The 144,179-nt window shown below is 43.3% G+C and overlaps 1 protein-coding gene and 1 pseudogene across 2 annotated transcripts; both read left to right on the forward strand.

Annotated features, from left to right (window-relative positions):
* Nucleotides 1-1,988: 1,988 nt before the first annotated feature.
* CKS (Nucleotide-diphospho-sugar transferases superfamily protein) lies at nt 1,989-110,623 on the forward strand. 2 transcript variants are annotated; one of them, XM_087701213.1, is made up of 9 exons: nt 1,989-2,433; nt 73,476-73,521; nt 73,607-73,693; nt 73,803-73,927; nt 95,244-95,383; nt 95,479-95,530; nt 95,736-95,846; nt 110,089-110,182; nt 110,267-110,623. In XM_087701213.1, the coding sequence occupies exons 1-8, from the start codon at nt 2,182-2,184 to the stop codon at nt 110,179-110,181; spliced, it is 906 nt and encodes a 301-aa protein (XP_087557339.1). In that variant the 5' UTR covers nt 1,989-2,181; the 3' UTR covers nt 110,182; nt 110,267-110,623. The 2 variants fall into 2 exon arrangements, with proteins under 2 accessions (XP_087557339.1, XP_087557338.1); XM_087701212.1 differs by having other exon boundaries at nt 110,089-110,621.
* LOC148018758 (uncharacterized) lies at nt 33,304-73,380 on the forward strand (annotated as a pseudogene).
* Nucleotides 110,624-144,179: the final 33,556 nt, after the last annotated feature.

The following is a 144,179-nucleotide window of genomic DNA, read 5'->3' on the forward strand; positions in this document are numbered from 1 at the left end:
CTTTAACCCCATTGGCAACAACTTCATCAATAGGAAAAGTAGGAGGTAAAGCATGAGTAAAGAAGGTGATGGAGTAGACGAGGCTACCATTGTGGACAACATGAAGCTGGCCTTGGAATCTCATTGGATAGTAGATGATAGATAGATGGGTAATCTCATTAATAGTAGCCAGATTAATAGGAAGAGCGAGAGAGAGGGAGGGAGGGAAATCTCCATTGGGTACCCTCTCTCTAGGCACATGGGTGGGATAGATGGGCAATCTCATTAACAATAGCCATATTAATAGGAAGAGCAAGAGCATCTACTCACACACACACACACACACACACACACACACACACACACACACACACACACACACACACACACACACACACACACACACACACACACACACACACACACACACACACACACACACACACACACACACACACACACACACACACACACACACACACACACACACAGAGAGAGAGAGAGAGAGAGAGAGAGAGAGAGAGAGAGAGAGAGAGAGAGAGAGAGAGAGAGAGAGAGAGAGAGAGAGAGAGAGAGGAATCTCCATTGGGTACCCTCTCTCTTAGGCACATGGTTGGGTCCAGGAGTTTAATCCTACTAATGTTGATCACTCTGTTTCTATTTCTTCTCTCCACCCTCCGCTAATGCTAATTATGCACCCCTTCTTTGTAGTGTAGTCTATGTGAGAGAGTACTCAGTTTGGCAAGTGACCTCTTTTGTTAAGTGTGAAAGTACTAAACATGGAAAATTGGCGCACCTACCTCCAGTGAGGTCCACAAATTTGGAGAGAGAATCTCATCTAGAATAATATGATTGATTATTTGTTTTATTATTATTGAATTCAAAAGAGAAAAAGAGAAGGTTTGAGAGCATACTATGCATGCTATGTAGTTTGGTTCTAAGTTCGTGAAATCCATCGATTATAAGATAATATAGATTAGAACTACCTAGCAATGAAAATTTTGACATGTTATGGATGCATCTTCAGGATGTTGGGAATAGTTAACTTCAACATAATGTCTCTTCCTACGAGTAAGAAGTCGTTTCTCCTAGTGTTGTAAGGATCAAGGGCATTGAGGAAAGGCCATGTGAAGTAATTTAGCACCATAAAAACCTACACCTTTAGTCAAGTTGTTTCCCTCAATATTATTGCTCTTGATGCACATTTTCTCAGATATACATAAATATACACCTTGTGATATCTTTTGCTTACACGAAACACACATGATACATTATACAACATAAACATTCTTTCCTTCAAACAACTTATGTGTTTGTTACTAAAAAAACGTGGGACCAATTGTGATCTAAAACAATGCTCCTGTTATTTTTGCACTACCTTGTTTGTCCAAGGCAATGCGTAACTAGCTAGAGTTTGACAAACTCTTGCAATTCAACTTAGAGACTCGTTGCTAGAATCACAATAGCTTGCTCTTTTGGGTGGGGAATCTCCCTCACTCAAGGCATATATCTTTGTCCAAGTCACAAAGTGACTAAGGCTCATTTATGGAAAGAGAAACATCCATCTAACTTGATTTGAACCTCTAGCAATACCCCCCACATTCTCAAGCTCTAACTAGTGGGCCAACCACATTTTGGTAATAATACTATCCACACAGTGTGTGTAAAGAACCAAACAAATGGTTCCCCCCCCATATTCTTAATAATACTATCCACATATTGTGTGTAAAGAACCGAACAAATGGTTTTCACACTAGGATCGCAAAGGTGATGGATATCTCCATTTTAGTTATCCAATTAAATGAGAGCTTTTTTTAGGTTTGGACACGTACAGGTCCTTGGGCATTCCAGAGTGGCACATTGGATTGCCCCGGATACATCCAAAGCAATGTGTGCGACTGCTTTGAGTCATCTCCTAGCTAAACCAAAAACAAAAAACAATAACAATCTCTCACATGAAAAGGCAGTCTTTGCAAACAAGCAAAGAACAAACAACAATAACACTCTCATTTGAAAGCCGTCTTTGTAAAGCCCAAAAGAACGTTCCAAAGTGTCTCGTGTATGGCGAAAGCACTGAATTGATTGCAGGAGAGTGGATCTTAAGCAACTGAACGCCTGCCACCTTTTTCTCACCTAAAATAGCAACAGTGAACACAGGAGAGAGAGAGAGAGAGAGAGAGAGAGAGAGAGAGAGAGAGAGAGATGGCTAAGTCTTGGTCCCTTCCCGAAGGAGGAGATGGAGTTGGTGATGCTGGTGGGATGTGGAAGGGCAAGTCGTGGCTGATTGGTGCATTGCTGCTGGGAGCAGCGGGAGCTGCAGCTGCTCTTCTGGCGAGAAGGGCTCTGTACTGCCGCCCTCGAAGCAGAGTGGTAGGCATTATCCCTGCTCGATACGCATCCTCTCGTTTCGAAGGCAAGCCCCTGGCTCTCATTCTCGGCAAACCCATGATCCAGGTGCGTCTCACACACACACACACACACACACATTTTGATATTGTCCTTTAGTCTCAATTTATGAAAGCTCATTCCTCTCATTAGCCTGTTTTCTTCAGTGTCTTGGTCGGATTTGAGATAGGACCCATCTCTTGCTTAGGCTTATACTGGATCTGATCCATAAGCATTTCATTTCCTATAGTTAGCAATTTTTTTCTAGGGGTGTAGATGGCCTAGACACGCTTTTCTTGGAAGAAAATAATATCGATTAAATTGTTATTGTACCTTTCAAGGAACCATACCTTCCATGTCCTTCATAAGACTATCACTATAGTAATAAATATTCATCTCCAAAACTTCAATTGTTGCTGCCCATACCTTCCGATTGAGCTAGTGCTATTTGACTACAGTATACTTTTCTGGAGGAAAGTGATCCATGAAGAGTGCTTTGAAGTCATCCCAAGTCTTTCAGTCTAGATCTTCGTTATGCGGCAGGTTGCATTCCTTGTGTGTATACCATTCCTTTCGTGTATACCATCTTCCAAACCATGGGTCCCATAGTTGGCCCTAGAACCTTTTAACTATTCCTTCTCATGTAGATTTCTGCTTGTTCCAGAAGGCAATGCTTGGAATTCCTTTGTTGAGTGTGATGGCCTTGATCACATCTGCATGTCCAAGCAGAACATGTTAGTGACTCAGCTTGGTTTCTTTCTTGAAGCTCTCAAATCTCTGTTGCTTCCAGAAACCTTTTGAGGTGAGAGGGGCTGTGTAGTCCTCTGGCCAATCTGATGCAGACGGCTGCAATCAATGGAACCCTTCCTGCCCCTCACCCACCCCCCGCCCCCCGCCCCCAAATCTGATGCAGACGGCTGCAATCAATGGAGCTGATCCAAGAACTAGCTAAAAGTAAAATGCAATGGAACCAATTCATTGACTAGCAGTGTGAACACACTAGAGCACAGTAAAATTGAAATGCACTAAAGTGCAAGGGCTAGAAACTAAAATGCATGGGCTATGGGAACTCCTATGTCTCCGTTAGACTTTGACAAAGCTTACAACTAGGAGATGACTTGCATGAAATACACAAGGATGCTACCACCCCCTCTTAGATCATGGAGAGTGTCTAAGGGCCTAACAATCTCATGTGATGGAGCATAGAAACTTGAGAGAAAGGCTTTAGAAAAAGATTTGCTGCATTGTCATCTATGTGATAGTAGACCATTGCTTCACCTTTTGTGCAGTAGAGCAAAGGGCTTTATACTCAGTCTTCATCGAAGATAAAGCCATGGTAGGTTGCTTCTTGCTGCTCCAAGAGATAGCTCCTGATGTGTGTGTATGAGAGAGAGAGAGAGAGAGAGAGAGAGAGAGAGAGAGAGAGAGAGATGTACTTCACAAAAAAAAAAGAGAGAGAGATGTATAGTGGAGCGTTGTGTATCTACATCTTTAGCCCAATCAGAGTCACTCCAACTTGCAAGAGTGGTTCCTCTCCGTAGATGAGCGTGAAGGATTGAGTCCCTTGTAGATAGCGTACAACATACATTGTGGCTCTCTAGTGAGCTTGCAATGGAGTCTATGATTCATGAAAGAAGACGAGTGCCACCACCTAAGAAACATCTGGTCTCATATGAATGAGTCAACAAGACACCTGTAATGGTTAGCATCGGGTAAGGGATCACGTGCAATAGATAACTTGGACGTACTCCATGGGGCATGAAATGGGCTTACATGTATCCATACCAAACTTTGAGAGAAGCTTGGATATATAGTTGTGCTAAGAAATAAAAATATCATGTGTAGATTGATAGATCTCGAATTCAAGCAAGAAATGGAGGATACCCAATCTATCATATTAAACCCTTGGCTCAAAATCTCTCGTGTATAGTTCATCTCTTGTGTGTGCCTAGCTATAATTAATGATTAGATCATCCACGTAGAGAATGATTGAGACACACTCTTGACCCTCCAATCCATAGTAAAGGTTGGGGTCATGATCCGATCGATGGTAACTACTTTGAAGAAAGAACTTGTTCATACATTGGTGCCAAGCCTTGGGAGCTTGCTCGAGGCCGTAAAGAATCTTTCGTAAGCGATAGACATGGTCTTGCTTTCCAAGCACAAGGAAGCTTGGAGGTTGGCCAACCTAAATCTGCTTGTGTAAGATGCCATTTAGGAAGGTGGACTTTATGTTCATTTGATAGAGTAACCAACGATGGCGGATTAGAAGAGTCAAGATAGCCCGACTAGTAGACATCGGGGTGTTGGAGCAAAAGTCTCTAAATAGTCCAACCTTGCCCTTTAAGCAAATCCTTGACGAGCTCTGGGAGATACTTTGACAGTTCTCATGGGGATGTGAAATTTTGAGATGCTTTAATTTTGTTGATGACATTTGATTAAGTTATTAATCAAATGTGCAAGGTTATTTAGCACATGTGATGCATATGGCAATTATTTCATGGTAATAGGCCAAGGACCCCGAGGATGGAGTGGGTGTCAAAGGCAAAAGTTGTGATAAGCTATGCTATGGCTTTGGGGGTGAGTTGGTGTCAATTTTGACCCTAGGATAGTTATTTGGCCAATAAGCATTGGAGGTGACACTAGGGACTAGCATTAATCAATTAATTTTTGGGCACATTTAATTTTGGGCAGGGTCAAAAGGGCTGATATTAATTTTTAGGATTGTTTAATTCTGAAAGTTAATTAAATGGTTGGATAATGCTGAAAAATGGATTTGGAAAGTTACCACTTGTTGGCAAAAATGGCCATGCAAACTTAGAAAACGTCTTTGGGGTTGGGTTTCAACCATTTGGTTAGTTTATAGCTTGAGAGAGAGAGAGAGAGAGAGAGAGAGAGAGAGAGAGAGAGAGCTCTTGGTCCATTTTTTGATTAGAGAAGAACAGTTTGCTGCAGAAAACAGCCATCTGGAGGACCTTTGTAGGTAGGGGACAGCAAGGAGTCACCTTCCAAGGGCTGGTAACAACATTGTTGATCAGGTGACAGCATTTTGGAGGTGTTTGATAGGTGACTGCATTAAATGCAGGTTGGAGCAGACAACAGGCAAAATTTAGGGTTTTCTTGCGAAGAAAATCAGATTTCTCTCTTATCTTGGCTTTCTTTCATTGTCTCCAATCCATTCCCAAGAGATCTTAGCATTTCTCAGCCATTTTGAGCAGATCTCAGCTAAATTTGGTGGACAATAGAGAGATCTCTGGTGTAAGTCCTAAATTTTTGCAGAAATTAGGGTTTGGCAGCTACCTTGGGACATGTACCAAGAGGAGAAGACGTCATACATTGAAATCAGTACCTGAAATTTGTGGAATTGATAGGGATTTCAGATGCAAGCCTTCCATTGTGAATTGGGGCAACATTTGGCCAGTTGGTGGTTCCATTTGTGCAATTCTTGGGTGAAAATCAAGAGGCAATTGATCTAAATTGCTTGCGGATTGTATGTACAGCAAAGGAGATTGCAGAATCTCAACTTGTACTCAATCCATTAGCAATTAAAGTTAAAGAAATACCAAAAGGAGTGCTAGTTTTGGGGCCAATTGGGTGTCTATTGTCCAAGATTATTAAGGTAAATTGTGCATTTCAATTTATGTTTATTTGCTGATTGCTGTAATTAAGTGCTTAATCAAGGAATTACCACCCTCTCCAAGAAGGAAGGTTGGTTTCAATAGCCCCTTGTATATCTATCCTCTTCATTTCAGCATTCATTGAGTGTAAATTTCTGTGTTCTTCTGTCTCTTTTCTCTCTCCCTCTTCTCATGTTTCACTCTTGTCCGTATGCTTCCGCATTTCCTACACTCTGACATGTTATCGGAACAGTGTAGAAGGGCTGATTGATCATGGGTAGACTTCATTGGGAGGATTCTTTGCAAAGTTTGTGTTTTCAGCCTTTGGAGGCTGAGGTGAACATGTATAGTATGGAAGAGTGAAGTTTCTATTTTTTGTAGTTTCTTGCTGTGGTTAAGGAGAAAAGGCTGCGTTTTCAGCCTTTTGAAGCAGATTTTGAGTTTTCATCATGTCCGATGGGTGAACCTCTTTGAGGATGAGTGGAGGAAACCCTAGCCTGGCATCGTGCACAGAGTTAGAGGGGGATGCTCTTGTTTTTATGCAAGTCATTCCATTTACAATGTCGATTGAAATTGATATGGGGTTTCAAGCTATTATGGACCGTAATGTCCTTGTGTTGCTGGCTCTTCCTTTGGATCAGAAGCTTGATGGGGAAAATTACCACATTTGGTGCGTAATGATGCTTGCCATATTGGAGTCTTATGATTTGACTGAGCTCGTGATCGAGGCTATCGACCATCCTATAGCTTGTGATGGCTACAAGCTTTTTGTAGGTGAGAAAGCTGAGTTAATGAAGGTACAAGCACATTGGTACAAATTGAATGTCCGCATCCGTTCTTTCCTCCTCTCTTGCACTTGAGCGTCATTTCTCACATCAAACATTTAATCGTGGCTCGAGAGATATGGTTGAGCTAGATCAAATGTACAATCAGATGACCATAATAAAGCGGGTGCCATTGGAGGTTTAGATGAGGACTTTGAGTCCCAACAAGTCTTTTTTTATGCGGGAGCATGTCAATAAGCTTTGGCAATTGTAGATGTAGGTCTAGAATGCAGGGAAGGCGATTACCTTGGAGAACATGATGATAACTCTTCTATCTTAATTAGTGCCCTGATTCAGTGCATTCTATTATGCCTTGATTGCTTCAGGGCAGACAAAGACCCTTAAGTGGGAGGAGTTGGTTTCTATGGTCTTGGACCAAGAGAAACAACTCAAAGGTTAGGATAGTCTTAAGTCGGAGGCTTTGATTGGAGAGTCTTTCCAATGGAAGTGGAAGAACAAGAAAAAGAAGGATGAGAAGTCTAAATAGAACAAAGCCAAGGAGTCTACTTGCCACATTTGCGGCAAGATAAGTCATTGGAAGAAAGATTATCCTGACAAGGACAAGAAGGATTGTCGGAAGATGACGTACTAGCAAGACAGTAGGGTTGGCGGGGAGGAACACGTAGTGAACTCGGCAAACATGGAAAAGAGAATAGAAGAGAGAAGAAAATTTGATGAATGGAATGATGAAGTTTTGAATCATGGAGTGAATGTGATACAAGGGAACAAGGGTGCCGTAGCACAAGGAAGATGATGAAGACAACTACGAACCACGAACCGCAATGTCCTCTTGAAGGGGTGTGAGGGTAGCGGAGAGGCTGGAGAGAAGAGGTGATGGACTGAATGAATCAGCCGTGAGGAATGAATGAGAGAGTGGCCTATAAATAGCATAGTCAGTCTAGGATGGGGTCCCTTTTTGGGGTTGTAAATCCGAAATGCAAATCCTAAACGCAAAAAACGCAAATTGCAGGTGAAGGGTGAAGGGTTTCTCAACACTGCCTCTCAAGCCCAAAAAGGGGAACGAGAAGAGTAAGGTGGAGATACAATGCGTAGGCAGCAGGTGCCACTTGGACAGTGTCCCTCGTGGGGAAATTGTTCACTTGCCCAAGCGCCCTAGTACAAAGATGATGAAAACATGCAATGCATAGGAGGAATGTCAGACTTTGTGTGGAGTTGAGAACCATAAGGATATGCCCGTACTCGATCTTGAGAGGTGGCTCCATGCTGACCAAGTGACCAAGGCAAGAAGAGAAGAGGAGAAAGAAGATGTAGAGGACCCCTAAGTTCCAAGATTTCCATCGGAAAGGGAACTTGCAGTAAAGAATAGTAGACAAAGTGAACTGGAGAACCCGAAACTCAACCTCGAGAGAGAAGCTACTAGCTTTGTGCATCCATGCTGGAAGGAATACGAAGGCCTCGTCACCAGTCATAGTTGAACCTTCGAGGTCTTGATCTAGGTGGTACCTGAAGATTCTAGGTATCAGTAGAAGAGATAACTAGTTAAAGACAACCACCCCAAGAAAGTAGAGGATGGGTGAAGAACTTCATGTGGAGTAGGTTCCCCCTTTGAGGTGGGCCCTGCTGAAGTTGAAGAAGTAGATGCTCCCTCTGAGGGCAAAGAAATAACATCCCCCTCTGAAGTAGATAGGGAATCCAAAAACTAATGGATCATGGACTTTGAAATGTTTGATGACGGAGGAAGTGCCGCCGGTCGTGCCGAAGAAGGTATCTGGGGTGTTGAAGAGCTTCCAGAGGTGGCCTCTCGAACCTGAGTAGTCGAGGGTAGGGATGGGTTGGGCTCAGAATGAGCAAGAGGTGGGCAACAGTCGCTGTCTCTCATTGGAGCGGACTGGGTAGCCGAAGAAGAGGAAGGAGTTGAGCAGCCACTGTCTCTTGAAGGAGCAGACTGACGAGGAGACAGTATCAAACAATCGCTGTCTCTTGATGGAGCGGACTGCAGAACCGCGGGCCATGGTAGCCACTGCACTCGAAAATAGGTGGGAGAAGACCGCCGCTGGCATTGTGACGATCTCCAGGAGGTTGTAGCACCAATCGATCTTCCATGTGCTCAAAAGGACTTAGTGCGCATCGGATGGGTCTTATTGCCTTGAGCATAGTACTCTGATAGCCGATGTAGAACGATCTTTGTGGCCCAGAAAGGAGAGGTGGCACAAGGAGTGCCTGGTGGAAGATGCATGTACTCCGGAGGGGTGGGGAACAAAGTTTGAAGTCGGTAAGCATCGGTGGTGTGTCCGGTGATGCCACAGTAGGAGCACCCATTAGTCTGGTCATCTATTGGTAAAGAAGCCATGGATACCAGTGTGCCTTGCTGAAGAAGGAAGAGGTCAGCCACCATGAACCATGAACTGCAATGTCTGCCTAAAGTGGTGTGAGGGTAGTGTGAAGCACAAACCGCAATGTCCGCCACAAGGGGTGGGAGGGTAGTGGAAGGGCTGGAAGTGAGCTGCCAGTGGGAGGAGGATATGACCAGCAGTAAGAGGTTGTAACCAATAGAAAAATGCAGGTGAGGAGAGAGAAAGACTAAAAACGCAGCTGTGATGACGTGGCAGGCTGTACGGCAGCAGGTTTGCACAGGAACAATAGTCGCTTGGCTGGAATCAGCTCCAAGCTGTGTGAAGAGGGCTGGAAATCAGGCGCCAATTGATGGAGACAGTATTGGACAACTTCTGCTGAGATGTCCTCCGCGAACGGGGTGTGGGTAGATCCAAAATCTGCAAAAACGAGATGTTGATGTAGCGGAAGAAGAAGAGAAGTGGATGCTGAACCCGCCACTGGTCTTTGCCTTCACTGGAGTGGAGGATCTTTGCCGCTGTTTGAGTAGATCCAACTCTGATACCATGTCAAAAGACGACGTACCAGCGAGACAATAGGGTTGGCGGGGAGGAACACAGAGTGAACTCGGCAAACATGGAGAAGAGAAGAGAAGAGAGAAGAAACTCTGATGAATGGAATGATGAAGTTCTGAATCATGGAGTGAATGTGATACAAGGGAACTAGGGCGTCGTAACACAAGGAAGATGATGAAGACAGCCACGAACCATGAACCGCAATGTTCTCCTAAAGGGGTGTGAGGGTAGTGGAGAGGCTGGAGAGAAGAGGTGACGGACTGAATGAATTAGCCGGGAGGAATGAATGAGAGAGCGGCCTATAAATAGACATAGTCAGTCTAGGATGGCACCCCTTTTTGGGGCTGCAAACCCTAAACGCAAAACGCTGAAACGCAAAAATGCAAACTGCAGGTGAAGGATTTCTCAACAAAGGATACCAAGAAGGAGAAGACTATAAAGGACTTAGGAGTTGTGATTGCTCCTTCATCAGTTGCCTTTCTCCATTTGGAGGCGATAGAGGATGTTTCTTTGACGGCCATTGATGTAGCAATGATGGCCCCACAGTCTTTTGAGTGGATTGTGGACAATGGTTCTTTCCGTCACATGACTCCTTCAGATGGGATTGCTTGTATGCATCCGATGCATGGGCAAATCCTTATAGGTGATAGTTTTTTGGTCCCCATCAAAGGCAAGGGTGATATGTAGTTGATTTCAGATGGGCAAGGCAGTGATTACACATCGGAGGTGCTCTATGTGTTGGGTCTGGAGTATCATTTGCTGTTAGTGAGCAAGAAATGTGCTCTTGGTTTGATAGTTGAGTTTGATAAAGACTCCTTTCGAGTTCTTAACGACGTATCTCGATGGGTTCTTTGTGCGAGACATGAGGAGAGTGGAGTCTACAAGATGTGGTCTTCTTCTGCCTTTTCCTCTTTTCTTCTTTCTTCATAAACTTAGACTGAGCTTTGGCATGTTTAGTTTGGCCACCTCAACCACGAGTACCTTTGGAAGGCAGCTCGTGGTTAGCTATTTTGTGGGTTGCTAGAGATTGAGGTGAGCCATCAGCCATGTGTATCTTGCATTAGTGGCTAGCAACATAGAGATGCTATTCTCAACAAGGCTTCACAACGGGCTAAGGAGTCCTTGGAGCTTGTTTATTGACTTATGTGGACCTATGAGGGTGGAATTTCTTAAGGGGAGTTTGTATTTTATGCTAATTGTTAATGATTTTAGCAGGATGACATGGGTTTTTTTCTTGGCCTTGGAGTCCAAAGCATATTCTCACATTAGTTGATCTTTGAAGAGAAGAGGCCTGGCAGGAGACTCAAGACTTTGCATTTTAACAAGGGAGGGGAGTTTGTCTCCTAAGAGCTAACTCATTTTTGTGTAGATCATGGCTTCACCAAGAGCTTGCCAACATGAATACCCCTTAGGAGAATGGCATATTGGAGGAAAAGAATTGTAGTGTGATTGAGATGGCACAAACTATGATGGAGCATCAGCAGATACCTCAGTGTCTATGGGCCGAAGTAGTGGCCACCATTGTCCACATCCTTAATTGATCCCCTACCTCGATCGTGGTCTTTCATTTCAAGGTATTTGGTGTGATGCCTATGTTTACATCCCAAAGAAGAAGAGTGACACGTTTGAGCTGGCTTCTAAGAAACAGGTGTTCGTGGGATATAGCTTGTAGTCCCAAGGTTACATGCTTTATGATCCTGCTTCGTGGGAGGTGGATACGAGCTGAGGTATTCAGTTTGTGGAGTTTTCAGTTGCAGAGGGGGGTGCATCCCATTCTTAGAGATCTAGGTGAGAGTTGGGCACCTGCTCTAGCGCCTTTGGAACCTTTGCCTATTGAAGTTCCACCCTTAGTAGAGGAGGAGATTACTTCACCACCAGATTTACCTGTCCTCATTGGGCTCGTGATACACTCCTTGATTTAAGGATTGAGGGAGTCCTTGAGGAGCGCAGCCGCCACAGGATGGCCCATGGCATTCTCGGAGGAACCAACCACATTCTACCAAGATTGTTTATACTAAGTATTGTTTGATGACTTGTGCAATGTAGGATGGGGAGCCCATCTTCGTGAAGGAGACTTTGCAGTCACAACATTGGAAGAAGGAAGGCCATGGAGCAGGAGTTGGATACTATTGAGTGGAATGGCACTTGGGATCTTGTGCCTAGGCTTGTTTATATGAAGGTGATTGGTGTTAAATGGGTCTTTAAGACCAAATATCACAGTGATGGCACTTTGGATAAGCACAAAGTACAGATTGTTGCAAAGGGCTTCGCACAGCGGCAAGGGGTGGATTTCCACGACATCTTTGCACCTATAGCTCCGATAGCTACCATTAGGGCCATTCTTGCCTTAGCCAGCCATAGAAGATGGCCGGTTTATCAACTTGATGTGAAGTTTGTCTTTCTTAACGGTGATTTAAAGGAGGAGATCTATGTTGAGCAGCCTCCTGGCTTTCCTAATCAGATGGATAGTGTACAGGTTGAAGAAGGCCCTTTACGGCCTTAAATAGGCTGCACGTGCTTGGAATGAGAGGATAGACTCGTTCCTCCAAGGAAAGTTAGGGTATCGGCGTTGCGCTTCTAATCCCCAGTTATATGTCCACACCTTAGCTGGAGGGTACACATTTGTGATTTATGTGGATGATCTTATCTTGCCTTGAAGGTTTAGTAGACAAAGGAGACACTACATGAGGTGTTTGAGATGACAGATGTAGGCCTTTTCCATTTCTTTTTAGGTCATGAGATTTATCAAACTTTGAGGGGGATTTTCATCTTCCAGCAGCGGTATGTGTATGAGCTTTTGGCCACATTTGAGATGGATTTGAACTGGAAGACTACAACCCATGCAGATTTACTAGTGGCGGATGCTTCCCACTACAGGTAGTTGATTGAGTCCTCAATTTGGCTTCTTAACACTCTGGCTGATTTGTGGTTTCCTATAAGTTTGTTGGCTAGGTTCATGAGTGAACCCAAGGTGGTTCATTGGAAGGTTGCTATGAGGATTTTGCGATTCCTGAGGGGGACCCTCGATCTTGGTAGTATTCATTACCTAGCACATCCTAGAGATTCGCCTTTGGTTCTTACAGCTTGGATGGATTCTGATTAAGACGGAGATGTTGACCAACACAGGTCAATGACAGGATAATGCATTACTTTGGGTGCAAGTGTTATCTCGTGGAGTAGTGAGAAGTAGCCCATAGTTGCCCTTTCTTCCAAAGAGGTGGAGTACCACATGGAAGTTAATGTGGTTTCGGAGGTTACTAGAAGAGCTTGGTTGCCCACAGATAGGTCCTATGACACTTCATTGCGACAATGAGAGTTGCATTGCTTTGGCATAGAACCCTGTGTTTCATGCTCGGTGGAAGCACATTGAGATACAATACCATTTAATTCAAGAGAAGATCTTTGGTGCATCTGTTGATGTGGTTTATTGCAAGATTGAGGATAATCTAGTAGATTTGTTTATGAAGGTGCTTCCTTGGGTTGCTCTTTGATAGCACTCCAGATCCCTAAGCCTTATGCCATGTCCAAGTTCTAAGGTAGGGTGTTAGAGATAAGTCATCCTCTAGACTAGCGTTTTAAGGCTATAGTTGTTCAATTAGCTCTCTTGGGTGGAGTTATGCATTTTCTTGTCAGTTATTTGGGTGTTTTCAGTAGTCAACATGTACAAGCACCTTATTACAGGTAGGGGTAGTGTAACGTTGTCGTGATGTTGCGCGTCCACCACTGCGAACCTAAAGGCGGAGTTTTTCGCTAGGAATTTGAACTTTTAGTTAGCGTCTTTGAGGAATTTGTTTTCCGTTGTGTGTGTCTTTTTGTTTTCATTTTTGCATGACGCACAAGCACATGTAGTTAGGCTGGGCACAGTTCTTCAGTGCATTCATAGTTTTTGTGTGGACATCGTTTGATTGGTTGCATAACATGGATTCGTCATTACATAATTCTCAAATCATGAATGATTGGGCACGAAGTTTTGTTACATAGCATATTCTTGCTAGGGCACATTGCATGAAAAACAGGTTCATATAAAGAGAATGTATGTTTTGAAGATGCTTTACTCGGATTGCTATGAGTTACAACAACGACACAAGCCGGGTGTAGTTGAATGATTCTTTCAATTGCATCTACGTCTCCTTGATGAAGTTGATAGATTTCTGTCCAAGAAGAGAATGATAACTATTGGATTATAAAGAACAGTTTAAGTGTATGGAGATGACTTTGAGTTTCGACTTCAAGTTTATAGGTGGTAGCCATGCATCTTCACAATCACACAAGCTACTTCGACATAGTGGTATGGTTGGGAATGAAGCTGTAAAATAGGTTTAGGTTGCCAAAGCAAAGGCTAGTGTCATTGCAAACTCAAATGATTCTAGTTTTAGTTTCAAGTGTGATGAATGTGTTGAGAAGCGAAAATAGTTTTACACAAAGTTAGAAGAATTGCAAATTGCAAAGGAGGAAGAAAAGAGCGAGATGCAAGTCAAAACAAAGAAGGAGAAGGAAGCAGAAATCAAGCAGCTGAAGAAAAGCCTAACATTCAAGGCCACACCAAAGCCTACATTTTACTGAGAGGGGGCACCTCCAAAAGTAGAACTTAAAAAGATTCCTACCACTTGGGCAAAGTCATCAAAACTTGGTAGGTGAAATAACATAGCAAGAAATTGATGATGTTACAGGGAGGAGGATGACGTAAGCATTGATGCAAGTTGGCGACAGAGAAGAATAGCAAAAGCTTTAAAAGCCTTAAGCTTTTTGAGGAAAAGCTTTGTACTTTTGGAGGGGGCAGTTGAGCTTTAAAAAAAGGGGGAAGCGTTGTTCCTGGGGGGATGAATTATATCACTGTGAACTATAGTCGAAGGCTGATGAAGAAGAGGGTGGCTAAGTGCAACGATTCCGATGCCAACTTGATTGTGTGCAGACGATGGATGGCGCAGTCCTAGTTTGCTGATCAACATGAGGCAGACAGTGATGAATTTCATGCTTTAGGAGCTGTATTTTGTGCTGCTGTTGTTGACGAATGATGGACAACAGATCAGTTCCGGACTGATCAACAGCAAGTTCTACATGAAGCTTGAGAGCACTCATACTATAGTAAGCAACTTTATCAAGTAGCAGAGGAACAACACAGCATTAAGGTGAAAATTTCAAATCCTGGAGTCGACAGGAAGCACAACTACAACAACTTAGAGAGAAGGTGAAGCAAGACTGTCATCTGTAAGGCCGAGACCTACATAGGGAGCCGCTGTGGAGAGGACCTGATTTCTCTGTGGGCTGATGGAGATTAGAACTTTGAAGTGAGCCAGGAGGTGCTCTTATTGGACACACGTGAGTTCAATCATCAATGAGCCATGAATTAATCACATGAGGAGAGCCTTTAGATATGGAATATGGAGGATTGGAAGTCCACAACCGAGATACAGGAGCTGTATCAGCTGCAGAGTATTCTGGCCTTGTAGAGCCTATGTTGTCATTGCAGAAGGTAGGGTGACTGATTTGACCAATCAAGCTGAAAAGAGAGGAGAGTGTCGGCTACTTTGTGGTGCAAATCTATATGAAGAGAAACCTTTCATATCACAAACATGGGCCCATAACTCACAGGCGGAGGAGCGCGTTTTAAGCCTGAATAACCATATTCAGCTCGTCAACTCCAATCACAGGCTACATGAACGTGAGGAGTTTCGAAGTTAGGGATATTAAGAGCTTCAAAGGAGCAGCCTGTAGTCTTGATCTCATGGTGTAATGGAGGTGGCAGTATGTCTGGAATTCCGCCTTAGGCTCATCATGTAAATCAATAGGAGTTAAAGCTGATATGATTACCCATCAGTATTGTATTCCTTAAGTCCTTGATCTTGTAATCCTTATTCTCAAAGCCAAAGCATGAGAAGCCTCAGAAGAATCCAATGCACATAATGCAATCATGTGTGCCTCCATTGAACTTATTGATTCATCTTGTGAAAGGATTTTGATGTCTTTCGGATTCTATGTGTTTACCTTGAGTTGAGTACACTTCTTCATCCTTTGCTCCCATCTCACAAAGCGTCCCTGCAGCGAGTGACTTTTGTGAACTTCCGTGTGTATTCCGTGCGACAACGTGGCAACCAGGTGTGAGATCGCTGATCACCTTAGTTTTTGTACAGCAGTCGGCTGCATTTATGGCTGTTGCCAGCAGCTGGTCTGCCAGTTTTGTTGGGCTGCCCTACATATTTTATTGGATTGTTTTGTGCTACATATGGCCACTAGGCAGCCTGCCCTCCATCACTTGTCTTTTAAGGTGTTGATGAGAGAGATTGGCTCGAGGAGATACTTTGACAGCCCTTTGTATATCTGCCCTTTTCATTTCAGCATTCATTGACTACAGATTTTTACATTCTTCTCTCTCTTTTCTCTCTCCCTCTTCTCTCGTGTTCATTGTCTTTCAGTTTTTCCATACACTTCCACATTCGCTGCACTCTGACAAGTGGTTGATTGCACAAAAGTGATTGGCAACTAAAGGAGGAGATGCTGCTATTTATAGCAGCAGCCCCTAAAGCTGGCCAACCTGATGCGAGATGCTTGTAATTAATACAGTCCATCGGAATAAAACAGGTTACCCCCCTAAAACCTACTACTAGGTGTGAATGCAGCCCAAGAATTGGCTAAAATTGGAAAGTACTAGAGCTAATTCACCGACTGGTAGTGTGAACAAACACACTAAAACACACCGAAAATAAAATGCACTGAAATGCAAGGACTGAAAATTGTAATGCATGGGTTGTGACAACTCTTGTCTCCATCAGACTCTAAGGGAGCTCACAACCAAGAGATGACCAGCATGAAATACACAGGAATGCTAACAGCTATTGCCCTTGCATTACTGCTATATATGTTGTAGTTGGTGCACCTACTAGGGCTATGTCTAGTGTGCTACAAGCTTATAACATATTGGTAGGTTTCACTTGGTTACCTTGTTGGTCCTTGTGGGAGTCTATGAGAATTGAACAATTAGTTATCATGCATAAAGGACAGTGATGGATAAAGAGTGCGATAAAACTTTGGCTTTAAAAGTTGCCGAGCTTTCACAGGTGGTATAATGGTGTTTCTGTGCGCTCTTGGGTGTGTAAGATGGATTGTCTTTTGTTTGAAAATGGTGATTGCCAACACCATGCAATGGAATTATGGATGGTTGTCAATTGGTGGAAATGAGGGATGGAGGTTGGTAGTAGACACACACACACACACACACACACACACACACACACATACACAGAGGCCATTTTGACAATGTTGTCACACTTGGCTGCAAATGGTGATGTAGTTGGTCTCCCTTCCTCTAGAAAAACAATTAATTGGTCAAGCTTTGGTTGATGACACCTTTATGTTTCTGAAGGGTGATCGGGATAATATTTGTGAATTGTAAAGAAATGGAATGTGGGACTTGTTTGCTCTTGCTTTAGGGTTCCACATTAATACCTCCAAGTTTGCTTTTGTCAATTGTACAAAATCAGATCATTATGCCTTGGGTTGGTAGAAGAGATGGTGACTAAGGGCACAATCTTTAGGCATTAGTAAATATTTTGAACAAGAAGCTGCTTGAGTGGATTCCTATGCATGTTGTAGACAAATTTGTGTTTTGGAAATTATAGTGTAACGTGCCTGCCTATCGGCTGTCCAAGCACGTTTTAGCGGTCCATCAAGAAACGAATCTAAGCGTCACCGCCCGGCACTCCCATGGAATGTTTCGGGGTTTGTCGCCTAGGATTTCCCAAGTCCGCCTCGCAACGGAACATTCACGACCAAACCCACTAGGATTGACCCGAAATCTAGGTTTCTAGGGGCCAAAGTTTTTTGACAGTATTCTAGCGTTGGGTCTTGGATATCCTACTTTACGCAGAGATACCCAATCCAAAGCGGATCCACACCGCACTTGGTTCAAAGAGAATGGAAAACGAGAGGGATGCGTTGCTCAACCTCTCTGCCCGTAGGGCATAGTCCCATTCCGGTCCCCTAAAACGGCATGAATCGGGTTCTAACTTAACATTACCTAAAGGCCGAATGTCGGTAAAACCTTGTGAGAAGCCTCCCAGTTATCTGGGACCACCTTGCCATAGGACAGACTCGTCAGGGTTCTGCCTACCCGCTTCCCTTAATAGCTTTAGTTTCTAATTAGATCCTATCACATTTATGTGTGACATTCAACATCAATTTCATTAATTAAGCCTTTTAGGGAACAGGGTTCGTTTGTGTAATTTACAGCACAAATACGAATACAGAGCAATTAATCCTTTTTGAAAGACAAGTTCCTTAACTTATTTTCTAGTTAATCTTTGTTTTCTCCCATATAGGAGAATTTATGTATCCCTTTTGTCCAATAGAAATACCCGGTCCAAATCACATGGCGCCATAATTTCTATCCATTATCTAAAATAGGATCTTCCAACGCCCTGGACGTTGGGCTCACGGCAGTCTACAACTCCGTTTCGGACTCGGCAAGGGATGTCCAGAGCTCCATTGATCCCAAGTGACCTAGGAGTGAGACATAACTTTCCGTGGTTGGCCTTTTCACCACTCAACCTTCAGCCCCTGAATCGAGTAGTGTTCTCTTGGGGTAATCCGCGGTGCGATCTTGGAGATGATCCACTCGTGCAAAATATCATTCCTTAATTTATCCAATTAAGAATCAAGTACAATCAAGACAATCAGCTCTAATATCATCTTCCAGGAAAACATTCCTTTATTTCTATGGCAACTTGTCATTATAGACCCTTGCCATGCATTTACCATCAAACACAAGCACTTGGAATAATCCCCCAAATTGATCCCAACAATCAGTTTAATGCAAAAAGCATTTAGGAAGTTATTTGATCAATCAACAAAGACAATGGTATCCTTTTTTAAACATTGTAGGAATAATTGCGATAACCTTCCCATCGCGTATTTGCTCTTTCCCTTGGGAACAGGGCGATTCCATGCAAAATTTACTTAACACTTTGGCTAAGACACATGCCAAGGTCTCGTACAACTATGTAAGAATGTAAATTCTATTGAGCACTTATATTGATCGATAACCTGACCTTCTTCTCAGCGAGTACGAAAGCATCGGTCTTTCCTTTGGTTTAGGGTTTCCTAAACCTTGAGCTCTTCGCTTGCCCTGGAGTTGTTGTTGCATCTAGTCCAACCCTCGAATAGGTTTGATGAATATAGTCGCTATCGGACAGATCTCAAGGCATCGTAGTTTTTATCCTAATGAATGTTGTTTGTACTAGCTATTTACAAGATTCCAATGAACTAATAGTTCGTGATATTAGCAAGACTTTCATGCAAGATCAATTTATGTACCATTGATATATGTTTTATATAATCTTTTCCATGCATGTACCATCTACATGCATCTGCTAGCCTTAACAATATTGTCCTAGGTAAAGAATAATCAAGGACTTATCGATGCTTAGTACTTTAGAAATATTATATGCCGCTTATGATATGCATGGATTTGTTGCATAGTAACTAAGGCAATTAACTTCCCTTGATACAAGCACTTCGCAAACTTCATCCTCAAATATTTGAGGTGGACTTTTATCCTTTCAGTTAACCTATTCTCGTGCGGCATTGTATGGCCTAATGCACCTCGTGCGGAAATCAAAGCAAGTAGTCCTTTAATTCGGAAATATATTACTTACGTTCGGTAGTACCGTAGTTGGATTGGCAGTGATGCCCTCACCCGAGGCTTTGTTGTGGGATGTGGGATTTCCACCTGCACTTGGCACTCTTCGCTTGGGGGCCATTCCCGATGTTCCCTGCTAGAATGCGATTTCTGCAGGAATTTCAGCAACCTCTCGAGTAGAAGAGGGGGGGCAATTAGGGAAACTAGCTTGCGGGATAGAGAAACAAACTCGGGGAAGAAGGAAGAGGAAAGACGCGTATGGCCACCCTCTAAGGAGGGAAAGAAAGAATCTCCCTCTTTCTCTCTCTCTCCTCTTCTTCTTCTTCTTCTTCTTCTTCTTCTTCTCCCTCTTCTTCTTTTTCTTCCCTTCTTCTTCTCTCTCTCCCTCTTCTTCTCTTCTTCTTCTCCTCCTCTTCTTGGCACACATGTGCCCCTCCCCCCCATCAACCTAATCGACTTCATCTTCAGCATTGTTGTTGTTGCCTCCGTCAACTCCTACTCGACTCCAGCTCATCATCCACTTCTTCCTTGTTGTAGTTGCTTGGTTCCTTCTGTCGTCGTCTTCTTCGTCAACGTCGCCTTCCCTCTCCAGTCCTTCCTCGTTAGCTCTGTCGACGACTGACATCATCTCTCTTCCTTCCCTTTCCGCCACCTGTTGTGTCCCCCCCCTCCCCCCCCTTGCCACCTGTTGTCGGCGAGGATAGGGGGGATTTTCGATTAATTTTAATTAAAATAGGGGGAGGGGGGGTCCTGCGGAAGCGGGACGTCACATTCTCTCCCCCTTAGAGAACTCGAGATGTCCTTATCTTGGAAGAACTGGGGAAGACAAGCATTAGGGGGCTTAGGGCCTGTGGGTTAGGACCCACCACGCTTTTGCTGCGCTACTCCGATCACTCATAGGCATGCGGTCTTTTGAAACAACTTCTTATTGTATTAGATCTATCCGAATCTGGATTACAAGAGAAAAGTTTATTTTAGTTACATCTCATGGATATCTTCTAGGTTTTTCCTAGTATTTGGTATATTCTGGATCATTGGAGCTTATATACTTTCATTCCTTGTAAGTTCAAGTTCTCTTTGAGTTCTGTTTGGACAATTGATGTAGTTATGTCCAACGTTGTGGCACTCGGAGCATCGGTGTTTGGGGTGCTTAGGACGTTCCCTTTTGAAATGACCTAACTCCCTACAATAAAAACAGTGCGGAGCTTTATCACCTGTGGTCACAAGATTCCTGGTTGTCCTTGGCAAGATTTTTTAAATTAGACCAAATTGCCTTAGTGTTGGGTATTTCACTCACGCCTCACTTATGCCTATGCTCATATCGGAGTGTCGGTGATCAATAGGACACTGGGGCACTTTTTACTCTCGGTAGGAGAGGTTTTTTCCCCTAGACTTATGGTATTATTTCGTATGTGCGTATGACACATACTTACGGGCACTTACCGTGTTTGGGTGTGAACACCCCCTACAACCCTAAGGTTTCTTTCAATCTATTGCATTGGGTGTCGTGCTTCATTCTCTACTGTCTACTGTTTTCTGTGTTGAGCTTCGATCCTGACCTCCACTCTCACATTTGGTATCAGAGCAACATTGGCTTTGTTCAGTCGACGAGGTTCCGTTCAGCTCAGCTCCGCTCAGCCTGTGGGAGCTTCAACTTTGCCCGTCGGATTCGACACGACTGCAGAGCTCGACCAATGCCCTGTCTTGCAGCACTTAGTCCTGCACCCGCCAGGCCTCGTGGGTTGTGCCACGCCAGTCTATTGTACATGCCAGACTGATACCCGCTAGGCTGTTGTGTCACTTGCCAGATAGCTCTCACCCCGCGAGTACTTGCCTCGTTAGCTACTTATCCAGCTCCAGCTGCCTAGACCTCAGACGTACGTCTTCTGTCCGCCCCTGTGCTGCCTGTCTTTAGAGCTCAGCTCGTCACCAGCCCGACTGCCAAATGCTGCGCCTAGCATCAGCACTGCTGGTGCGCCAGACGTCATGCCTGTCAGTCGCCAGCGCTGCCCGTTAACTCGCCTGTGACGACCAGCCCGATTGCCCTCACGTCAGCAACGTTGACCACTCCCACACCCGCCTGTCGTCAGCAACGATTCGTCATTTCCAATGTAAATTTTAAAAATTTTTTAACATTTTTTCTACCAAAAATAATTTCTGGAAGAGAGGGTTCCCACGGCACAAGCACAACATTTAGAAACGTGTCTGGGACACATTAAATGCAATTTCTGGACACATTCATAAATTTTTTTGGGGCTTTTATGTTTTTTGGGAACATTGGCATACGTACTACAGTTATAGTCACTGACAGTCTGCTTTGACAAACCTGAGGCAAGAAATTTTGGGGATTTTGCTGGTATAGTGTTGCTGAACACTGATTGCACGTTGGACTATGTGCATAACAGACAGTTTTGACAGAGTGCACCTCTGTACACTAATTGCAGAAAGTTATTTCCTACAATTTTTGAAAATTCTCAGATTTCCAGTGTAGTCCTGCTTCGACATTGCTCTTTTGCATTTTTTTTGGTAATTGAAAATCGTGGCAAATTAGGGAGGAGATGTTTTCACCTATGTATTCAAGGAGAACAGATTGGATGGAAATAACTATTCACTTTGGTCCTTCATAATGAAGAATGTACTTGTGGCAAAAAATCTTTGGGATTATGTCAGTGGAGAAGAAGCTTGACCTGGAGTTGTGGCTCCAGCTACTCCTCCTCCATGAGGACGTGCACCACGGGCGCCTTAGTATGCTCCACTTCTGCCACTTCCCCAAAGAATAGCAGCTCAAAAAGCATGGGATACACGGGATGCACAGGCTTTTTCGCTGATTGCATTGGCAGTTCAGCGGTCAATCATCCCCCACATTCGTTCAGCAGCTTCTTCACGAGAAGCTTGGCTAACTTTGGAGCAAATGTTTGCAGGTAAGAATGAGACTCGCATCTCTTTCTTGAAGAAAGAGCTAGAAACATTGAAAATGGATGAAGGTGATTCTATTCAGGATCACTTGAATAAAATTCAAGACTTGCGAGAGCAACTCATGAATGTTGATGAGTTCTATTCGGATGCACAGATGATATTTACCACTTTGAACTCATTACCTCCTTTGTACTTGGCTTTTCATACGGCCTTAAATCTCACCATGAGGATTGCCACAGCCAATCACTTTTCTTCAGTTAGTCAGTTTGCTTCTAGAGGAGGAGCAAACATGGAGGAATAATGGTGTGGATGCTATAGCTTCTTAGCAGGCTTTTATGGCTAGATAGAAGGGCAAAGGCAGCCAAGTGAAGAATGCTCCGCAGAGTTCTGGGACTTCTGGCACATCCTAGGCAAACAAAAAACAAGTGAGCATGCAAGCCAAAAAGGGCAAATACCATTATTGCAAGAAGCCAAGCCACTACATCACTGAGTGCAGAAAGCGCATTGCCAAAGAGAAGAAAAAGGAGTCAAGAATGTCTGTTTCTGATACTCTTTCCACTGCTACTGAGTTCGTGTCCTTTGTTGTAGACAGGGACTATTGTTTTTACACATGCAATTATGACACCTCTTGAGCAGATCGAGCATTTAGCTCTACTGAGGATGCTGGCACTTGGTTTTTTGATAGTGGTGCTTCTAGCATATTACATCTCGCAAAGATTTATTTGCATCTGTTCATGCAGCTCCAGTTGGCAAGTCTGTATAGTGTGCCAACAATGTATTAGGGAGATTGTGCTCATAGCCATTGATGGCTCTATTCTCCGCCTACAGGATGGTTTATTTATGCCAGGCATAAAGAAGAATTTGCTCTCTATCTCTTCTTTGGCACGTTGTGGATTGCAGGTCACATTGATGATGACTGATGCATGGTGAGAGACAAAGAACACATGACTTTGGTCTTGACAAGCACTTTATGTCATGGGTTATACGAGTTGGATGCTCTTTCAGTTGATCAGTCAGCGTACTTGGCATCCACTCTTACTCCTGCTATGATACAGGTAGAGTTATGGCATGCTAGGATGGGGCATGTGAACTTTGGCAGCTTGATGCTCTTACAGCGTACGCAGATGCTAGATGGATTACCTCTACTGGAGAGACCTCCTGAGCACTTGTGCGAATGATGTATTTTGGGGAAAATGCATCGTTTTTCGTTTCCCCGTGATGTTGCTTTTAGAGCAATAGCCAGGTTGCAGTTAGTGCATTCAGATGTATGTGGACCTATGCAGACAAAGTCATTGAGAGGATGTTACTATTTTGTGACTTTTATTGATGACTTTACTCGATTTTGTTGGGTCTACTCTTTGGTCAAAAAGTCAGAAGTGTATGATGCATTCTTGGCTTTTCTTGCACTTGTTGAAAACCAGTTTGGTTGTAAAATTAAGACTCTCCGTTCGGACTGAGGGGGGGAATACATGTCCTCTATGCTGAATTCATTTTTGAAGCAGAAGGGCATTGTCCATCAGTACACTACTACTTATACTCCATAGCAGAATGGGTTTGCAGAGAGAGAGAATTAATCTCTCATGGAGATGGCCAGATGCATGTTGAGGGCAAAGAGCTTGCCTCACAGTTTCTGGATGGAAGCCGTCATGTATGCTTGCCATGTTTTGAACAGATGTCCCACTAAAGCATTGAAGAAAATTATACCTTTTGAAGCTTGGAACAGCCGGAAACCTTCTGTTGGACACTTTCGTACCTTTGGGTGCCTTCCATATGCACATATTCCAAAGGTACTCAGGAAAAAGTTGGATAACAAGGTTGTTAAATGCATTTTTATGGGATATAGCAGTGAGAGCATAGGCTATAGACTCTATGATCCTATTTCTAAAAAGGTGTTTGTCAGTAGGGATGTACTATTTGATGAAAAATCAGAATTTTCCTTGGCTGGTTTAGATACATATCAGGCTGCCCGTGATGTTGGTGCGCAGATCGGATGCCGTATGCTTGCGTAGTGAATGCCGGAAGGTCCCCAAGAACAAAAGAACTCTACTTTTTGCACAAAACTCGAGGTAAAAAGCATGCACGACATGAACAAGAGACCAATTGGGTGCAATCTCCCCCCATGCCTTGTGTGAGCGCTCCACAAAGCATGTATTTTATATATTAATCATCTTCAAGCTCAAATAATAGCCCAAATTACAAAATAGTACGCTTTTGGCTTTTGAGTTTGCTTTAGCACAAAATAGAAATAAAGCTAATGGGCGGCGCCTAAAGAGTTAGGCATACTCAATACAATGTCCAAATACAAATATCATAATCGTGCGGCCATGTGCATACAAAATAATAAATAAATATCCAACGCCTCAATAAATAGACGCGACAAAATATAGGCGCCATGCCTAAGGTATGCGCCCATCAAAATATAAGTGATAACTCGAATACTCGCTATCTTCCAATGCTTTCCTTCGCCACTGCTGCTATCTCTATACATCAACTGAAGCATTCACAATCATTAGTAAAATAATACAATTAAACCGACAAAAGTGAATACCTAGCAGTCTTCAGCTATATAAATAAATCAATTGGTTAGAAATCAATCCTAACCTTAATTTATTACGAGTGCGCACTCTAAACTCATAAATGTTTATTAATTTAATATGTATTTTGCGGAATCACCCGCTATGGAATCACCCATGTACACACTAAATTAATGAAACGCCCGAAAAGGATAAGCGTCCCCATCAACTTCTCGCGCAAAGAATCCACTTTGTGTATGAGCCCTGGTCATCAAAGTTTACGAAATCCACCGTAAAACCTCATGGAATCCACCGTGGCACGGAATCCACCGTGAAATATGCCTCCTGGCATCATACCCCCGGGGTGGGATAGCAATTGACCTCAATTGCTATTAGCTCAATGTGGAGCTAATAGAGTGGGGAAAGCATTTAAGTCTCTAGCGTGCATCAATTGGGCTTGCTCTATAGGATGGTTTTTAAATTTGACTAAATATCTAGAATATCTTCGGCCAGTTCTAGTGGTCATAAAGTCAGTATCTATGATAGCTTCAGGTTCAAGTATTTCAGTCTCTTCATCTAACAAATGTGGATTTTCATAAATAGGGTGTACATGTAATTGGCCTCTAAAGGGTCGTAATAAACTAATGTGAAATGTGTCGTGAATTTTCCAGTGAGGTGGTAATTTTAACTTGAATGCATTGTCATTAATTTTGTGAATAATCTTAAATGGTCCATAAAATCTAGGTGCTAATTTCACAACTGGATGTTTATCTACACTTTGTAATCTACGTTTTTCTATTCTCAACCAAAGATAGTCATTAACTTTGAAATTCATTGCTTGTCTTTTCTTATTGGCTTGTTTGGTATATGATTGTTGGGCTTTGGCAATCATGTCTTTAACCTCATCAAAAATAGTAGCGTGCATAGTAGCAATATCATCAGCACTCTGAATTCTATTTGATGAAGATACAACAGGTGTAGATAATCTATAACCATAAATCACTTTAAACGGTGCTTTCTTTGTAGATGTGTGTGGTGTATTGTTATATGCAAACTGTAGTAAATACAAATGTGTGTCCCATGTCTGTGGTTTAGAAATAGTGTAAGCACGTAAAAGATCTAAAATAGTACTGTTAGTGGCTTTTGTTTGTCTATTAGTTTCAGGATGAAATGTAGATGAAAAATCAATTTTTGTTCCTAGGTTAGCAAACAAAGTAATCCAAAAGTTGTTGCAAAATCTAGAATCACGATCAGAAATAATAACTTTTGGTAATCCATGATTAGTGAAAACAGTTTTCAAAAACAATTGTGTTGCCTGAGATGCTGTTAAAGTTTTCTTACATGAAATGAAATATGCTTGTTTACTAAACCTATCTACTACAGTCCAAATCATGTCATGGTTAGCTTTAGTATTAGGTAAACCAGTAATAAAATCCATAGAAATCTGTTCCCATGGTCTTGATGGAATAGATAAAGGCATAAGTAATCCATATTGTTTACCATGATGTCTCTTAACTCTTTTACAAATCAAACATTCAGAAACAAAGTTAGATATATCAGTGTCCATATGTGGCCAATAAAAATCTTCAGTCAATGTACGCAAAGTAGATATGATACCTCTATGACCTTGATATGGAGGACAATGAATCTCATTCAAAACAAAAGATCTGAATAGAACTGTAATACATAATCTTTTTTCATAAAACATGAATCCATCATTATAAGACAGTAAATCAATAGAAATCCAGTTATTTTCAACTAATTTATTCCAATCAGCATGAAAAGTAATGTCCTGATGATAAGTATCTTTTATAGGAGTTAGAGAATCAAATGATATAACAGAAATATTATGAATGGTGGGTCTTCTACTTAATACGTCGGCCACTACATTTTCTTTACCTGGTTGATATTGGATAATCGGATGAAAACTCTGAATAAAGGCTGCCCATTTGATATGTCGGTCAGATATTTGGGGTTGGCTACGTAAATGTCTAATACTTTGTTGATCAGTCTTAATCATAAACTCAGAACCCATTAAGTAATGTTTCCATTGTCTTAAAGCTTGTACCACAGCTAATAATTCTTTATCATATGTGTAATATTTAAGTTCGGAGGGTTTCGGTTTACAACTAGAATAGGCTATGGGATGATTATCTTGCATAAGTACGGCTCCTATTCTAGATCCACTAGCATCAGTAACTACTAAAAAGAATGGTCTATTAAAATCAGGTAGTTGTAATACATGAGCATGGGTTAATGCATGTTTCAATAAATCAAAGGATTTCTGTTGATTATCAGATCAATGATAAACAATACCTTTCTTTAAAAGTTTAGTCAAAGGCAAAGCAAGTAATGAAAAATTTCGCACAAATTTCTTGTAAAAACTAGCAAGACCTAAAAAAGATCGTAACTCATGCACATTTTTAGGTATAGGCCAGTTCAATATTGCTTCTATCTTCTTAGGGCCAACCTTAATACCATCTGATGATACGATATGACCTAAATATTTAATTTCTGTTTGAAAGAACTCACTTTTTTTCGGATTAGCATACAATTGATTATCTTTCAACAACTTGAAAACCAAGGACAGATGTTCATAATGATCTTTCTCATTTTGACTAAACACCAAGATATCATCAAAGAATACAATAACACAATGTTGATATTTCAAAAATATACGGTTCATCATTCTACTAAATGTAGTAGGTGCATTAGTCAATCCAAAAGGCATCACTAAAAATTCATAATGACCAAATTGTGTTCTAAATGCAGTCTTGAATATGTCAGACTTATCTAATCTCACCTGATGATAACCAGATTTAATATCTATTTTACTAAATATGACAGAACCTTGCAGTTTATCCATAAGGTCATCGACTCTAGGAATTGGATATCTATTCTTTACTGTGATCTTATTTAAAGCACGATAGTCAATGCACATACGATAAGTATTATTAGTCTTCTTTACCAACAAAACAGGTGCACCAAATGGAGAACTACAAGGTCTAATCAATCCTCTATTTAGTAATTCCTCAACTTGATTTTGAATTTCTTTTTGCTCTATCTGGTTATGCCTATATGGTGCTTTACAAGGTGGTTGTGTACCAGGAATTAAATCTTTTTTGTGGTCTTCTGGACGTGAAGGAGGTAAACCAAGTGGTAGATCTTCTGCAAAACAGTCTTTAAATTGTGCAAGAAATTCTTTATGCCTAGGGTGCATATGTTTTTTTTAAACTTGCAGTTCATTTATCCAAATTAGATAAGATTTACTACTTTTGCGTAATGCACGTTTAGCTTGAGTATGAGAAAGCAGTGGAAAAGCATTAGATGCATGCATACCATACAATGTAATATGTTTTCCTTGAAAATGAATATTAATTGAATGTGTGGAATAATCTATATCAGGGTTATGCTGATGACGCCAAGGCATACCTAAAATAATATCACTGGACTGTAATGGTACAACTAGAAAATTCATTCTTTCAGTGTATTCACTAATTTGAATTTCTAAGTCATGCACCTCTTGTGTTCCATTATACCTTGTGCCTAAGAATGCTGCTTTAATGCGATAATGCGTAGGAACAATTTGTAATTTCAATTCTTTCAGTAACTTTGCAGAAATAAAATCATGAGTACTACCATCATCATGCAAAATAATCTTTTCTTTTCCATGCACTAAACATTTCATTGTCAATAAAGAATGTGGAGTTGGCATACCTGGTAAAGTATCTGAAGGAGTAGTAATGTCGTCATCATCTTCCGTGAAATCAGACATTTCTTCATGTTTTTCATCTTCCATTGCTCCAAGATAGTTGATATGGACAGGTGGCTTCTTCGATTGGCAATTGGCTGCTAGATGTCCAGGTTAGTGGCATTTATAACACACTATAGGTTTGGCTTTAGATACATTGTTTGCAATGACAGAAAGTCTAGGAATATTAAGATTTGGCTGTGAAATTGGCTTGGGGTTTTGATTGGTATTGGATGGTAAAGCAGATGGTTTTGCCCAAGTCTTACGGAAAGATGATGAAGGAAATCGACCTTGATTAAATCTTCTAAAATTTGAATTGAATTACTTAGATCCATAGTTACCATTGGCTTGAAATTGCTGTGGACGCTTGTCTCTTCCTCGAAGCTTGTCTTCAGTGTCATGAGCTAAAGAAATTGCGTCTTCAAGAGTTGCAGACTTGAACATATTGACTTCAGCGTAGTAATGCCCAAGTAATCCAGACATATACTTGCGCTTGTGAGTCGCTTCAGGTACGTCTTCAAGCATGCGTAACTGGAGTAATGCATTTCAAAAGCGTTCGTTGTACTGAGGAATGGACTCACGATCTCTTTGCTGAAGAAGGTTCCATTGCTTTATGGCTTTTTCATGGAATTGTGGAGGAAGGAAATCCTGTATAAACTTCTTCTTGAAATTCTCCCAGGTAGTGGGACATTCTATGCTCTTACGAACCACGGTCCACCAAAGAGATGCTCTATCTACTAAATGATTAGTGTCACACTTGATTTTATCTTTTTCTGCGTATGTTTCCTCATGAAAGTAATCATGAAACTGACTGATGAATGCAAGAACAGTTTTTCCCTCTCGAGTGCCATTGAAAGTACGGAATTTGAAATTTCTTTTACTTATCTTTGTTTCTTTGCGGATGGATTGAGCTTCGAGAGTCGCATCGATGGTACGTCGGATAAGATCTTCAGATTGTGGCTCCCCTTTGTTAGTAGTTGATCTTTGTAAATTAGCCAACTTGCCGAGCTCGTCGTTCTTCATGCAACTGCATCATAATTAAATCCAGCTTTTGCTCCATCGTAGGTTCAGGAAGATCGCCTTCAGCCATTAAATCATCTATATGTGGTTCCATCATCCTACAAAACTTCAAAAGACCTCACACTGTCAAAATCCAATTAGCGGGATGAGCGTAGCTCAAGTTTGGGTATACAAGGCTTATATATTTTTGTGTGTGGCTTTCACAATCTTTCTCTTTGGCTATTGCGGAATTTGTAATCTTTGAAAAATCTGCGTTTTGACCTTCTGCGTGTGCTGAAACTGGTTCAGCAAGTTTGCGTATGCGAACAGTACCTTCCAGAGAATAACTTTGCAGTTTGGTACTTCTGCGCAGGAACAATGCTTCTAGGAGTTTTAAACAGAAGTGAGTTTTGACTTCAAGTTACTTGCCAGACTTGCAAAGTAAGTAATTTTTGACTTGCAGAATTTAGACTTGTAAACTTTGTAGATTTTGTGTAACTTGACTTAGAGTAGTAAGCTTTGAGCTTAATCAGCCATGTCGTCGAATTTTAGGGGAGAGGCCGTTTTTTGACGCCGCGAAAATCACGCTGATCTCCTCCTGATGCTGTCGACTGAAATTTTTGAAGCTTTTAAGCTTCTTTAAGCTTCTTTAAGCTTAATAAGCTTTATATTAAGCTTTTATGCTTATGAGTTTTGAAACTTATCTCTCTGTATCCATGACTTGAGGAAGAAGATGTAGGAGTGGTCCTCCGCCGTTGCAGGCCGGTCCTTCGCGATTAGAGGCTGGAAACAGAGGTTCTTGACCGCCAGGAATCCACCCGTATCGACCGTTTGTGATGAGATTGACCGTAGAGCTCGATCGTTCCAGGAGCTCCGCCTTCGCACAAGATGGGTAGCGATTGGAAGCTCTCGATCTCAGCTTCGCTCTGATACCACTGGTGCGTAGATCGGATGCCGTATACTTGCGTAGTGAATGCCGGAAGGTCCCCAAGAACAAAAGAACTCTACTTTTTGCACAAAACTCAAGGTAAAAAGCATGCACGACATGAACAAGAGACGAATTGGGTGCAATCTTTCCCCATGCCTTGTGTGAGCGCTCCACAAAGCATGTATTTTATGTATTAATCATCTTCAAGCTCAAATAATAGCCCAAATTATAAAATAGCATGCTTTTGGCTTTTGAGTTTGCTTTAGCACAAAATAGAAATAAAGCTAATGGGCGGCGCCCAAAGAGTCAGGCATACCCAATATAATGTCCAAATACAAATATCATAATCGTGCGCCCATGCGCATACAAAATAATAAATAAATATCCAACGCCTCAATAAATAGGCGCGACAAAATATAGGCGCCATGCCTAAGGTATGCGCCCATCAAAATATAAGTGATAACTCGAATACTCGCTATCCTCCAATGCTTTCTTCCGCCACTGCTGCTATCTCTACACATCAACTGAAGCATTCACAATTGTTAGTAAAATAATACAATTAAACCGACAAAAGTGAATACCTAGCAGTCTTCAGCTACATAAATAAATCAACTGGTTAGAAATCAATCCTAACCTTAATTTATTACGAGTACGCACTCTAAACTCGTAAACGTTTATTAATTTAATATGTATTTTGCGGAATCACCCGCTATGGAATCACCCATGTATACACTAAATTAATGAAACGCCCGAAAAGGATAGGCGTCCCCATCAACTTCTCGGACAAAGAATCCACTTTGTGTATGAGTCCCGGTCATCAAAGTTTACGGAATCCACCGTAAAACCTCATGGAATCCACCGTGGCACGGAATCCACCGTGAAATATGCCTCTTGGCATCAGATGTATTTGAAGGGTTGCTGCCTATTACATTTGGTGATTCAGCTGGAGTTTCAGCAAGTGAACTCAATGTTCAGCCAGCTACTCCTTTGGAAAATGTAGAAAATGAGCCATTGGCTGATCTGAATATTCAGCAAAGTGTTGAAACGGAAATTCAGCAAGAGCTTATGCATAGTCAGGAGGCAAGACAAATGCCTAGATGGTATTTATAGACTATGAAAGATAGTCATTTGGATGCATCCATGGCTGGTCGTACTAGAAGGCAAGCTCGTATGCATGATATTGCACATACCATGGAGTTCGTCATGGCAGCAAGCACCCTCGATGATGAGGAGCCTGAATGTTTTGAAGATGCACAACAGAGTGTGTGTTGGGATGTAAAGGTCCTTTATTCGCCTTCGTGTATTTTACACGTGTATTGTTATGTTGTACATGTGAATGCAACCTTACGGGCCCTAAGTATAAGTACATTTTATTCTTTGTGTACCAACACATTGTTGGTATACCCAAAATCGATTCGTCACTCTTACTCACACTCTTACTTACACTCTTACTCACACTCACTTGCTCACTTCCTCTGCTGCAAATCTTCACGCTTCCGCTACCCGCGCACTCCAACAACTGGTATCAGAGCTTCGGCAAGGTGTGCGCGCTTCCCGGAGCCCGTGCGAGACATCTTCAGTGTTTGCTCGTGCGAAATACACAGGTCGTTTTTGACTTGGCAAGCTCGCACAGGTCGTGTCTGACCAGTGATAGATTCGCACAGGTCGTGTTTGACCAGCGGGCTCACACAGGTCATGTCTGACCAGTGACAGCTCATAGGAGTGGTCGTGTCTGTCAGGCGACGGGCTGACGGGCAGGCGCAAGGCTGCGTGGCATCAGGCGGCAGGCGCAAGGCTGCGTGGCATCTGATGGGCAGGTGCAAGGTTGCGTGGCATCAGGCGATGGGATGACGGGCATGCGCAAGGTCAACGGCTGCAGATTCGACACGTTTTTCTTCCTGAAATTTTTTAAATTTTTCTAAGGTTTACTGCAAGCAGCCCCTTTGCCACTGACGAGAGTTCGCGTGCGCAAGCACAGTTCTCAGATTTGGGCAAATTTGAACCTGGAAATTTGGGGCTTTTCCCAGATTTGATGCTGTTAATGCTTGACAGTGACATCTGTGTCAGAAATTGCAGACATTGTGCGCATTGACCTCAATTAATTTGGGGATTTTTCCAAATTTGTTGAAATTTTGCTCATTCGAGTAAAATTTCTTGGCATTGGACCAAGAAAAATTGGGGCTTTTCATGTATTGATGTAATTTTTCTTAGCTGAGTCAGTTTGGCTGACATTTGCGTACATTTGGACCTGGAAATTTGGGATTTTGTGCAGAATTTGATAAATTTCTGCATTATTTTCCTGTGCAGTGGCTGGTTTATGTAAAAACAGCAGAGGATTATTGCTGGTTATGCAAGAACAGCAGTGTATTTGCTGATTTAGCTTGTGCTCTTGCAGTTCAGTGCATTTACACTTGTACTTGTGATAAAAATAGCTACAACTTCTTCCAGTTCTGACATTAAAAGTTTGATGGAAATCAAGCGATTTGATGGTCAGGGCTTTGATCTTTGGAAAGATCGTATGCAGGGCATACTGTTCTTAAAGGATTGTGAGGATGCTTTGCAAATGGATAAACCCGCACAAATGTCTGAGGCGGATTGGGCCAAAGTCAATAAAAAGGCTGTGGCTTACATAAAGATGGGTGTCACTCATGACATTTTGACAGACATTAAGGGTTTAGACACTGGTCATGCAATATGGGAGAAGTTGAAAACTACCTATGAGATCACCACACCTGTTAATCAGGTGCATTTAATGCGCAAGTTGGTGAATATGCGGCTAGATGAGTCCAAGCCTGCAGCTGAGCACTTGAGTGCATTTACTGGCATTTTAAATCAGCTCAAGGATGCAAGTTTGGATTTTGATGATAAGTTGAGGGCGATCTTTTTGATCATGATATTGCCTGACTCTTGGGAGACTTTGGTTGTTTCTGTGAGTAATAACCCCAATCTCACATATGATGGTGTGAGGGGTTCGATCTTGAATGAAGAAATTAGACGTAAGTCTAGTGGAGAAGGCAGCAACTCAGCTTATAATGTTAGAGGCAGGGCTGAAAAGAAAAATGCAAATGCTGGACAAAGAAGCAGGAGCAAGAGCAAAGGAAAAGAAAAGAGTGATGTTACATGCTATCAGTGTGGTCGGAAGGGCCACAAGAAGCCTGATTGGAGGTATTACAAGAAGGAACAAGAGAGAAAGAAGAATGCAGGAGACAAAAAGAAGAAAGAGGAAAAGATAGATGCATCTGAGGCAGGCAAAGGCAAGGAAAAGGCCAATGTGGCCTCCAGTGTTGTCATAGAGGAGCTCTCGGATGCAGAGGCTGATGTATTATGTGCAGTGGATTATGATGCCCTTGTATGTCACATGCAGGATATGCAGATCACTAAGGCTGATGTGATTGATGTACTTTTATCAGTTGATGATGGTGTCACTCAAACTTGGATTGTAGACTCTGGTGCCTCTTTCCATGTGAGTCCATGCTTGGAGTGCTTTGCTACTTTCGATGCAGGCTATTATGGCAAGATTTACCTTGGAAATAATCATGCTTGCAGCATTGATGGGATTGGCACCATACACTTGTCTTTGGATAATGGGCAAGAACTTGTGTTGAAAGATGTCAGATATGTGCCTGGCATCAAGAAGAGTTTACTATCTGTTGGACAGCTTGACTTGCATGGTTACACCACACTGTTTGGTGGTGGTTTGTGAAAATTAAAAAGGGGTTCTATGCTGATTGCTAAAGGAACCAAGAAGGGCACTTTGTATTGTCTGCACTGTAAAGCTTTGAATGGCAAGTTTCTTGCAGTTACTGAAATTGGCTGTCATTTGGAGTTATGGCATAAGAGATTAGGCGATATGAGCCAGAAAGGACTTGATGTCCTTACCTCTTTGAAGAGGGTTGATGGAAAAGGCTCTAAACTTGATTTTTGTAATGACTGTCAGTTTGGAAAGCAAATGAAAAATTTCTTTTACTCTGGTGTCTCCCGTAAGTCAAATGTCTTGGACTTAGTGCATTCTGATGTATGTAGCATGCCTTTGAAATCGTTGGGTGGTGCTGCATACTTTGCCTCTTTTATTGATGATTGTTCCAGGAAGATTTGGGTTTATTTGTTGAAAAAGAAAAGTGAAGTGTTTGCTGTTTTTAAAACTTTTCATGCATTCGTGATCACTCAGACAGGTAGAAAGTTGAAATGCTTGAGAACTGATAATGGGGGTGAGTTCACATCTAATGAATTTAAGTCCTTTTGTGACTTGCATGGGATCAAGAGGGAGCTTACAGCCCCTTACAGCCCTTCTTCAAATGGTGTGGTTGAAAGATACAATAGGACCCTATGTGAGAGAGTGCGGTGCATGCTGTCCACTGCTAATCTCCCTCATGAATTTTGGGGAGAGGCACTTAAAACCGCGGTTCACATTTGCAACCGCTCTCCAAACAGGTCCTTAAATAATGGCATCCTTGAGGAGGTTTGGTCTGGCAAACCGGCCTCATATGACCATTTACAAATATTTGGCTGTGATGCTTTTGTGCATGTTAGAGATGAGCTGAGGAATAAACTTGATCCGAAATCCACCAAAGGCATTTTCATGGGCTATGGTGATGAGGGTGAATTTGGCTATAGAGTGTGGCTACCTCAGTCCAAGAAAATTGTTTGCAGCCGTAACGTTGTGTTTAATGAGGCAAAGTTGCTGAAAAGTACTTTAGCCTCAGATGAAGACATGAAAAAGGTGAAATTTCAGAATTCGCAGCCACCTATTACTTCAAATGATGAGCCTCATGGTGCTGTACCACAGGCTGAAACTGATGATCAGCCGGTTATCTTTGAGCCAGATGATGATGGACAGCAAATAGAAGCACAGGGAGGTCATGGACAGCAAGATAGACTTGCTGATTATGAAAATGCAGGTGCTGGAAATGAAAATGAAGGTGCTGTACAGCATGAACAGCATGCTGAAAATGGCTTACAGCAGCCAATAAATGCTGAAAATAACATGCCTCCAGATGTAGATCCGATTCCTGAGAATATAGATCATTGGGTACGCAGGTCTACACGCTTAAGAAGGCAGCCACATAGGTATGACCCCTCTTTGCATTATGTGATGCTTATTGATGAGGGTGAGCCTCTGACATATAAAGAGGCTAAGTCATGCAAATTTAGCAATAAGTGGGAGCTAGCTATGCAGGAAGAGATGAAATCTCTGTATGCTAATGATACTTGGGATCTTGTGTCGTTGCCCAAAGGAAGAAAGCCTCTTCCAAACAAATGGGTTTACAAAGTAAAGACAGTTGATGGGAAACCCAAGTACAAGGCAAGATTGGTTGCCAAAGGGTATGCACAGAAGGAAGGGATTGACTTCCAGGAGGTCTTCTCACTTGTCGTGAAGATGACCACACTACGTGTGCCTGTACCAAATGGATGTGAAAACAGCTTTTCTACATGGTGACATTGATGAGGAGATCTACATGAAACAGCCCGAGGGTTTTGTAGTTCCTGGAAAAGAGCAGTTGGTATGTAAACTAAAACGCAGCTTATATGGGCTGAAACAAGCACCACGGCAGTGGTACAAAAAGTTTGACACTTTTATGCTCTCTCATGGGTTTACACGCAGCCATGCAGATCATTGTTTGTATATAAAAAAGGATACAGATGGCAGCCCTATCATACTTGTTTTATATGTGGATGATATGTTGCTAGCTGGGAAGAGAAAGACTAGCTTGGATGCCCTCAAAGATCAGCTGAAATCAGCTTTTTCCATGAAAGATTTGGGGAATGCAGAGCATATATTGGGCATGAGGATTCGTAGGGATAGAATGCAGAAATTGCTGTTCTTATCTTAAGAAAAGTACGTTGAAAAGGTACTGGCCAGATTTAACATGGCTGAAGCTAAGCCTCTCGGAGTACCCTTACCTCCATACCTTAAGCTTAGTAAAGCCAACAGCCCAAAAGATGACATGGAAGCCAATGCTATGAAGGGAGTCTCTTATGCATCAGCTTGTGGCTCTCTTATGTATGCTATGGTGGCTACTTGTCCAGACATTGCTCATGCAGTGGGAGTTGTCAGCAGGTTTATGTCAAATCCTGGCAAACCACATTGGGAGGCTGTTAAGTGTATTCTTAGATATCTGAAGGGTACACAAAGAAAGTGTATTTGCTATGGACAGGGTGCACTTAATCTGCAGGGTTATTGTGATGCAGACATGGCAGGTGACTTAGACACTCGCAGGTCCACTAGCGGGTATGTCTTTACAGTTGTTGGAGGGGCCGTCTCTTGGTGCTCCAGGTTGCAGAACATCGTAGCACTGAGTACTACTGAAGCTGAATACATATCGGCTACTGAAGCTTCTAAGGAAGCTATATGGTTGAGCAGACTCGCAGAGGATCTCGGCATGTCTATGAGTACTCCAGTGTTGGGATGTGATAGCCAGAGTGCTGTGTATCTGGCTAAAAATGCCATGTATCATTCACGCACAAAGCATATTGATGTGCGATATCACTTTATTAGACAGATTTTGGAGGATGGTCTAATCACATTGACCAAGATCAAAACACAGGACAACCCTGCAGATGTTCTCACTAAAAGTCTAGGAAAGGCTCAGCATGAGCATTGCATACGACTAGCGGGAGTTGGTTAAAGGTTCACTCTGGACCTTTAAGTGGGAGGTTGTTGGGATGTAAAGGTCCTTTATTCACCTCCGTGTATTTTACACGTGTATTGTTATGTTGTACATGTGAATGCACCCTTACGGGCCCTAAGTATAAATACATTTTATTCTTTGTGTACCAACACATTGTTGGTACACCCAAAATCGATTCGTCACTCTTACTCACACTCACCTGCTCACTTCCTCTGCTGCAAATCTTCACGCTTCCACTGCCCGCGCATTCCAACACAGCCTCACATGTGGTGGAAGACACGGCCCGATACTCCGCCTCAGTAGACGAAAGGGCTACCGTGGGCTGCTTCTTGCTACTCCATGAGATAACACCGGCACCCAAGGTAAAACAATAACCTATAGTAGACCGCCTGTGGTCCACATCACCAGCCCAATCTAAGTCGCTCCAACCTGCAAGTACAAGATCTGAACCAACTGTGCCTGCTGGATAATGAATACCTAAATCAGATGTTCCCCTCAAATACTGAAGTATTCTTTGGGTAGCCTGCCAATGCACCGTCTGAGGTTCACTCATGAACCCCGCCAAGAGCCCAACAGCAAAACAAAGATCAATACGAGTGTTGAGGAGCCAAATCAATGATCCAATCAACTGACGATAGCGGGAAGCATCCGCCATGGGAGAAGCTGAATGGGAAGTGGCCTTCCAGTTCGGATCCATAGGAGTAGAAAGGGTTCGACAATCCTCCATCGCAAAAGAAACCAAGAGCTTACATATCTCTGCTGAGAGATGAAGATCCCCCTCTGAGACTGATAAATCTCATGGCCCAAGAAGAAATGGAGTAGACCCAAGTCCGTCATCTCGAACGTTTGATATAAAGCTGCCTTCATCTCTTTGACCTTCTGTGCATGATCACCTGTGACAATCAAATCATCAATATATAACACAAAAAGCACACAACCAGCCTCGGAAGTGTGTACATAAAGCTGTGGATCGGCCTTAGAACGCCGATAGCCCAACCGTGACTGTAGGAACGAGTCAATCTTCTCGTTTCATGCACGCGGAACCTGTTTGAGGCCATACACGGCTTTCTTCAATCTGTAGACTTTCCCATCTGAAGATCCAAAGCCAGGAGGCTGCTCTACATAGATCTCCTCCTTCAAATCACCATTGAGGAAGGCCGACTTCACATCCAACTGGTAGAAGGCCATCTCCTATGGCCAGCTAAGGCAAGAACAGCTCGAATAGTCGCCATACGAGCAGTGGGGGCAAAAGTGTCATGACAATCAATCCCTGGGCGCTGTGCAAAACCTTTAGCAACAAGGCGAGCCTTGTGCTTGTCCAAAGAACCATCGCTAAGGTACTTGGTCTTGAAGACCCATTTGATGCCAATCACCTTCTTATTCGGGGGGCGAGGCACGAGATACCAAGTGCCATTCCTCTCAATAGCCTCCAACTCGGCTTCCATATCTTTCTTCCATGGTGCGGACTGTAAAGCCTCCTTCACGGAGGTGGGCTCTCGATCCTGTATAACACGGGTCATCAAACAATAGTTAGAGCAAACAGGCTCTATATAATGTGCTTGGTGCCTCCGTGATCGCCGCGGACCATCCTGCGGTCCCCACTCCTCAGGGACCCCCTCGATCCTTGAATCACGGAGTGTGTCACGGGCCCAAAGAGGAGGAGGGCAGACCTCTCCTCGTCTCTCTCCAGCAGCTGAAGACTCTGGGATATCCACCGATGGTAACTCATCGGGGTGACCGGTGGAACAATAGACTCTGTATCAGAAATAGAATCGGAATCAAAAGGCGTGGGCTCCAAAGGAACTGTTGCAGGAGCCCAACTCTCCCCTGGATCTCCAAGAATGGGATGCTCCTCACCCGCTGCTATGGCCGGAACCTCCACAAACCGCACAACTCGACTGGTGTACACATCCCGCTTGACGGGATCATACAGATGATAGCCTTGGGACTGAGAGTTGTAGCCAACAAACACCTGTCTTCGGGAAGCTGCTTTAAATTGATCACGATGAGCCTTGGGAATGTGAACATAGGCATCACGCTCAAAGATCCTAAAATAAGAAACATCGGGCTTAGTTCCAAAGTAAGCCTCAAAGGGTGTCATTCCATCAACGGCCGAAGTGGGGGATCAGTTAAGGATGTGGATGGCAGTAGCCACAGCCTCGGCCCACAGAAACTGAGGTGTCTGTCGGTGCTCCATCATGGTGCACGCCATCTCGATCACACTTAGGTTCTTCCGTTCAATAATGCCATTTTCTTGAGGAGTGTTGGTGTTAGCAAACTCCTGGTGAATGCCCTTATTTGCACAAAAACGAGCAAACTCATTAGAGACAAATTCACCACCCTTGTCGGATCGCAAGGTTTTCAATCTCCGTATTGATCGGTTCTCCTCAAAGAGAAGCCAATCCTTGAAGTGGGAGAAAGCTTCTGACTTTAATGCCAAGAAATAGGCCCATGTCATCTTGCTGTAGTCATCTGTAATCAACATGAAGTACAAGCTTCCTCTCAAGGACTCGTTCCTCATAGGGCCACAAAGATCTGTAGATATAAGCTTCATCGGTGAAGTAGACCGCCGCGAAGCGTTGTTGGGAATTGCATCCCTATGCTGTTACCCACGAATGTAGGAGACACATGGCTGCTGGCTCACCACTATGTCTGGCAACCCTCGAACAAGCTGTCCACGTGACACCCTCCGAAGATAATCATAGTTAAGGTGACCAAATCGAGCATGCCATAGCTCTGACTGTGTCTGAGAGGTAAGAAGAAGAGTAGAGAGGGCAGTAGAAGACTTCAATTTGTAGATGCCGTTCTCCTCATATCCTGATGAGAGAACCTTCCTTGACCCACGATCAAGGACTCACATCGAATCACTGTCAAACTCCACCAAAAGTCCAAGGGAACAAATCTTATGAACTGACAATAGATGATACCCTAAACCTGGTACATGCAAGACCTCTGAGGTATGGGTATCACCACGTCCATCTGGAATAAGCTGCATCTCACCCCGTCCTGCAATAGACACCGAAGAGCTATCTCCAATGAGAATCTGCCCACGCGAAGGTCGCAATCGGGCAACACCATCTGATGAAGGAGTCATGTGCCGGGAGGCACCACTGTCTACTATCCACTCTCGAGCCTGGGGAGCTGTCATCGCAGCATCAGAAGCATTCGGTGTAAAGTCTTCAATGACAGCTAGATGAAGAAACGCAGCTGATGAGGGTGCAGCCACCGCTCCAGAATCCTTCGTGTCCTTCTTGTTGGTGTTCTTCTTGTCTTTGTCAGGGCAATCCTTCTTCCAATGGCCGGGCTTTCCACAAATATGTCATGTGGATTCTTTGTTCTTGTTCTTGTTCTTCTTTGACTTGTTATCCCCCTTCTTCTTCTTTTGGTCCTTCCCCTTCTTCTGAGAGGCTTGACCTGTCAGTGCCTCCGACTTGGAAGCATTCTGTCCATTCAGTTGTTCCTCTTGGTCCAAGACCATAGGAACCAACTCTTCCCACCGAAGGGTAGACTCTCGTCCCGAAGCAATAAGGGTGGAGTAGAAAGCACCGAATCGTGGCGGCAACTGGGACAAGAGTGTGATCGCCATGTCTTCGGAGGAAATCGGCTTCCCCGCATTCTGAACTTGCATCTGAAGCTGTCTAAGCTTGTTGATGTGCTCCTGCAACGAAGAATTGTTCACGGACAAGGTCTGCATCTGTACCTCCAAAGAAACCCGCTTCATAAGGGTCATCCGGTTATACATCTGATCAAGCTCCAGCCATATCTCCCGAGCCATCGTCAAGTGCTCGATGTGGGCTATCACGGCTGTAGTACAAGACAGAAAGAGAAAGGAACGAATCCTGGCATTCAGTTTGTCCCAGTGAGACAGTGCCTTGGCCAACTCCGCACGAGCATCCGAAGAGAGTTTGGACTCATCTCTCACCGAGGGCCGGTCGAACTCCTCCTTTACAATCTCCGCCAAATCGTAGGACTCAAGGATGGCCAACATCATCACGCGCCAAATGCGGTAATTGTCGCCATCGAGCTTCTGATCTACGGGAAGAGCCGGTAAGACAGGCACCTTCCGGTCCATGATCGTCTGGAACTCCAAGTCAATCTCTGTAGACATCTTCACCTGTAATGCCTCCACAAACGCAAAAGCAGCCCCCTCTGACTGTGAAAACGCAGCTTGCTAGGGATCTTCTGCGTCCCAAAACTGCTTCACTCGCCGGAGGCAATGAAAAAGCAAAACCTGCACTTGAAAGCTGAAAACTCAAACTTCCACCTCGTTAGACAGCAGTAAACAGCAGCAAATCCACCACCTGGACTCCTTTCCCGCGCGCCCACGCTCGCTTCAGCCTTGTTCCGAGGCGCAGCCCTCCTGCTTGCCCTCAAACATTGAAAACTCAGCCTTGTGTTGCGATGGAAACTCCTCTTCAGGTTGATTCTCCACTCAGCCAGCCCTTCTACACTGCTTTGATACCATGTCAGAGTGCAGCGGTGCGGAAGCGTAAGACTGAAAGAGAGAGAACGCAGAGAGAGGAGAGAGAAAGAGACAGTGGAAGATGAAGATCTGCTGTATACAAAGATATGCAGATATATACACGGGCGCAGTGCGCTGGACTGCGTGTCTCCACCTCGACGATGCAACCTGCTGTTCACCTCGAAGTCCGCTGCAGTCTGCACGATCTCCTGTCTGAAATCTGCGAATAGAGACAGAGTCTGCACGTATCTCCAGCCTGGAATCTGCGTACAGAAGTGTGTGGGCAGATTGCTGAAAACTCGGCTATAAATAGCTAGAATCTGGGCGCACCAAATAGGCAGGTCGGCTGCATTAAATGCAGCTGACTGTACTGTACCAGGTCGGACTGCCACGTGGCAGTCCGACTGGTCAGTCCGACTGACCAGGATCTGAATCGCTAACAGTTCTCTAGGGAGGTGTATCTCTGTATGGCTGAGGTGTCTCGGCATCTGTCTCCTGTGGCACTCAATGATGGCTTTAATTTGTCTGTGGTGTGGATGTCTAGGCCTTCGTCTGGGTGGACGTGGGCGCCTAGACCGGCTAAGAGCCACTGCTCTATCCAAAGGGACACCTACAGAAGATGAGGTCCAATGATGATGTACTCCTGTAAGCTGTGTGGCAGTAGTAGTGGTATCTGCCATACTCTGTCGTGTATCAGTGAAAAAGTCAGTGACTGCTCTCTGTCTATGTGAGCCGAGCTGTGGGGGCCTCCTACTCCGTAGAATTGTTGCTCTGTGCCTCTGGAGCTCCAAGAGGAAAAATCCCAAGCATCTCTGATCCTCAAACTGCATGATCCGTCTCAAGGGTCCAAAACCCTCTCAAAATAGGCAGTGGTATCTACCTTGCATGTCATAATATACAGTGCATCGGCAGATGTAGTGTTCCTCTGTCTCTGACTCTCTATCGCATAGTGGGCATATGCGTTCTTCTGTCTGTATACCCTCCCATCTGCTTGTCTCAATCCTCAGGTGGTGGGATGAGGTGCAGATCTGACCAATAATTGTGCGTAGTCCATGAGGCAACTGTGTGTCCATGTAATTGGGTCGGGTGATGAAACCATCCTCATATACTTGAAGGAAGTAGGTCTGGTAGTGTGCCATCCTCGTGCCATGGGGGGAGGGGGGTCGGATCCAGGTCTTCTCCGTATCTAACTTCAGTATGTCTGCTCTGATCACATGGTTTAGCTTTGATCGGCTTAGGTCAAGTGAAGGGCAATCCAGGCTATAGTCAAAGGGGGGTAGTCTGTCAATCTGCAGCCCATGTAGACTCATCCATGTACTCATTTGAGCATACCAACAGTGTCTGTCACCGTCTGCTGCTAGTTGTCTAGAAGAGGCCAGGGCTAGCCGTGGGTATCTGTCTTGTGGGAGCTCCCATAGTCTATGTATGAAAGTCACTGCCTAGACCAAGGCCTCAGCCACCATGGGTGATGCTTCCAACTCAGCTCTGATAATCTCATGTGGGGTCGAGTTCTTCGCTCGTATCATACGTGAGATCATCATGACCAGTGGTCTTTCCATATGCTCCCATCCGTCATAGTATTCCTTCTCTGGTCCATCCTGGTCTCCCAAAGGTTGTCTCCTCGTGTGAAAGAGACTTGGATTCCAAATAGCTGCTCCATATAGGAGTGTGGGTGTAACCAGGGTGTCAAAAAGCCACAGTTTGGTGCGCGGCTCATGAAATTGTATGTGAGCACATTGCCTCTCCAATGCACCTAAGGCTGCATATGCTTTTGCCAAACGAGCCTTTGATGTCTCTCTCCAAGAGAACTGTGGTCCCTTCAATGTGACCCCCAAATAGACATACTGCCTAACCATCTCCATTGGCTCTCCATCAAAAGTTAACTGGTGCTCAGCTCTTGTCACCCAAGCAGCTGAAGTGTTAAATACCATAACTTTAGTTTTCCCAAGGTTCACCTTAAGATCTCTATCTTTGCAAAAGGCTGATAATGCATCCAAGTGTCTATTTAGTCCCTCAGGTGAGTTAGATATAAGTACAATATCATCGGCATAAAGCAGTAATGGTATCAGCACTCTAGCTAGGCTGGCTCCGGCCCCACCAGTCCTATCCACATATTCTGAAATTTCATCTATATACAGCCCAAATAGTGTCGGTGAAAGTGGACAGCCTTGTTTCACCCCAATGGTGCTATTGACTGTATTTGAGATGCCCTCAGGTGTTCGTACTCTGCCTGTCACCGTCTCATACAAGGCATAGATACTCCACTGTATCTCTACGGGCACATCAATGTTTTGCATTCTTCTCATGAGTCTAGCACGTGGCACTGTGTCAAAGGCCTTGCGGAAGTCCACAAAACAACAATAGATCTTTTTCTTGAATGCCTTGCCTTCTTCGATGATTGCGCTCAATGTAAAGATATGGTCTAGAGTTGTATGTCCCCTCCTGAAGCCAGCCTGGCCTTTTGATCTCAGGCCATGCATCTCGGCCCATTCAATCAATGCTTGTTCCACGATAGAGCCATATATCTTGGCCAGCTCAATCATGATAGTTCGGTAGTTACTAGGTAGCGTGGGGTTTCCACTCTTAAAGAGAGGCACAATAATATGGTCTGACCAACAGGTTGGAAATCCCTCACAAATTGCCCTATTAAAGATGTGAGCCAGCATTGGTGCTAGAATATCACAGGCATGCGTGAAATGTTCAGCCACTAAACCATCATGATCTTGGGCTCTTCCATTTTTCAGTTTTCATATGGCATTCCTCACTTTTTTTTCTGTGAAAAATCTGCAATTTGCTGGTCTTGAGGTTGAGGGGAGTGGCATAGGCTCTTGGCCAGGAATATCATAGAGTGTGCAAGCATATCCATGCCAATTATCCGGTCTAGTAATTTGTAGAGGTGGCTAGTTCTCGTGCATCTAGTATCCTCAAAATAACCTGCATCTGTCTTAAGGGAGCCATTGCAATTCCATAGTGTGAACTTCAAGGTCTTATAGGCCGCACACCGTCATGCCGTCCTTTTCTCTGTGATGATGACTCTTCCATCTCTGTATACAGCCCATTTACCTGCTTTCCGTGCCTCTAGAACACGTGGCATATTTTCCCTCCTGTGGGCTAATTGGGCTGGGGTGAGGTTTTCATTTAGGTAGATCTTTTCTCCTTTCAGAGCGATCCTCTTGGAGAGGAAGGCTCTCTTCTTTTCCAAGTCTCCAAACTTCAAGATGAGGACTTTTGTTTTTGTGTCAGCTTTTCCGACTCGCCAAGCCCCAATGATGGGTACATCTGTAGCCCCAATTTTGGTGGCAAGAGCTGTAGCATCTTCAATTGGGGAGCTTTTCTCATCTAGTCCAACCACTCTTACGTGGAGTGCGCGTGCTCGTCTTTTTGCCTCTTCTTCCAAGGTGGCATTCATAACTTCCACTTTGTTGCCATGCATTCCTTTGTTATTTTTTGCCACATCTATCCATTCTGCATTTTCTTTGACGGTATTCTCAACATTCTCCATTTTCTTTTGGGTGCCTTCCACCACACTTGCGTAGGTGTGCATATCCTTTTTTAAAATATCCATTTCTTTTTGCAGTTCCGGAGAGAGAGAGAGAGAGAGAGAGAGAGAGAGAGAGAGATCTATTGATGTCTCTAAAAGGCCGCCTATGAAGGTGTCATCGGTGTCTGTGGAGAGAGAGAGAGAGAGAGAGAGAGAGAGAGAGAGAGAGAGAGAGAGAGATCTATTGATGTCTCTAAAAGGCCGCCTATGAAGGTGTCATCGGTGTCTGTGGAGAGAGAGAGAGAGAGAGAGAGAGAGAGAGAGAGAGAGAGAGAGAGAGAAAGAGAGAGAGAGAGAGTTATATTAACGTCTTCTAAAGACCAAAACTGGCCTATGAGACAAACTGTGATACAATTGATAAGGTCCAGCTATCCAAAATAAAAGTGTTGAATGAAAAGCTAAAAACTGGAAACTGAAAATACGGTGCTGTGAGTGTGATAAGTGTCGTGTATGTATATGTGCGTATGTAGCTCTGGTACTCCAGATAATGGCTACAAAAGGGGGAACAAATGTCGGCTGTGATAGGGGAACAACTGTCGGCTGTGATAGAGTGGTGCGATGTGTATATGTAACAGATGCAGGGAGATATACTATCCTGGGATGTAGTAGCAGTCATCGAAGTCGCTAATAGTAGGTGATCCCTCCTGGATGCAGGATGTGGTACATCGGCGGTGGAGAAAGAGCAAACTGGAGATTTGAGATCCAATGTGTCGAGTGTCGTCGGATCTCAGTCTGCTGTCGATGTAGATCAAGAATCCTCCGGATCTCCTGTCGGTGTGGCTGTGGGGTCCGAAACCCACGGATCCTCGTGCGGCGTCGGGTACGCTGGTCCTCAGCCTGCTGTAGTGTGAGCCCGGAGGTCTGGCTGGAGGCTGGTACAATAGCTCTCACTTTGTCTGTCTGAAAGAACTGTGTAATAGTCGTCTGGGTGGGCCCCTCTCTGACTGGGATCCGCTGTGTGCTCTGCTCTCTGATGTGCCATGCCTCTCCCAGAAAACAGCCAAATGATCTCTGATCCATATCAATCATACATCCCTGAAGTGAGCTGCTCAATGTGTATCTAGATCTCAACTCTGAGTATGTCGGGCATCTGAGAACAAAATGCTCCTCACTCTCCACCTCTGATCTGCAAAGGGGACATATCCTCTCCTCCCGTGGGATGCCACTGGCTCTGCCACTCTCAATTATAAGCTGATGTGATGATACCTTGAGCTGTCCAATAAGAACTCTCAATCGATGTGGCATATAGATATGCATATATCTTGGAATCTCTATGAATCCCTGCTTTGATATGCTCAAGAATTGTGTATAATAATGTGCCATCTTCGATGGCGGTGGCTGTGCAGGGCTGACCCATGTCCTCTATATATAAATATGCCATATCTCCTGTCTGATGACTCTGTTCCTCTTAGAGAGAGAGAGGGTGTAAGTGGGAGCCTGAGTATCATATAGAAGAGGTGGGAGTCTATCAATGGCCAGCCCATGTCTGTCAAACCAAGCTCTAGTCTGTGCATACCATGATGTGGTATCCCCCGCTCGAGCCATCTCCTGAGATGCCATATATGCTTTGTATGCAATGCGATCTCTGTCCATATCCTGAAATCTGTGTAGGAAGCAGATTGTCTGAAATAATGCCTTGACTAGCATGGGCGGTGTGGCAAGCTCTGCTCGCACAATGTCATGTGGGACTGAGGCCTTGCTGCGAATCAATCTAGATATCATGATCACCTAAGGTCTCTCCATCAATGTCCATACATAATCGGCAAGGCCTGGCCCCCATATAGCTGCTCCATACATCAGTGCTGGAGTGACTAGAGTATCAAAGAGCCACCCCTTGGTGCGGGGCTCCTGGAAATGTGCCTGATGACACTGTCGCTCCATAAGAGCCAATGCTGAGTATCCTCTAGTGAGGCGGTCACGAGCTACCTGTGTCATCGAGAAAGTCCCTGAAGCTGCTGTAAAGGTGACTCCCAAATATACATATGATCCAGTGACCTCAATACTCCCTCCTGCTGCCATGAAAATAATCTGTCTGCGTATCTGAGCTGATGTATGGAATATAAGAACCTTGGTTTTACCAAGGTTCACTGTCATGTCTCTCTTTATGCAAAAATCATCCAATGCTAATAAATACTGCTGTAATCCCTGAGCTGAGTCTGACACCAACACAATGTCATCTGCATATAGTAAGATATGAACTGTGGCTCCGCTGAGATCTATACCTCCACCGGCTCGCTGTTGAATAAACTCTGCTATCTCATCAATGTATAGCCCAAATAGAGTCGGTGAGAGTGGGCATCCTTGTTTCACACCAATGGTGCTCACAAGGGGATCTGATATACCTCCCGGACATCTAACACTGCCAGTAACCCGCTCATATAGTGCATAAATACCCCACATCATGTCATCATCCACCCCCAGATCAAGTAGGCGTCTGAAAAGCCTCTCTCTCGGAACCATGTCAAAGGCTTTGCGGAAATCCACAAAGCAACAGTACAATCTCTGTTTCTTCACTCGTATCTGGTCGATCAGACAACGGAGAGTGAAGATGTGGTCTATGGTAGAAAATGCCCGTCTGAACCCTGCCTGTCCGGGTGTGCGCATGCACTCTCTCTCTGCCAGCGTGCTGAGCTCCTCCTCCATCACCGTGCCATAAAGTTTGGCCAAAACTGGCCCAATCATGATGGTCCTATATGTGTTAGGATCCATAGGATCCCCTGACTTGTGGATAGGTACAATGGTGTGCTCTGTCCACGAGTTAGGGAACCCCTCAGACAATGTACGGTTGAAGAGGTGAGCAATGAGTGGGGCCAATGTGTCTCTGCCATATATAATATGCTCTGCCTGAAGATCAAACCGGTCTCGAGCGCGGCCATGCTGTAACCGTGAGATAGCATGTTTCACTATACTAGTGGTGAAGAAGGATGAAATATCTGGTCTCGGTGTACATGGTGTGGATATCAGCGGCTGTGTGGGTACATGATATAAACTTTGTGCGTATCCATGCCATACTGCAGGGTCATGTATCGGTGTGGGTGAGCGTGGTTCTCTGATCTGCCTCCATGCCTCTGCACAATCTCTGCTCATAAGAAGGTGGTATATATCCCAATATCTCTCCTCCTCCCATTCCCGCTTTTTACGGCGGGTCAAGCGGTGCATGCGTCTCTGCGCTTGTCTGTGTGTGATCTCTCCTCTGGCCTCCAAATCGTGTAGCTGTCGACGTAGATCTCTGCACTCATCATTATACCACCTGTCCTGTGGCATGGTACCGGTCCGAGGGGGGTGCGTGTATGTGTGATGTGGAAAACTGAGTGTAGCAGAATCATGCAGAATGCGTGTGATATCAGTGGTCAGTGTATCAAGGGGTGCGTATGGATCAAGTGACGTGATGTGCTCCTCCAGATGCTGTGAGTAAACATGTGAGAGCTCATGAGTGAAGTGTATGGTAGTATGCATGAGGGGTATGATATCTGCGGGTGGTGATGGTAATGAGGTGAGGAGTGAGAAACTGAGAAAGGTGTGATCGGCACCGAGTGGAAGTCTCCCAAGGCCGAAGGACTCGATAGTATGCATCCCATCGATTGGTCCGAGCAAATAATCTACAATACTCTCGCCCCCCCCATGTGGGAAGCATGTAAGATCTCCTGAATATGGCCATCGTGCCATCCCGTTATAAATAACGAGATGATGTCTACTACCAAGCTAAGTGGCCTATGAGACCATAACCAATACAACTACTATCATCATCTCTCATCAGAGAATAAGATATAAAATTTATGTGTAGGTCTACATAATAGATTGGAATGAGAAGTATGGAAACTAAAAAAGCTGGAAAAACTAAGTTTAACAAGATTAAAAAGAGTGTAGAGTATCTTCCCCTTAGTCTATGGAATCCACCAAGACTCTACCAACTAGCTTCGACTGAGTCAGATCGCCAATCTGCCTTTGTAATGAGCAATTGTGATGTGAATGTGATGCATATGGGCACACCTATGTTGTTGAGTAGGTACTCTAGGGCGTCGTGCTCTGCTAAACACTGTAGCTTTGTCAACTATGATTCCGCATGATGTTGTACCTTGACCTCGCCTATCAGTAGGAGATGTAGTGTTCGGGGTGGTAGCGGTTGGGGGTTCAGCTACATTGAAGAAGTTTGTAATTGCTCTCTGGAGGGGTGGATGATGTTGGGGTTGCCTCCTATCCCATAAGAATAATGCTTTGCGTCGCTGGAGCTCCAATAAGAAAAGGCCCAAACATCTTTGGTCCTCATAGTCCATCACCTGTCTTAGTGGTCCAAAGCCCTCCTTAAAGAGGCAATGATAGCGGCCTCGGATGTCATAGTATATAGTACATCTACAAATGTAGTGCTCCTCTGTTTCTGGCTCCCATCCGCAAAGCTGGCACATCCTCTCATTGGCTGCAATATATCTCCATCGACCTATCTCAATCATCAGCTAATGCGATGAGGTGCGAATTTGACCAATAGCAACTCGAAGTCCGTGGGGAAGTTGAGCATGCATGTATCTCGGCCTCACTATGAAACTATCATGAGAAAGCTGCAAGAAGTGACATTGGTATTGTGCCATTTTCGTGCCTAATGGGAAAGGGGCCTTGGACCAAGTCCTTTCTGTCTCCACTCTAGTGATGTTTGCTCTGATCACACTATTCAGCTCTGCACAATTGAGGCTCAAAGTAGGACAGTCAAGGCTGTAATTGAATGGTGGCAGTCTATTTGTACTCATGCCATCTATCTAAGTTCAGCCACATGCTCATATGTGCATACCAACACTGTCTATCTCCCTCTGCTGCAAGCTGTCTTGAAGACACTAGAGCTAGTCTAGGATATCAGTCTCTAGGGAGCTGCCATATCCTTTGGAGGAAAGTAATTGTTTGGAATAATGCCTCAACTACCATGGGCGCAGTGCCCAATTCTGCGCAGATGATCTCTTGTGGTACTAAGGCTTTTGCCCTTATCATACGTGCTATCATCATGACCAGCAGTCTTTCCATGTGTTCCTAGCCATCATAATGTTGTGCTTCCGGTCCATCACAGTCCATAAGTGGCATCCATCTAGTATGATAAAGGTTTGGGCCCCAAATAGCTGCCCCGTAGAGTAGTGTGGGCATAACTAAAGTGTCAAAAAGCCACAATTTGGTATGAGGCTCTTGAAATTGTATGTGTGCACACTGCCACTCTAGAGTACGCATATGCCCGTGCAAGCCTAGCCTCTGAAGTCTCTCCTTCCGTGAAAATTGTGGCCCTTTGAAAGTGACTCCAAGGTATACATATTGACTAACCATTTCCACAGGCTGAATGTCATACATAACGTGGTGCTTTGAGCGCGTCACCCAAGTTGCTGAGGTGTTAAAGACCATAATTTTAGTCTTTCCAAGATTAACCTTGAGACCTTTATCTTCACAGAACACATGCAATGAATCTAGATGCCGTTGTAGTCCCTGTGGTGAATTTGAGATAAGCACCATATCATCAGCATATAACAAAATTGGTATCAATACCCCAGGCAAGCTGGCTCCCATACCACCCCATCTTTGCATGCAATCAAAAATCTCGTCAATGTACTGTCCAAACTGCAAAGGAGAGAGGGGACAACCTTGCTTTACACTCACTGTGCTAGACACTGAGTTTGTTGTGCCTCTAGGCACTGGTACTCTCCCTGTCACAGTTTCATACAATGCATAAATACACCATTGCATATCCTCTGGGATCCCAATGGCTCGCAACCTTTGCATGAGTCTTGCACGTGGCACAATATCAAAGGCTTTGTGGAGGTCCACAACACAACAATAGACTTTTTGCCTCCGTGATTGTCCCTTCTCAATCAAGGGCCTTAGCGTGAATATATGGCCTAGCGTATTGTATCCATGGCGGAAGCCTGCTTGTCCTGTAAACCATATTTTCTTTGTTTTAGCCCACCAACTTAACTCATGCTCCACAATCGATGCATATATCTTTGCTAGCATATGGCCAATCATAATAGTGCGGTAGTTGTTAGTGACCAATAGATCTCCACTCTTAAAAATCGGCACTATTGTGTAGTCATACCAACTTATTGGAAACCCCTCACATATGGCTCTATTGAAGAGGTTGGCCAAGATAGGGGCCAGTGCATAACATGCATGTGTAAAATGCTCTGCCACAAGGCCATCTTGATCATGTGCTCTACCATTCTTCAACCTCCAAATGGCATATCTCACCATCTTTTCCGTAGAGAGAGAGAGAGAGAGAGAGAGAGAGAGAGATTACCTTTGCCATAGTTGCTTGGCTCTTGTAGATTACCTTGGTGCTTTTGTTGCATATTGGCTCACTATATGTGATATGATAGCTCATCATCCTTATCAATCTACATATGCATTTTCAGTCTTCCACACTCAAGGCAACTCTTATTGTTGCATTGAAGAACAATAGGACTGGCAGCCAAGCTCCTTCAATAACTTGCAAAGCCACATTGTCTCACATGTGGTAGAAGATGCCGCTCGATACTCCGCCTCAGTCAAAGATAAGGCAACCGTGGGCTGCTTCTTGTTGCTTCATGAAACAACACCGGCCCAAGATAAAACAATATCGTGTCGTGGACCTCTAATTATCCACATCGCCAGCTCAATCTAAATCACTCCATCTTGTAAGTACCAAGCCTACATCACTTGTACCTGTTGGATAATAGATCCCGAGATCAAGGGTCCCTTGAAGGAACCACAAAATTCTCTGAGCAGCTTGCCAATGCACCATCTTGGGTTTACTCATGAACCCTACCAGCACACCTACAGCATAACATAAGTCAATATGAGTATTGAGAAGCTAGATCAAGGAGCCAACCAACTGCTTGTAACGGGTAGTATTTGCCAAAGGAGAATTGGAATGAGCTGTGGCCTTCAAGTTCGGATCCATAGGGGTCGTAATAGACTTGTATCGCTTCATCTCGTACTTCAAGAGCTCTTGCACGTACCGTTGTTGGGAGATAAAGATCCCTCTTGGAGTCTAATAGATCTCATGACCTAGGAAGAAGTGAAGAAGTCCCATATCCGTCATCTCAAACTTCTCATGAAGTGCTGCCTTTGTTTGCTCGATCATTTGAGCAAGGTCACCTATCACAATCAAGTCGTCCATATAAAGAACAAATAGCACACGACCTCCATCTGAAGTGTGCACATAGAGCTGTCAGCCTTGGAACGCCGATACCCGAATCTCTCTTGGAGGAACGAGTCAATCTTCTCATTCCAAGCATGAGGAGCCTGCTTAAGGCCATAGAGGGCCTTTCTCACCATGTACACCTTACCATCAGAAGAACCAAAGCTTGGAGGTTGCTCAACATAGATCTTCTCCTTCAACTCCCCTTTCAAGAAGGCAAACTTCACATCTAGCTGATAGTCCGGCCATCTCCTATGGCTAGTGAAGACAAGAACTGCATGAATAGTAGCCATCCGAGTTGTAGGGGCAAAAGTATCATGGAAATCAATGCATGGGCGTTATGCAAAACCTTTAGCAACAAGGCGAGCCTTGTGCTTGTCCAAGGTGTCATCACTACGGTACTTGGTCTTAAAGATTCATTTGATTTCAATTGCTTTTTTATGAGAAGGCTTAGACACAAGGTACCAAATGTTGTTCCTCTTAATCGACTCCAACTCTTGCTCCATCGCTCATCGCCAATGTTCATGCTGTAAAGCCTCCTTCACGGAGCTGGGCTCCCAATCTTGCATGGCATGAGTCATCAAACAATAATTAGTGTACACAAGGTTGGTGTAATGTACTTGGTTCTTTTGAGAATGCCACGGGCCATCTTGTGGCTACCACTCCTTGGGGACCCCCTCAATCCATGCGTCATGAAGAGTATCACATGCCCAACGAGGAGGAGGTTGGATCTCTTCTCGTTGCTCTCCATTTGCTGAAGTCTTTGGAATGTCCACTGTCTGTTGGGGCTCAATTGGAGAGTCTAGTGGTGAACTAAGCTCCTCATCCGAAGAAGAATCCGAGGCTAGGCTCCAAAGGGATAGTCGCTGGCACCCAACTATCTTTTGGATCTCCAAGAATGGGGTGCTTCTCACCCCCCTTTGAGGCTAGAACTTCCATGAACCGAACATCACAACTCATGTAGACATCCCGCTTAACGGGATTATGCAATCGATAACCTTGAGATTGTGAGTTGTAGCCCACAAACACTTGTCTTTTGGAAGTTGCTTCAAATTTGTCACGTTGTGTTTTCGGAATGTGAACATAGGCGTCATACCCAAAAACCTTGTAATAAGAGACATCCAGCTTAGATCCAAAATACGACTCATAAGGTGTCATCTCGACAACAGCGGAAGTAGGAGATCGATTAAGAATGGATTGCAGTAGCCATAGCCTCAACCCATAGACACTGAGGTGTCTGTCTATGCTCCATCATGGTGCGTGCCATCTCGATCACACTGCGACTCTTCCTCTCCAATATGCCATTCTCTTGAGGGGTGTTTGTGTTGGCAAACTGTTGGTGGATACCATGATCTACACAAAAACGAGCAAGCTCATTAGAAACAAATTCTCCGCTCTTATCCGATCGTAGGGTCTTCAATTTCCGGTTTGATCGGTTCTCCTCAAAGAGTAATCAATTTGTGAAGTTGGAGAAAGCCTCCCACTTCAGCTTCAAAAAAGAAGATAACTTGTTGACACTCTTGGCCCTCATCTGCATTTCCAAAGAAACTCGTTTCATGACGATCGTGCGATTATACATTTGATCAAGCTCCAACCATAGCTCCCTAGCCACTGTCAAATGCTCCATATGGGAGATCATAGCTGTAGTGCATGAGAGAAATAAAAACAAGTGGATGCGAGCATTTAGTTTGTGCCAATGCGCCTGAGCCTTTGCCAACTCCAACTTATCACTTATAGAGAGTTTGGACCTGTCTCTCGAAGAAGGACGATGGATAGCCTCAATAACAAGCTCTGCCATCTTAGGACTCCAAAATGGCAAGCATCATAAATGATCACGTGAAACTTTGTTTTGGCCTCAAAAGACATCTTCACCTAAAATGCCTGTACAAAATACAAAAAGCAGCCCCCTCAAATTGTGTTAATGTAGCATGCTAGGGCTCTTCTTTGCTCATCCCACTCCACCCGTCGGAGGCGATGAAAAGGTAAAAGCTGCACTTGAAGGCCCAAAACACACTCCACTCGTCGAAGGCGATGAAAAGGTAAAATCTGCACTTGAAGGCCCAAAACACAGCCCTTTTTCTTCTTCAACAACAAAAATCAGCAGCTTTAGTAACTTTGCTCATTTCTCGCACGCCTACGCTTGCCTCATCCTTGGCCTGATGCGCAGCCCTCTTGCTCGCCCTTGAGTGAATGCTGAAAATGCAGCCTTGTGTCATGTTGAAATCTCCTCTTTAGGTAGGTCCACCCTTAGTCAATCCTTCAATGGTTTGATATCTATAGTTTAGGCACGGAGATCGAGACAAACTGTCGTTACGCGCAGTGAGAGACAGAGAGAGTGAGAGAGAGCAGAGTAGAGAGTGAACCCGTTTGTAGGTACAATGACGAGTGTGTATCTTTAGGTTTTTAGATAGATATATATGTGTAAGCACAAGTGCTAAGAGTGTGTTCACACCCGAGCATATTTAAAAGGCACGAGGTCTTTATTCCTAATAACCTCCCACCTAAAGGCAATGTGCCTTAAGAGGAGAAAAGAATCAGCTAATTCTAGGTATGTACAAAGCTGAAATACATATATCTATCCAACTCCCATCATCTGTCGGCAATGAGCAAACCGCTCTGCTGGAAGACCCTTTGTGAGAAGGTTTGCAAGGTTATCATCTGTATACACTTTGACAAGCTCAATGCTCTTGGTGTCAAGTACATTTCTAATGAAGTGGTACTTCACTTGTATTTGCTTTGTCTTTGCATGAAAGACGGGATTCCGTGCTAGTATGATAGTACTCTGACTATCACAATGGAGAATAAGTAACTCTGTGATGCCAAGCTCTCCCAGTAGACGTAAGAGCCATAAAGCCTCCTTGCATGCCTCATTGGCAGCTACATACTTTGCCTCTGTAGTAGACAATGCAACACACTTTTGTAGCCTGGAGATCCGAGAGACTGCTCCTCCTGTGAAAGTAAACACATACCCATAAGTGGACTTCTTGCAGTCCACATGACCAGTATAGTCTGCATCTGTAAAGCCAACAATAGATGCCTTTTGCTTTCCAAAGCAGATGCACAACTCCTTTGTGCCTTTGAGATATCTCATAATACCTTTCACTGCATCCCAATGCTTCTTGCCAAGGGTTGCCATGTATCTGCTAACCACTCCCACTGCAAAGGCAATGTCAGGACGTGTAGCAACCATAGCATACATCAAACTGCCAATAGCTGAAGCATATGGTATCTTGGCCATTTCAGCTTTCTCATCATCAGATGTAGGGCTATCCTTTGCACTAAGTTTCGCATATGGAGGCAATGGAACCCCAATCGTTTTCCCCCCCTCCATATTGAAACGCCGTAAAACTTTGGAGATATACTCTTGCTGAGATAGATAGAGTAAGCCTTTCGATCTATCTTTGAGTATTCGCATGCCAAGAATGTGATTTGCATCACCAAGATCCTTCATGTCAAAGCTACCATGAGGACTTTGCTTCAATGAATCCAAGGCATGAGTATCCCTACCAGCAATCAGCATGTCATCAACATACAAAACCAAGATAATCAGGCTGCCATCTGCTGCCTTCTTGGTGTACAAGCAGTGATCCACTTGACTTCTATGAAAGCCTTGGGACTGCATGAATGTATCAAACTTATGATACCATTCTCTTGGTGCTTATTTCAGCCCATACAAACTTCTTTTGAGTTTACATACCATTTTTTCCTTTCCTTGTTCAACAAACCCTTTAAGTTGTTGTATATATATGTCTTCATGCAGATCACCATGTAAAAATGCAATCTTTACATCCATGTGTATGAGCTCCATATCCTCAACTGCAACCAAGCCCAAAATGGTTCTTAATGTAGTCATCTTTACTACAAGAGAAAAAATCTCATCAAAGTCAATTCCATGCTCTTGCTTGTACCCCTTTGCAACCAATCTTTCTTTGTATTTTGCTGAGGAACCAGAAGTGACCTTCATCTTGTAAATCCATTTGCATGGAAGGGTTTTTTGCCCTTCAGGCAACTGCACCAAGTCCCAAGTGTCATTTTTTTGAAGAGATTCCATCTCTGACAGCATGGCTTTTTACCATTTTGTACTGTCCTGTCTGTCCATTGCTTCCTTGAAGTAAGACGGTTCACCACAATCTGTCAACATGACATAATCAGCCACATTAATTGCATGAGGAACAAACTTGTCAGGTTGTCTAGTAGCCCTAGACGATCTCCTAACCCAATGGTCATTGTTTGCTGGCTGTTCCTGCAAATTTCCATTTTCAGCATTCTGTCCTTGCATTTCAGCCTTCAAATCAGCATTAACAGCTTGCTGTCCTGGCTATTCTTGCACATATAATGGCTCATTTTCATGGGCAATAGCTGGCTGATCATTTCCAGCATCATTTCCAGCATTTACAGGTTCATTTATAGTAGGTATTTGTTGCTGTACAGTGGGCACATTTTGCTGTCCAAAAGGTATTTCATTCCGGAATACAATCCTACGGACCTCCTCAGTCTTTTCAGGCTGTTTTTGTATGCGATCTTCTCGGAAGATAACGTCATTGTTGCGTACTACTTTCCTTTTCTCGGGATCCCACAATCTATACCCCATTTTACCCTTGTCACCATATCTTAGGAAAATGCATTTACAGGACTTTGGCTCCAGTTTGCTGCGTTTTTCTTTACGAATGTGCACAAAAGCCTCACAGCCAAACACTTTCAGACGAGCATATGAAGGTGGCTTGCCCGACCACGCTTCTTGGGGAACTCCCCCCCCCAAAGACTTGTTTGGTGACTGATTAATTAAGTGAACGGCTGTCACAACAGTCTTTGCCCAAAAACCATGGGGTAATGCAACACAAGACAGCATCGTACGGACCTTATCTTGTATGGTCCAATTCATACGCTCTGTAACTCCATTTTGGGGCGGATTATGAGGGGGAGTGAGCTCCCTCTTTATCCTTTGCTGTCACAAAATGCTTGAAAGACCTTGGACACATATTCCTCACCATTGTCGGAGCAATACACTTAAGTGTCTTATCTGTCTGATTTTCAGCCAATGCCAAGAATTGTTTAAACTTATCAAGCACTTCATCCTTGCTAGGAATAGGATAAACCCATACTTTTCGTGTAGCATCATCGACAAATGTGAAAAAATATTTCTTTCCCCCTAAAGATAATCCTGGCGTTTGACATACATCCGAATGTATTAACTCTAGATGAGAAGATTTCAAATAAAGAGACTTTTTGTGAGACGTCTGTGCATGTTTGCCATAAATACAATGATCACAATACTCAAAATCAGCATAACAAAGACAAGGCAGGTAACCCAAACGAGAGAGCACTTTCATTCCTGTTTGACTCATGTGTCCCAATTGGCTATGCCACAAAGAAACGCTTGGTTGCTCGGTCACGGCAACAACGTGGTCACGCACGCTAGATACATGAATTGGATACAAAGTATCACTCTTGCAACCTCTGGCAATCACTCTTGATCTCTTACAAATCTTCCATTTTCCATCACCAAAGGTATGAAAACCATCATCATCTAGCTGCCCTGTGCTAATCAAGCTCTTCTTGAGCTGAGGTATATGCCGTACATGTTGAAGTGTAAAGATAGAGCCATGCTGAAACTGTAACTGCACACTGCCAATACCTGCAATCTCACATGCATAGTTGTCCCCAAGATGGACAACACCATATCGACCCCCTATATAGGCAGAGAACCACTCACAATGAGGGGTGACATGAAAGGAGGCACTTGAATCGAGAATCCAGGTATGCATATCATCATTTGTATTTGCAAGTAAAGCATGTGCACCAAAGTGTGAAGAGACAAAAGAGTACGTCACTCCCACTGTCACTGTCATGAATGACTACATTTACCTCTTCAATTTTTACACTGCTCTTCTTAGGCTGACTGTCCTTCTTCTCTTCGTTGCTATCATCTGTCTTCTTGCCTTTTTCTTTCTCTTTCTTCAATTTGTAGTAGTCATGTTTAAAGTGACCCTTCTTGCCACAATGATGGCATTCAACATCTTTGGAGTGACTACATTCACCTCTTCAATTTTTACACTGCTCTTCTTAGGCTGACTGTCCGTCTTCTCTTCCTTGCTATCATTTGTCTTCTTGCCTTTTCCTTTCTCTTTCTTCAATTTGTAGCAATCATGTTTAAAGTGACCCTTCTTGCAACAATGATGGCATTCAATATCTTTGCCACGTGATTTACTACGTCCCTTGCCATCATATTTTCCCTTTTGTTGTGATTTTCCCCTAGTATGCAAAGCATTGGAAGACTTATTGGATGCATTGTTCTGCCGATTGATCTCTTCCATAAGTAGAGTACTCTTTTTTTTTTTTTTTGCAAGTAGAATGTGGCTGATTATATTACTCAAAAAAACTGATTATAACAGAGTGCTCATTCTCAACAGAATAAACTGGAGCTGATGTAAAGTCACCACTATATCATCTATACAAGCCTCTCAAGGCGGTCTAGGGGAGATGGGGGCAAGAAGCCATGGGAGAGGGGTATATCGCCAAATGGGACTGCCTGCGTGCATCACGAAGAATAGGCCCTTGCCGCCCTAGGTACACATGAAGTGACCACGGAGCTCCTGACGAGCCCTGGACTCGCCCTGCACCTGACCCCATCGGCTGCGGAGAGAGTGAATGATGGAGGTCCATAGCTTTGCTAAGGTCGCAGGTGCTGAAAGTCTCTCACTGCCGAAGGCCACCTGGCATCGCACCTTCCAGATATGCCATCCAGTAAGACTCCCTATGATCTCCCATATCTCTGAGCGGTCTGCTGTGGGCTCCATTACCTGTCGGATAGGTAAAGCCTCCAGACCAACCACTGCGCATGACCCTGCCTCGATCATGAAAATCGTGTCCTGCATCCCGGCCTCATATAGAAGGTGACAGCCTTGGCTAACTGCCTGCCAACAGAAAGCTCCCCATGAAATATACTCGAGGCTGGGGACTATACGTCGAAGGATACGGCATGCTCCTCTTCACACCAGCTGCGCCTCCTCACAAGACCAAAGGCAGCGCTTTGGGTTTTCTAGAAGCTGCTGTGTGCAGCGCTTACAACCTCCCTCCTGATCTGGGCAAGGCAGCTTCCCACCGCCAAACCTCCATGTGCCACTAGCCATAAAAAATACGACACCCTCCTCAGCCTCCAGCTATCCCATAGGTGGCACCAGAAGGTCCGTCGGAAGAGCTCCGTGATGCTGTGCTCTGCCCACCAGTGTCTGCTGCGTGACGGCGCCTAGTCCATATCCTCCTGCATCAGTACATGTCTGTCAATCCTGGCAGTGTATTCTAGGAACCTGGGTGGCTTTTTGGAAACCGCAGAGGCCGGCCATAGCCACTCTCTTGGATCCCACTCCAGCTCATCAAGTGGTCTACCCTCCCAGATCCAAAGGCGCCACTCCTTGAGCTCCATTCAGAAAACATAGGGTTCCAGTTGCCAAGTCTTCCTCTGAAAACCCACCACCCGAATCCTTCTCCATGAAAGGGTGGCAATCCTCTCATCCTGTTGTCCTCTGTCAAGGGCCAGACGTCTCCTCTTCTGAACGGCAAAGAAGGTCCCCTGGGGGGCGCCACCCACTCTACCTGCTATCTGAAGAGGGATGCCTGCTGGAGAGAACTTGGCTGCCCATACCTCCTCGGCCTCTATCGGTTCTCGTATCGGGGGGGGCAAGCCACTCCGGAGGTATTGCTGTGTCAATCTCTCTTTTTCTTAACTCCACTCCTCTCGTGCACCCAGTGTTGAGATGACAAGCTCAACACATGCGGACATTAATGATGGACCGCCTGGTTAGATGGATCCACACGTCTACACTTAGCACGTCGGTGGTCATTATGACTCTCACATGGCCACTGACTCATTACTTATTATATTCAGGTTGTTACATCTATTTACGGCTGGCATAGTTATAGCGCCAGTCGACTAGTGTAGTCGGTTATGCATTGTTTGACTTAATAGGCCACTTTCCTTTATGTTGTATCTTATCTATACTTTGTGTACATTGTAAAAGAGTGTGGAAGAATAAGAAGAAACCAGCAAGAAAACGTTTTGGCCTCCATCTCTCTTCTTGTCTCTTGAGTGAGCTTCTCCTTGTGCATTCTGTGTGTGTTCGGCGCAACATCTTGAGCAAGTCCCCCCACCACGCGATTCTTGACATGGTATCAGAGCCGCGCCACTGAGAGAGGGTGATTTTGAAGGCTGAAGTGAAGGAGAAGAAGCAAGGTTCGAGCAAGCAAGCCACGGGTAAGAAGCTCTCCCATTCTTCCACTCTTTCTCTTGGACAATGCCTGTGGAGGCACCAGAAGTAGGGCAAAGCAAAAATCTCAGATTGCAGTGATATTGGGTGTGTGCGAAGAGCGCTGTGTATTCTGCAGACAAGCCTTCAAGGCTTACCCGCTGCTATTTTGGCCATCCGAGGTCATTTTAGGCCTCTTTTTAGAGCTGCAAGGTTGCGGACAACAGTTCGAGATACCCTGCAATTTCAGTTGTGTCTGCCGTATATAGGTGCACATGTTACAGATTTCAGATCTGTAAGTTCAAAGGTGTTTATCAATGAATAAACACAAGGTTTATCTGCAAATTGGTTGCAGATTGCATGTATTGTTGAGCAGATAGTGAAAAAGGCTGTCTGGTGTATTGCTGTAAACTGACTTACAAGACCAACAGCGTAGCTCAAGTCTGGCCTTGTAATGGTCATGTAGATCAAACTCCCCACTATCCTCCTGAACATAGTAGGGTCTTCTATCTCATCCCCAACATCAGCACTCAACTTTACATTCTGCTCCAACGGAACTGAAAGTGGTTTGCATGCTGTTATACCATACTTGGACAACATATCCAAGCCATACTGTCTTTGGGACAGCCATATACTATCATCACATCTGATCACCTCAATGCCAAGGAAGTACCTTAGCTCACCTAAATCCTTCATCTCAAACTTCTTCTTCAAAAAGTCCTTGACTTCAGCAATCCCACTATCACTATCACCTGTAATAATCAAGTCATCTATCTAGAAAGCCACATTTGGATGTAGTCAGACGCATATTGAGATATGTGAAGTTCACATTACATTATGGACTTTTCTATGAGGCAGGTACAGATGTACAGTTGTTTGGATACACGGATGCAGATTGGGCTGGTAGTATGTCTGATAGAAGATTTACCAGTGGATACATGTTCTCTCTTGGTAGTGCAGCAGTTACTTGGAGAAACAAAAAGCAATCTACAGTTGCTTTGTCGAGTACAGAGGCTGAGTATAGAGGTGCTGCTGTTGCAGTATGTGAGCTAGTATGGCTGCAAGAGTTATTGGCTGATTTAGATGTGCAGGTGGAAGGTCCAGTTGTCATTTATTGTGACAACATGAGCAGTATATAGTTGGCTAGGAACCTTGTGTTCCATGCCAGGACAAAACATATTGAGGTACACTACCACTTTGATAGAGAGAAGGGACTAGTAGGTGAGATTGACTTGGTGTATGTCAGCACACAGGATCAGATAGTTGACATCTTCATGAAGGCATTGGGTACAGAGAAACTTCAAAAGTTTCGAAGCTTACTTGGAGTTGCAGAGATGCAGTTGAGCTTGAGGAGGAGTGTTGAGATGACAAGCTCAACACATGCAGACATTAATGATGGACCGCCTAGTTAGATGGGTCCACACGTCTACACTTAGCACGTCGGTGGTCATTATGACTCTCACATGGCCACTGACTTATTATATTCAGGTTGTTACACCTATTTACAGCTGGTATAGTTATAGCGCCAGTCAACTAGTGTAGTCGGTTATGCATTATTTGACTTAGTAGGCCACTTTCCTTTATGTTGTATCTTATCTATACTTTGTGTACATTGTAAAAGAGTGTGGAAGAAGAAGAAGAAACCAGCAAGAAAATGTTTTGGTCTCCATCTCTCTTCTTGTCTCTTGAGTGAGCTTCTCCTTGTGCATTCTGTGTATGCTCGGCGCAGCATCTTGAGCAAGTCCCCCCACCACGCAATTCTTGACACCCTGATACTCGCTGTAGTACCTCCTTGTCTGCCATCCTGTACACCTCCCGCCATGTCCTGATGGAACAAGCCGGACCGGCCTTCCACTCAGGCCTCCCACCCAGCCCACTGGATGTCGGGGCGCTCACCTATTTGTGCCTCTTCTCTATCTTTGACCTGGAGGTTCCAGATCATCGGCTGACGGTCTATTTCCTCCTGGCAACCCGAGGGGCTTTGGATTAGGGCCTTACAGAGGCCCTACCACACGCGAAGTAGGCTACGCAGGAAAGGTGATCTGGGCGGGGTAATCTGGGCTGAAGTGAAGATCCATCTTAGGGACGGCCTCCACTTCCCGCCAAGCCTCGGTTTATAGTCTTGAAGGCCCTCCTGCAGTAAGACCTTCCAGGTCTGCCTGCCTGGTGTGAGACCGCAGACAACTAGCTTGCCCAAGAGAGCCATACTCTGATATTTTGGGTCTATGATCCCAAGCCCTCCCTCTGATCGATGTCGTATGATGGTCGCCCACGCCAACTTGGCCCTGGAGTCTCTGGAGCCATTAGACCCCGACCAAAGGAAATTCCGCACCAGGCGGTGAAGTTGCCCTTCATACGATGAGGAGAAACACCAAGACGAGGCAATGTACGAGGCCGTTGCTAGGAGGACCTGGTTAACTACCAGGGCTGGACCGGCTAGTGAGAGGCGAGCCGTGCTCTAGTAGGTTAGTTTCCTCCTAATAGAATCTAGAACAGGAAGAAACTGCTGGGCAGGAATGATATCAAGTCCCACCTGGAACCCTAGGTATCGGACGGTTTGCCCTCTGCTCACCCATCTAAATCCCAAGTGGACTCCCCACTCCGTTCTAGAGTCTGGGTCTGTGAGAAAACCAACCGACTTTTGCCAGTTGATTTTCGCACCCGCTGCAACACAGAACACATCAAGAGCCAGCCTCATTCTTTCCAGCATCACCTCATCGTTCTCTATGTAGAGTCCTGTGTCGTTTGCGTACTCTGAGTCTAACAACTCAGTCTCCTCTCTCACTAGAAGTCGGAGGCCGCGTAGTCCACTCACACGTGACCTGAGGAAGTGAGACATCACCTCTGCAAAGAGTAGGAACAGGTATGGGGCCAGGGGGCAGCCCTGTTGGATCGATCTCTCCAGCCGGGCCTCCTCTCACCTTCCGCCTATGAGAACCCTGCTCGTGGCTGATCTGTACAGGCCGGAGAATCCAAGCATGGGGAAATCCTAACTTCACCATGGTACCCTCTAGGAAATCCCAGTCCACCCTGTCATAGGATTTCTCGAAGTCCAAGAGTAGTACTGCGAGTCTTTGCCCATTGTGCCGAGCCCACTCTGTTGCCTCAAAGAATGTAAATACATTGTCTAGGATGCTCCTATCCTGGACAAAGCCTATCTGTGTGTCATGAATGATGTTTGGTAGCACATGGCGTAATCGTCTACCAATCATCTTTGCTAGAGCCTTATAGGCCACAGACAATAAGGTGATCGGTCTCCACTGGGATAGCTTCAACCGGTCTCTCCCTTTGGGGAGAAGACTAATAAGGCTTGCCGAGAGCCTCCCTGGCATCTGTCCTGAGGTGAATATCTCTTGGAAAGCACTTAGTAGGGGATCCTTCACCACCTCCCGATAGGTAGTTAAGAAGGCCTTAGAGAGGCCATCCTCCCCCAGGCATTTTTGCCCGTCGTGTGTATGGAAAGCCTCCTCTAGTTCCTTCTCTGTGAAGGGGACTAGGAGGGCGTGTCTTGTCTCCTCCGTGACGAGGGACGAGATATGATCTCATACCTGCTGTGTGCATCTCTGTCCTCTAATTGAAGCTGTCTCCTGCTGGAAGAGGCGCGTGTAATAGTCGGTGCCAATCTCCATCACCTTATCAGGGCTAGAACGGGTCCTCCCATACTGGTTCCTAAGGCTGCGTATTTGCTCTCCCGCGGTGCGGGGCTGGTGCACCTAGAAGAACTCCCTGCACATCCTGTCTCCCTTTTGCACCCCAAAAGGCTGTTGAAGTGCGGAAAGAGAACTCCGAGCACTTGTCCTCTAGGCCAACAATGGCTGCAGGCGCGCGCACCTCCTGTGCGTGGAGAATGGGGTCCCCTGGTGCCTCCTGCAACAATCTCTGCGTAGCTACCAGGTCCCGCCGGAGTGCTCTCTTCTCCTCCTAGCACTGCTGCTTGGCAGGGCTGCTTCTTGGCAAATTTTGCTTGACTCGGCTAGGACCTTTGCAACCTCCTTTGCTATCCTGTCCCTCCTAACCCACTCTCTGGTCCAGATCTGCTCTATTTGTCTCAACACCTCCTCCCTCCTATAGATCGAGTCAGGGATCTGACAGGATCGTGTATCTAGGGTGGATGTTGGGGGTCAAGTGCTAGGAGAACCGGGCAGCGATCGGATAATGTGGTGCTTGCCAATTGCTCAATCTGGCCTCCGCGAGAACCTCCCCACTCTCCCACATAAAACCTGTCCAACCGCTCCAGTAAGGCTCCACCTAGCCGCTTGTAACCCTAGGAAAAGTCCAACGACCTCTCCCTCTTGTGGAAGGCAGGGTCTTTCCAGGCATCCCGTGCTCTGATTGCAAGCAAAAAGACCTGCCCTGGTAGTTTCTTCCTCTACCCTGCTGGTCCTCCAAAGCCTCGAGATTGTTGAAATCTCCTCCAATAATCCAGGAGTCCACCTCTAGGAGTCCATCTACAATCTCCACCCAGAACCTGCTGCGTGCCCTAATCTCTGTAGGGGCATAGACACTGAGGACTCCAATACACGAGTCCCCAATATCCAGTCTGATCCATAGAGCCCTTCCTGCCACTATCGTCCCGTGGTCTCGTACACAAGTGGGTGAGACTCGGGCCAATAGAGGTACATACGCCTCCGCTCCTGCCGTGGGCACCTATGGCTTGCTCCCAATAAGTATGCGAGCTGCTCGGAAGTACCTTCCCAACCCGCTGAGTTTGGGCGAGGGTGAGCTTGTGCTCCTGCAGTAGCAAGACGTCTATCTGTCCAGCGAGGGTAGGCTGCAGCTCCTGCCAGACAATCAGCTTCCTCGAGCCACGTGCCCACTGTAGTGGAGACTGTTCACATTTCAGGATGCAAGATGTAGGCTCATGGGGAAACCTGTGACTGACCGAATAGGCATCTGTTCGGTGTGGAAGCTGCAGATGAGGAGGAGAGACTGCGAAGCATGCAGGTACGTTTTGCCGCCGGTCTGGATGGTGAGCTCCAGTCTCCCATGGTGGCCCTCGGCTGGACCATAGGGGTGATAGATGCTCCAGGTGATACTATCAATGCATCTATTAGCCATGCTGAAAACCGCGACTCTGTACACTGGTAGAAGTGGGCTGTTTGTGCCAGGGGCCACTCGATCACGTCCCTTGGCGCTCCCCACTATGGGGGGGCTCGAAAGATAATGCTCAAATGCGGGACGTCGGCGCCAGCCCACTAGTTAATGTCCATCATGCAACCTAGCCACTGTTGTGCGAACAATGCTAGTCCTTTATCTCCCATCCACTGGGAGATGTGATCCGCCACCTGACTCTTCAATTCCTCCTCAATCTGTATAGTCGTCCACTCCTCTGAGAAAGATGACTGAAAAAAGAAAGCGTAGTTTGGTCCATCCGGTGGTGCTAGTAGGTGGACCTTGCCCCTCCTTGACTTACAAACCACGAAGATCCCCACCTCTAGAGGTAGTGAGAACTCTCCGCGGTCCGTAACTCGTAGGTAAGACCATGGGCCACTGCGGAAAAACTCTTGTGGCAGCAGTTGTGCCTGTCTCGGGAAAGTATGGCAGGTGACAGGGGCAGATGAGCTGGTGGCTGTGTGGACGGGGGGGGACTGCTGGTGTGCAAAGGAGGTAGGTGTGTGTGGCTCATCACCTCCTGTGGGAGGAGGGGGGGTGGGTCTGGGGGGGCTCACCTGACCTGGGTGCGGATCAGGGGGGGTGCTCGGTAGGGGGGGTAATGGGGGTGGAGTGGATCGAGCTATGGTGGGATGGCTAGAGATGCATGGTGGGTGTAGGGGAGGGTGGTAGCCCTAGCAAGGGGGGGCTGTGGGCCAAGGTTAGTGGAGGGAGGGGGGTGAATGTGGGGGGGTGGGGGTGGGGTGAGGGGCCTGTGGGGGCTCAGGCGAGGCAGTCTGTGGCGCCTGTGGAGAAAATGGGGGGATTGGTCCTGTCGGGTGGCGCGGACAAGGGGAGGGGTTGTGGAGTGCTCTGCCGAAAGGGGGCTGCTCGTCCGCCATCACCCTGCTAATGAGGTTGGGCCTGAGGGGCTGGCTGCTCCCCCCCTTGCCGTCTCCCTCTCTGTCGCCTCTGGACCCTTGTGAAACTATCAGCGTCACCTGCGGACTTGTGGGCAGAGCTGCCTTGGCTCCAAACCGTGTACAAACTGTTGCCTGATGCCCAAGTCGTGGCAGCGCAAGCACTGCCCTGGTTGCCCAGTCACAATGACCTGGTGCCTAAAGGAATGCCTGCCTGCCTCAATCTCTAGGAACTGTGGGATATTCTTGACCTCCTTCACTGCTAGCCGTACCTTTGGGACCCCTGCCGCTATCACTGCATGCGCGAAGGACAGTGTCGAAGAGCCTCCCAAAGTCTTCCACCAACTGGCGGTACTCAATCACCAGGCCGGGGAAGAGAAGGGTGACCGGGTGCCGAAGAAACCTGTTGTGGAGTGCAAACGCCTCCACAGTGAAGCGACTGTACCAAGGGACCATGTATATGACCCCCTTCGTGGATGCATATGGTGAACTGGCAAGTAGCTTGCAAGTTGCGTCTGCCGAACTGAGGCGGACCATGAAATCCCTTGGCCCAAGAAGACCGCCTCCATGATCTGCGCCGTGCCGATGCTCAGAGTGGAGTGGAGCCAGTCCTGAAGCTGGGCCGTGGCTAGGGAATGTCCTACTATCTAACCATTAATTGCTGTTTCCATTAGCTTCAGCTCCTTAGCTCGGACGGCTAAGAGCTGCTCCTCAGAGAGGACTACGGGCAAGGTGTTCGACTGGGGGGCACTCGGTGAGTGCGCCGGTGTTTGACCAAAGGTTTCCATTGCACGTTTCTTCTGGGAGAACCTACCTATCGCGCTGCTGTGTTGCTGAATGGGGAGTTGCTGCAGGGGGAGGGAGCAACTGGAGGGGAGGGGGGAAGGGGGGGGGGGTTTTCTGTTTTCAATGGCGGTGGTGTTGCAGCCTGATAGCGGGCCAGGCCTCCCGTCAAGGCAGCACTCGGGAGGGGGGGGGGGGGGAGTAGAGCACTCTCTACATCAGCACACAAAAGGATCACATTAGAATTGCTCATAGCAGTCATGAATGTATCCCAACTCTCTAGTAGAGTGCAAAGCAAGAAAGTAGCCTTGAATTCCTCATCAATCATGAACTTCAAGGCAACCAGCTGGTTGAAAATTGAGTTAAATTCACTCAAGTGAGTAGACATTGCTGTACCCTCTTTCATACATAAATCCATAAGCTTTTTCAGCCAATACACTTTGCTTGCAGCACTCTTTTGTGCATATAGTTCTTCTAGTCTAGTCCATATAGCATATGCAGAATCCAAACCTTCAATGTTGAAGAGCAAGGCATTAGAAATCGATAGCTCTATGGTTGAGCGTGCAAGCTCATTTAACTCATTTCAATCGTCTTGATCCATGTCTGCGGGCTTTGCCCCTTTGGTTTTGATCAGCTTTGCCTGCTTCTTTTGCAACAGGATATTGTAGCACTGCTTTTGCCAAACTGCAAAGTTATGTGCGCCTTTAAGCTTCTTTAAGTGCATAAAATTACTGCTGTCATTGCTGCAAGCCATGATTTTCAGCCCAAATGTGACAAAAAAACTAGCAAATGCAGGCCCAAAACTGTCACCCAAGTGACCAAGGTACAAACAAGTACCAATCAACAAGAAATGACCACGCTGAAGCACAGATTTCAGATCTGTAATTAAATTTTCAGAAGCACCAAACCATGTGCTACAGCATTATCCAACTAATTACAGCTGTTCCAAGGGCATATGCATCACATTACATGAAGAATCCCAAAATTTCAGCTGCAATTTCTGTTGTACATGTATCCACGGGCATAAAATTTGACACGAACGGTCAAAAGCGTTAAAATATTGTGCTCAAAGCATCAAACACACATCCGCATTTTCTTTGTTATGCATATAATAGGCCAATTTTGCCAAAATAGGGAAATTTCAGCAAAACCCCCAAATTTTACCAAGTGTTGATGTCCAAATTGTGTGGAATTCAACCTGCATGTACATAAAATGACCCAATGCTGCAATCGATTTTGCCCAAATTGCAAAAGCCCCAAATTGCACGGGGTCCAATGTGTCTCAATGTTGAGAAATTGGGTTAATTTTAGCCCAATTTGTGCATGTACATTAAAAGCCCCAAATGTCGGGGACAAAATGTCACAAATTCTTGCAATTTCTGAGACAGATATCACTGTTGCATCTTGCTCGCACCAAATCTGGACAAATCCCCAAATTTTCCAAGTCCTGCATGTACCAAATCCGGACAAATCCCCAAAATTTCCAAGTCCTGCATGCACTAATTTCAGTGAAATTGAAAGAATTTCACTAAAATGTAAAAAGTCCCAAAATTCCCGGGCAAATGTGCACCGAATTTGCAATTGTTGAGTCAGATTGTCCAATTCTGTGTTGAGATCCCCGAATTCGGGAAAAGCCCCAAATTTCTGGCTCAATTTTGCATAGATTTTGGACACTATGCTTGCGCGTGGGAACACCTGGAGGAGAGGAGGCAAAAGTAATCTCAAATATTTTTGGAAAAACAAGAGGAGAAAAAATTGCAGGTCAATGGGCCATTCAGGTCCGTGACCTGTCGTGCCTACCAAATGGCCACTCGCTGGTCGCCTGCTGAAGTCGTCAGGTCTGCTACAATTGCCGTCAGTTGGTCGCCTATCAGCTGCTGCCCGTCGTGCACTTGGTCCATGTCAATTTATTCTTCTGGGTCTGCTTTAAGAACTAGAAAAGTTCCAAAAGAATATGACTAGCTAGCGGCAAATTTTGGGTGGCTTAAATACACTCTAGCCCACAAATTTTTTCTTGCAGAGGTGGACTACTTGAACTTCTCCAATTTCAGCTTCTTAAGTCACATACACAATCTGAGAGGGGTGTGTCAGAGTGCAGCGGTGCGGAAGCGTAGGACTGAGAGAGAGAGAACGCAGAGAGAGAAGAGAGAGAAAGAGACAGTGGAAGATGAAGATCTGCTGTATAAAGTGTGTTGAATACAAAGATATGCAGATATATACATGGGCGCAGTGCGCTGGACTGCGTGTCTCCACCTCGACGATGCAACCTGCTGTTCACCTCGAAGTCCGCTGCAATCTGCACTGTCTCTTGTCTGAAATCTGCGAACAGAGACGCAATCTGCGCGTGTCATCGGTCTGTAATCTGCGAGCAGAGAAGTGTAGGAGACTGCTGGAGATGCCGGCTATTTATAGCTAGAAATCTGGGGAAAAATGAGGCGCCAGAAAACTGCATCCAACTGGTAAACAGGCCATCTCCTATGGCCAGCTAAGGCAAGAACAGCTCTAATGGTTGCCATACGAGTTGTGGGGGCAAAAGTATCATGACAATCAATCCCTGGGTGCTGTGCAAAACCTTTAGCAACAAGGCGAGCCTTGTGCTTATCCAAAGAACCATCGCTAAGGTATTTGGTCTTGAAGACCCACTTGACGCCAATCACCTTCTTATTCGGGGGGTGGGGCACGAGTGACCAAGTGCCATTCCTCTCAATAGCCTCCAACTCGGCTTCCATAGCTTTCTTCCATGGTGTGGAGTGTAAAGCCTCCTTCACGGAGGTGGGCTCTTGATCCTGCATAACACGGGTCATCAAACAATAGTTAGAGCAAACAAGCTCCGTAGAATGTGCCTGGTGCCGCCGTGACCGCCGTGGACCATCCTGCGGTCCCCACTCCTTAGGAACCCCCTCGATCCTTGGATCACGGAGTGTGTCATGCGCCCATCGAGGAGGAGGCCGAACCTCCCCTCGTCTCTCTCCATCAGCAGAAGACTTTGGAATATCCACTGGTGGTAACTCCTCAGGGGCGACCGGTGGAACAGTAGACTCTTTGTCAGAAACATAATCATAATCAAAAGGCACGGGCTCCAATGGAACTGTAGCAGGAGCCCAACTCTCCCCTGGATCTCCAAGAATGGGATGCTCCTCACCCGCTGCTATGGCCGGAACCTCCACAAACCGCACAACTCGACTGGTGTACACATCCCGCTTGACGGGATCATACAGATGATAGCCTTGGGACTGAGAGTTGTAGCCAACAAACACCTGTCTTCGGGAAGCTGCTTTAAATTTATCACGATGAGCCTTGGGAATGTGAACATAGGCATCACGCTCAAAGATCCTAAAATAAGAAACATCGGGCTTAGTTCCAAAGTAAGCCTCAAAGGGTGTCATCCCATCAACGGCCGAAGTAGGGGATCGATTAAGGATGTGGGCTGCAGTAGCCACAGCCTCAGCCCACAGAACCTGAGGGGTCTGTCATGGTGTGCGCCATCTCGATCACACTGCGGTTTTTCCGTTCAAGAATGGCATTTTCTTGAGGAGTGTTGGTATTGGCAAACTCTTGGTGAATACCTTTATCTGCACAAAACCGAGCAAACTCATTAGAAACAAATTCACCGCCCTTGTTGGATCGCAAGGTCTTTAACTTCCGGCCCGATCGGTTCTCCTCAAAGAGAAGCCAATCCTTGAAGTGTGAGAAAGCTTCTGACTTTAATGCCAAAAAATAGGCCCATGTCATCTTGCTGTAGTCATCTATGATCAGCATGAAGTACGAGCTCCCACGCAAGGACTCATTCCTCATAGGGCCACATAGATCCGTAGATACAAGCTCTATCGGTGAAGTAGACCGCCGCGAAGCTGTGTGGGGAATGGCATCCCTATGCTGCTTTCCCCTAATGCAGGAGATACATGGCTGCTGGCTCACCATTATATCCGGCAACCCTCGAACAAGCTGTCCACGTGACGCCCTCCGAAGATAATCATAGTTGAGGTGACCAAACCGAGCATGCCATAACTCTGACTGTGACTGAGAGGTAAGAAGAAGAGTAGAGAGGGCGGTGGAAGACTTCAATTTATAAATGCTGTTCTCCTCATATCCGGATGATAAAACCTTCCTCGATCCACGATCAAGGACTCGCACCGAAGTACTGTCAAACTCCACCAAAAGGCCAAGGGAGCAAATCTTATGAACTGACAGTAGATGGTACCGTAAGCTTGGTACATGCAAAACTTCTAAGGTATGGGTACCACCTCGTCCATCTGGAATAAGCTGCATCTTACCCCGACCTGCAATAGATACTGAAGAGCTATCTCCAATGAGAATCTGCCCACGCGAGGGTCGCAACTGGGCAACACCATCTGATGAAGGAGTCATGTGCCGGGAGGCACCACTATCAACGATCCACTCTCGAGCCTGGGGATCCGTCATCGTAGCATCAGAAGCATTCGGTGAAGAGTCCTCAATGACAGCTAGATGAAGAAATGCAGGTGATGAGGGTGCAGCCACCGCTCCAGAGTCCTTTGTGTCCTTCTTGTTGGTGTCCTTCTTGTCTTTGTCAGGGCAATCCTTCTTCCAATGGCCAGTCTTTCCACAAATATGACATGTGGATTCTTTGTCCTTGTCCTTGTCCTTGTCCTTCTTTGACTTGTTATCCGCCTTCTTCTTCTTTTGGTCCTTCCCCTTCTTCTGAGAGGCTTGACCTGTCAACGCCTCCGACTTGGAAGCATTTTGTCCCTTTAGCTGTTCCTGTTGGTCCAAGACCATAGGAACCAACTCTTCCCACCGAAGAGTAGACTCCCGCCCCGAAGCAATGAGGGCAGAGTAGAATGTACCGAATCGTGGCGGCAACTGGGACAATAGTGTGATCGCCATGTCTTCGGAGGAAATCGGCTTCCCCGCATTCTAAACCTACATCTGAAGCTGCCTTAGCTTGTTGATGCTGTTCACCTCGAAGTCCGCTGCAGTCTTGCACTGTCTCCTGTCTGAAATCTGCGAACAGAGACGGAATCTGCGCATGTCAGCGGTCTGTAATCTGTGAGTAGAGAAGTGTAGGAGATTGCTGGAGATGTCGGCTATTTATAGCCAAAAATCTGGGGAAAAATGAGGCGCCAGAAAATTGCCTGTCGGCTGCATTAAATGCTTCCGACTGCCTGCACAGGTCGGACTGCCACGTGGCAGTCCGACTGTGCAGTCCGACTGCACACTGCGGCTGCCTGTCCGACTGCACTGGCTGTGACCGCTAACAGGGTGTTAGTGATTTGTTCCTGACGTTGAGTTAGTGGGACAATAGGAGTACTATCCACTTTACCCAATTGTAGATATTTTTTTTGCGCAGTGATTTTCAGCCTACCCTACTTTCTCATTTCTTGTGCAGGTGCATGTCTATTGAAGGTACCCCTAGGCTCATTCTTCTTGGTCACTTGGCCCTTGTTACACTCTTTAGCACTATGTCCACGGGTTGTCATTGTATTTCAGCTTTTGCTATCTATGTAGTTGAGTTTCTTGCTTGGGGTCTTCATGCCTCATGTTTGGAGATCCATTCCCACCGTTTTTACTCTCATTTTGACATGAGATTGCTGCATTGCTATGCATTTCTGACAAATTAAACTACTTTGCTTGACACCACCATTATATGCATGTAGAGGTTCTCCAAAGTAGATCAGTGTTAGCTCTATCTAGAATTATTGCAGTTCTACTGTACAGGCTTTCAGTGTGCTGGTGTGGGTGCACATGACACGTAATTGTCAAACAGATTACAGACCATTATGTGTTGTTGGAAAATGTGTGGGGTCATGTCACTGTTTTGTGCGGCTAAGCACATTCATTCCAGCAATGACACTTACCATACTTCCTGTTCATCAATTGCTTTGCTGCTACTGTCTATTGTGTTTGGTCAGCTATTCTTGGTTTCAGTGCAGTCTCTCACATTCTGCTGTGTACTTCAGACACTGCAATCTGCACACAACCCTTCACTTGCTTTGATGATTGCTGTGCCTTGTTCAACTGATCTGATGCTTGAGGTTTGTGTTGCTCAATAGCTTATTATGCCTCTGATGTTGTGGAAGATTCCCCTAAACCATTCATATTAACTGTTAAAGAGGCAATTCCACAAACTTTAAGTGATGAAATGGGGTCAAATATACTTCACAACAGTAAATGACCATAATATTGGTTGTGCATGCTATAACAATTGGACTGAACCGAAAATTAATTGTTGTTTCTGTGCCTAATGTAGTTTTTTGTCTGAATTTGCAGAGGACATGGGAGCAAGCAAAGCTTGCAGCAACTTTGGATGATGTTAGTAAGTGTTAGCCTATTACTAATTGGAGCTTGAACTGACAAAAATTTGAAGACTCTGGTTGTTCATATCCATTTTTGCTATCCAGTTGTGGCCACAGATGATGAGCGAATTGCAGATTCCTGCAGAAGTTTTGGGGCAGATGTGGTTATGACATCAGCATCTTGTCCAAATGGTAAGGGCTTACCTGCTTTTTATTTGTATAAATCTAATTTCCCAGCATATGGCTTACATTTTACAATGCAACCAGTTCCGTCTCTAGCATATTGCAATCCTGCTTCTAGGTACTGAGCGTTGCCAAGAAGCCTTGGGAAAGCTGAAGAAGAAGTATGACCTTGTAGTGAATATTCAAGGGGATGAACCACTCATTGATCCTGATATTATAGATGGTATTGCAAAAGCATTACAGGTATAAGGTGCTTTTGTTGTTACTGGCTTTTTTGTTGTCCGGTTTGAGGGAGCAACCACTTTTCATTGAAACCTTGGTACAGAAGATACTCGAAGTCTAAGTTGTACTAAAAAAGCACTCTAGACAAGGCAACATTCCTTATGTTTCTTGTCAAAGACTACTACGTATACCTACAGGCTAGAACACAACTGGAATCATAGAAATTGGATATGCAGAAACTGGAACTGCACTGAATTATTAGAATACTGAAACATGTCAAAAAATTGGAAGTCTTTGCATGAGACATGAACTGTTAGCCTGCCTCTTTTAGTCATGTCAGTCTGTCATCTCCTAGTTGTGAGATGTCAGAGTCTGACGGAGACGTAGGAGCTCTGGTAGTTTTAGGTGCATTTTCTTGGTTTTTGCACATATTAGTGTGCATTTCCTAGGCTGTCTACGGTCTAGGCTGCAGGTGTTAGTGCCTGTCAGTTTTGTTTCACACGTCGGGTGCCATGTCAGCAGGCGGCTGCATTTATTGCAGTTGGACTGCACATCATGCAGTCAGCCAGCATTTATAGCCCCCTACAGGAGCAGTGGCCAGTTTTGTCATTATGTGGCTGTATATAGCCAGCCCCCACACTTGGCAGATCACTTCTTCATTGCAGGCTTTGTAGATTGCACTTTTTGTCTCAAACACTCTCTAACTGTGGTGCTGCCATCATCATCAGCTTGATTTGGTGCCCTCATTGACACTGGGCTGTGTGCAGGGATTGTTCAGTCCATTCCCTTTTGTATCAGCATTCTTCTTTAGTTAGTGCAATATTCTTTCTTCATCTTTTGCTCTGTGTGTGTGTGTGTGTTTCTCTATTTGTTCCTATTTCTCTTTCTTTGTGCACTCTCACATGGTATCATCGGCTAAGTGAGGACATAGCTTAGAGATTTGTTATAGAGGAGATTCCCGGTCCCAAAACTCAGGCTCTACACCTTGGGTTCGCTGCAAACGCAGCCATATTTGGAGGATTTTTGCAAATGTGACATCATCTGTCAGCCAATCATCAGCTTTCTAACAAAAGTTAGTAGTATTTATTGCCCAGTCGTCAACATCCACTACCAGGTGGCAGCATTTATTGCCTAGTCGCTAGCTTTTAGAGTTTGCCGTCAACTTTTTGCAGGCGACATCCCTTTGGTGGTAGGCGACCGCATACTTGTGTGCAGGTGGCACATCTACATCCATTGTAGTTGACTCCTTCCTATCTTGTGTGCTGTTTCCGTCAAAATGCAGTTTTTTGGGTAATTGCAGGATCGAAGATGTCTTACTAGTTTATAGGCTTTGATGACTTAGAGGAGGAGGTTCTTTTCAGACAATCTTTTGAGCGGAGATGCAATTATCGCGGCTATCTTCGGTGGGAGGAGTCTTCTATTCGAAACCATCCCCCTTGTGTTCATCTATCATAGAAGGCTCCATCTGAAGTGAAGATGCCTTCCTTGATACCCTTGGTGTAGGTACCCATTCTACCTTCCTTACCCAAAAAAGACAAATTGGATGGTTCAAACTATTTGTTGTGGTCGTGTAAGGTAGAGTGTATACTTGATGCTTTTGACCTTTGGGAGCTAGTTTCTAACCCTATCCCCTGTCCAAAGGAGGACCCAAAAGATGGGACTTCTATGGACCGTATTGCCTTGTGGGATCGATTCAACTCAAGAGTCAGATCCTTTCTCTTTATGAGTTTGCAAGATTCTGTCCTTGTGTATGTTTGCAGGTTGAAGAAGGCTCCATTTGAAGTGAAGGTGCCTTCCTTGATACCCTTGGTGTAGGTGCCCATTCTACCTTTCTTACCCAAAAAAGACAAATTGGATGGTTCAAACTATCTGTTGTGGTCGTGTAAGGTGGAGTGCGTACTCCACGCTTTCGACCTTTGGGAGCTAGTTTCTAACCCTATCCCCTGCCCAAAGAAGGACCCAGAAGATGGGACTTCTATGGACCGTAATGTCTTGTGGGATCGACTCAACTCAAGATCCAGATCCTCTCTCTTTATGAGTTTGTAGGATTCTGTCATTGTGTATGTTTGTAGGTTGAAGACCGCGGTAAAAGTATGGAGGAAGCATGTGTCCTTGTATCAGCACAAGACGTTTGCCCACAAGATTTTCTTGACAAGAAGTTGCAGATGCTCAATATTGATGACTCCTCTTCCATGGAGGAGCATATCACTAAGATGGAGGACATGAGGGGTGAGCTTGCCTCTCTTGGTTGGATGATATCCCCTGAAGACATGGCTATGATCCTTTTGACTCAACTACCATCTCCTTGGTTCGATGGCTTCTACACCAACCTTATCACATCAAGGATCCGCGAGACACTCTTATGGGAGGAGCTTTCAGCACTTGCCTTGGAGCATGACAAGCGACTTAGAGAGGTTGGGGTCAATGGTTCTGGCTTCACTAAGGCATTTTGCTATAGGTATTGGTGGAGGGAAGAAGAAGGACAAGGACAAGGAAAAGAAGTAGGAGGACAAGAAGGAAGAGGAGGAGGAGAAGAAGCCCAAGTGCCCACATTGTGGGAAGGGCACTCATCTGAGAAGTGCTAGTAGGACCCCCATTTCAAGCCGAAGGAGAAGGATTTGAAGGATTCGAAGGTGATCCCAACTACATCAGATTTTGTCTTTGTGTATGTCTTGCCAAGAAGAATACAACTCTTGTTTCTTCCACACAGGAGAAGCCTTGGCTTGTGGATAGTGGGGTCTCTTCCCACATGACCTATAGGCGAGATTGGCTTTAAAGACATGAGTTCTAGAGGGGGCACAATCACCATTGGTGACAATTTTACTGTTCCCGTTTGAGGAGTGGGGGCTATTCCCTTATTACCAGCTAGGCAATCTTCTTCAGCCAGAGTTCTTTATGTACGAGATTTGGGTTTTAACCTATTACTTGTTCATGCTCTTACACAACTCGATGTATGCGTTGCCTTTACATAGGATGTAGTGACAGTGGAGGATGATTCTATTGGTGCAATTCTTTGGACTAGTCCATAGGAGGGTGGGCTTTACATGGTCACAACATTTGCCGTGAGGTCTTTCCATGAGCTTGGGCTGCTTAGGCATGCTCGTTATGGTCATTTGAACATTGATGCTATTTGACGGGCTTCTCGGAAGAAGATGGTGGGAGGATTCTAGATTTCCCTCCTATTCACACTTTGCACTTTGTGCCCTAGCTGTTTGAGGGAAAGTAGCATAGGCATCCACATCTACTGGTAGCCACTAGGAGGGCTGCTACACCGCTAGAGTTGGTGCACACCGACCTTTGTAGTCCTGGGCTTAGTCTTCCTTGAGAAGGCCAAGTATTTGATGCTGATTCTAGACTACTTGAGTCATTATGTGTGGCCTTATTTTTTGGAGTGCAAGAGCGAGACATACTCTTGATTTTGCAAATAGAAGGTGTTCGCGGAGACGCAAACTACTTCCAAAGTTTGTGGCACCTCTTTTCTCAGTTTTGCAAGGGTTACACTATTCGGGTGGTGTATTCCCATTTGAACACACCATCAGAGAATGGTGTGGTGGAGCGTGCAAATCGGACCATGTTGGAGATGGCCCGATCAATGTTGGAGCATAGGGGTCTTTCTCATTCCCTTTGGGGTGAGACGGTGGATACTGCAGTTCACATTCGCAACCGATCCATGACTCTTGCATTATAGGACATGACTCCATATGAGGCTCTCTTTGGTGAGACGCCTTCAGTGTCTCACTTCTGCATCTTTTGGGTGTGATGTATTTGTCCATGTGGACAAGAAGAAGAGAAAGACAAAGCTTGACTCGAAGTCGAGGAAGCTTATCTTTGTGGGCTACAACACTACCACGAAGGGATATCGGCTCTGTAACCCGATGACACGGAAGATTGAGGTGAGCAGGGATGTGATCTTTGATGAGATTGTGGCCTTCAAGAATGCTATTGATGGTTCTATTGGAGGTTATTCTTCGTCATCGATTAACCCTTCCCAACCTTCAGTTCCTCTCCTTCCTTTCCAATTGCCTCTTAGCATCCCTTCTTCATCTTTGGCTCCTTCCCCTCCTCCTTCTCCACCTTCTACACCAGCTTTCCTACCACCTTTAACGAATGTGACTACTTCTTCTTCGCCGAGTACTCCTACCCCTTCAGCCTCCCCTCCGAGTCTTCTAGGGATGTTCAACCATTAGAGGGGGAGCCTTTTTCGGATGAGGAGGATTTACCTTCGCTTAGCGAGGAGAAGTCCCTTACACAGATAGGTGCATTGCAGGTATTGGAGGCTACTTAGTCTCCTTGCAGCAAGATGAGCCTATTTGGATTCCTCTTTGGTATCGGCGGCTCATGCAAGATTCAGGTGTTTCTCACTTTCTTGCTCCTCCTATAGGTCCATGTAGATCAGCTTTCTTATAGGCCCAGTGGCATAGTTCACTGTGCTCTTATGTCCCAGATTCTTCATGACAAAGAACCTACTACAGTTGAGGAGGCTCTTACACTGGATGTTTGGCATTAGCTCATGTAGGAGAAGCTCGATTCTATCAAGCGAAATCAAACTTGGGAGTTGATTCCATGTCCATGGAAGTGGAAGGTGATAGGTGTGCAGTGGGTCTATAAGACCAAGTACCTTGTAGATAGATCCTCGAATAAGCACAAAGCTAGGCTTGTTGCTAAGGGTTTTGCTGAGAGGGCAGGTTTGGACTATTTCGAGACTTTTGCATCTACGGCTTGGATGTCTACTCTTGGCTCTTGTAGCCCACCACTGGCTGGCTTGTTTATGAGATGGATATCAAATCCGCCTTCTAGAATGGTGTCCTTCAGGAGGAGATTTATGTTTCATAGCCTTCCGGCTTTCTTGTGCAGGGGAAGGAGGACCATGTCTACTAATTGTAGAAGGCCCTCTATGGCTTGAAGCAAGCTCCTAGAGCTTGGTACTAGAGGATTGATTGATTCTTTCTATAGAGTGGCTTCCATCAATCAGATCATGATCCCAATGTATATTACAAGCATAGAAACAGGGAACGCTTGTTCCGGCACTTAGGAACAGATTAATGCGTTCCAGGAGGTCCAAGTCCAGGAAATGCTAGCGGAACGTTCTAGCCCGTTCCGTGTCCCATTTCTGACCGTTCCGGGCCGTTCCCTAGCTGTTCCCTGGCTGTTCCCTATTTGGAATAGCCGTTCCAATAGTGGGGTATTAATAAAAAAAAAAAAACGTTGATCACGTCCTGTCCTGCCTTGCGCCAGTTGGTCCGACTCCTGCCTCTTGCCTGCCTAACTTGCCTCGTGCCTCTTGCGCCTCTCTCGACTGCCTGGCCTGATTGCCTAGTGCCCAATTGCCAGGGCCACCTCCCGCGACTCCCACCTCTCTCGCCTGCCTGGCGCCTCTCCCACCTGCCTAAAATTGATATATATCTCTAGATGAATCTAGGCTTAAGTGTTGACTCTCTCTCTCTCTCTCTCTCTATATATATATATATATATATATATATATATATATATATATATATATATATATATAGAAATATATAATGCCGTTCCCTATCTTTGGGTGTTCCTCCCATTCCGGGGGGTCCCATTCCTGTTCCCGTTCCCCGTTCCTGGTAACTATGACTACAAGGTTGAGGGTGACTGGGGTGTTTTAGTCATATTGTATATGGATGATCTTATCATCATTGAGAGTGATGCTTCGGAGGGTGGTTGGACTCCGAAGATTTTGAGATAGGAGTTTGACATGATGGATCTTGGGATCCTACACTTCTTCCTTGGATTGGAGATCTATTAGATAGCAAAGGGCATTCTCATTTTCCAACACAAGTACATCTCTAAGTTACACTTGGAGTTTGGTATGGCTAGTTGTCGGTCTATTTCATGCCCCATGGACCATGAGTCCAAGCTTGCAGCAGCAGGTGATCCCCTTATAGATGCCACTTGTTACAGGTATTTTGTTGGATCCCTAATTTGTCTTATTCACACTGGGCTGGATATTTCTTTTGTGGTGGCTTTGTTGTTTTCTTTCATGAAGACTCCCACTCAGGAGCATTGGAGAGTGGCTTTGCATGTTCTTCATTATTTAAAGGGGACTCGATCCTATGGGATCATATATGGAGAGGGGGTTACTCATTCCGACTGGAGTGACTTTGATTGGATAGGTGATGTGGATTTGAGACAGTCCACTACAGGTTATGCCTTCTCCCTTGGCTTGGGAGCTATCCCATGGAGTAGTAAGAGTAGCCTACTGTAGCTCTTTCTTCTATCGAGGTAGAGTATCATGCATTATTTTTTATAGCTATGGAGGCGGTTTGACTTCATCGCACGTTGGTAGAGATTGGCTTTTCCTAGATTGGACCTACGGAGTTGCATGTGGACAACTAGAGTGCTCTAGCCCTAGCGAAGAGCCCCATGTTTTGTGCTTGTATGAAGTACATTAAGGTTTAGTACCACTATGTTCGAGAGCGGATCATGGATTTCGAGTTAATGGTGGTCTATCGTTCCACGGTGTAGTGGATCTCTTCATGAATCCTTTATCCAAGGCTTCTATGCTTCATCATATGAGGTTGTTGGGTCTTTTAGACACTCCAAGGATTTGAGAGGGGGTGTTAGCCTACCCCTTTTAGTCATGTCATTTTGAGCTAAGAAATACATTCCATGTTGATCAGCCTCTTAAATAGTCCCAAAACATGTTTATTTAATGAAAAATGCAAAACCGGTACGCGATTAAAGAGAGTGTCTATGAAACCCTAATTTGGGAGGGTCCATCCACATCTATAAATAGATAGGTTGCCCTATTAAGTCATCATTCCTTCTATGCAGGTTTTTTGCGTTCACATGGAGATCTTTGCTATCAACCTTCCTCCACGTGGTTGTCTAGCCTTTGTGATTGCTGCCACCACTCCATTTGTTGCTCAAGCCCTTAGCAACTGCCCTTCCAACTACCGCCTGTTGCTTGGCACTTCTTCTATTGCTGCATTTGGCTACAGATAGCCATCGCCAGCCTCAGCTGTCACTTCTTCTACTTTGTTCGAGCCGGTATCCTCGTGCATCTCCATTGCTATTGCCAGGCATCCTACTGCTTCCGGTGATCTGTGTTTTGGTCTTCTACACCCTGCGACACACTCTGACTAGTGGTTACAATACTTCGGATCCGTTTTGGTGGATGATACACTCTGACACTCACCGCTTTGCCCTTGAGAATTTTGTACACTCTTACATTCATTTACTACATTGATTCATTTGCTTTAGAGTTCTCCTTCTCTCTTGGTTTGTGTTTGTGTTTTTGCGTTTTTGAGTTTTGAGTTTTGCAGTTTGCATTTAGGGTTTGAGTTTTGCACATCATTATATGTGTCTGTGTTTCTGTTGTGGTCATACATTGTGTGTTTCCTTAGTGCAAACCCTATGAGTTTCTTCACATGGTATCAGATTGGGTGCTCTTGTAAAGAGTATCTTGTGGATATTGTGGAGTGCTAGGTTTTGTGCAAGGCACACAAATGACTTGTAACCGAATGACAATGTCTCAGTCACCTTCTTCTCGGGATCCCATGATGTCTTGTTGGGCGGCCTGTTTTCTTAACATGGGAGCCACTGTAAGTGCTACATCAGTAGAGATTATATGGAGCTAAGTGCACATGTCATGTAAGCGCTACATCAGTAGAGATTATTTCGTTGCACTTAAATTTTAAAACACCTTTTCTCTTGTGGATATTGGTGGTTCATGGGCAACTTTCAAGAGGTTGTATATTATTTAGTCTCATTCCATGGCTTGCATAGTCAAAGACTATTGTGTTAGAGCTGGACATTCCTTGAACAAGCAATAGGTACAGCAGGTGGCGATTGGTGCAGCAAGAGTGCCATGTGGCAGTTGCCATGTGTCAAATGAGGGCAGACTGCAGGTTGGACAGCTGGTCGGCCAGTTTTGTTGACCAATCGGCTGCGTTTAATGCTGCTGACCTGTTATTTCTAGCTATTGTTTTTGGCCTATTTCTTGGCCTCGTTTTTCGTAGTCTTAGTCAGTTGTGCTTCCAGTTTTCAGGCTGCAGACTGTGGAGACTACCCTCGGGGTTCACAAAGGTTGAAATCTTCGAGATGGAGACATACGTAGACATTCTTTCTGCACCCGTGTATATTTCTGCATCCTTATATAGCATTCTTCATTGGAGATTTTTTGTGTTTCATTGTCTCTTTCTCTCTCTCTCTCTCTTCTCTCTCTGTTCACTCTTTTTCTTGGTCATTCACTTCCGCATTGCTTCACTTTGATATGGTATCCGAGCATTGAATGACTGACCTAGGGTGAACCTACCTGAAGAGGAGAATTCAGTGTGACACAAGGCTGCATTTTCAGTGTTCTAGGGCGAGCAGGAGGGCTATGCATCAGAACAAGACTGAGATGAGTGTGGGCTGTAAAGAAAAATACCCTAACACAGAAACATAAACAGAAACCGTACAACAAAGCACAGATTGATAAAAAGAACACAGTTAGGGTTAGGGTTAGAGTAACTCAGAGACAATGAACATAGCGAATAAATGAAATGATATGACTACTAATAATACGATGCTCATGCAGCAAACACACTATGCAATGAATGAATACTGAACCTCAAACTCCTGTATCTCTAGGATCAGGGCAGGGTTAATGAGTTGGAGAGTGTCATACTCCGAACGGATCTCGAATCACAACAAAGCAGCCTTCGGATGTTGAACACCAGTAAACGCAGTAGTGAGAAGCTGGATCTGATGTAGATAGCAGTGAGGAGAGAGAAAGACTAAAAACGGAGCCTACAGGAGAGAGAAAGACTAAAAACAGAGCGTGCAGGAGAGAGAAAGACTCAAAACGCAGGCAGGATAGCCTGCAAGAGAGAGAAATACTGCAGTGACTCCAGACAGGAGAGAGAAAACTTTCAAGGTGGCAGCTGGAGCCTGCAAACACAGTAGTTTGCTGGCGTGGTAGACTGTACGACAGCAGTGTAGATGAACAACAATTAGTCACCAGGCAGAAACAATAGCAATCAGCATATGGAGGGCTGGAAACAGACGCTAGACTATAGGGAATAGTGATGGACAACAAGGGCTGAGATGTTCTCCGTGACCGGGGTGTGGGCAACAAGCTGGTAACACCTGAAACCTGCAAAAACGAGATTGTGAAAGAGTGGAGGGTTGGCTACCAATTTATAGAAAATTAGGGTTCTAGATTCTCTTCCACTTAACTTTCTTGATCTGCTCCCTGTTTTAGGGTTTTAGCTAAAATAAGCCTAAAATAAGTTTGTTTTGGAGCTCTTTAAGTGGCTAAGTGCATTTCTTAGCACAACACCTCCTCTCAGGCCCAAAATAGGGCGAGAAAAGTAGGCGAGCCTAAATTTTGATTTACCCTAAGGCGTCCCACCCCAAAGCAGCCAGGGCATCGGACAAAAGGTGCACATCTGTTGCCTAGTGGTCTACCAAGACTACAGAGGCGATGGATATCTTACCAAGGGAGCCTAAGTGATCACCCCAGAGAGGTCAGGGCATTGGACCAAGGGTGCTCGTCGGCTGCCCAAGTGCCTACCAAGGCCTACAAAGGTGGATGGAAACAATAATGGGCTTGTTTGTTTTGTTTTGTTTTGTTTTGTTTTTTTTTTGAAAAGTGTTTTGAAAATACTTAAGTAATATAGGGGTAGCCGCTGATTAAGTGACAGATAGGAAAAGATAAAGAGAGTTTTAAACCCAAGTTATTCACAAAACTAGCAAGCCAATCTCTCCCATTGACGAGGATAAGTGCCTAAGGATGATAAAAGTGAGTGTATGTGTCAATCATGTGTTAAATATGTGAGAGGCAAAAAAAACGGTGGGCTTAGCAAGACAAGAAAAGCAAGCAAGCAAGCAAGGGTAGGAAAACTGCCTTTAGGAGAGTTGCTATGTGTTATGCTACGAATATGGTGGATCCTAGAGTCAACCACTCCAAAAGACCGAAAAGGGATAAATGCGCACAGATGCATGTTGACATGAACATAATGCCAATGCATAGGGTAATGCAAAGGGAGATGCAAGATGTCATGCTCATGCAATATGCTATGCAACGGTGCCACTGGGACAGTGCCCTCGCAGGGGAAGTGTTCACTTGCCCAAGTGCCCTTTTACAATCAAGTCATCTTGATAGTGCGAATGAAGTTATAAATGCCCATAATACAATACAAAAGAATAAGTGAATGTAATGTCTAAAAAACTGTAAGCATCATCACTGTCACGATCAAGAGTAGGAGCTGTCCCCTCTCAAACTGGAAGGGGAAGCACCCTCTCCCCGTCAAGCTAAAGAAGTAGGGGAGGGTGTACCCAAGCCGATCCTAGGTAGCAGGTACTAAAGAACCGGCTGGTTGACCGTGTTGGTCAAGATATCTACAAAATTATCTGATGAAGGCACAAACTCTAGGCGAATAGTGCCTAGCTCAACTTGCTCTCTAGAAAAGTGGAAGTGGACTCCCACATGCCGTGTCCGTGGTGTGATGATTGGATTGCTCGCAAGGGCAATGACACTTTGGTTGTCGTAGTAGACAACTGTGGGAGAGTCACATGGAAAATGAAGCACCGCCAGTAAACTCCTCAGATAGATGGCCTCAGTGGTGCCATGGGAGAGAGCCCGGTACTTAGCCTCGGCCGTGGAAGCCGCCACCGTCTCTTGCTTACGGCTGGACCAAGAAATGGGAGCCGTGCCCAAGGTAAAGAGGTAGCCGCCATGGGAATGCTGGGTGTTAGGATCTCCTGCCCAATCAGAATCAGTGTATCCCTGCAAACATAAACCAGAACCATATGTCAAGCCATAAGGAAAAGTACACCGCAAATAATGCAACACACGAAGATATGCAATCCAATGTGACATCCTGGGTGCTCTGAAATACTGACTGAGTATGCTAACTGAGTAAGCTAAATCTCGCCTAGTGTGAATTAACCAAAGAAGTTTTCCTACAACAGAATGATAGGTGTGTGCATCGAAGGGTTACCCTAAGGTATCCTTCGACAAATGGACAGTAGGATCAAGAGGCGTGGCCACTGGCCGTGTTTGATCCGAAGTGGTAAGCTTACCTATCTTGTCATCAGGCATGTGTGTGTACGCATGACACCCGAAGACTCTGAAGTGGGAAATAACAGGCCAAGAGCCAAAAAATGCCTCATACGGGGTCTTCTGGGGAAGATCTGCAGTTGGGCACCGGTTGAGGATGTACACCAAAGTGTTAACAGCCTTGACCCAAAGGTGCTCAGGAAGCTCTGCTAGGAACAGCATAGAGCGTGCCATTTCCATGACTTTGCTGTTCCTACGCTCTATGACTCCATTCTGAGAGGGGGAGTTGGTAGAGGTGAGCTGGCGAGAAATGCCATGCTTCTGTAGAAACTCAGAAAACTCGTGGGAGATAAACTCACCACCACTATCACTCCTCATGCACCCAACACGACGACCAGTCTGGTTATGAACCAGCAACACCCAAGCAGAAAAATATGTGAAAGCATTTGACTTATGCTTGAGGAAGTACACCCACATGTATCGAGAATGATCATCCACTATCAAAAAGAAGTACAGCGTGGCGTTCAAAACAGCAGTGGATGTCGGCCCACAAAGATCAATGTGAATCAATCTAAGAGGCTCCTCAGCTCTATGTGTAGATTGCTGAGGAAATGGGGTATGGTGCTACTTCGTGAGCTGACAGGCTTTACAGACATCTCGAGCTAGTTTCAGGCGTGGAAGGCCCTCAACTAGCTCACGGCGTGACAACTCATAAAGTGAGTCATAACCAAGATGCCCTAAGCAAAAATGCCAAAGATGCTTATTGTGCGTAGGCTCCCGAGATGTGGTTAAGGCCTGGAAGCTATGGAACACCGAGCCTTCGGTGGTCAGCTCGGTCAGAAAATGTGTCATGTGGTATAGGCCATTAGGTTGTGCCTCACCACGAGCAATCACTAAACCAGTCAGAGAGTCAAGGACCTCAACTGTGGTTGCTATAAAGAAAATTGCTCGCTCCAACCGGCAAAGCTGCTGAACAGATAATAAGTTCACCCCAAGCTGAGGGACATAATATACATTGTCCAGCGAAGCCAGATCTGGACCCTTGTCAGTGGCAAAACTGACGCAACCTTGAGTCTGAATCTTGACCGAGGAGTTGTTTCCTACATGGATCCGCCCGGCTGCAGGAGCTCATGTACGGAAAATGTTCTCTATAGGAGTCATGTGATGTGTAGCTCCACTGTCCACAATTCAAACTAGAGCTGAAGTGCTTGGCTGTGATGAGTGGGCCTCTGCAGTAACCTCGTCGGGAGGCAACTCACAGATGTAGACGAGACATGCATCTGATGTCTCTATGGAGATGATATGGGCCTCTACAGACTAGTCAAACAAGCCCTTTGGAGTTGAAAACGTTGTCGACTGAGATAACTGTGCGGTGACAGTGTGAGTCTGATCTTTAAACTGCCCCTTGCCATCACTCTGCCTCCCTTGTTGGGGGTTACCTGACCGAGGGCGGGGGTTTGAGACTTAGGTTTTAGTGTTGTGCCTCGTGCCTTTGATCGACACTCGTCGACAAAATGGCTAGCCTTTTGACAATGTTGACAATACCTATTTTTTTTAGGTACATTCTGCCACCCAGGTTTGAGTTGTGATTGGGAGTTTCCTTGAGAATCCCCAGATTGATTTAGCTTTTGAGTTTGATTTTGATTTTGAGTGGAAGTTTGGTTTGGTTTGCCCTTCCCTTGTTGCCCTTTCTGAGAATGAGCAAGAAGAGCCCCCTCTGAAGAGGAATTCATATGAAACTGATTGAACAACTGTGCGTAACGCAATAGCTGACACTCAAATTCATAGAATGTAGGCATGGTAGGCTTTGAAACTATTCCTTCCACAAAATTAAAGTATTTCTTGGGGAGTATTTATAGGAACAATGTGACCTGATCGTTAGAGGACTTGGGAGTCCCCGTAGTGGAGAATTTAGCGAGGAGATGCCGAAACTCAGCCAACTTGACTTTCAAGTCATCCCGGTCAGTGATTTTGAAAAGCTGAAGCTCATGGTCAAGATTAATACGACGGATCCTATCTCGAGCCGCATAGCGGTCAGTCCAGTGTGGCCATCGCTTTGACGCTAAGTCAAAATGCTGAAGCTGAGAATGAAACTTAGGCAATAAGCCCTACATCAGCTCGACAATAACGGAGGCATTCCTAGCCTTCCATGAGCGGACGACCTCGTATGGAATAAATGTGGGATCGGGTTGGGGTTCCAACCCTTGCACTAGATCCCATAGGTTCTGTGAATAAAGGACATGTCGCATCAAATTCCACCAAGTAGTAAAATTCGACCCGTTAAAACGAGTCTTGTCATTAAATGCATTCTTGGCAGAAGATAAGCTAGAACCATGAGGTGTTGGATGGGTGGAGTAAGATGATGGTGGAAAAGATGGTGGAGGTGAGAGTGCCTGATAAGAGTAAGGAGGGGGAAAAGGTGGGTAGGCAGAAGTAGGCTGTGAGTGTTCAATGAGTGCCGATTGATGCGGAGGCACTGGAACATGAATGTTTCCATAAGGTGCCGGTGTAGGTGGAGGCACTGGGACATAGTAGCCTTGTCCAAAATAAGGCTGGGACACAGCATTATAACCATAAGGTCCACTAGGCAATGCCATGGAGGCAAACTGTGGAGGCAATTGATCCACACTTGGGAGAGACTGAGTGGGATACCCAAACTGCAATGATCCCGAAAGTGTGTATGAGGTAGGTGGAACACTACCCGGCTGAGGAAAGGATGATGTCCTAAAGGATGTGTCTATGTTTCCATAACCCCCCGGTGTGATGTGTGGTGCGACATGAGGTACCTGAAATGGAAATGTAAATGGCGTAAATGGAAGTGGTGAAGTAGCGGAAGAATATGGTGGGATGGGTGGGTTTTGAAAGTGAGGTGTATGAGGTGCAGATTCTTTTTGTTCATTTTTATCATTTAAAGATTGAAAATGAAACTCTGAAGATGATGATACACCATATAATGAAGTGAAAGGAACACCAAATTCATTCTGATTATGTGAAGTAGACGGAAAAGAAGGAAGGACAAAAGAAGAGTTACCTGGCTTTTTCTTATAATCGCCGCGAGGTGTATTAACATACAAGAATTGGTCCTCTAGAGGACCTTTTCCGTAGTCAACAGATTGGACTCTTTCTTCCACATGATCTCTACCAGTATATTGCAAAACAGAAGAGGTAAAAGAAGAAGGCACAAAAGACGAATCAAAAGTACCTTGCACCGGAGAGGATGGAAGAGTCCGAAAAAATGGAACATACTTTGGATCTTGCTCTCCAAGAGGGGGGCCCATCCCTGATGGAGGTCTCGACGGCCCTGCAATATCATCAGACTTACGAGCAACATCTGAAGAGTGAAATCCATGCATACCTTCATTTAGAAGCTTTTCATGAAGGGCAATCCTTCGGTCGAGCTCCTCAATCTTCTTTTGTCGATAGGCTATGATCAATTTATATTGCTCAGAGGTCAACTTGCCTATCTTTTCTTCCATGTACTCGGATGTTTCTCCCACCATGTCGGAACTTTATGGAGCAAGTTGATCGGCCCACTTTCGCTCGGTTCTCGGCATAGGTTGATCTGGGGACTGAATCGGTGTTGCTGTGTTCGAAGTCATTTGAATCTACCGTTGTTCTAGCTTCTTGCGAAGAGCTTTTAGATCAAAGGCCTAGGTTTCTCAGAGAGTACCAGGCTCTGATACCATGTAAAGAAAAATACCCTAACACAGAAACATAAACAGAAACCATACGCCAAAGCACAGATTGATAAAAAGAACACAGTTAGGGTTAGGGTTAGAGTAACTCAGAGACAATGAACATAGTGAATAAATGAAATGATATGACTACTAATAATGCGATGCTCATGCAGCAAACACACTATGCAATGATTGAATATTGAACCTCGAACTCCTGTATCTCTAGGATCAGGGCAGGGGTAATGAGCTGGAGAGTGTGTCGTACTCCGAACGGATCCCGAATCGTAGCGAAGCAGCCTCTGGATGTCGAACACCAGCAAACGCAGCAGTGAGAAGCTGGATCTGATGTAGACAGCAGTGAGAAGAGAGAGAGACTAAAAACGGAGCCTGCAGGAGAGAAAAAGGCTAAAAACGCAGGCAGGACAGCCTGCAAGGGAGAGAAAGACTAAAAACGGAGCTTGCAAGAGAGAGAAAGGCCATAAATCTGAGCATGCAGGAGAGAGAAATACTAAAAACGCAAGCACGACAGCCTGCAGGAGAGAAAAAGACTGCAGCGACTGTAGAGAGGAGAGAGAAAACTGTGAGGGCGGCAGTTGGAGCCTGCAAACGCAACAGTTTATTGGCGTGGTAGGCTATATGACAACAGTGCAGATGAACAACAGTCAGTCGCCAAGCAGAAACAACAGCAATCAGCGTGTGGAGGGCTGGAAACATGTGCTAGACTGTAGGGAACATTGATGGACAGCAAGGGCTGAGATGTCCTCCGTGACCGGAGTGTGGGCAGCAAGCTGGTAACACCTGAAACTTGCAAAAACGAGATTGTGAAAGTGTGGAGGGCTGGCTGCCAATTTATAGAAAATTCGGGTTTTAGATCCTCTCCCACTTAACTTTCTTGATCTGCTCCCTGTTTTAGGGTTTTGGCTAAAATAAGCCTAAAATAAGCATGTTTTGGGGCTGTTTAAGTGGCTAAGTGTATTTCTTAGCACAACATGGGCATTTGAGAAAGAAGAAGATTTATTGAAGTTGTTGGTTTTTGGTGTTAGAGAAGGAAGAAGGCTTGTGTTTTGAGCCTTCTAGTGCATATTTTACCTTTTCATTACCTCTGGCGGGTGAAGAAGGCATGGGACGAGTGACAAAGAGCCCTAGCAGGCTGAATACTCACAGTCAAAGAGGGTTGCTTTTGTGTTTTGTGTAGGCATTGTAGGTGAAGATGTCTTCTGAGGTCGAGATAGAGTTTCAGGTGATCATGGACCGGAAGGTGCCCATGTTACCGGCTCTTCCATCAAATAAAAAGCTCAATGGTGAGAATTACCGCATCTAGTAGGTTATGATGCTTGCCATTTTGGAGTCCTATGATTTAGTGGAGCTTGTTATGGAGGCTATTCATCGTCCTTATTCGCGACACGAGTCTAGACTCTCTTCTAGTGATAAGGTGGAGTTGGCAAAGGCTCAGGCACATTGGGATAAACTCAATGCTTGCATCCGCTCATTTTTATTTCTTTCATGCACTACAATTGTTGTCTCTCATATTGAACATTTGATGGTGGCCTGGGAGACATGGTTGGAGCTTGATCAAATGTACAATCGTATGACCATCATGAAGCACGCTTCTTTGAAAGTGCAGATGAGAACCATGAGTGTCAACAAGTCATCTTCTATATGGGAGGATATTAATAAGTTGAGGCAGCTTCAGATGTAGGTATAAAACGCAGGGAAGATGGTCACTTGTGAAGACATGGCGATAAGTCTTCCTTCATAGTTATTGCCCTGTTCTAGTGGTTTTTATTCCGCCTTAATTGCTTCAGGGTGGTCTGAGACTCTTCGGTGGCATTTGAAAGGGATGGATGCTTCTAAATTAGAGGCTTTGGTTGATCAATCCTCTTAGAGGAAGGGGAAGGACCAAAAGGAGGAGAAATCCAAGAAGGATAAAGAAAAGGAGTCCACTTGTCACATTTGTGGTAAGAGAGGTCATTGGAAGAAGGATTGCCTCGACAAGGAGAAGGAGAAATCTTCAAAGGATTCCGGAGCGGTGGTTGCTTTCCTCCACTTGGAGGTGGTTGAGGATTCGACCTTGATGGCTTCGAATGCTGCGTTGATGGTTCCATATACTCGGGAGTGGATTGTTGATAGTGGTGCCTCACGGCACATGACTCCTTCAATAGATGTTGCTCATTTGTGGCCTTTGCATGGCCAGATTCTCATTGGTGATAGTTCGTCTATTCCTATACAGGGACGGAGAAACATACATCTTATTCTAGATGGGCAAGGTGGTGCCCATATATCCAAGGTGCTTTATGTACCGGCCTTGGGATACCATCTACTTTCAGTGCACAAGATTTGTTCCCTCGGCCTCTTGGTTGAATTTGATGTGGATTCTTTTCGGATTCTTGATTGTGGATCGAGACAGGTTCTTTCTTTAGGTTATGAGAAATGGAGTCTATAAGTTGTAGTCTTTTTCTTTTGCCTTGATTTCTCTTCTTCTTACCTCACAAACTCAGTCCAAGATTTGGCATGCTCGGTTTGGTTACCTTAACTATGATTACCTTCTTTGGCAGGCGACAAAGGGCTAGCTTGTTTGAGGTTTGTTGGATATTGTGGTAAGCCAGCAGCCTTGTGTATCCTGTATTCGTGGGAAACAGACTCGTGATGCTATTCCCAGCAAGGCTTCATGATCTTCAACACTCTTGGAGCTTGTTTTTACCGATCTTTGTGGACCGATGAGGACGGAGTCCCTTAGAGGGAGCTTGTATTTCATGCTAATTATGGATGATTACAACAAGATGATATGGGCTTATTTTCTTGAAGCTAAAGACGGAGGATTTCTCCCACTTTAAGGATTGGTTGCTCTTTGAGGAGAACCAATTAGGCTAGAAACTGAAGACCTTATGATCGGATAAGGGCAGAGAATTTGTTTCTAATGAGCTTGCTCACTTTTGTGCAGATCGTGGTATTCCCCAGGAGTTTGCCAATGCACACACCCCTCAGGAGAATGGCATATTGGAGTGGAAGAATTGCAGTGTGATCAAGATGGCCCGTACCATGATGGAGCATCGTCAGATACCTAAGTGTCTATGGGCTGAGGCTATGGCTAGTGCGGTTCACATCTTGAATTGATCCCCTACTCCTGTTGTTATTGGTATGATCCCTTATGAGGCATACTTTGGGTCTAAGCTAGATGTTTCTAATTTTAGGGTTTTTGGGTGTGATGTCCATGTTGAAGTGACCTCCAAAAGACAGGTTTTTGTGGGTTATAGCTCGCAATCTCAAGGCTACCGATTTTATGATCCCGTTAAGCGGCATGTCTACACGAGCGGTGATGTTCAGTTCGTGGAAGTTCCAGCCTTAGAGGGGGGTGAGAAACACCCTGTTTTTGGAGATCCCAGTGATAGCTAGGCGCTAGCGACTATTTCTCTAGAGCTTGTGCCTCTTGAGGACTCTCTCTTCGGATGAGGAGTTTAGTTCTTAGCCACCAGCTTCACCGATTGCTCCCCAGCCAACGGTGGACCTTTCAAAAACTTTAGCAGATGGCGAGCAAGGAGGTGACATCCGGCCTTCTCCTTGTTAGGATTGTGACACTCTTCGTGATGTAGGGATTGAGAGGGTCCCTGAGGAGTGGCAACCACAGGATGGCCTGCGGCGTTCTCGAAGGAACCAAGTACACCACACCAAGCTTGTGTATACTAATTACTGTTTGATGATTTGTGTCATGCAGGATCGGGGGCCCACCTTCGTGAAGGAGGCTTTACAACACGATCATTGGCGGAAAGTGATGGAGCAGGAGCTAGAGTTGATTGAGAGGAATGGCACTTGGTATCTTGTGTCGAAGCCTCTCCATAAGAAGATCATTGGAGTTAAATGGATCTTCAAGACCAAGTACCGCAGTGATTGCATGTTGGAAAAGCACAAGGCTCACCTTGTTGCTAAAGGTTTTGCACAGTGCTAGGCATTGATTTCCAAGATTCTTTTGCTCCTATAGCTTGGATGGCTACTATTCACACAGTTCTTGCCTTGGCTAGCCATAGGAGATGGCCGGTCTATGAGCTGGATGTGAAGTCTACCTTAAATGGGGAGTTGAAGGAGGAGATCTATGTTGAGCAGCCTCCAAGATACGGTTTTTCTGATGGTAAGGTGTATAGGTTGCAAAAGGCTCTCTATGGCATTAAGTAGGCTCTCTGTGCTTGGAATGAGAAGATTGACTCGTTTCTCTAGGAGAAATTGGGGTATCACCGTTCCAAAGCTGACCCCTAGCTTTATGTTCACTTCTCAGGTGGAGGTCGTATATTGTTTGTCCTTTATGTGGATGACTTGATTGTAATAGGTGACCATACTCAGATGGTTGAGTAGACAAACGCAACACTTCATGAGAAGTTTGAGATGGCGGATATGGGACTTCTTTACTTCTTTCTAGGTCATGAGATCTATCAGACTCCGAGGGGGATCTTTATTTCCCAACAGTGGTATGTACAAGAGCTCTTGACTACGTGTGAAATGGAGGAATGCAAGTCTCTTTCGACTCCTATGGACCCGAATCGGAAGGCCACAACTCATTCTGATTCTCCTTTGGCAGATGCTATCCATTATAGGCAGTTGGTTGGCTCCTTGATCTGGCTTCTTAATACTCATGTTGACTTATGTTATGTTGTAGGTGTGCTGGCCGGGTTCATGAGTGAACCCAAGATGGTGCATTGGCAGATTGCTCAAAGAATTTTGCAGTTCCTTCAGGGGACCCCTGATCTTGGAATCTATTATCCAACTGGTATAAGTGATGCAAGCTTGGTACTTACAGGATGGAATGATTCAGATTGGGCTGGCGATGTGGATCATCGGAGGTCCACGACAAGTTATTGCTTTACCTTGGGTACTAGTGTTGTTTCATGGAGTAGTAAGAAGCAACCCACGGTTGCCCTATCTTCAATTGAGGTGGAGTATTGGGTGGCATCTTCTACTACATGTGAGATAGTGTAGGTGTTATTTCTAGCTATTTTTATATGGAGAATGTTTGCGTATGCGTCCCACCTATTATTTTTATACAAATGCTACCCATTATAGACATACACAGACATTCTCTCTGCACGGAGGTTGAGATCTTCGAGGTGGAGACATATGCAGACATTCTCTGCACCCGTGTATATTTCTGCATCCTTATATAGCATTCTTCACTGCAGATTTTCTGCGTTTCACTGTCTCTTTCTCTTTCTCTTTCTCTCTCTCTCTCTCTCTCTCTCTCTCTCTCTCTCTCTCTCTCTCTCGCTCTCTCTTTTCTCTCTTTGTTCACTCTGTCTTGGTCATTCTCTTCCACACTGCTTCACTCTTGACTTATTGAGGGTAGTGATCCGGACTTTGTTTTTATGCTGAATTGCATGGCCACTTAATGCCTTTTGTTAAGATTATATTCAACTGATCCTCCTCTTAAAATGCTGATCTTGGGTCTTTGGAATCCTGAGACTCTCTTTTCACAATCGAGAGTAACCACTTGAGCGAGCTCCACTCAAAGTGTCATCACTCAAGTGCACACTCTTTCAATTGAGTATATACAATTGAGTGCAACATTTGGGTCTTCCTTTTTCAAGAACTAATTCCCAAAGCTCTCAACCACACCTACAAGCTACATCAAAGAAGTAGGAAGAGAAGATAGAGTTGAATAAGACAAGCATGATAGCTTCATCAAGAAGAAGAGGGTATGGACACATGTATGGTTAGAGAGTAGAGAAAAGATAGAGAAGTAGCTCCATACTCTGTTGAGGATAGAGGCTAGGTTGCATTAATACAAACACTTTGTTTTGATGGCTTGGTTCTGACCAACAATCAATTTGTTTTGGCTACTGATACTATAATGCTTTTGGTTGGCTACTTCTTTGCCCCATTCAGAAATTCCTCTGGTTCAGCTGACAAGCATGGCCAAGGGTAGCTTAGGATGTTATAATTCAACCCTTTTCATTTGGGTCCTTGTGCATCATCAACCCAATTGTTGAAACTTGTGACTTGCTAGCTTAACTTATGGTTCCTGATCTCCAGGTGGTGAGCCTTAGAAGATTTTGCATCTCTCCCATGTGCTGACGATATGTTGGAATTAATTCAACTCCTCTGGGAATCCTCATATTTCCTACAGTTTTGTGAACTGATATCCAATGTCAACCTCACTGCAGGCGTTTACTCAGCCCATGTGGCTGTTGGCCAACCTTTTTTCAGTGTCCACTTTTGGTCCTTCGGGAGATCCAGTGCCAGCCTTACCTAGTACCCTTTGGTTTTTAGAAATCTGATTGAATCTTTCACCCATGGTGGTTGGGGCGCTGTCTCTAGTGGACAGAATTCCGCTTTGGCTTCATGGACCCATTGTAGCCTTCTCAAGGAGAATCAGTCCCGACGGCTCTCAATTGTATATGGTCTCCAGGATTGATTCTCAAGGAGAATCAGTCTCTACGGCTCCCAGTTGTACATGGTCTCCAGGATATGCTTAGATAGGAATGACATTGAAGTCAATGTTTACATCTTCACAAAAATCTCTTGTTTATTTCATCATGTCCTTGTAGAGTGTAGAGTTTACCAGTTTGTTGTGAACAAAAGTTGCATGCATTTGATGAAGTCTGTTATGATTTTGCAGCAGAATCGAGGCTGTCTTGTCTCATTTTTTATTTGAGCTTTGCAGCAAGCACCGGATGCTGTGTTTAGTACTGCAGTCACATCCTTGCAGCCAGAAGATGCTACGAATCCTAATAGAGTAAAATGTGTTGTTGACAAGAAGGGTTATGCCATCTATTTCTCTCGTGGTCTGATTCCCTTTAACAAGTAGGCAGTCCTGGCTTGTTTGAAACTTCACTTGCATACAAGGGACAGTGTTCTTGTTGATAACCTACGTATCATTGTCTCCTTTTCAATTTCAGGAAAGGGCATGTAAATCCAGATTTTCCATATTTACTTCACCTTGGTATACAGGTGATCTTACTTAGCTTCATTTACTTGATTTTGAATTCTCAAAAGTCAGTACGTTAATATTACTGCTATCTATTTTGAAATAGCAGTACTTTTGAAAATGCTCATAGGATGACATTACTGCTGAGAGTATGTACGATGTTATCACAGGTTTGATTTTGGATGCTAAATAGGGCATGACCACTATGTCTGCTGGGTGTATGTGTAGTGCTATGATGCTAAGTTTTTGGAACTCTATCCTCGTCTTGCACCAACACCACTTCAGCTTGAGGAAGACTTGGAACAGTTGAAGGTGTTAGAGAATGGCTATAAAATGAAGGTAACCACTGCATTTTTGAGTCATTTTTTCATTGTATTAGAGAGAGATCATTTTCAATGCTTTCTTTCAAATTTTTAACCCGTGATTTTGCTTGATAGCATCATCAGACATGACCTCTTCACTTTTCTTATGAGTCTACTTAGGGGCATGCTATTGTATAAATTATTATTATTTTTCGCAAAAAGGGTGTTACTAATTCTTATTTGAGATTAAAATACAACGAAGTAGAAGTGCTCAACAGTCTTGCTGGAGCTGGATACCAATCAAATCAAATATATAGGAGGTCTGTTAGGGCGGTCTGGGAGGAATGGGAGAAAGAAGCCAGGGTAGAGTGTAACACCACTGAGGTTCACCATCCTGTACTGTGAAAAACAGGCTATGGCAACCTATTGTGAAGAAACTGCTGCTGGAGCTCTTATCGATACTGAGAGTTCTCCTCCAAGGTGTTCCCAACCGCCTCAAAAGGAGACAATGGTGGATGACCAGAGCCTTACTGAAGTGTGTACTGTACCCATTACACTAACCTTATACTTACAGAAAGCTGCGTATTCTGAGTTATTAATTTTGAGTTCAAGAATCATTGAATTCAAGTTTTCCATCAGGAAAAGCTTACATATTAGAATTCCCATAGATCATGGTATAATAAATGAGAAATGTATTAGGTAGAAATCAGTGCAAACTCATTAAACATGAGAAAATCAAGAATATTAAAATGAGCCATTAAATAATGAAACCAAGAGAAACCGATAGCATACATGCATAGAGCTCAAAAAATGGATCATTCTAAATTTTATGGCATGTTAATTTGATGCAAGGAGTTCATGAGGCAAAATCCAAGGGCCAATGTATGATCTTTGGTTCTGTTGGAGGAAGTGATATCACCATTTTTTTGGCTTGCCTTTGCATCTTGTGAGTTCTTGCCAGTGGTGGTTTTTTCCTCTTGAAGAAGAGGCAACCAACCCTTACCCCTCTAAATGGATGTGTGTCGAGGGCTTCTTGTGAACTTGATCATGCAGCCTCGCATAATACAAGAACTGACACTCAACTCATAGAAGGTCAGCAATCTAGGTAGTGAGATAATGTGCTGGATAAAATGGAAGTATTTGTTGGGCAACTTGTTCAAGAGGAATGTAACTTGATCGTCATCTGACTTCGAGAGCTAGTAGTGGCAAATTGGGCTAGTAAACGCCGATACTCAACCAACTTAACTTTCAGATCATCCCCTTAATGGAAAACTCCTGAAGCTCAAAATCGAGATTGATACGTCAAGTGTGATCTTGAGCCGCATAGTGGTCAATGAGATAACTCCAATGCTCAGATGCGAGAGAAAAATGCTATAACTGAGAGTGGAACTCAAGAAGCAACCCTTGCATTAACTCAACATTGCTTGTGGCATTGCGGGCTCTCCATTGACGGATATAATCAGGGTGAGCTAATCAAGGGTTCGGTACGATACCAATGACGAAGTTCCAATGTCCTTGAAATTCAAGCACTTGTTGTATGAAGTTTGATCAAGTGAAATTCGACCCATTAAAACGAGTCTTATCCATGAAGGCATTTTTGGCCATTGCAACAAGAGTGGTAGTGCTAGGAGATGGAGGTGTGTAATGGAGGTAGGGTGGATAGGGAGATGGAGTGGAGTATACTTGGGAAGTAATCCTAGAGTGCCCACCATGTATATGAGAAGTGTGTACAGTAGATCCAAATGTGGGCAAGGGTGGGTCTGAGCATGGTAATCGCTTGTGGAACCCAGGGTGGAGAGATAGGGATACATGGGCAAGGGCGGCGGGCTGGGTATGGACATGGTAACCGCTTGTGGAACCCAAGGTGGGGGGATAGGGATATATGGAACAGAGGATGGAAATCCTTGCATAGAAGTGACTAAAGGGATGTGTGACGACAACCCATAAGTAGAGGATGGATATGCCTAAATCTAAAAGGTCATGTGGGGGGGGAGGGGGGGTTATGAGTGTGCGGGAATAGTGAGGGGGACACCCGTCACAACTGTCCTAGAGTGGAAGGATGTGGTAAAGTAGGGGTATGTGGAAGGCATAGTGTTAAAGGATGGCATTCCTCCTAATGATGCACCAAGAGGTGGAGTGATTGATTGAGTATAGGTAGATGGTGGGATGGAGAAAGAGAAAGTGTTAGTAGTGGAGATAGAAGACCCAACCCCTAGTGTGCTTTGAGTGGAAGTGGAATGTAATCCAAGATTTTGAAATAAAGATGTAAGTAGATTATAATGTGGAGAAGATAGTGGTGGGATGGGAGGGAGTTGAGAGTGTGGTTTACTTGCTCAAACGACACAGATGATAGAGATATACTTGATGAATGGTATTTTCTTCGAGAGCTTCCTTTGTTAAAGTTAACATATTGAAAATCATCTGGATCTTGCTTAATAAAAGAAGGAACTGGAGAGGGTTTTTGCTCATACGACTCAAATGGCTTATATGAACTTGACATAAGGCCTAGTTGTGATGAAGAAGATGGTCCAAAAAATTAGGATTTGGGGTACCATTGAAACTCTCTCGAACTGCGCACTAAATTTGTGTTTTTCATTAATTGTGTTTTGGGATTGTTCAAAAATGCTAATCAGTTGTAAAGCGTATTTTATCTCAACTCATTGAAGCTCAAAGATAAAATCCAATGCTTTGCCAAGGCCTATCAGGAATAGGCAAGGGCTGTAATAAAGCTGGCATCCTTTGCCTGTCATACTTAACTTTCTGGCATACTATGCATGTCTTGACAAATTGCTCAATATCATGTCTCAAATCTGGCCAATAAAGAAGTGCTGCACTACCTAAATTGTGGAATCAATACCTCTATGACCCACATAAGGAGGAGCATGACTCTCAATCATCACTTTGGCCCTCAACTGCTTTGTAACACAAAGTCATCCATGCATTATTAGAAAACCCTCTTGAAGTGCGAAGTGATCATGCCTCTAGCCATTGCAAAGCTAATCATATACATTTACAAAGTCTGAATCAGTAGCATATTGATCCTTCATGGCATCCAACTCAGTGTGATAAACCATGTTTATAGTTGATAATTGAGGCTTACGAGACAGTGCATTAGCTACTACATTCTTTTTGCCAATATTCATTTCCAAAGTCCGAATTAGCGGCATACTACTTCTTCATGGCATCCAACACAGTGTGATAAACCATGTTAAGTTGATAACTGAGGCTTAGGAGACAGCGCATTATCCACCACATTCTTTTTGCCATCTATATGCACAATCTGAAAGTGAAACATAGACAAGAAGTTTGCCCATCGCATATGCTTCTCAGATAACCTTGTCTGAGTCAATAAGTAGCACAAAGTTTGATGGTCTGTTTGCACTGTGAAATTAGGTTCTAAAAGATTTTTTCCATGTGGAGAGTGCATGAATTACAGGCAAAAGCTTTTTCTCATAAATCTGCAAATTCCTCTCACACCACTCTCATAAGCAATTACATGGTCATCCTGCATTAAAACAGTCCTAATGCTGTTCCCACATGCACTATATTGCACAAGAAATAACTTCCTGAGATCAGGTAATACAAGCACAGGATTTGAAGTCATTTTATCCTTTAATGCATTAAATGCTGAAATTTCCATTGTTGTCCATTTGACTCGCACATTCTTATTTTGCAAAGCATGCAACGGAGGAGAAGCAATTTCAGCAAAGTTTTGTACATACTTTTTGTAGTACAAACAAAGATCCATTAAATTGCAGATCTCATGAACATTCCAAAGATGTGTCTATGAATGAATTGCCTCAACCTTAATAGGATCCATAGAATACCATTGGCCGATACCATGTGGCCCAAAAAGTGAATCTCATGCAAAAAGAATTCAGTTTTCTTGTCATTAATCAACAATTGATGCTTGTGCATCTCATTCAATACTATTACCAAATGCTTGCAATGCTCGGCCTCATTCTTCGAAAAGACAATCATGTCATTAAAGAAAATGCCCACAAATTCTCTATGCCGCCGAAATATGTGATGCATCAATCTATTGAATGTGGCAAGAGCATTTGTAAGCCCAAATGGCATGACAAGAAACTCACACAGACCAAAAGATGTTCTGAAGGCTGTCTTGGATACATCCTTAGGCCTAATCCGAATCTAATGATAACCACTTTTCAAATCTATCTGGCTGAAAATGGTTGCCCAATGCAATCTATCCAAGACATCATTGATCCTAGGGATTGAAAATCTGTTCTTTGTTGTGATTTTGTTCAAAGCACAATTTTCATTCTTTTGCACTAGAAGCACTGGAGAACAAAATGGAGATGAATTGGGCTGAATCAGCCCTTTCTCTAACTGCTCATTAACTTGACTCTTTATCTCCTCTTAGTGGGCTCTTTAAGGTGGCTTATTAGGAGGGCTACTATTAGGGATCAAATCTATGCTATGATCCTGAGGCCTTTTAGGTGGCAAGTGTCCTGGAAGTGATTGAGAAAAGCAATCAACATATACTTACAAAAATGACATGCAATCTTTATCCAAATACAAGTCACATTCCCAACATTTTCATTAGCACTCTTATTCTTAGTGAAAACCAAGTAAGCTAAAATATGATTTTTCATCACTTTGGAAATAGTAAAAGCAGATACAATAGGGACAGATTCCCCTTTCAACTTTACATCCAAAGTATGAACTTTGCCTCTATGAAAGAGGGTAACAATCTTATCATGACCATCAATCATTGATGCACACAATGGCACCAAGGCATACCAAGCAAGACATCACATCCTTCCAATGCAGCAATAAAGAGCCCTTCACTGTCCACATAACTCTGAATGTGCAAATGAAGCTTTCTAATGATAGGAGTGACCGGCTCTATGGGTCCCTTGCATGCCATACCAATCTCACCCATGGGCCCCATCTCATTCTCTCTGATGCCTAAATGGGCTGCCATATCAAGAGAGATGAAATTTGATCGTGCCTCTGGATCAAGAAAAATCAGTGCATGTTGATCTCTAATTTTGCCCCATGTCCTACAAAGTTTAGTACTATTATCATTGGGCTAATCTGCCACTATATCAGACACTAAACTAGTAGTGGTTTTGACTTTCTTTCCCCTGTTATCATTTTTTTCAGCTTGCTGTGTATTAGGACAGCTCCTTGCGATGTGCCCGTCCTGCTCACAAATAAAGCATTTATTTGCAGCTATCAATTCCTTACATTTTGCATCATTTTTCCCACTCTTTCTCTGCCATATATTCCTCTTTCTAGCCCTATTTTCAGATATGCCTTGATTTTCAGCCTTTATTTCAGATCTGCCCTTGCATGACCAACACCAAATCCTTGTGCTTCAACAGTCCCTGAGGGTGCAAATACACGTCCATATGGCTCACTTTGTGCCCTCAGCATTATGCCTATGCTACCATATATGGGATTATGCATTCCTCTTGCATTACCTGGATACATTGGGTGTTGTGAGCCATGCATTGGTTGCTGCATACCATAGTGACTTGTGCCATGCATTCTCGTAGGTTGTGCCTGTCCAACCATAGCATGAAAAATTGTACCTCCACCAAAGTATCCTTGTTGCCCCATGCTTACATTTGCATGGATTGGCACTACCAAGTTGGCCATGCATTTGCACTTGTTGTCCCATGGGTACTAGCTGTTTGTGCTCATCAAGCTTTTTGGGCTCTACCAAAGAAGGTTTTGGTATCTTCTTCGGTTCTTCTGATTGTCCCAAAGCTTTGGAGGAGACCTTCTTCTCTTTGCCTTTGTTGTCCTTCCTTGGAGTGTTCAAGAATTGAGTAAATTGGGGATCCTTTGCCAATTCAACAAAGAGTTTTGTTGTTGTTCGCATCCGATCTTTGAAGCTATTATCAAAATCTTTAGCTGCTTGGCTGGTCATCAGTCTCTTGATGCATGGAAGTGCCAACATTTGGGTTGTTTTCCATGTTTTCAGCTTGTTGCCCATGCTAAGAACCATGTCCAACAACAGTCATTGCATTTTCCCTTCACCACATGAATGACCAAGGAGTTATGCATCCTCTCTACTTGATCACCTATCACTGTGTGAAGACATGCTTGCTGTAATTCACTACTAAGAACAATTTCAGCAAGATTGCAATGATTTCAAGTTGCAATCAAGTGCAATGAGCTCACCAATTCAAAGGATTTGATGGTACCCCGGCAATGGAACTATGAAACCAGACTTCCTTCAGTGGATGGGTGGTAATACCCTGGTTACAACTTAATTACAACACCAAGCATTTATTGCAAAACTAAAAAATATAAATTTACCTACTAATCTTTGGACAATGGACACCTTGTTGGCTCCCAAATTGGGGCCCCTTTTAGTTTTTCTTTAGCTTTATTGAAGTAGAAGTTGATTTACAATGGGATTCTCCCAATCCCCTTCGTAATCCAAATTTCCCTTGCTGTCCAAAGTGACCAGCAAGTCTTCAATTTGATTTGCCATGTGATTTAGGCAATCAATTAGCCTTCATCCACTTCGAGAAGAGTGGAAATGTTCGAAATTTGATAGTTGGTTGGTCCTCCACCTGATTTCAGCTGAAAATGATCTTCAGCCTTGAATAATTCAAGACTTGGAGTCTTCAATGTTTGGGTACACTTCCCAAGGCAGCTGGTAAACCCTAATTTTTGTTCTTAATTAGGGTTTACAGCAGAGAAAACTGAAATTCCTCAATCAACAAGGGTTCAAATGCTGAGATTTTCGAAGCAAGGCTGTGAAATGGCTAGGGAATAAGAGAGAATGCTAAGGTAGAGTTTTGTCGCAAGAAATAACTGAAAATCGATCAAATGCAGCTGCTGCGTTGATCGAACAACAATAAATGTTGTTGCCTGCACTTGGAGACCCAAAATTTGCTTGCACCTTCAGTGTGGGGCTGTCACATAGTTGCCTAGGATCTCATGCAACTGTCGGCTGCTCCAAATCTGCAAATGCTTGCTGGTAATGGCTGAAACTCAGCTCACGATGACCGTTCCAGCTCCTCACGATGTGTTTCTAGCAAGAATGAATAATCCTCTCTCTCCCTAAGCCTTCATTTTTATTGTTCCAGCCTTTCCCACGTTTTTCCTAGCCTCCCTTTGAAAAATTCTACAAGTGGCAGCCTTTCCAAATGAACTTCTGGCATTATCCACATTATCATATTAATTTTCAGTCTAAAATTATTGAAAATTAATATAATAATTATTTCCGTGCCCATAAAAATAGTTTGACCAGCCAGTAGTTAAATTGGCTTGGTCACTTCATCTCTAGCGTGGCACTGTTTTGACCATCAAATCGGCTTTAAGTACCATTAAATATTGCATCTCTAGTGTCATCAACAATTGACACTTATCGCCAAATAAATGACTTAGGCCAATAACTAACATAAGATACCACCTAGTATTTGTGTGGCATAACTAATTGCAACTTTTGTCTTTGATATCTGTCGATTCCTTCGTGTCTCGGGCTCATTAATTTGCACTAACCTTAGTTGTATCTCACATGTGCAACATTTACTTAAATATGTGGTTAAAAATTAATCTACATGTTAAGTGAGGCTTGCACAAATACCTGTCCTCATGACAAGAGACTTTCCCATTCCTTATAGGGCGAGGTAATGGCTATTGCAGTACATATCCGCAACAAGTCACCTACTTTTGCATTGCAAGACATGACTCCCTACCAGGCTTTCTTTGGGAAGAAGGCTTCAGATTTTCACTTTCACATCTTTGGGTGCGAGGCATATGTCCATGTGGACAAGAAGAAACGATGGAGCAAACTCGATCCCAAGTCGAAGAAGCTTATTTTTGTTAGTTACAATATGACCACGAAGGGCTATTGGCTCTATGCCTTGAGGACTCGAAAGATTGAGGTGAGAAGGGATGTGATCTTTGATGGGGCTGCGGCCTTCGAAGATGCAATTGATGGTTATTTTGTTACAAGTGGTTCTTCATCTTCGCTTGAAACCCCTCCCCCCCCCTTCTCTCCTTAAAAAAAAAAAACTAGTAGCCCCTTGCTGTCATTCCAGGTCACCTCTTCTTCATATGCGAATTCTCTCTCTTGTTTCCATTCTCTCTCACCTTGTTCCCTTCCACCCTTGAGCTTCTTCATCTACTACTTTGTCATGGAGCATTCCTACCTCTTTTCATCTCCTTAGGTTTCCTCTGGGGGCATTGATTCGTCAGAGGGGAGTCTTCTTCATTGGGTGAGGAGAATCTACCTTCCCTTAGCGAGGGGGAGTCCCTTCCATAGACAGATGCTTTATAGGTGCAAGAGGCCTCTCGGCCTTCTTTGTAGCTGGATGAGCCTATCACCATTTCTTAGTGGTGTCAATGTCTTATGTAGGATCTAGGGATTACTTAGCTCCTTGAGATGCCTTTAGGTCCATGTCGGTCAGCTAGGCTTCAGTCTTGGCGGGATAGTTCACTTTGCGTGAACTATGCCCTTATGTCACAAATTCTTCAGGACCATGACCCTACTACTGTTGATAAGACTCTTGCATAGGATGTTTGGCACAATGCTATGCAGGCTCAATTTGATTCATTGAGTGGAACCATATTTGGGCTTTGGTTCTTCGTTCAAAGGAGTGGAAGGTGATTGGTGTGAAGTGGATCCAAAAGACCAAGTATCTTGGAGATGGGACCTCGGACAAGCATAAGGCATGGCTTGTTGCCGAGGGATTCTCTTAGTGGGTATGTTTGGATTACTTTAAGACTTTCACATTGATAGCTTGGATATCCACTATTCGAGCTATCATGGCTTTAGCCGCCTATCACCATTGGCCGGTTTATCAGATGGACGTAAAGTCGGCCTTTTTGAATGGTGTTTTGGTGGAAGAGATTTATGTCTCACAGCCTCTTGGTTTCTTGTGTAGGGGAAGGAGGACCATGTTTACAGGTTGCGGAAGGCCCTCTATGGCTTGAAGCAAGCTCCTAGGGCTTGGTATTAGCGGATTTGGTTTCTTGTGTAGGGGAAGGAGGACCATGTTTACAGGTTGCGGAAGGCCCTCTATGGCTTGAAGCAAGCTCCTAGGGCTTGGTATTAGCGGATTGATTGATTGATTAGTCCTTTTGTTTGTATTCAACATTTTTTTCAGTTAGTGCAGATTTCTTTCTTCCTTTATCTTCGTGCTATCTCCTTCTCTCTATGTTCGTGTTCCTTCTTCCGTTGCCCACTCATTGAATGATGGCCTTTGGTATTGCTAGTAGAGCCGAAATAGGTATTTGAGGTTGTGGTGGAGTAGAGGCTAAATAGTTCTCAGTCTTGAAACTTACTAGTAGAGGGATGGAAGGGAGGGATAGCATGGATCCCATCAGAGTGCAGCAAATGTGGAAGCATATGACAGACTCAAAGAAAGAAAAGAACATGAAGAGAGGGGAGAGAGAGAAAGAGACAGTAGAATACACAAATCTGCAATGAAAAAATGCTGAATAAGGAGAGCATATATATACAATGGGATGTGGAATGTATCTGTCAGAGATCTCTTAACTTGCAGGCACACTATTTGAATGAATGTGCCCCCCGGGCTGGGCAGCCTATAAATAGGCCAAATAAAACAATAAAATATGGCAGGTTGGCTAGTAAAAAACTGGTCGACTGCAGTAAATCAGTCCAGCTGCATAAAGAAAATAAAAAATATTGTGCAGGCAGGTTGCTTGCCTTGTGGCTCTTGCCTATGCTGTCCGCCTTGCCCGGCACTGTTGGACTTGCCCAAAATTTCTATGGTCATGTTGGTGATTGCTCCAAACTATCTGACTGAGAAATGCATAAATGTGCCCTAAAATACTTGTACACTGTCTGTGCTTGTCCAAGTGAGGACCAAATCTCTAACACTCCCTCTCAGATCTTGGATACAACATAAGGCTTAAGGATTTGGAGTGTTGTTGAATAATGGCTTGAGGAAGAGCCTTTGTAAACAGGTCAGTTGTCTCAGGATACATCATGTCAAGAGTCTCATCCAAGAAATTCTCCTGAATGAAATGGTACTGTATCTCAATGTGTTTCAACCTAACATGGAATATGGGATTGTGTGCCAAAGTATGCAACTCTCATTGTTGGAATGAAGTGTAGTAGGACCTGTTTGAGGATAGCCAAGGTCACCTAACAACCTCCAAAGCCACATTGTCTCACAAGTGGTAGAAGACACTGCTCTATACTTTGCCTTTGTAGATTATAGAGCAACTATGGGCTGCTTCTTACTACTCCAAGAGATAGCACCTACACCAAAGTAAAGCAATAACTTGTGGTTAACCTCTTGTGGTCAAAATCTCCCGTGCAATCTAAATTTGTTCAACCTTGTAGAACAAAGGCTGTATTTCTTGTACTTGTTGGATAATAAATCTCTCGGGAATCGCAAAATCCTCATGGCAACTTGGCAATGAACCAACTTGAGTTCACTCATGAACCCTGTGCAAACCTACAGCCAAGCACAAATCAATCCGAGTATTTAGGAGCCATATCGGGGAACAAATCAACTGCTTGTAGCTAGTAGCATCTATTGCCGGTAAATCTGCTTGGGCCATAGCCTTGGGAGTAGAAATAGACCGATACCCCTCCATCTCAAAGGTGTTCAAAATCTCTTGCACATACCATTGCTTTAAGATGAAAATCCCATGCAAAGTTTGCCAAATCTCATGACCTAGAAATAAGTGGAGTCGTCCAATATCTGTCATCTTGAACATCTCATATAGTCCTTCATTTGTTTGCTTGACCTTCTAGGCATATCACTTGTTAGAATGAGATTGTCCACATAAAGCACGAACAAAGTGTGCCGTTCAACTAATGTGTGGATATACAACTGGGGATCAATGACAAGCGGCATGCTGATATGCTAACTTTCCTTCTTGGAGAAAGAATTCTATTTTTTTTGTTCCAAGCATGGGAGTCTATTTGAGGCTGTCAAGGGCCTTTTTCAACTTGTAGACTTTTCCGTCTAATAAGGAGGATCTAGGAGGCTACTCAACATAGATCTCCTCCTTCAAATTACCATTAAGGAAGGTAGACTTTATATCTAGCTTATAAATTGGCTATCTTTTGTTTGGTTGGATAAGGCAAGAATAGCCTAGTAGTAGCGATTTGAGTTGTAGGTGCAAAGACATCATGGAAATCCACTCCTGGCCGCTACACAAAGCCTTTAGCAACCAACTGCACCTTGCGCTTATCCAAAGTGCCATCATTGTGATATTTGGGCTTGAAGACCCACTTGACTCCAATCGACTTTCTATATGAACAGGCCATGGCACAAGATCCCAAGTGCCATTTTGCTTTAGAGCCTTCAACTCTTGCTCCATAGCCTTTTGCAAATGCTATGATTGCAAAGCCTCCTTCATGGAGGTGGGCCCCCTATCATGTATGGCATGAATCATCAAATAATAGTTAGTACAAACAAGCTCGGTGGAATGTGCCTAGTTTCTTTGAAAATGCCATAGGCCATCCTATGACTGCCACTCCTCAAGAACTCCCTCAATCTCTACATCACGGAGTGTATCATGTGCCCAATGAGGAGGAGTGGTACTCCCCTTTTTGCTTTGCCTTTACTGAAGTCTCTAGAATATCCACTAGTGCTGACTCAGTGGGTGAATTTGGTGGTGAAGCCATCTCCTTCTCCATTGATGGTGGAGTCTCAAGAGGCATAGGCTCCAAAGGCAGTGGCTTAGCTGTCCAATTGTCACTCAAATCTCCAAGTATAAGATGCTTGCCACCCTACTCTACACAGCTGGACACTCCACAAACTAAGAATCTCGACTTGTATAGACCTCTCATGAAACAGGATCATAACGCTTGTATCCTTGTGAGTGTGAGCTATATTCCATGAACAATTGTCTTTTGGAAGCCAGCTCGAACTTCTCTCTTTGTTTCTTCGGGATGTGAATATAGGCATCACACTTGAACATCTTGAAATAAGACACATTTGGTTTTAGACCAAACTAAGCATCAAAATGTGTCATACCAACCACGACCGATGTAGGTGACCAAATAAGGACGTAGATAGTGGTGGCCATTGCTTTAGCCTGCAGACATTGTGGTGTCTGCCAATGCTCCACACTACTCAGTGCTACCTCAAGCACACTTTGATTCTATGGTTCCAATATGCCATTCTCCAGAGGCGTGTTCGTGTTGGCAAACTCTTGGTGAATGCCACGATTTGCACAAAACATGGCAAGCTCATTGGAGGCAAACTCTCTTCCTTTGTTGGATTGTAAAGCCTTGAGTTTCCTACCAGATCCGTTCTCCTTGAAGATCAACCAATGCGTGAAATGTGAGAATGCTTCAAACTTCAACTCCAAGAAATATGCCCATGTCATCTCGCTAAAATCATCAACAAATAGCATAAAATGTAAACTCCCCTCAAGGAACTCTGTTCCCATTTGTCCACATAAGTCCATCGAAACAAGCTCCAAGGGCTCCTTTGCCCTTGGCAAAGCCTTGCTAGGAATTGCATCTCTATGTGGCTTGCTATCAATGCAAGACAAACATGATGGGTGGCTCACCCCAATCTCCAAGAAGCCACAAAACAAGCTGATCATGAATCGCCTCTGAAGGTACTCGTAGTTGAGATGGTTGAATTAGGTATGCCATAGCTCGATCTATGTCTAGGAAGAAAGAAGAAGAGAGGTGAAGGCTGATGAAGCCTGCATCTTGTAGACTCTATTCTCCTCATGACTTGTACAAAGATTTTGTCTCGAATCTCCATCAAGAACTTGGAAGGAGTGTCGAGAAATGACTACTATGAAAGCAAATTAGAGAGAGAGAGTAAGGTTTGCAGGGAGCAACATAGAGTGTGTACGGCAAACATTGAGAGAGAAGAGAAACTCAAAGAACATAGAAGAAGAAGAAGATGAAGCTTTGAATCATGCTAAGTAAACAAAGTTGATACAACGGAGCCCAATTTTTGAAGATAACTGAACTGTCCTATTTGAATCAGATGGCAACACTTGTATGAAATCTGCACAGTGAAGGGAGTGAAACAAAGTTCTTCAGTAGCAGGATGTCAAAGATGTATGCTGAAGGTGAAGGACAATCGTCGAGGGAGTGGAACACAGTTCTTACATGCCATCAGAGTCGAGGAACAAGATCACCAACTACAAACATGTACTTTGGAAGATGAGGATCAACATGACGCCTTGCCAGATGAGGAAATCCAGCCCCTGATGGAATAGGAATTGCTAAAACGTAGGTATTTGAGGTGGCAGTTGCTTGTTGAAGCCATTGCTGATGCTAGGGAGGTGTAAGATTGTGAAACAAAACCTGAGATGTTGACGCAAGGTGGAGAGCACTATCGCTAGGTAGAGAGAGGTGATCTGGCAGCAAAAACGCAAGTGCCTGCTGATGCCAAATGGATATGATGGTCACCAGGTGGAAGAAGAGATTCTGCATCCAAAAATGCAGGTATAATTTGACACGAGATGGTTGCAAGGTGGAGGAAGAGAATCTGCATCCCAAAATGCAGCTAGGAAGGTGAAGGAGATAGGGTGCCTGGTGCAGGGAGAGATGAAGACCACAAACTGCAATGTCCTCTGGGTGGGGTGTGAGTAGTAGTCAAGAGAAATAAAGTGACAAGACGTTAGAAAGAATGAATGTGGGATAGATGGAATGTGTGAAGTTAGTGCTATATATATAGGAATAGACTGTCTAGAGTGTCGCCCACTGAAGTCTCTTAGGTGGTGCCTTGACTCTCTCAGAAGGCGCCCAAAAAGCCTTTTTGGGGCTTTTCTATGGAAACCAAAAATAGAAATAGAGGGAAATGGTGAATGATATGGTTTCTCAACACCCCCTCTTAGGCCCAAAAAGGAGCGAAAGAGAAGTGAGAGAGAGAAGCAGATCAACCCTGAAAGCCTAGTTGCTACGGTTTATTTGAGGCTTTCCGAGAAACGTCTTTGAAATGTGTAGTAATGCCAGCTTTATAGTGCCTGTCAAAACAATGTGGCAACATGACACCCAAGCATTTTTGTAAAGTGATGTGAATATCTTCCTTGCAACAGACTACCATTATTTGGCCATCGGCAAACCATAGACAACTTGGTATTCTGGTTTATTTGAGGCTTGCCGAGAAATGTCTTTGAAATGGGTAATAATGCCAGCTAGCTTTGTAGTGCCTGTCAAAACAATGTGGCAACATGACACCCAAGCATTTTCTTAAAGTGATGTGAATATCTTCCTTGCAACAGACTACCATTATTTGGCCATTGGCAAACCATAGACAACTTGGTATTCTGGTCTCAGTAATAAGGTGTCGACTGAGTCTGATACATAGATTGCATTTGTGTTTGGGATGCAGGTCATTAAGGTACATCATGAAGCTCATGGAGTGGATGCACCAGGTGACATTGCAAAAATCGAAGCTTTAATGAAGGAGAAGAACATCAGTTAAGGTGAGGCTCTTTTGATGATTAAGAACAGCATATCATTGCAACAGGAACTGTTATTTGCCCTGAAGCCATTATTACTTGCTTCAGAAGAAATAATCCCATTCATTAAAGATATCCTATCCAAGTTCTCGAGTGAGGCTTGTCAAATCTGGTCTGATCGATCAGTCCAAAAATTCGTCTCCAATTTTGACCTCCCAACCAAATTGCAAAACTTGTAGCACATCTAAAATCATAACTTGTTATTAGCATGTTTGGTCTTTGATTTATGCTCCTGCCATAACCTGATTAGTTTTACATGTGCATATAATGACAGCCTTATTCCATTCATACAAGCTTTCTTCTAGAATCTCATAGCATATTCATAGTTTTCAGATCTTAAGTAAACTTGAATATGTGAACAGTCAATATGGCACTTAACAAGCCTCTACAATTCAGTACTTTGTGCTCCCCAGGATGTCTGTTTTTGGCACCAAATAATTAGCATGTGGAGTATGCTGGGTGTGCAACTGTATTATTTCTGGTACCATCTGGCATCTTATTGTTGCCGGTATGTGGATAGTGACTTTAAAGACACAATCAAGCTTACATACTATGAGATGTTAAGATTGCAATGCACACCCAATCACTATCGTCATGTACTCCTGGAATTGGCAATCCACCATCAGGATAGATGACATCATGTACTAAAGTGATTCTCTTGGCTGGCATGGAGCAAGATTTGGGGGGCTCTTGAATACCCAATCACTTCCTTAGCTGAGTGAATTGCTCTAATCTCAACTCGCAAAGATACCACAAGCCTTTTTTTTTACACTGAGCAAGAGGATGAGATGCATGGGGGACACAGATGGGGGTCTACATCACAGATTTTGCCCATGAGCACCTGCCAATGTGTAAGATAGTATTTTTGACATTCAGTCAAGTTAACAAAATTGCACAACCATTATAGTCCAAGCGTTAACATTGTTGCAGAAAAAAAAGTGTTCAGTACTGCAGGGTTTTTGTGTTAGATTGTGATAAACAGTGTTTGGACCTTTATGCAAATTTGGCAGGTATATACATGCAATAGCTGCACGATGTTATAGGATTTTAATCTTGCTTATTTTTTCTAATATGTAACAAGAGTCTAAATCATTGTGAGTGGTATGTAAGATGGCCATGATGGTAATTGCACACTTTTTTAAACTTTGCATGTGAAGGCCATAACAGGCAATGAGTCTTCCAATTTCTTTTTGATCTTTGGGAAATATGGACTAGGGCATGAAGGAAACATTCCATCCATGTGGATAATATGCATGAGTTGGTATTTGATATGTATGACAATACGATTGACTATATTATTTTGTCCTGTTCTACTGATATGCGGGGTAATAGCTTTAGGATTTTGATAGTTAATGTGGAAGCCCATAACATTAAGAGCAAGCGAAGTTTGAAGATCTTTTGGGCAATCCTGAAAAGGAGACTTGACTAAGGCCTGGTCACGTCTCCTAAGCATGTTGATTGCAGCCCAAAAGGATAATGCTAGAATAATGTAACAAAACCTACCTAATGTTTTATTGATTTAGTCTCAAACCATTTACATTCAAGGTGGCATGATAATTGAGTCGACATTTTGTGTGCAGAATATAGTGAGCCACACGTTCTTCCTTTAACAACAAAACTATATGCATCCATTCTGTAGTTGGCAATTGTAGTCGTAACAATTCCATTCTTCTATGTAGGCCTCTTCCTATGGTAATTTTTTTTAATGTACTCATATTAGAAAGGGGTCTTGCCTTGGAAGTATTTCCAACTCCAATGAGTGTTCTTCTTTGCAATCCAATCCATTCTTGGTGTGATAGTTGTCGGGAATACTTGTTAATAGCATGTACTCTTAACTATAATGCAACACCTTAGTTGAATCTTGTTTTAATTATTTGATTTAGGCTGGTTGGTAAAGTTTCTTCAAACTTCGGTATTGTATGCACGTGACTTTTCAGAATATGGCCAGAGCCATAATGTTGCTCCACCAATTTTATGTGCCAATAAAATGTAGTTTTAAAGATGGAACATTCTTTACCTACACAACCTTTTTTTTTTTTGCACAATCAAAGAAATTTATAGGTTTTTCACCTTTTATACATACAAGGTACTTACATTTTCTATATGATGACATAAGTGTCCATAACCTATTAAAAAGAAAAAAACACGATGCATGCATCAAAGCATTGTTGGAGGCTAGTCCAATATACTTGCTAGTCTAAGTACGTGATATTTAAGGCTCCCAAATGAGGAGGAAAATGATGGGCACTACCCTTTAGTAGGGTTCTTAGTTTAGGGATTGGGGGGGGGGGGGTAGTATAATCTTGTAGATTAGATGGTTTTGGGATGGCATATATGGACTAATAGTTGGGGATTAAGTAAGGAAGCGTCAATGAAGGGTGACAAGTTATCAAATGCACCTAATGTATTGAATGACACTGTCGCACAGAGGAAACGTGCGAGAGTTTGTGAGAGTTGCTCATTGCAGGGATGCTATGCGAGATGGGAGCAAGATCAACATTGACTTAAGACAACAGATTTGATGACAAAGGTCTCGTGTATTGCGATTCTATTCCAAGTACAAATCCAAAGCAAGATTACAAAATCCAAAGCTCAGTCAGGAGAGCTAAACCCATAGCCATAAATGCCAAGTCGAGTATTCAATCCAAGTCAAGATCTCCAAGTAAATAGATCTTTAGCAGCTTGCAAACGAACTTGCTTTCAATCCGTATGTTGAGGATGGTGTTTGCAGCTCACAAGCATGAATTGCTATCAACTTCTATTTTGGAATCCTTCTAGTAACCGATGGTTGATATAGACCTTATACACAAGCAAAGGGCTATACAAAACACTGGCTTTCATCCAAACTCTTTGCAATTTTGCCATGTTGCATGATATCAACATGCAATCTCATTGTAGGAATTCAACACTTTTCTCAATGCTATTCCAGCATCTTTTGCGGTACTTAATGCAAGCACGAAATCCTTGGGAATGACACCTTTCATTGCAAGATCTTTTGACTGTAGAGAGTCAAGAAGAATTTCAATGTCTTCAGATCTTCCTTGCAACAATTCGATCTCTTGTGGGGATAAAGGAAGGCTCCAAGTCCATCGATCCCAACTCCAACATCTTTGCTTAGCTTTAGGATCCTTTCAAGTGAAATGACCACAATACCATTTATAGCATCTTTTGACTCTCGTGACATGCCAATAACAATATGAAGCAATTGTTCTACTACAGTCAATATAGAGGATACTAAGTCTTTAATGGATTGTACAAAACCTGCATCACTTTAGCTGACAATTCTTCACTGATCACAACACTATCTTCACCTGAATGCAAATCCTCTACATTTTCTTGCAAATCATCCTCATTACAGTATGTGCTACCTTCCAGTTCATCAACATGAACGCTTGCATTACCATCAAGCTCTTCGTTAGTCGCCTCTACAATCTCTTTTACGATACTATCTTCTTTGAATTCACTCAATTCTCGAAGGACATCTTGATACATCAACTTGAGTCAAGCTTATTTTGATCGCCACACAACTGTTTGTGGGGCTCTTCTTGACTGCAATAAGAATTTCAACCCCAAACACTTGGATTGAAAATAGGATCAAGACATCACAGTTCATGAGTGGTATTGTTGTGGACCAGAACTGGCGCGCTTGACAGTAAATTGGGTAGCCATTCGAGAAGCCATTTGAGCATCGAACCTGGCACTAGCATGAACAAGAAACAAAGCACAATCTTGCCCACATATTCGTAGGTAAACTACGCTCTCCCGCTGTGAGGTAATTTGCCTCTAGGAAATAGAGAAGCTAGATCCACATGCTATGAAATAGACTGCAACTTGGGAGGTGGTTCCAGTTCAGATTGGAGAATTGCTATGGCGTGCAGCATCCAACCATCACGGTAATGCACTAGCGGTGCATGGGGGCCAAAATTGACAGGCTCCTTGTCGTCCTTTCACAATTATAGCAAGACATAGTACATGTAATCCCCTTCAATTCGTAGATTTTTGACAATCAGCTTCCAAAACTCTCTGCTCTATTGATCTACATGTTAGTTGCACTTGGAAATCTAGCCAAGCTCCATGGAATTACTTTTTGCCCTCAAAGTTGGGTAAGCTTTTGCCTTAGCTTGCATTACTGCTGACTCTTTTCATTCATAGTGCGCCATGTGCCGCTACAATTTCTTCTCCCTTTGAACATGTTGACGTTGTTGCTTTTATCGATGGTGGCTATGATGATTGACTTGTTGCCAACTTTTTTTCCCGAAGACTGAAAACTTCTTATGCCAAATCTGCCTTAGGGCATCGAAAAAAGCCTCATATGATATTCATAGCCTCGCGTGAGAGCGTTTGAATCTTACAAATACTTTGACAACACTGCAGGCTGATTAGAAGACCTGTTGTCTTGAGCCATATTAGCTATTAGAGGCCCACTCAGAGGCTTCTCTTTTAGCCCTTGTGTTCAGGCTTCTTCCTCCACCGTATGTTCCACTAGATTTGACTCCGTGTCTTCTTCATGTGCAAACTTTGGACTAGATCCTCAACAATGAATATAAAAAATTTAGGATGGAACCAAGTAATCAAATTTTCAAACTATCAGTTCAAATTGAACGGCAAACGAAAAGCCCTTAGGTTCGCAATGGTGGATGCGCAGTGTCATGACATCCGTCCTCTCCTAACCTGCATATCCTCTGAATGGGACATAGCTACCCATACTCATCACTGCCAAGCTCGACGGTCAACACGATCTCTTATTCTGCAAAATCGTTTGCAATATTCACATCCTCATCTACATCATCTCCAGCCTCAAGTCCATCATAAAACTCATCATCCAACTCCTCAACTGCATAGGCTGTATCATCTCTCCTCTTGAACAGTTTGATTCTCTTTCTTACAATCAGTATCCGCAAGGCTGTACCATCAAGCTCTGCTAAGGAATATGTAGCATTGTCATGGAGATGCTGCACCAAATAAGGCTCAAACCATTGTCTTGAAACCTTGCAGATAGCACTGTGTTGGTTGTCTAAACTGATGTCATAGACCAACACCCAATCTCCCTCAATCTCTCTAGTTCTCAATCTGTCTGCTACTATCAAATCGGTCTTTGCTACAAATTCTAGCCTCTTTGAGCTTTTGGAAAGCTATCTCAATATCCTTAGATCTCTCCAACTAACAAATATGAAGAGCCAAAAGATCCTCTCTAGTCATCTCATCCTATTGCCACGGTAAAGCACTCTAAGTGAGTGTGCAAGTCTCTGTAGAGCCATGACTGGTTTCTATCCATACATCAACTCAACTGGCATATAACCTGTGGTCACATTGTGGGTAGTGCGATCAGCCCATAAGGTGTAAGGCAACAATCTAGGCCACTCCCTAGCTCGTCCACTGCATGCTTTGGCCAAGGCTTTCACAATCGACAAATGGCCTCTTTCGCTCTTCCCATTGCCTTCTAGATTATATGCTGAAGTCAAAGCAAGTTTAATGCCAAGGCGAGAGAAAAACTCCCTAGCCTCATCAACATCCAACTCTCCTCTATCTGCTGTAATTTTCCCAATGCAGCCATACATGCAAATAACATCCTCCAATAGAAATTTATAGACCATTGAAGTAGTCTCCATCCTCAACGCTCTTCCTTCTACCCGATTTGTGAGATCCTCGTACCAAAACAATGTAACACATCTGCCATAATCCAACATGCATAGTAATCAAATCAAGAATTCACTTGTAGTGAATACATAACGGGTAAGTAGGGTGAAGCTCGTCTCTATGCTTCACTGAAGAAAATAACTAACAATCATTGCATGTCTCAACAAACTGTGAAATATCTCTGTACATGCCTCTCCACTAGTAACACTCTCTAATCTTCTCATAGGTCGCCCAAACAGCTCTATGTCCTCCCGAAAGACTTTCATGAAACTCTCTCATGATTTGCACATGTGAAGCTCTATCACATACAACTCTTGATGGATGTCCTCCTTGCTTCCGTGGATGCTTCCAAAGCAATCCCCACTTTGCAAGAAGAAACCATAAGCTTTTCTCTTGATCTTCTTGAAGTCCGCATCAATCCATCCATCCTGTCTAGACACGGTACTCAAATAACAGCCAATTTGTAAATACTCTCATGTATACAAAGACTCATTGAAGCTCTCCAAAGCAAATACATGGCAAGTATGATCAGAATCCATATCATCATACCTCACTTATGAAAGCATATCGACTACTGGGTTGTCTTTACCTGATATGTGCTTGAACTCAGAATTCATGGATTTTATGTATCCAATCCAACTAAGCATGGTAATGTTTGGAGTAAAACAACTTGTGATCATACCTAGAAGAGGCAAGCAATCAGTCTCGACCACCACAGTAGCACCAATGAAGAACTCTTTATCATTCTTGAGAGCCGTGACAACTCCCAAGAGCTCCTTCCTAATCTTTGGATACCTACATTGCTGCTTGTTTAGGACTTTTGTCCCAAACTGAATGGCATACCTATTCCCATCTGCATCGTCCTGGCTAACATCCCATCCAATGCCGATAGGACTAGTATCAATAGTGAGTACAATAGGTCTCCCACACTCATAATCTGCTTTCCGAAGAGTCGGAGTAGCTCTCAACAATCTCTTCAACTTTTGCATAGCTCTAGTGTGTCTCATGTCCCAAGAAAAACGTGGCCCTTTTCTCGAGAGCTAGTAGAGATCATCTTCAATATGAGCGAAATGAGGAATCCAAATTTGATAAAATACAAAAGCTCCAAGAAACCTGCGAACCTCCAAAGTACAAGAGCAAGTCTCTGCAATCTTCTCTATGGCATCAACATCTGCAGGGGAAGGCCTCCTACCATAATAACCACACATATGTCCAATAATCAAAACCTCTCTGGCACCAAAAAATAGACTTCAACCCCAACAATGTCAAATTCACTTCCTCTAGCTTGCAAAGAATCCTCCCAACATCTTTGATATACGCGGCCACAAAGTACCTGCATCCATCATCATCTCAAGTCTCATCCTTCTCTTTCTCCAAACAACCCTTGATAGGCAGATCATCAATGAAAGGCATGGTAAGCTCTGGAATAAAATCTCGTAAGACCATGTTCATCCCATTCATCATATGGGCAATCGAATTAGTAGCTCCCTACGGAAGCGTACACATCCAAACAAAGGCCTAAAGGTGTCTTCATCATAGTCAAATCTCTACTTTCAAGGGCAAGCTAGAATTGGTCATAGCCATAATAAAGATCACTAAGCAAATAGATAGCACATCCAATAAAATCTTATGCAAACTCATCCACAATAGGTCCTGCACCAACATTCCGTATAGTGACCCTGTTCATCGATTGTAAGTCCTGTATGAATCTGAGTGTCCCATTCTTCTTGGGAATTGTGAACCATCTATTACAATACGGAGCTGAAGATGGTTCTAGAATCCCATTCCTGATCCACTAATTCAAAAGCTCTACCAATTTGGGCAAGAGGGCCCTAGGCACAGGAATAGGCAGTAGATTCCAAGGGACATGCAGAATGGTAAAAATAACCATAGGTGTCACAACCCTAGGATCAACGCATCCTATCTCATGCAGGAAAAAAGCGAAGGCTCTCCTATGTTTGTTCAACATCTCCTCAAAACATTTCTCCTCTGCTGGAAGTAAATCTTTAGTCCCAATCTTCATTTCTTTCAGTGTCTCGACCGAAAACTTGTATCCAATACTTGTAGGATCTCATAAAGGAGGCTGCATAGTTGCTCTCTTAATCATCTCATCACTGTCCAATGGTAGTGATTCTGCAACAACTAGTTTGGACCTTCTTGTCAATTGTCTTATATTTTGTTTGTACTCTGTCTTCTTTGCTACAACTTGTAAATTTCAGCCCTTGCTGTAAATACCTTGGTAAACACAAATTTTGTTGTGTATAAACAACACCCAACACTTTTGACTGACAAAAACCAGCCATATCTTTTTCGGACTGCATATGAATAGCCCAACACTGAGGCTTACAACTTACTTCATCTATAAATCCTGTTTACTGTTGTAAATCAACACCTTGTAAATATTTTTGTTGAAATGTTTTAGCAAAGAACACTTTTTGTTGAGAATTCTCAGTACCCAAATTTTCTTGCAGCATGAAATCAGTGATTTCGCAATACATCACCAGATAATGGACTTGTAAGACATATGGCAGCTCTTGATTTTTAGTTTTCAACAATGATGAAAGGTCCTCCATAGTATCCAAGCATGACAATCCGTCATAGAGGCCATCTACCCTGTCTTCATCCTGTAAAAGACCTACAAGCTTCAATGCTTTTTCTTTTCTCTTCAAGTACTGCATGGCCTGTAATATGTTGAAAACACAGAGTACTTTTTGTAGACACACCATAAACTCTTGAGGAAAAACTACCGTTGCCAGGAGGCGAGAGCTTTCCTTGTCTCGTACCACTATCGTCTTGCAAGACAGTGATACCTAACAAAAATCCAGCTCCCCTGCTGCAAGAGGGGAATTCCTCAAAGAATCCTTATTCTGTTGATGGTTGACACAAACTATTGTGAACTAGATAATTCTCTTTCCATCCTTGCTTTGGATCCATGCATAGGGAGACCCATCGTCCAGAACCTTAGTCTCCATCCAAGACTCAACAATGAATGGCTGCCCCAAAATAATAGGATAGGAACAAGAGTTCTGTAGAAAGAAATGATAAGTCTCATCCACATCTCCAATAGAAATCTTCAAGTTCGGACAAGCAGCATACAAATCTCTTGTGGTGTTGTTGGCCGCACGCTTGTGCCAACCATGACCCACATCAACTGGCCATCTACCAGTATCATACAATCCATGCACTATGACATTAATCTCGGAGCCGTGATCCAAAAGAGCAACATAAGGGGTCTTTGACTCACCAACCTTGACTACCATCTTCATAGTCGCATGAGCCTAGTGACTAGGAGAAAAATGGCTACGAAGCGCCAATCTAGGCATGTCATCACTCTCTGCATACTACATGGGTCCAGTCCCTTTCTTGAACTCATCACCTATGGTGGCTGAAATTTTGGATGTTGAAGCTTTCCCCTTTTTCTCTGCATATAGTGCATAGGATCATAAAGGAGATTTGTCCTTCGGAAAGTGCTCTAATTGAAGGCCATAGGCAACAAATTCTCTTGCCATTTCTTGCATCACATAAGAAGAGCGCAAAAGAGACCCCTCGAACAATTTATTCATACCACCCTTACCAAAATTTGGTTTGATTGGCTGCTTTGTATCTCCAAAACATATTATCTTGTCTTTCTATACTACCAACTTCACCCTTTTCGCCTCTTCAAAATCTTGACCGTCCTTCTGCTCATGATCTAGACTATCACACCACAAGCAATGATGGACACGATCACTCTTGGAAGAATTTGTAGGAGTAGACAAAGTTGGGGATGAAATTGGAGCTAGACTAAGCGGCTATTGCTCCATTCTAGCCATCTTGATTTGTAGGTCTTTTAAGTTATTTGATATCTCCTCCACCATATCTTCAACAGTCGATTTTGCAGTTGGTTTGACAACCGCAGCAAGAATAGGCATAGGCATAGACACAGACTGAGAAACAGGAGAAGTAGTGGATGGTACAACAGGAGAAGTCGTAGTAGGAGAAGACATCACTGGTAGTGATTGCATCCCGTTCTACAAGTGAGCCTTCCATCTCCACCTCTTTGTCAGTGTAGAAATCACATCGACAGCATCCTGCCAATTCGTCTTCAATCCCATAGGCTGCGTACGGTCCTCTAGCAACTCTCCTAACTCATTCTGAAGTGCAGGATCAGTTGCCTGTAAGAATAACTCCACTTTCTCTGAGTTTAGAGCTCTTTGCTCTAGTACATCCAACTAGTTGTATCGCTCTTCAAACTCTCACAATAATTCAGAGGCAACAAGTCCTTTGTTGGGATGATAAACCCACTCTCTGAATCTCTTTTGCATAGCAATACCGTAATCCTCCAAAAAATATTCATCTTTCAGCTCTTTCTTGAAAGCATCCCAATTAGAGTCCTGTATAAATAGATCTATCACTCTAACCCGCAAAGTAGGCGTGACAAGCCATAAGAAATAGTTGCTCCAGTTGGTTGAAACTCTGAAAAAGCGCATCTGGCTTTCAAAGGCCTTAATGTAGGCTGAAACATTTCGACCACCATCAAATAATTTTTTCTCACAAACCATAGCCTCGATTGCCTTAGTCATACCAAGCGTATGCTCCTATTCTTAATGCAATAGTCGCTATTGATCCAATTGTCGCTGATGCAGTTGATGCTATTGCTACATAGGTAATTGCATTTGCTGATTTTGCATCATAATGGCTGAAGAAAGAGTTTGCAACAAAGTCTTTATCTCATTGATCGAAAAGGAAGAAATAGTTGATGATGAAGGTGGATTATTGAAAGGGTCTCCCATCTCAATGAATAGAAACGACACTTTCGTGTCGAGTTCACTGGACAGAATACGCACGGGAGTTCGAGAAAGTCACTCGTTTTGCAGGGACGCTATGCGAGATGGGAGCAAGACCAAGATTCAAGACAACAGATTTGATGACAAAGGTCTCGTGTATTGCAATTCTATTCCAAGTACAAATCCAAAGCAAGATTACAAAATCCAAAGCTCAATCAGGAGAGCTAAACCCATAGCCATAAATGCCAAGTCGAGTATTCAATCCAAGTCAAGATCTCCAAGTAGATAGATCTTCAGCAACTTGCAAATGAACTTGCTTTCAATCCGTATGCTAAGGATGGTGTTTGCAGCTCACAGGCATGAATTGCTATCAACTTCTATTTTGCAATCCTTCTAGTAACCGATGGTTGAGATAGACCCTATACACAAGCAAAGGGCTATACAAAACACTGGCTTTCATCCAAATTTTTCCATGTTGCATGATATCAATATGCAATCTCATTGTAGGAATTCAACACTTTTCTCAATGCTATTCCAGCATCTTTTGAGGTACTTAATGCAAGCACGAAATCCTCGAGAATGACACCTTTCACTGCAAGATCTTTTGACTGCAGAGAGTCAAGAAGAATTTCAATGTCTTTAGATCTTGCTTGCAACAATTCGATCTCTTGTGGGGATAAAGGAAGGCTCCAAGTTCATCTATCCCAACTCCAACATCTTTGCTTAGCTTTAGGATCCTTTCAAGTGAAATGACCACAATACCATTTATAGCATCTTTTGACTCTCGTGACATGCCAATAACAATATGAAGCAACTGTTCTACTACAATCAATATAGAGGATACTAAGTCTTTAATGGATTGTACAAAACCTACATCACTTTAGCTGACAATTCTTCATTGATCACAACGTTGTCTTCACCTAAATTCAAATCCTCTACATTTTCCTACAAATCACCCTCATTAGAGCATGTAGAAATTCATCAACATGAACGCTTGCATCACCATCAAGCTCTTCGTTAGTCACCTCTACAATCTCTTTTATGATACTATCTTCTTTGAATTCACGTAGTTTCCGAAGGACATCTTGATACAGCAACTTGATTCAAGCTTCTTCCGATCGCCACACAGCTGTTTGTGGGGTCTTCTTGACTGCAATAAGAATTTCAACCCTAGATACTTGGATTGGAAATAGGATCAAGGCATCACAGTTCATGAGTGGTATTGTTGCTGCTGACCAGAAATGGCGCGCTTGATAGTAAATTGGGTAGCCATTCGAGAAGTCAACAGGAAATAAAGCACAATCTTGCCCACATGTTCCCAAGTTAACTGCACTCTCCCTCCGTGAGGCAATTTTCCTTCAGGAAACACAAAAGCTAGATCCACATGCTATGAAATAGGCTGCAACTTGGGAAGTGGTTCCAGTCCAGATTGGAGAATTTCTATGGCATGCAACATCTAGCTGTTTGCGTAATGCATGAGCGGTGCATTGGGGCCAAAATCGACAGGCTCCTTGCCGTCCTTTTGCAAATTATGGCAAGACATCATACATGCGATCCCCTACAATTCGTAGGTTTTTGATAATCAGCTTCCAAAGCTCTCTACTCCATTGATCTATGCATTAGTTGCACCTGGAAATCTAGCCAAGCTCCATGGAATTAATTTTTGCCTTCAAAGTTGGGCCATGTAAGATTTTGCCTTAGCTTGCATTACTGCTGACTCTTTCATTCACAGTGCGCCATGTGCCTCTACAATCTCTTCTCCCTTTGAACATGTTGACATTGTTGCTTTTATCGATGGTGGCTATGGTGATCGACTTGTTGCCAACTTTTTTTCCCGAAGACTGAAAACTTCTTATGCCAAATCTGCCTTAGGGCATCAGAAAAAGCCCCATGTGATATTCATAGCCTCGCGTGAGAGCATTTGAATCTTACAAATACTTTGACAACACTGCAGGCTGATTAGAAGACCTGTTGTCTTGAGCCATATTAGCTATTAGAGGCCCACTCAGAGGCTTCTCTTTTAGCCCTTGTGTTCAGGCTTCTTCCTCCACCGTATGTTCCGCTATATTTGAATTCGTTTCTTCTTCATGTGCAAACTTCGGACTAGATCCTCAACAATAGAATAAACAAGCACTCATATGAGCTACCACACACATAGACGTATACGCGGGTTATTTATGCTTGAGTACTACTCAACGAATACAAAAAATTTAGGATGGAACCAAGCGATCAAATTTTCAAACCAATTCAAACTAAATGGCAAATGAAAAGACACACACAGCGGAAAAAAAATTCCTAATGACGCTACCTAATGAGTTCAATTTCCAAGTGAAAAACTGTGCCCTCAGGTTTGCAGTGGTGACCCACAGCATTACAACAACACCCTTGGCGGGGATTCTAGGATGGGAGTCCTCAGCTTAAGACTATAGGGAATATCTTTAGATTATCATGTTAAATTTTTAGGTGTTGGTAGGTGGGTTGGTTAGAGTGCCTACACTCGTTTATGATTCCTCTAGTATTTATACATAGGTAATGCTACTATCTTGTTGAAATATTGCACCCATGATATGTATCAAGATCTATGCAAGAGAACATTCTCTCTCTCTCTCTCTCTCTCTCTCTCTCTCTCTCTCTCTCTCCCCCTCTCTCTCTCTCTTTCTCTCTCTCTTGATGCTCTTTAGATAGTCCAACTTATAAAGTCGTCAACAATCCATGTCTCTTATTGGAGCATCCCTCTAGGTAGGTCATGACATAGTCCAACACAATCAACAAACACACGGCACACACTTGACAACACACTCAACAAACAAGTCATAGCATAGTCCAAAAAAGTTGACAAAAGACAATCTATTTCGCCTCATCTACAAACATGTCACATCATAGTTCAATCCATCTATACAAGGGGAGAGAGAGAGAGAGAGAGAGAGAGAGAGAGAGAGAGAGAGAGAGAGAGAGAGAGAGAGAGAGAGAGAGAGAGAGAGAGAGAGAGAGAGAGAGAGAGAGAGAGAGAGAGAGAGAGAGAGAGTGTGTGTGTGTGTGTGTGTGTGTGTGTGAGTGAGTGAGAACATAAGACATTGAACAAGAGTGGGGAGCAAACCCATACTCAAAAGATGCAAGTGCTAGAATGATAGAAAGAAAGTACAATACATCTTAAGTAAGTTAGATCTATCCCTAGCCCAACTAGAGTAAACTAACTCTAGTAGTGACACAACTTATTAACTTAGTTGTGTCCACACCACATACTAAAACATTGGACACTTCCCATAATTGACGAATTCTAACACCCCCTGTAGTGCCAATGTGATAATATATAAGGAGTGAGGAAAAGACCCCTCTCAATCATGATCAGTCTATAGGGTACATATCCTGTTGTTGTAACTTGGCAATCTTTGCATCTTTCTAAAGAAGTGTTTGCTAAAGCTCACTTAATCTATGATCTCCAACCTATATCTATTGATGAGACAATCAGTGAGGTCAGCCCTTGGGTATCCATCTCCTGAGAGAGCTATGTCATCCAAATGGTAGGGAGGCCCTTGACCAAAATGTGACTAATGTATTGCATTGCCTCAATGTGCTCAATGAAAGTGGATAGACGATGGGACATTGTGCTTGGGAGTAATGATGTTGATATTAGGGGAGATCCACTAAGAGTTGGACCTAGGGAGGTGGATGTCAATGTTGTTAGAGAGGAAGCTAGATGATGTGCATGAAGAAGTCTTGCTATGAAGGGTAGTGAGGGTGATGGTGTCACAGTAGGGCCGAGGAGGGTAAAATGGGTGTTGATGTTTATACGTGGGGTGTGCCCAATGACAAGGAGAGTGATATGGAAGATGGGGAAGGGAATAAGAGTTATGGGAAAGGAGGGAAAAAGAAAAGTAGATGGTGAGGGTGATGGAGAAGGTGGGAGATCACAGGGGGAGTAGTGGTCGTGGTGCTAGTTTGGGCCTTCTTTGCACATTTGGACTTGTGCTCATAAACAAGAACTTTGGGGGGATATTTAGACTTTTTGGTTTTTGAAGAAGATGGGCTAGAGACGACTGGTAATAGAGAAGAGAGACATTGAATGAGATAAGTTAAAAAGTGAGTAGAAAAAAAAGTAGATTTTGAGTTACTTTTTTCATTTTCTTGAGCTCATTTGAGTTTGACTTGGAGTGACCATGCAAGAAAACCTGTCCAAGGATAAGATTTGGCTATTGAGAGATGATAGAAGGCTTTTTGAGCTTGGGCAGCTCTAAAAGGTAGGAGAAGGTGTGGGATGAAGGTAAAGGTAGTAGTGAAAGAACTAGTAGAGTTTTCGAGAGGGTGGAATTTTCAAGGAGATTTTGTACATGGCTATCAATGGCTGGATCAATGATGTTAATGTAGCGAAGACGATTAGTGGCTAATGGTCCCTTAGGGAGGGTGAGGATATTAGTGATGGTGTTAGAATTGCGCTTATGACCTTTGGGGAGTTGAAGATGCTTATGTATGTAGGTTTTGCAAAGATTTTCATCACGAGGGGGAAGTTTAGACGTGAGAAAATGAAGTTGTGCGAGTGAAAAAGGAGAAGTGTAGTAAGGATAGATGGAGGAGAAAATAAGAGAGGGGTGATCCACAAATGTGTAGGTGGAACTCAACCATCAAGAGGATGATTGGCATACATGCTGTGAAGGGAAATTTTTGACAGGTGAATATAAGATAAGCAAGAGTAGGCCGAGGAGAAGGGTTGATGTTAAGCATGCTCGCGTAGAATGAACATGCTCAACAATGGCACGAGTGTGTAGAAAAGCAGCAAAGGCCATGTGTTAGTAGTCATGTACTAGTGGTACCATAGATGACATGGGAGCTACATTGAGGTCGAGTGCCTTGAATGGCTTTGTAGATGGTGCAATGGAACTTGTTGACAATTCCATGGCAGGATAAGAAGAACTTTTCCATCTCCTCCCCCCCCCCCCTTCCCTTTATGTTACTACTTGTACTTATTTCTTTTTTCCTTTCTTTCCTCCTCCTCCTCCTTGTTATTATTATTCTTCTCCCTCTTCTTCTTGTTTTTCTTTTCTTCCTTTTCTTTTTTGTGGGGCAAGAATTCCTATAGAATACAAGGTTGGGTGAGTTGGTGGAAGCAAGGCGGGAAGGTTTGGTGGGTGGGGTCGAATTGGTAGCAGGGTAGAGGTGGGGCAAGTCAAGAGGGCGGGTCATGGGGGTAGGGCAAGGGAGCAAGGTGGGTGGGGGACAAGTTAGGGCAGGTGGGAGGTTGGGTTGGATGGGGTAGGAAGGGCAGGGCGGTTGGTGCCGAGTTAAGTGTGCCCCCCCCCCCCCCCCCCCCCGGCAAAAAAAAGAAGCTTATTTTTTATTTTTCTCTCTCATTTTTCTTTTTTTCCCATTTTCTCTTTTTTTTTTTTTTGTAAATGAAGGTAAGAGAGGGGGGAATCCCCTTCATTTCATTATAACTCCATGCAAATATATCCTTGAACTCTTGTAGGACTACCACATAATCTGCACACTCATCAACAGATAACATAGTGCCAAGTTTAATGGGGCAGGGATCATTGGGAGTCCCAAGATCCAGCTATATCAGATCAACATCAACTACATTGAGCTCAACTTTAAAAGATAGAAACAAGGAATGTTTCTAAGTGGAGGTGGTAATTCAAAGGTTGTGACTTGGCCTCAATAGACCACAATACAATCTATAGTCCTTGATATAGAAATAGAAGAGAGATTGAATATAGCGACTTAGGAATAATTTATTTCCTTGATATTACACCTATCATCATGAGATAGCATGGAAAACCACAAGGTTCACTATAAACCCTTTATGCTTAAAGTTAGAGAACAACCAAGGCTCAATATACATCCTCTATAAACAAAGTCAAATAGCAATCATGAAGTAAAAATAAAGCCTATCAATGAAGGATGCTAAAGAATGAATTTGGATGAGCATATAAAGCATATAAGGGATGCATGGCTAATGGAAAGTCACACGATAACAATGAATTCAAAAGAAAATGCACAGAAGCAAAGAACACAAATATTTTTTTGAAAATCTTTCCAAAAGCATCAACTAGACAGCTTAAGGAAAGAATCCTAGCCATGAAAATTCTTGAACCACTACATGCCTAAGAAGTTATAGTGTAAACTTGTGCTAGCAAAGATGTTGTGGTCTTGCAAATAATATGATGATTGCATTTAGTTTGATTTACTATACTTATCGTCTTCCACCTAGTACTTTGCCTTTGGGCCTATGAAACTCTTCTCCAATGACCGAAAATAACTTGCAACAATAATAATCACCTATGAAAACTTTTGAAAAAAACAATGCATCCATAAGATTCTAACTAAATTTAGGTAATTTAATAGACATTTCAACCAAGTGATGGATAGATATGAATATTAAATATAAGGCTCGAGCAAGCGAATTATTCTAAGACTTTTTAACTAGGATGATAATTAAGTTTAAATCTTGTCAGTACTGCCTTATAAGGAGCTTAATTTATTGAAATTGTTGTTGTAATCAATGTTTGCTAGAGTCTAAAGTACAAGTAAATAGACGAGAAAAACTTGCACTCGGAACCTTTTGGAATTAGGCTTTAAAACATCATTCGATGGTGTTGCATGAGGTTTAGGCTAATCCTAAATCAATGGTGTTAAATGAGGTGATCAATGAGCCTTGCAGTGACCAAGCTTGTAGAGAACATACATCAAAACATTTTTCAAAACATAATTTCATCTTTATGGAGCACAAATGAGTAAGAAGACAAAACTACACATTGAATCTCATGCTAGTTTCAACAAAGATGCTAGTAATATCTCATGAGAATTGAGCCTCATGCAAACAAAAATGAATCTTTCAAAGAAAGAGACGTAGCCGAGTTTTAGTCCAAAATTTTGAGCTAGATGGTTTGTGGTTGAAAATTTTCCAGGTGTGGATTGAGTTGCCCCCCACCGTCGTTGCATTTTAGGGCTTGCCTATGGGCAAGCATCAATCTTGAAATTGAGCCTTGTGCTTAGCCAATGGTGTGGCATGAGGCTCCATCTTCAAAGTGAGCCTCTTATAATGAAAGGTGAAATTTCTTGCAAGTAGATTCTAGGCATTGATGTATAGAGAAAGGCCCTACTTATGAGATTGTGGGCATTGATACAAAGAAAAGATCCTATCGTTGAAATTATAGGCTAGATTTTTAAAGTGAGATTATGAGAAAGGGATTTGAATTTCAAAATTGGGCTTGTTGTCAAAAGAGACAAGTTGCCTATGCGAGGATTCTTAGCTCCATTTTGACGTTGTGCTTCTTGAAAGGAGAGAGGGATCTAATGCAAAGCAAAGGCCCTACATTAGAGCCCATCTACTGCAAGCCATGGTCTGAGAACGCTTCCTTGCGGGCTTCAACAACACAAGCTATCCAAGACCAGCAGAGAGCATAGTGCATGCCATGGTCTGAGAACGCTTTCTTGCAGACCAAAGCATCACCCTGGCACTCCTTTGCATGGCCCTTCTGTGCGGGTAAGGTTATTCCTTAACGTTCCTCCAATCTCTGTAGCAACACCAGGTGATGAATGGCTGGCTCACGCATGAGAATGGGATGGCTTCCTGTAGCCGATGGATAAAGAGAGATGCTTCTTGAAGTTGTAGAGTTTTGCAGTCATGTGCATACATACATAGATGCCATCATGCATATATATATATATATACGATGCATGCATCCTACTAATTGTAGTAATCAATGAGAAACTATGGTCTTAACGAGATTAACGGGATAGGAAGGCGTCACACGTCAACATCATATAAAATCACGTGCCAAGGAGAAGAGACACACCCATGTAATGACACATCTTGCCAAATGAACAAAAGGGTGCTAAGACAAGTGCCCATACAAAGTATGGCTTGGATCATACATTTCTTCTTAAGCAAGTGTAAGAGGATAACCTATTATGTCAAACATATAATATCCACTAACTCAAATAATCAATATTATTATTAAACTAGAGACTATCAGGCTCTACAATCTCTTAGATATGCCCATCATAAGAATAAAGAAAAATGATGTCCATATAACATATCTACATTACGTCTACATCCTATCAATTGTCCTTTAAAAAAAAGGCAAGAATATATTTGATCCAACTATTTTTACCAAAAGATCCTACTAATGATTATGCAAATTTCAACTTTTCTATTAACATTTTGAGTTCTTTTGAACATGGGACTTGAATGAGTGCCAAAATTCCTAAATTGGCCTTATCACAATAAAATTGAAGTGAAGTCTGTAAAGTGTGGAATCTAATTTGTAAAAGAAGTTTGTCACTACTCTCTTCCTTGGTCCCTCTAGGTGGGTTGGTATTCTATCACATAACAATGTTGTTCGACACCTCTTGAGCTCTAGGGGGAAAAGCCCTAAGCATCTCTGGTCAAATTGTGCATCTACATATGTAGTCTTCCTTTGTCTCGATCTTTCGATCGCAAAGCTGACATATCCTATCCTTTGATGTAATATCTATGCATCTGCTTGGCTTTGAGAGCTAGTGGGAGGAGATGTACATCTGTCCAATAGCAACCCACATACCATGTGAGAGGGGTTTATTTTGCTACCTCAATCCTTTTAGCATTTTTCGTAATGACTTGTTTTGCTTTTTCCATTTTGTTCCTTGCTCCTTCAACTACATTTGTTCCTTGCTCCTTCAACTACATTTGCTCCTTCATCCAGGGTATCACCCTATTTTCTTGGAGATATTGGTTCACCCATGTTTGTTGGAGCAGATTTTGTAACAAAGTATGTATTATTGCATTCACAGTGCTAGTATATTTTACTCTTTGAGCATCTTGTTAAAGACAAACTATCACTATTGTCCTGTCAATCACTGCAAACACATATTGTCATCAGTTATTGTAGGTGCATCTTTGTTTTTTTCAAGGTTGCCATAATGTCAAGACTCCATTACTCTGCATCAAAGTCCATGAAGTATCAAAATATATACAAGTTCATAATCATTAAGTGTTAAGGTATCAAAGTTCAGAGACGTATGAGAGCACTAGGGTTCATGCCTACATTGGCTGTATATGGGATGCTCTCAAATGCATTTGAACACTACATTAGGGAATTTGGGAATTTCCATGCCCTTTGGGAACCCCCAATACCTTTTTTATTTGATCACATAGTCAAATCTTATTCTCTTACTTAAAGATGGATTCTACCCTAAATGCTATATAAGCTACCCTCCCAAATCCCACTTCCAAATATGGATCAAGCTTTAGCCATATGGTCAAATATTTATCACTTATTTGAAATTGGGACTTGGGACACTCCCAAATTCTCTAATATTGTTTTTAGCTAAATCTGTTTGTTATTGGTGCCCAAAACTCATGCACTTCTTAGTGTATTACTACACTTGTGCAATGCTTAGTGCACTATACGATCATTGTCAGCTTCCCAGACAAATGACTGCATTTTGTTAGACAAGACAGAGACTCAACATTCGTCACTGAGACAGGTGGTCGATATCATCCAAATACGTAGACAACATCATATGACTAATCACAATTTCATTTGGCATCGTGAGTTCTATCCACTTTGCCACACAATGTTCAACATCAAGACACAATATCGTTAATATTTAGAAAACATAATATTTAGCATCACCATTGTTATCAATATTTAGTAGCATGGTCATCATTCATTGTAAGTTGCAGTGTGCTTCTATTCAGCATCATCAATATTCAGTTGTAGTGTGCTTCTATTTAGCATCGTCAGTATATTCAGTACGAGAGAGAGAGAGAGAGAGAGAGAGAGAGAGAGAGAGAGTGTGTGTGTGTGTGTGTGTGTGTATGTGAGATACACATGATATAGAGATATTGTTTCTTCGTTCAAAACTATACATGTATGAGAGAGAGAGAGAGAGAGAGAGAGAGTGTGTGTGTGTGTGTGTATGTGAGATACACATGATATAGAGATATTGTTTCTTCATTCAAAACTATACATGTATGAGAGAGAGAGAGAGAGAGAGAGAGAGAGAGAGAGAGAGAGAGAGAGAGAGAGAGAGAGAGAGAGAGAGAGAGAGAGAGAGAGAGAGAGAGAGAGAGAAGAATAAGAGAAAAATTTTATGGCTCGGGGAGATACTTCTTTTTCCACGACCCATTTACCAGTGGTAGGGATGTGTCGTCAAATGTTTGTGGTGACACTGCTTCTTCGGAAAGTATATTAATTACTTTATATGGGCCTCCCTATCCTAGAACTAACTTAGCCTTCTAGGAAAGGTAGTTAGCACTATAGCTAAGGACTGGGTCTCTAGTGTGAAAGCTCGGCTTTCGGAGATGGTGATCGTGCCAGGCCTTTCATTTTTGTTGGATGGCCTTCAGGGCTTGGTCAGCATGGATGTAGGTTTCTTCTAAAGGGTGCAAACATAGTGAGGGCTTGGAGAGAAGTGTGACGACATTGGTATGCTAGAGGAGGCAAGCTATGAGGTAGCAAACTCGAATGGCATGACTACTTTCATACCAAATGCAAGCTGAAAGGATGTGAGGCTTGTCATTGTCTTGCATGTTGTGAGGTATGCCCATAAGTAGCCAAGCAATGCCTCATCCCAATGTTGGGAATGTGAGTGACATATGTGGAGAAGGAGGTGACACAATGTTTTGTTGGTACTCTTTGTTGGGGGTAAAGGGACATGTGCTTGGCTACTCGCGTATTACTACAGTGATAATACTCGCACACTTGCACATTATAGGTAGCGAGTGCCCATCATTGTCACTTCATTCTTTATTATTTTAGTGAAATTTGAATAAAGGGAAGACCGATCACACATTGTGATTATTGGAGTTCCCATATCTTGTGTCTTTCCCTCTCTCTCTCTCTCTTGCTCTTGCTCCTTCCACCACAGCTCTTACTTCCCTCACGTGCTTCCATGTCAGGCTCACTCCCTTTATTTGGTATCAAGGGCTCGAGCTTGACCCGGCATTCCTTAGGTCAACCATTTGAGGAGCTTTTTGATCCTTTGCTTCAGCTCGGATTCAAAGCTTCAACTCAAGGTTTCATGGTAGCCATTGTTTCTTTCTCTCGAGGTATGCATTGAGTGTTTTTTTCTTTTAGCTTGTTCCAACTTGCTTTACGCTTGTTGAGGAGCTTCCTAAGGCTTAGCTGAGCCTTGTTAAGTGCTTATTGAGCCGAGAAGCATCCATTTTATCCATTTTGAGTGGATATAGAGCATGTTGTAGAAATCATGGATAGCTTGATAACACTATCAAGAGCTACAAATTTGGGGGCTCGTAGAGTTGATTCTATATGGGTTATCGTTTTCTATTTCACATAGAATAGAATTTTTCTGGTTTAGACAACAAACAATAAATTCCATAATGCATATTTGATGCTTCGAGGATGCTATTTTGGTACCTTGATGGTATGCTTATGCTTTTGGGTTGGTTTGAGTACACATTTGACTCAATTTTCTCAGAGATTTCATCTATAATAACAATATTCAATGGCCGTTTATCTGAAAAAAAGCATATATCTCTTGTTACTTGATGCTTCTGGGGCTTAGTATTGATGCTCAAATGTTTGCTTGATGACAGATGATTTTTGATGCCGAGAAGTGCTTAAAAATAGCAAAAAATTACGAATATCAAGGGAAAAATAGACTTTGTCGAAGGTGGCAGTGGTAATCAATACGATTTTAAGCGGCAAGTCCCTAAAGCGCTAGTGCTAACTTTCATGGAAATCAAACGGTGGCGGATGGCCGAGCTGGAGTTTTCCTAGATGTATAACGACGTTAGGAATCCAACACAAGTCTTGGATCTCCATTCCGAGGTCGTTTGATCCCCCATTTAATCCCCACAAGGTTTGGGGTTGTGAAGCAACTACTGGATTCGAAAGTCAAGAAGAGCGTGATGGGGCCCAACTTTGTAGATTTCGATGCCACGGAGCCACCTGTCTAGACGGATCTCGATTCCGATGTCGTTTGCCCCCTCAAAACTAAAAAATCCATTTGCCGACAGTGTGAAATCAAAATGCATGAACTAGATAATTGGGTGTTTAGCTTAAAGCTCTAATTAAAGAGCAAGAAAATATCATGAAATAAAACGATGGGGGGGGGGGGGGGGGGGGAGGCGTCAGTTTTTTGCGCCCCCTTTTTTCTCCCCTCATCATGATTTCCTGATCGGGTGAAGCAGGAGGAATGCTCCTGGGCCTGGAATGCTTCTATCCTTTGCCCTCCATTGCCACAAATAGATCAAGAAATGATGCACTGAATCAAGAGATAAAAAACCAGTCTTTCTCTCTCCTTCCTCTCTGTCTTGCATAGAGGCAATTCATGTACAAGAAATCAAGAAGAAGAGAGGCTGAAGAATGCCAGATTGCTTCAAGATGAAGAGGAGGCTAAGGAAAGAGGTTCAGCATTGAAGAATGGTTCCTGATTGGTTTGTGGGATGCCCAAAATAATTATTAAAAAACCCGCAACACGCAAGACACACGGTATGCTTCAATTTTATGAAAATATTTGCTTGTTTTTATTGTTTCATGGTCCAAATGTTGTTCATATGCAATGAAATTTTATTTGAACCTTGTTTACATCATGTTTGAGGGTTATAACTACAGAAATGCAGAACCCGTGATGATTTAGAGTCGTTATTAATTCTTTAAAACCCGTAAAATGTCATTTTTGATGGAAATTAGTGGGTTTTTCCGATTGAGTTGGAGAAAAGGAATGAAAATGGAATAAAATAAGAGAAAATGTTAAGTTTCAGTCAAAACAATAAGCCAATACAAGTAAATCATAAAATACCTGTTTTCCATGAATAATAAATAGAAAAAAATAGTAAAAAATGGGAAAATTTGGGTTTTTCACGCTAAAAAAATATGGAAAATAAGATTTTTGTGCGTGAATGTTTGGCGAGGTTAAAATATGGGGTTAAGCCTCAGTTTGGCCTTGTCCTTTGTATTATAGTACGCGTGAGTGAGAAGCATTGGGTATTGTTTATGATTGTATGAAATTTTGAAATTATATGTTAGGAATCCAATTTCTCATTATTTCATATCATCGGACTTTAAAAGATTTATTTAATAAAACTCATATCTTTTAGGAATCCAATTTGTTGTCATTTCATATCATCAAGCTTTAAAATATTTATATAATGAATCTCAACTTTTTGGTCGTGTTTGGAGATGGTTCTTTTGTAGGAATTTGATTTTGAGTTATGGATCAATATGGAAAATCATCATGATATGGTTGACCATCTTAGAAGAGAGTCACCATCATTCGAAGATCTCGACCTTGATTTTCCAAATAGCAAGCTCTTTAGGATTGCTTTTCCAAGTGGATGTAGTATCAACTTGGCACAAGGATATCATAAACTTATTGGCACATGGCTCATTTCCACACCCAGCATCTCCAAGGGACAAGTGTCATCTTCTACTTGAAAGTCATTTATATTAGTTGTGTGGAGGACAACTTTATTGCTGAGGCCCAAACATGGTTCTTCGAATATGTGTACACCCCCACAAAGTTGAAGATCTTGTGTCATCTGCCCATTCTGATCTAGGAGATAACCATTACTTAGCTCATGATACTACTTTTAAAATCTTATGATCTAGTCTTTAGCGGCCCAGCTTGTTCTAGGATTTCAAGCAATATGTTTAAAGTTGCCATGCTTATCAAAGATGTGGATCCAATCCTACAAGGAGTAACTACTTACCACTTCATGTCTCCACTAGATGGTGGCCATTGGCCAAGTGGCTTGAATTTTATTGGTGAGCCAATCTCACCAATCACGAAAAAGAGTAACAAGAAGGGTCAATGTAGTAATATACGGGCAGCTAGGCACATACACCTTTACCCACAACAATCTTCCACTTAAAGGCAAATGCACTCCTAGTGAGGAGAGAACAAGAAAAAAGTGACATAGTATGAATGTACATAAGTATAGCAAGATGAGGAAAGACTTCATCTCATCCAATACCCATCAACTTCCTAAGGCAAAACACTCCGCTAAGAGACTATCCATGAGAAAATCTTTAAGATTTTGGTTAGTTGAGATCTTGACAAGGTCAACAGACATGTCCTCAATGACCTCTTTGATGAAAATTTGCATGGAAGACTGGAATCTTGACTAACTGGATAGCACTCATGGAATGCGAATGCAATATAGAGACCCCATTAGTAATACCAAGGTCTAAATGGCCTAACCAGAAAGCCTCCTTGCAAGCTTCATTAATTGCAACATACTCAGCCTCGGTAGTAGAGAGGGCCATGCATTTCTACACCCTAGACATCCAAGAAACAACACCTCCAACAAAAATGAAGCATAGCTAGATGTGGACTTCCTATTGTCTGCATGTCTTGCAGCATAATCTGAGTCAATGTACCCCATGACTCTCGTATCTTGGCCACCATAACATATGCACATAGCTTATGTGCCCTTCAGGTACCTCATGATACTCTTGACAATATCCCAATGACGTCTGCCAAGTGTAGTCATATAGTGTGCCACAACTCCCACTACAAATGCTTTGTCAAGACAAGTGGCTATCATGGCATACATCAAACTATCCACGGTGAATGCATAAGGGATCTTGGCCATCTTGGCCTTCTGTTCATCAAACTGTGGACAATCAGCCTAACTAACCTTCACATGAGAAGGTAGAGGACAACCAACAGGCTTACTATCCTACATATGAAACTGCTCAAGGACTTTCTAGATATACTTTTTTTGTGACATATAAAGGAGCCCCTTAGAGTGATTGCATGTGATGAACATCCAAGAATATGCTTGTTCCATGTCCTTCATCTCAAAGCTCTTCTTGAGCTAAGTTTTCAAGGCATCCAGCTCATCATGAGCTCTCCCACCAGCAATAAGCATATCATCCATATAGAGTACCAAAATCATAAAGCTGTCATCACAAGCCTTCTTCATATATAAACATGTACCATAGCGCTATATCCCTATGAATTCATAAAAGCATCAAACTTGTGATACCATTCCCTAGGTGCTTACTTAAGGCCATAAAGGCTCTTTCTCAACTTGCACACATGGGTGTTTCCTGCCTTTTTCTTCAAAGCTCTTAAGCTATTGCATATAGATCTCATCATGCAAGTCCCCATGTAAAAAAGTTATCTTTATATCCATTTGAGAAAGCTCCAAATCTAGATGAGAAACCAATGCTAGTACCAAGCATAGGGTTGTTATTTTGACCATAGATGAAAAGACTTCATTGAAGTCAATACCATATTCCTATGTGAAACTCTTAACTACCAATCTGGCCTTATAAGTGGGCTTAGGGCATCTAGGGATACTTTTTAGCATGTATACCTACTTACATGGAAAGGGCTTTTTGCCACTAAGCAAAGGAACCAAATACCATTTATGGTTAGTTTGTAAGGAGTCAATCTCTGACTGCATAACCATGTTCCATGAGTGACTATCATCTTTGTGCATGGCCTCGTCATAAGAGAGAGGCTCACCGGCATCTATCACCATAATGTAATCCATGGAGGGCGTAAAGTGATCAAGCTAATGTTTAGCTCTAGTAGAGCATCTCAAAGTAGGAGAGGCCTAGGCCACTAGAGCATAAACTATTATTGGCTATCTAGCTAGTTGTACGACACCAATAGGAGGCTTCTCTTGAAAGATCACCTTGCAGATAACCTTGTAAGCTTGCAGATTCCATAGGCGATAGCCTATCTCATGTGCATCTCCATAACCAAGAAACATTCATTTCACAAACTTAGGATCCAACTTATTGTGCTTGCCCTTGGAAATATGGCAGAATGCCTCAAAACCAAAGGCACAAAAATAAGCATATGATGGAGGTTTTTCAGCCCATACCTCCTCTATAACCTTGCAATCAATAGCACTGCAAGGGGACCTATTCATTGAGTGTACAATTGTAGTAACTGCCTAAGCCCAAAAGTGTTGGGGTAACCCTACCTGGCTAAGCATAATGCAAACTCTCTCTTGAATCATCATGTGCATGTGTTCGGCAATACCATTTTGGGGAGGGGTGTAGGGGGTGGTCAACTGATGCTTAATACCCCGTTCATTGCAAAAGTGCTTAAAGGATTTTGAGACATACTTACCCCCATTTTCTGACCTTAGGCATTTCAACCTATACCTAGACTCATTCTCAACAATAGTAAGCCAATGCTGAAAGGTAGACCAAACATTTGACTTCTACTTAATATAGAAATCCTAGACCTTATGTAAGCAATTATCAATGAATGTGATAAAATACTTTACACCATGTAGCAACTGTCAAGGCATGGGACCACATATATCCAAATGAATAAGAGCAAAAAGGCTCACTCATGCGCTTCATGCCAAACTTCTTATGCTTACTACGTTTCTACCCACCATATAAACAATGATCACAAGGCTCAAAGCACTTATAGTCTAGGGGTGGAAGATATTGCAAACTAGTAAGCATTTTCATTCCTTTCAAAGACATGTGTCCAAGGCAACGATGCCAAAAATATACATGTGGAACTGCATCAACAACTAAAACATGGTCAAGTAACCGAGGTACAAGAAAATGATAAAGGGTACTAGACTTAGCACCACGTGCAATAACAAGATTACTACGATAAATCTTCCATGAGGAATCACCAAAAGAGACAACATAACCTACATGATCTAAGGTGCCAAAAAAGATAAGGCTCTTCCTGAGAGCTGATACATGACGCATATCATGAAGAGTGAATATGTTTCCTAAACCAAAACATAGCCGGCGGACATCGCCAACACCAATGATCTCGAATGCTAGGTCATAATTCAAATGGACAAATCCAGTCATACTACGCTAGGAATAAAACTACTTCCCATAAAGGATCACATGAAAGGAAGCCCTTGAATCTATCAACCAACACTGAGTATATCCTAACGAAGCATCCAAAGAAGAAGCTACCAAGATAACATCATCAGATACATCAAGCTGCACCACATTAATCTCCTCAATCTTGAAACTAGACTTGTTAGGCACAGTGCTGCGATTATCATTATTTTCCTGCACTTTACCCTTTCCCTTTTCCTTACGCTTATCTTCACATATTGTATAGCACTATGGCCAAATATGACTTGCTTTTTTACAATATTGACAAGTAAGACCAAACTTATGGCCATGGGACTTACTATGAGACTGTCTACATGTCCTATACTGAGACTTATTAGAGTCTTTACCATGGCCATTTCCATCCTATATCTGCCTCTCATAGTCAATGCATGGGACATATAGAAAGCATCCACATTCTTTCTATTCACCTCTTCTGCCAAGAGGGTACTCTTAACATCCTGCAATTTCAACCTATCCTTAGCATAGAGAGTCATATGGAAAGTGTCCCATGACTCACATACAACACCAAGCAGAAATAAGGGATGCAAAGTATCCTTTAACTCAATCTCCTGTGAAGTTAAATGGCTAATGATGGAGTGAAACTAATTCAAGTGTGCAGACATAGAAGTCATTTCCTTCATGAGAAAGTCCATTGACAATTTCAATTAATACATTTGAGATGCAAGATTCTCCTTGTCATAAAGATTCTTAATCTGTATCCAAAGCCCATATGTAGTTTGATTTACAGTCACAACATTGTAGTGAACTTAGAGAGTGATGAAATGATTGTATACTTACATAGCTCATCCAGGTAATCTCAATCCTTGACTGCTATGTTTTTGAATTGAGTGCCCCCATTTTTGAGTGGTCTAACCTACAATTTTTGCACTAAAACCTGCCATATATAGGCCTTCCAATAGTTGTAATTGTCCCATCCAAATTCTCAATATTGAAGCTAGCACTATCGTGAGAACCACTAGCCATAATGAGACTAAGCAATACATAAAAGGGCAAGATTGGCTATTGTGATACCTTGCAAATCAGCCCCAAAACCATTGCTAAATCAAGTGGGAGACAGAATATACTACCAAAGTAATGACATGCCCACAAACTCTAAGCAAAAGACTATCAAGTCCAAGTGATTGTTATTAGAATATCAAGCTCTCGTTACTCTTCAGTCAGACTATCTTTATATGTGTCACTAACATTAGCTGGATACATCTGTGCACATGTGTGACATTTAATAAGTCGTTGTAGCCAATGACTTAACCACAGTTAGTCTTGGTTAGCCATACTTATGTGTGTAAGTCTCTTTCAGTTAGTATGCTGGAAGAATAATGAAAGAAGAACAACAATGAGATAAGGCTCATCTTTTGCTCCACTCTGTCTCTCTCCCTCTCTTTCAACATGGTATTAGAGCTTGAACATCTGAAGCCTGAAGGCTTGGCAGTGGCCATTTGACATCAAGACATTAGATCTAAATAAAATGTCATCAAAGGAGACTGTGCCTGCAACCCGTTTTTTTAATATACAGAAGCTATATCTTGCTACAGAAATGGATTTTGGAGAAATGGCCTGCTAGTCTTGACCGTTTCGACATGGTCTACAACTTTGCAAAAGAAAGTTTTTTCAAATTTCTCACAGATTTTGAGATATTCAGCACAGACTTGTGCAGACTGGCTGGTTGCTACAGTAAACAGCAAGTGATTCCAGGGCACTGGTGGCTTTCATCCTAACAATGTATACGCCCTTATTATCATCATGCATTTGAGCATGATATTGGAGTGTTAAATGCTCAGTTTTGGAGCTTATTTGTAGGTTGGAAACAATGAACTGGTTGCTGTCTTGAATTTGGAAATAATATACCTACAACACAATATTAGTGAGTTTGGGAATCTCCCAATTCCCGTTTTTTGAATACTAAAAAGGTGACACTCGGATAACATGCCTATAAGTTTCTCAAAACCATATGAGGCGACCTATCAAAGGGAAGCGCTTGAAAAATGGAATCTATTGAGCTATAGAGTGCTCCATTTGGAGTTATAGTGTTCAAGTTATGACAAATCCAAAGATTTGACCACGTATCCCAAACTTATGGGAAATTCCCATATTCTCCAATATGGTATTCTATAGGGTTGAAGTATCTGTGATGCTTATTTGCTACTGACAAATGCTTGGATCATACCACTTGAATGGTAATGCTTTTTGGGATATTGTGAGTGCTGAAAGTCCACATTTTGGACTGATTTGTTGGTGGTTATACCAAGGTATTGACTGGTTATTGTCTGCAAGAAGGATACATATCATCTTCACTTGACATACATGAAATATATTCTGACCGGTTGGACATATATCAACTCCTGCATAGAGTGGCAACTAGGTGGCATTAGTCTTCTACACAGATACTTTGCTGAGGCTCTGGTTGCTGTGGTGGCAATGTAGCATCCACATCACTGCAATGGATGTGTTGATCAGAGTTTGCAACATCAGAATGCTCATGTCAGGGCCTGCTTCCCTTGGCAAAGATCTTGAAGATGCATTCAAGGCTAGAGTCCCCCATGCAATCATTGGGCAGCTATGTACTTAACATTAACAATTTTGATGCATTTCCCTGTTGTCTGTGAAGAAACATATTCTTCCTACATGCCTTGCCCAGCTTGTGACATATGATTTTTGATGCGGAGAAGTACTTAAAAATAGCCAAAAATTACAAATACCAGGGGAAAAATAGACTTCGTCGAAGGTGGCGTGGCAAGCAGGTTGTCAAGAAAATTGTCCTGAATTGCAAGAAACTGTCCTGAATAGTAGGAAACTGATCCTAAACTGTAGGAAAAGGAGTCACATACTTACATGTTGTATACATCACTGAATAATTAAGCTGCAACTATGGCAAACACTCAAGGCACTTTCAATATCACTCAAATTGTGGGAGAAAAGCTAGACAACAAAAATTTTGCTTTATGGAAGTTCCATATAAAGAATTTTTTGGTTGGTAGAGGTTATTGGGACTTATGTACATGTGATGAGGCTGAACCTGAAATGCATGAAAGGAATCCAACAAATGATCAGAAAACGGCTCATAAGCTATGGAGTGAGAGAGCATGCAAGGTGTTACATTAGTTTTCCTTATGTATATCAAATGCTATGGTTATACAAATTACTGGATGCAGTTCTCCAAAGTGGGACATACTCATGAAGAATTATGGAAATGTAACACATGCAAGAAAGATTCAGCTAAAGCAATAGTTCAATAACATGTCAGGCCTACACTACAGAGATCAAGAACATAGCAGATCAGCTTGCCACCATTGGATCTTCAATGTCTAAGGATGATATGATTGCAGTGACATTGAATGGACTTGGCAAAGAGTATAAAGCATTTGATACGTTTATTTCTATGAGAGCTAAATCCCCTGATTGGGATGAGCTGATTGCTTTGCTGCTGCATGAGGAAGTTAAGCTTCGGTTGAATACACATTCTAGTACTTTAGAGGCAGGGGGAGATCACCCCATGGTAGAGGTGGTGGAACTAGTTCATGGTAGTCAAATGATCAATCAAATAAGGATTGTCATTACTTTAACAGATATGGACACATTGCAAAGGATTGTTACAAGATGCAGGGAGATATGAAGGCAAAGGGAAAACAATATGGGCAATATGCATCTTCTATAGCGGTGCTCATGATGAGCCCATTGACAGATTGTTACCATGCAACATGTGTCTAAGAATGCATCTAGGTAGAATAGAGATGAGAGATGGTACATTGATTTAGGGGCTTCAAATCATATGACACCCCATGGAGAATGGTTTGATGAGATGGTTGAATATTCACATGGTTATGTGTCTAGTGGGGATGACACCCAATATGACATTCAACACACAGGAATTGTTCTGTTGTTGATGCCTGATGGCAAGAAAAAGAGCTTGCATAATGTACTACATGTACCTACAATAACCAAGAATCTTTTGTCAGTTGGACAGATGACAGAAAAGAATCTGCAAGTGAGATTTAATAGAGATGGGTGCTTTGTTGAAGAATAAGGTAATGGCTACAAATTGATTGCTAGAGGTCGAAGAGATGGTAGACTGTTTACTCTTAGTGTGTCAATTCCAGAATTGAAAGCAGCCATGTTTGCACATGATGGTGGTGCTATACGGGATGTTGAGATATGGCATAAGTGGATTTTGGCCATGTGAATGTGCAAAAGCTGAAATCTATGCAGCAGAAGGAGATTGTGCTTGGATTGTCTAGGTTCAAGTATCATGACTTTGGACATGTATGTGATGCATGTCACTTTGGAAAGCAAGTACGTTTTCCATTTATGAGACATATACAGAATAGCTCACGACCCTTTCAATTGGTACATTCAGATGTACGGGGTCCGTCTCATTATGCTTCATTTGGTGGTGCTCGTTACTATGTATCCTTCATTGATGATTTCAGTAGGTATACTTGGCTTTACATACTGAAACATAAGGGTGATGTGTTTGATGTATTCAAGGACTTCAAGAAGCATGCTGCAAATGAGTTGAGCTGTAAAATTTCATGTCTTAGATAAGATGGAGGTGGAGAATATGTCTCTAATTACTTTAATAGGTACCTTGCTAAACATGGGATCAGAAGATAGTTAACTTGCAGCTATACAGCACAGCAAAATGGTGTAGCAGAAAGGAAAAATAGGGTACTGATGGAATCGGCAAGAGCTATTCTGAATGAGAAGAGTTTGCCAAATGGTTATTGGGCTAAAATAGTAGTGACTACTGTCTATGTGCTGAATATAACTCTTACAATAGTAGGGATTCATGATGTAACTCCATATGAGAGGTTTTATGGTCATAAGCCTAACATTTCACAGTTGAAGGTATTTAACAGCATTGCATATGTGCATGTTCCTGATGAAAAGAGGAAGAAATTGGATCCTAAATCTGTCAAGAGTGTGTTCCTTGGTTATGCACAAGATCAGAAAGCTTACAAGTGTTATGGACTGCGTCTACACATGAGACATTGATTATCAAAGATGTTATTTTTTATGAGCTGGCATCGTGGTATGGTAATCTTGTTGCAGTGGCTACTGATGGATCAGCCAGCACTAGTAATGCTGAAATACACCTATAGTGAGTACATCTATGAGTGGTCCTACAAGTGATGGGTCACCTAGAGTAAGTCCTTGGTCAGGACGCTTATAGAGTCATACTTCTATGTCCACTGACATGGATATGTCAATGAGGGGGAGATTGGATAAGGGAAAAGAAAAGATGCTTGAGGATGCAACAGTTCCACTTACAGTAGGTTATGAGTCATCTAACAACGGCAGTTTGGATAGTGAGCTGGGCATTCCATCTATTATGACGCCTAAAGCAACGCAGAGTCGTTATGTACTGCCTCATGAGAGGCAAGCTCAGAGTGAGCCACTGTTACAGAGATTTGGGAGAGTTAGAAAACAAGTTGACAAGTTTATATACACTGGTTATTCAGCCCGCCATTATGCATATATGGCTAGTGTGACAGGTTACAAAAAACCTACAAAGTTTGATGATGCAGTTACAAATGATAACTGGTGTGCTGCCGTGGATGAGGAGTATGCAGACCTAGCTGAAAATGAGACATGGAAATTAGTTGAGTTGCCTGAAGGCAAAGTCTTCATTGGCTGCAAATGGGTGTACAAGGTTAAGTGCAAGTCAGATGGTTCGTTAGAATGCTCTAAGGCCAAGCTGGTTACAAAAGGGTATGCACAACAATATGGCCTTGACTATGAGGAGACTTTCAGTCCGGTGGCTAAAATGGCAATAGTCAAAACTGTCATTGCTTTGGCAGCATGCAAAGGATGGAAATTATGGCAAATGGATGCCAAGAATGCTTTCTTGAACGGTGATTTGGTTGAGGAAGTATATATGGAGCAACCTGAAGGCTATGTTCACCCGGACTTTCCTACACATGTATGTAAGCTAAAAAAGGCTTTATATGGACTGAAATAGGCACCTAGAGCATGGAACGCTCGAATCATCAATTATTTACAATAACATGGATTTAGATTGGGTGATGCAGATCACAATCTGTTCACAAAGAAGACAGATCATGGATATGTGTTTCTAGTGGTTTATGTAGATGATCTTATCATCATTGGAGATGATAAAGAGGACATTGCTGAAATTAAATCATGTTTACAGGTTGAATTCAGAGTCAAAGACCTTGGTGAAAATAAAGTATTTTATTGCGATTGAGGTAGTTTCTATGCCTCAAGGTATATGGCTGCTACAGAAGCAATATGCTCATGACATGTTACAAAAGTATGGTATAGCTAAATGCAAGCCTATGGAAACACCTCTTGATCAGAATGTCAAGCTACAAATTGATGTTGGGAATGACATAGAGAATGTGACCATGTATCGACAGATGGTGGGCAGCTTGATATACTTGACTATTACCCGTTGACTATTACCCGTCTTGACTTATGTTATGCAGTGGGGCTGATTAGTCAGTTCATGTAGAAGCCTCTCAAACCACATTTAGATGCAATCAGGAGGATCATGAGATATGTAAAGGGTACTACAGATTATGGGTTGCTTTATGCATATAAAAAATCTCTTGACTTGACACAGGGTTTGCTTATGTTGATTGGGCTGGTTGTGCCTATGACAAGAGGTCAACTAGTGGTTATGCATTTGGATTGGGCAGCAATATGATCAGTTGGCAGAGTAAGAAATAGCCTACTGTTGCATTATCTAGTATGGAAGCTGAGTAGAAGGAGCTGCCTTAGTAGCTTGCGAAG

This window comes from Lygodium microphyllum, chromosome 20, assembly GCF_053477565.2.
Source record: "Lygodium microphyllum isolate KBCC chromosome 20, Lygodium_microphyllum_v1.1.10, whole genome shotgun sequence".
Lineage (NCBI taxonomy): Eukaryota > Viridiplantae > Streptophyta > Polypodiopsida > Schizaeales > Lygodiaceae > Lygodium > Lygodium microphyllum.

What these genes read in the sequence shown, in the direction of transcription:
- CKS (XM_087701213.1), top strand. Translation starts at nt 2,182, where the DNA reads ATGGCTAAGTCTTGGTCCCTTCCCGAAGGAGGAGATGGAGTTGGTGAT. An exon ending in TCGGCAAACCCATGATCCAG is followed by an intron (nt 2,434 to 73,475) that starts GTGCGTCTCACA and finishes CTGAATTTGCAG; the next exon opens with AGGACATGGGAGCAAGCAAA. An exon ending in AGCAACTTTGGATGATGTTA is followed by an intron (nt 73,522 to 73,606) that starts GTAAGTGTTAGC and finishes TTTGCTATCCAG; the next exon opens with TTGTGGCCACAGATGATGAG.